General features: G+C 43.4%; 1 protein-coding gene across 2 annotated transcripts; it reads right to left on the bottom strand.

The window, feature by feature from the left end:
• Positions 1–26,744: 26,744 nt before the first annotated feature.
• On the bottom strand, positions 26,745–101,259 carry E2F3 (E2F transcription factor 3). 2 transcript variants are annotated; one of them, XM_047795380.1, is made up of 7 exons: positions 101,033–101,259; positions 39,439–39,550; positions 37,969–38,170; positions 36,065–36,223; positions 33,025–33,139; positions 31,622–31,757; positions 26,745–30,289 (listed from the first exon to the last, which is right to left on the bottom strand). In XM_047795380.1, the coding sequence occupies exons 1-7, from the start codon at positions 101,048–101,050 to the stop codon at positions 30,027–30,029; spliced, it is 1,005 nt and encodes a 334-aa protein (XP_047651336.1). In that variant the 5' UTR covers positions 101,051–101,259; the 3' UTR covers positions 26,745–30,026. The 2 variants fall into 2 exon arrangements, with proteins under 2 accessions (XP_047651336.1, XP_047651335.1); XM_047795379.1 differs by having other exon boundaries at positions 37,969–38,188; positions 101,033–101,174.
• Positions 101,260–112,263: the final 11,004 nt, after the last annotated feature.

Here is a 112,263-nt window from a genome sequence, read left to right as displayed (position 1 = left end):
GAATCCAACTAGGAACCATGAGGTTGTGGGTTTGATCCCTGGCCTTGCTCAGTGGGTTAAAGATCTGGTGTCGCCATGAGCTATGGTGTAGGTCGCAGATGCGGCTCAGACCCCGAGTTGCTGTGGCTGTGATGCAGGCCAGTAGCTGTAGCTCCAATTAGACCCTTAGCCTGGGAACTTCCATATGCCACGGGAGCAGCCCTAAAAAGAAAGAAAATAAATAAATAACTAGACACCAACCTAAATATAGTTAAGAGTTCACTACCATCTCTTCCTTTTCCTTTTTTTCTTTCCCTTTCCATTCTGTCCTCCCTCCCTTGCCCTGCCCTTCCTGAACAATTTAGTGAAAAAGCCTTCAGACTATGCGTGTGTAAAGTTGTAGAGCCTCTCTGAAAAGGGTTTTGCAGTTTCTTATAAAACTAAATATGCGGGAGTTCCCGTCGTGGCACAGTGGTTAACGAGTCTGACTAGGAACCATGAGGTTGTGGCTTCGGTCCTTGCGCTTGCTCAGTGGGTTAATGATCCGGCGTTGCCCTGAACTGTGGTGTAAGGTCGCAGACGTGGCTCAGATCCAGCGTTGCTGTGGCTCTGGCGTAGGTTGGTGGCTACAGCTCCAATTAGATCCCTAGCCTGGGAACCTCCATATGCCACGGGAGCGGCCCAAGAAATGGCAAACACTCACACACACAAAAAAAACAAAAAACAAAAAACAAAAAAACAAAACCTAAATATGTTCTTATTGTATGACCCATCAATTGCATTCCTGGGTATTTCTCCCAGAGAAATGAAGACCTGTGTTAACAACATGTCCACAACTGTTCACAGCAGCTTTATTTCTAATACCCCACAGTGGAAATAACCAACATGTCCTTCAACAGGTGAGTAGTTAAACAAACAATGGCACCTCCACACTATGGATTCTACCCAGTTTAGGATGTCGGAGTCAGAGGTGAGAGAATATCCATGTAGGACAGCATCAGTGCCAGCCTGGCACACATTATCAGAGCCCAGGCAGAGAAAGAATAGTGTCTGCCAAGGGCAGGGGGTGAGGTGAGGAGGGTGTCTCTGGCAGAGAAAGAGGCATGGTGGCCACAGGGGGATATTGGTTACACATAGGAAGATCAAGCAAACCGGAGAATTAGAAATAGGAAAAGGGAAAATAAGGAATGAACCCTGTGGTACTGAATTTGAATTAGAAATGTCGGTGTGACTTGTTTTTAATATACAGACAGAGATGTAGAAAAAAATATAGATGGAACAGCATGTGTATATATGTGTGTATGTACGTAATACGTGAGTAGAGAGTGGTGTGTGCGAGTGTATACACCCACTAACCAACTTTTCTTAAGTAAAGCAGGGTGTTTAAATCTCAGGATGGATCATGCTTCAGGCAAAAAATGGATTTAGAACCTCAAATAATATCACCGAGGACCCATTTCCCCTATGTCTTGACTCTGTCATTCATCTTGACCTCGTTTTCATTTTCGGATTCTGTCATTAATTTCCAGGCCAATTCCCAGGTTCAAACCCAGAATAAAAGAACAGAAAAATCAATTTTCACTCAGCAATTTTAAAAAACCAAACAAACAACTCTCATTTTATATCTTTGGCTCTGTCTGGGTCTGGTGCCTGTCCTTATAGAATCACTATGGCAGGGGAAATGCAGGGCTTTGATTGGTTGAGGTGGAGCCACACCCACCTCTGGAGGCTAGAGTGGATAAGCTCTCTCTAGGGCATGTGGACTGGGGTGAGACAGGCTGGTTCCGTAGAAGAAAAGTGAAATGATGAACGGTGCTGGTGAAAAATGGATTTTCACTATTCGGCTCATTCCTTTCAGTGGCTCAACCTTCCCACACACACGTCTTTCAAAACATATACTTTAAAACATTCCTATGCTTCTGTAGAAGAATGCTATATGCAACCAAACACAACCACTCCATCCTTAAAATAAGGTAACTCAAAGCCCTGTCTAGTTGCTCCACTGAAATACATGGCTAAATTCTCTGGGTGACTTCATATAATCTAGCAAAGCCCAACTTAAATGATAAAAATAACACAAGTACACACGCACGCACATGCACACGCACACCAACACACCCAATATCTAGTATTAATGGTAACGAGAGAACCAAGCTGTCCAGAGAGTCAAATCGACTGGCCTTCCTACCACCAGCAGCCATAGGTCTGCTTTCAAGAAAGTTCAAGCTGTTCAGCTGTGAAGCTACCAGCTTCAGAAGCAGCAGCTTCAAACCCACCCCAGCTTCTCAGCTGAAGCCATACTCTTCCTGAACAAACCTCCGGGCAATGATTCAGCATGACAGGTTTATTCATGTGTGGCCATTTCTGTCCAATGCAGACCACTCTAATTGCGGTTTTTCCTACAGAGCTGTTCATGGCACTGACTCAGACTTTGTATAATCGGCATTGTCAACTGAAGGCTTTCCCTTCCCAACTTACTCCCCATTATCCTTAACAAACATTAGTCTGATAGATGAGAACCAACACATCACTCTATACCCAGGATAAAAGTACCTGGGGAAGAGAATCAGAAATAAAAGTGAAGTCGTGATCTGTCAATCATCTTCTGTCTTTGTTTTTTTACATAGAGCATTTTTTATTACTCAATTACATTTATAGTTGTACAATGATCATCCCAAACAAATTTTACATTTCCAACCCAAACCCCCAGAGCTTCCCCCCACCCCCCAACCTGTCTCATTTGGAAACCATAAGTTTTTCAAAGTCTTTGAGTCAGTATCTGTTCTGCACAGGAGTTCATTGTGTCCTTTTTTTAAATTCCACATGTAAGGGATAGCATTTGATGTTGGTGTCTCACTGTCTGACTGACTTAGCACGATCATTTCTAGGTCCGTCCATGTTGCTGCAAATGCTATTATTTCTTTCCTTTCAATGGCTGAGTAATATTCCATTGTGTATATGTTCTACATCTTCTTGATCCATACCTCTGTCAATGCACATTTCAGTTGTTTCCATGCCTTGGCTATTGTATATAGTGCTGCAAGGAACACTGGAGTACAGGTATCTTTTCCAGTCATGGTTTTCTCTGGATAGATGCCCAGGAGTGGGATTGCTGGATCAAATGGTAATTCTATGTTTAGTTTTCTGAGGAATCACCATACAATTTTCTACAGTGGTTGCACCAATTTACAATCCTACCAACAGTGTACTAGGGTTCCATTTTCTCCACAGCCTCTCCAGCACTTATTGTTTGTAGACTTTTTGATGATGGCCATTCTGGCTGGTGTAAGGTGGTACCTCATGGTGGTTTTGATTTGCATTTCTCTAATAATGAGTGATGTTGAACATCTTTTCATGTGTTTTTTGGCCATCTGTATGTCTTCTTTGTTACCAAGCTTCCATAAACCCTTCTTTGGAAAAGTAGGAAAAAACATGCAGTGGTCTCCAATCTATATCATACATGATACAATGCTGGACAGGAGCAGTAAGGTCCCCAACCCTGGTGTGGAGTGGTTTTCTTATTTGGCCAAAATGTTCCCTTGTCCTTTATGGCCATAATTAAGGTGGACATTGGGGAGGAATTCCCTTCCTGATGTTCCACCTCTTTAGCTGCTGATAGTGTGGCAAGAGATCTAAAGGTGAAGTAATCGCTAGTCTTTGTCAGAGTTGGCATTTAGTTGCTTTTGATTCCATGCAAGTCTTTGGGCTAATAACCAAAGCCAAACAACCAGCTGGGTCTAGATCTGGGACCTGGATCTATGGATTTCTGTTTCTTTGCAGCAGCTTCCAGTGCTCTGTTTTTCTATAACCCTTAGCTTAGTGGCCTTCATCTCCACAAGAGTTTGAAATGATGTTCTGGGTTAGGAAGGGGAGGCTATTCTGCTCCAGGCTTACATTCCAGCCACATTTTTGCGCATGGTAATTGACCACTTTCTCAGGCAGAAGTACATTAAGAGAGATGACTGGATGGAATCTGTGGGGTTAGGAGTGTTTTATTTCTTTATTTTTTTCTTTTTGGCCACTCCCACAGCATGCAGAAATTCCATTGGCCGGGGATTGAACCCGAGTCACAGCAATGACAAGACTGAATCCTTAACCATGAGGCCACCAGGGAACTCTAGGAGTGTTTGAAAAACATTGATGCTGGCTTTTAGATTTCAAATGGACCACTTTCAACCTAAGACCTCCTTTTTGGAGCACCAGAATGTAGTACACAAGAAGTAGCAAATACACTCTAAAATTCTGACATTTTTCTACTTCTTTTTTTTTTTTTTTTCGGTCTTTTTAGGGCCAAACCCACAGCATATGGAGGTTCCCATGCTAGGGGTCTAATCAGAGCTACACCTGCTGGCCTGCGCCAGAGCCACAACAATGAGGGATTCGCGCCACGTCTGCCACCTACACCACAGCTCACGGCAACGCCAGATCCTTAACCCACTGAGCGAGGCCAGGGATTGAACCCACAACCCCATGGTTCCTAGTCAGATTCATTTCCGCTGAGCCACGACAGGGACTCCTCTACTTTTTTCTTTAATGTTTTAGCCTTTGTTAATAAACAGTCTAAGTCCCAAGATAAAACACTTGAGCAGCTGTTTCCTACTTCATATCAAAGCTTAAAAGTTACCAACTTTCCAACCTAGGAGAAAGAATTCTTTACTTTTTACTCTTCTTGAAACTACCACTAACCTAGATGTTTCTACAGTTTAGTGTCCTTTACACCCCAATTCTAGTATGAATTTCATCATCACTTAGAACTTCTTTTTAATTGCAAATTACAAAAGCCATAATCCAAATTGGCTTAGGGAAAGATAAGTTACTGACTTATGTTAGTGAACTCCTGATTAAGATCTTGCTTCAATCAAGGCTGGATTGAGAGGAAGGTTAAACAAAAATGTCATCAGGAAATGCCATTTCAATTTCTGTCTCGAGAAGGTTGGGTTTATTCTCTGTCTCCATGGGGTAACAAGATCACTGCCTACAGAATCATCTTCCAAGATTCAATTCAATTAAAAAATAATTTTAAAGGTGTGCCTTTCCACAATCCCAACAAAAGTCTCATTTCTTTTTATCAGCTTGATTATCTTGCATAACTATCCCTAAACAAATTCACTGTGGCCATGAGAATGTCATACTCTAATGAGACAGGCTAAGTCACATGAATTCTATTTTTCAAATAACAGCTTTATTGAGATAAAATCCAGACACCAGGAAGTTCATTGCACTTGAACTCTTTGGAAGTAGGACATGGAACGAATGTCACCTAAAACACCTGGACTGAAAGTTGGGAGGGCAAGTTTTTACAGAATAAAATGGGTATTAATGAAAAGAAGGGTGGATGACTGCTGTTCATCAAAAACTGAATTTAGGGGAGTTCCTGTCGTGGCTCAGTCATTAACGAATCCGACTAGGAACCATGAGGTTGTGGGTTCGTTCCCTGGCCTTGCTCAGTGGGTTAAGGATCTGGTGTTGCCGTTTAGGCAGGTGGCTACAGCTCCGATTAGACCCCTAGCCTGGGAACCTCCATATGCCATGGGAGAGGCTCAAGAAAAGGCAAAAAGGAGTTCCCGTCGTGGCGCAGTGGTTAACGAATCCGACTAGGAACCATGAGGTTGCGGGTTCGGTCCCCGCCCTTGCTCAGTGGGTTAACGATCCGGCGTTGCCGTGAGCTGTGGTGTAGGTTGCAGACGCAGCTCGGATCCCGCGTTGCTGTGGCTCTGGCGTAGGCCGGTGGCTACAGCTCTGATTCAACCCCTAGCCTGGGAACCTCCATATGCCCGCGGGAGCGGCCCAAGAAATAGCAACAACAACAAAAGACAAAAGACAAAAAAAAAAAAAAGAAAAGAAAAGGCAAAAAGACAAAAAAAAAAACCCCACTGAATTTAGGTAGTGTGAACAAATTTTCTAAGGATCCCATCCGATATACTGACACTCTGTCCAGTTAACAATTACATTTTGAGTTACCCCCAAAATGCAACACCCTATGAGACTTGGCCTAAAACAACTTAATGATTACTTTTCCCCTAATGTTGAAAAACTCTTAGTCCTAGTTTATATTCACAGTTCTATCTGGCTCTGTGTTTTGCACACAATTGGCTCAAAAGAAAAGTTTCTTGAATTTCCTTATTTAAAATCACTTAAGGAGTTCCCATCATGGCGCAGTGAGTTAAGAATCCGACTGCAGCAGCTTTTGTTGCTGTGGAGGTGCGGGTTGAAACCCCACTCAGTGCAGAGGGTTGAAGGATTTGGCATTGCTGCAGCTGTGGCACAAATTACAGCTGTAGTTCGGATCCAATTCCTAGCCCAGGAACTTCCATATGCTGAGGGTGCGCCCACGAAATGAAAAAAAAAAACAAAAAACCTTTATTAATTCAATTCATAGTGTTAATTCTGAAATTCTCCAGCACCATTCTGGGAAGGCTATATGGTGGACCGAGAAACTACTCTATCTGAGCTTCCAGCCAGGGCTTGAGGACAGCATGGACTCACAGGTACACATCATGTAAGGCAAAGATTAAGAGCCCAGACATAACACCAGACAGCCCTAGCTTCAAAGCCTGGTTATTCCACTTCCTAACTCAGTGACTTTAAGAAAGTCACTTCAACTCCCTGAACTTCAATTTCCTAATTGGAAAACTGAGATAATATTCCAAATGACAGCCATTGTAAATGAGATGATGCTTATCTAAGGAGATAGTGGTAATAGTCTCTTGAACTCCTCTTAAGATCTAGTACATGAGTTTGGAAGAAGTGCTTTGATGTACTTCTTGGGATTAAGATCCCAAGAGGTGAGCTCTGCCAACAAAATATACTGCCTTCTAGGAAGGGTAAATCCTGTTGACCTAAGGCCCTCATTTTTCTGAATATTGAATAGGGTTCGTATACGCAAGTTTGATGGGCAGGAGCTGAGAGAGGGTAAATCTGTGAGGAAGAAAAACAGAATCAATGTGCTTGGTGCTGATGGGGTATTAGGGTGTGCTGGAGTTGGCTCCTGCTGACTTACAAGACCTGATTGTTGGCATTTCTTCCTAACTCCGTGTTCAGTGACATTATGTTCATAGTATGAAATCAACCATGGTGAGAATGTTTACACCACAACCAATTGGCAGCTCTACAAATAAGTCCTTCCCACTACCCGAAGAGCTGGTTGGTAAACACACACATTGGATAAAATATATCAGAGTAGCGAAGAAAGTTGCTTTGGAACAGGAATAGCTAAGGGAGATTTATTTTCAGATTGTTTTTATTCTTTCCTTGACATCTTTAGTAAAGTGCCTTTTATTCCTCTTGTTTTTATGAATTCTTGAAGGAGAGGAGAAGGGACAACTGCTATCTAAGTACTGACAAATGGCAACAATAATTTTCTTTATTATCCTTCTTATTAACAAAAAAAACGGTGCCTTTTCTTCCCCATGTGGGTGCTAATGGAGCCGTCTTCCTCATGCAGAGCAGATTTCTTTTTACCTGCTTCATGGCAGGACGTGGTTCAGGGCCCCCAATTATGAGAAGCCATTTTCTATTTGAATCCCATGTGAGCAAGGAAGTTCTCTCTGAGGTAGCGACGTGAAAGCTGAAGCCTAGAATAAGTAGAAGCCAGAGGAATGGGAGATCATGAGTAAACAAGAGGAAAAAAATTCCAGGCAGAGGGAACTGCAAGTGCAAAGGCTGAGAGGTGAAGAAAAGGGCCAGTGAAACTGGAATGTATGAATGGGGAGAGAGCGGCCTGAAAGGAGGGAGGCGGAGATCAGCTATGCTAGCCTTTCTCTATCATTAACCACCAAGAGAGGTTAACTGGCCTCCAGCAACCTGTCAGGGATTACAGTGTCAAATTTCCTGATGCTCAACATTGACTAAAGCTTGGTTGACAGATTCAATATTAATAAAAGATTGCCTTACGGGTACGGAGTGTATGCATGTCACTAAAAATCCATCAGTGGGTTAAGTCGGATGAACCGAGATCTAGTTTGCACTGTCGAGAGGTGCTACTACTCAATGCCACAAAGCCAGGTTAAAGGACATGTAGCAGCCAGTGTCCCAAATTACCCTGGTGGGGCTCAACTTTATATATTCCCTTACAGTACAATCTAGAGGACCTGTATAACCACTAGGATATTGAGGAAATGACCATACGTGATTTCTAAGGCTAGGACATAAAAGGCAATGGAGCGTCCATCTTTTTCTTTCTTGGATCATTCATCCTGTGGAAGTCAGTGGCCATGTGATGAGGACACTCAAGCAGACCTATGAAGAGAACCACATGCTTCACAGACCATGAGGGAAACAACTTGAAGCAAATCCTCCAGTCCCAGTCCAGCCTTCGGATGACAACTGGCTTGATGCCTGGCTGACACTGTGAATGCAGCCTCATGAGACCCCTCAAACTAGAACCACCAAGCAAAGCTGCTCCCCAATTCCTGACCCATAGAAACTGTATGAGATAATAAATGTTTACTGTTGTTTTGAGCCAATAGGTTTTGGTATTTGGTTATGTGGCAACAGATTAAAGCAGACATTAAAAGAAATGACCCTTGGAGTTCCATCATGGTGCAGTGGAAACTAATCCAACTAGGAACCATGAAGTTGTGGGTTCAATCCCTGGCCTCGCTCAGTGGGTTAAGGATCTGGCATTGCCTTAAGCTGTGGTATAGGTCACAGATGCGGCTCAGCTCTGGTATTGCTGTGGCTATGGTGTAGGCCAGTGGCTGTAGATCCAATTGGACCCCCAGCCTGGGAACCTCCATATGCTGCAAGTGCGGCCCTAAAAAGACAAAAAAAAAAAAAAAACAAAGAAAAAACCCCGAAATGACCCTAATAAACTTTTTGCTACAATGACAGTAACACTGTGTGTTAAGGGTATTGTCTGTGAGTTTTGCAAAGTTACTTAACCCTAGGGCACCTTGATTTCCTCATCTGTCAAAGAGGACTAATTAATTTTTTAATGACTATTATTTTTTCCAGTATAGTTGGTTTACAGTTTCTGTCAATTTCTATTGTACAGCAAAGTGACCCAGTCATACATATATATATACCTTATTCTCACATCATCCTCCACCATGTTCCATCACAAGTGACTGGATATAGTTCTCTGTGCTCTATAGCAGGATCTCATTGCTTATCCACGCCAAATGCAATCGGTTGCATCTCTTAACCCCAGACTCCCAGTCCATCCCACTCCCTCCCCTTCCCCCTTGACAACCACAAGTCTGTTCTCCAAGTCCATGAGTTTCTTTTCTGTGGAAAGGTTCATTTGTGCCGTATACTAAATTCCAGCTGTAAGTGATATCACATGGTATCTGTCTTTCTCTTTCTGGCTTACTTCCCTTGGTATGAGAGTCTCTAGTTCCATTCAGGACTAATTAATAGTATGCATTTTTCATAATGTCTGCAGCATGAACTGAAATAATAGAGATAGATATTTTAAAGAATGAATTGGAATCACAGAGACATAGTAGAAACTAATTAGATGTCATTCATCTTTACTATTACTTGCTGTTATTGTTATGACTATTACGTTTTAAATTTTAATTTTACCCAAATTTGTTTCACTTATTTTTCAAAATCAGTTAGTAACATGGTTAAAATACTGGAAACCTGGATACTATCCTCGACTGATTTCATTCTCACACTTTACACCCAATCAGTCATTATGGCTTTTTTTTCTCTTTTTTTAGGGCCACACCCACAGCGCATTAAGTTCCCAGGCTAGGGACTGAATCAGAACTGCAGTTGCCATCCTACACCACAGCCACATCAACATGGGATCTGAGATGTGTCTGTAACCTACACCACAGCTCATGGCAACACAGGATCCTTAATCCACCGAGCAAGGCCAGGGATTGAACCCGTATTCTCATGGATACTAGTTGGATTTGTTTCCACTGTACCACAACGGGAACTCCCCAGTTATGTTTTAATGATTATATACACTAAGTCCTTTTCGATGATTTTCTTTATTCCTACTTCCACTGCCTTCATTCAGGGCACCAATATCAACTCCCATCCGGACTATTAAATAGTTTCCTAAATTGTTTCCTGCCGCTAATCTTACTCTGCTCAAAACTGTTTTTCACACTGTGGCCTGTGACCTGTCTACAACACAAACATGATAAAGCCATTCCCTGGTGAAACCTTTCACTGGCCCTCTGACAGCTAACTAGAGTCCAGTCTCTTTAGCCTAACCAACACAGCCCATCAGGATGTGGCTGTCACCTGTCTCTCCTCTTTTGAGCACAGTGTAACCAAGCCTTAATCTCTTATTTGTTGCCTTTGGTGCCTCTTGCTCAAAGTGGCAAATTTCCCCAGGTGTTTGGTGGTTCTTGCTTTGTTTTCTTTCTTTCTTGCTTGCTAATAATCATTGTGTGGGCCTAGATTAAACATCTTATTTCCACAGCCAAATGAGGCTCTCTGATGACCGGGGTTCAAGTTTGGATCACAGAAAACTATTTCTCATAATGGCAGGTGAGAGTTGGCTCAGGTGGCAACAGGACCATTCATACTCTGACAGTGGGCATAAAAAACTTGGCACAAAAATAATTAAAGAAAACACAGGTGCCTTTTCCACTCAGGATAGGCTCTCAGTCCTGGCACAGCAGGAGCTGCACCCCTAAAACCCCTAAACGTCTGTCTTGCTACCACTGTTCCAACCCCAGAGAAACATCTTTCCTCATGCCTGTGGCCTTGAAACAAAAAAAGGCAATCCTGTCCAAATGCTCTGAATGCTTCTGAATTGCGCCCTATGATTTCAGAAATGGATATTGCTTCTGCAAGGAGGATTTGAGAGGCAGAAACACTGAAGAAAGAGCAAATACACATTAATTATTGTGATAAATCTTTCCTCTCAAGATGAATGCAGTAGATTCTTGCATAATGAAGTATTATTCTCTAAGAGGGTTGAGCATCCATTTTCTTGTTTGCCTTGGTGAATCTGGAGGTTCTCTAAAATTAGCTCAATATTTGAAACAATTGTATATTACAAGTGAATAAAATTTCCCAATATTAAATAATTCATATTACTCTCAAATTTCTCTCTCTCTCTATATATATATGCTCAGACATAACAAGCATATAGAATGATGCTGATCTTTCCACTGCCAATCAGATGGATATGAAAACTAATTATGTGACTAGCTTTTAGCATGTTTTATTTAAAAATTATGAACATCTAAATAACTTCAAAAAATTAAAATAAAATTTCAGTTTTAAAAGCAATTTGATTTGAAAATTCAATTTTCATTAATTTCAATTTGTAGTTTGTCATTTAATTATAATAATTGAAGCTATTTTGGAAAAAATGCTTGAAACATTATGTGAAAAATAATTTTCACATTTACATTCATTTACACATTGATAAAATAATTGAAATTTTATACATTTTAAAGAGAATTACATTTTATTTTATTTATTTTTTGTCTTTTTGCCATTTATTGGGCCGCTCCCGAGGCATATGGAGGTTCCCAGGTTAGGGGTCCAATCGGAGTTGTAGCCACCAGCCTACGCCACAGCCACAGCAACACGGGATCTGAACCGCATCTGTGACCTACACCACAGCTCTTGGCAATGCCAGATCCTTAACCCACTGAGCAAGGCCAGGGATTGAACCCACATCCTCATGGATGCTAGTCGGGTTCACTAACCACTGAGCCATGACAGGAACTCAACATTTCTTTTTAACCCCTCAGATATTTACTGTCAATAGAACAAAAATTATGTGAAAAAATTCTTGATTATAATAATGTAGATAGCTTGCTGAAATGGTCAAGAAAAATAAATATTATAGAAAAATAAATAATAATTTATGAAGTATAGATTTTGTTTATACATTTAAGCATGATTGGTCCATCAACTGAATAATGAGAGAGAGGGAATACTAATTAAAGTCAGACGCTTTTTTTATTTTTTTGGTCTTTTGTACTTTTAGGGCTACACCCACAGCCTATGGAAATCCCAGGCTAGGGGTCCAATCGGAGTTACAGCTGCCAGCCTACACCACAGCCACAGCAACACCAGATCCCCAACCCACTGAGCGAGGCCAGGGATCGAACCCTCAACCTCACGGTTCCTAGTTGGATTCGTTTCCACTGCGCCACAATGGGAATTCCCCAGACACTTTTGATATTTTGCAAAACCATAACTCTGAATACTTTAAAATTTTTAAGGAGTATTTGTCAAAGTAGAAAGATAATTATATATATATATATATATAAAACATATATGCAAGTATGTATGTATTTGCTTATATACAAACAGAGAGCGATTGAGAGTGACCAGTGGTTTTTGGAGACAACTTCCTGTTACCTGGGCCTTCTACCTATCTTTTGAAACACAATTCTCTCTTTACAGAGCAGGCTCACGACTTTAATTTGGAATCTTCTGCCCTCTAGAGTCTTAGCCAAAGTCTAGAATTACCTCTGGCGCCTTCTTGCTTTGCTCTCTGACTCAAATATCCATGATAATTCTAACTCTAACCCTACTGCTTCCTTGCCATACTTAGGGGAAAAAATTCTAAGGCCTTTACTCCGGGAGCAAACTCTTTCCTAGCATGTGGGGAGGGGAAGGAAAGCCAAGATCCTGCCCCCGGGGAGTCGGATCTTTTGACAATTGTCACCACCACGTGCCCAGGCTCTTTTTTTTTTTTCTTCCTTTTTTTCTATTTATTGACAATGAACTTGGGGTTTCCTCAAGAAAATCCATTCTTAGCCTTGAAATATCACTGAAGTGACTTTCTCCTGTTTGTGTTGTGGCTACAGTCTCTCCATTTTGTTGCTTTGCTAGTGTGATGCTATAAATGTTCTATTTGCCAGGAATTCCTCAACTCTCTTATCTGCTGCCTACAGCTCTTCTAGATTTCTAGAGTCATTATGAATTACTGTTTTTAAACTGTCTTTCCTGAAGTTCCCTTGTGGCGTAGCAGGTTAAGGACCCAGAGTTGTCATTGCAGTAGCTCAGGTCTCTGCTATAGCACGGGTTAGAATGGCCCAGGAGTATTCACATGCCACAGGTGTGGAAAAAAAAAAAAAAAAAATCCTGGAGTTCCTGTGGTGGCTCAGTAGTAACAAAGCCAACCAGTATCCCTAAGAATGCAGGTTTAATCCTTGACGCCGATCACTGGGTTAAGGACCTGGTGTTGCTGTAGCTGTGGTGTAGGCCAGCAGGTGCAGCTCTGATTTACCCCCTGGCCTGGGAACTTCCATATGCCTCAGGTGCAGCCCTAAAAATAACTCCTGATAGGCATATGCACAGTAAGTTTAACATATTATCTGAGAGTTCCCATTGTTCCTCAGTAGTAAGGAACCGGACATAGCCATGAGGATGTGGGTTTGATCCCTGGCCTTGCTCAGTGGGTTAAGGATCTGGTGTAGGCATCAGCTGTGGGGTAGGTCACAGATGAGGCTCGGATCCCACGTTGCTGTGGCTGTAGCATAGGCCGGCAGCTGCAGCTCAGATTCAACCCCTAGCCTGGGAACTTCCATATGCCACAAGACCCTAAAAAGCAAAAAAAAAAAAAAAAAAATTATCTGAGCCTCTATACATTTACATACAGTTTAAATCTCATTGTCTGTACTGGTGAACTCTGGTGATATCAAAATACTTGAGTCCCCTACTCATACATTCCTGTGTCACACTTCTGTGCCTTTAGTCACATTTTTTTTTTTTCTCTTTCTCCCTGAAATACTCTTCCTGTCTTTCTTCCCCTGGTGAACTTTCACTCATTCTTCAAAACGCAACCCATGTGTTCTTTCTTGAGAAAAGAACTAACCAAGTAGATAAATAAATAAATAAGATTTCTGAGACACCCCAATTTGGGGTAAGTTCCCCCTTCTCTAACATCTGGCTACAGTCTATCTCTGAGGCTGCCAGATAAAATATTTGGGAAACACTTATACCAGAATGTGTTCATTGTTTATCTGAAATTCAAATTTCACCAGGCATCCTGCTTTTGTTTTTGTTTTCTAAATACGGTAACACAACATATCTCCCCACTTACTAGACTATATAGACTTTATCTGCTTACGTGTGTATCTCTCCCTTGGGTACTGGAAGTTGCCTGCAGGAAGGGACTGTCTTTTTTTTTTTTTTTTTTTTTTGGTGGGGAGTTGTGGGGCAGTAGGATGAGAAACATATATATATATATTTAAAGCTCTGTATCCCCAGTGGCTGACAAATTGTCTGATGCACTAAATAATTATATTAGTTAAGATCTTTTGGTTGCAAGTAACACAAACAACCTTGAGCCCAATTAAGCAATGAAGAATTTATCATCAGGAGAATTGCAGGGCCAGAGTGCTGCTGGCTTCAGGAAGCATGTGGAACTCATTGCTCTCTTTGTCTCTTGCCTCCGTTTCTCTTAACCCCTGGTATTCCACCTTTTTCAATTGCGTTGACTGCCTCTGCTACTCCACGTGGAAGATGGCTACACAACACCCCTGGATGGTTACATCACCTCCATTCGAGAAACAGTCACTAATTTCCCACAACCCCAATTCCAGTTCCTGGAGAAGACACTGTTCAGTCAGCTGAGGCGAGGAAATGAGGGTCCTGGAATATTAATCAGAGGTCTCACCCCGTGACTATGATTTGATAGTGGAGGAGGAGCAGGCATAATTTCTGCTATGTTAGAGTTCCCTATAAAAACAGAATATATAGGATGTGTATATGGATGTATGTCTGAAAATATACATGTATACTTTATCTGTTTGCGTGTGTCACACTTTTTTCTTTTTTCTTCTTTTGGCCATACCCATGGCATGTGGAAGTTCCCCGGGCCACGGATGGAACTCACACCACAGCTGTAAACAGAGCTATGGCAGGAAGAAGGATGGATCCTTAACCCACTGAGCCCCAAGGTAACTCCAAGCTAGTCTTTTTTTAAAAACATCATCATATGATCTGATTCCCACATCTCTTCCATTCCCACATTCCTGTTCAGAGTTTCAAAAGAAACTCAGCACATGTCATCAATCTCTTACTATTCAAAGCATAATGAAAGCCAAGTGCTCAAACCTGCAATGGTTGTCAAAACACTTACAGGCAGGCTATTTTTTTTTTTTAACCAGCTTAAAGTGCTCTCCTTCAATCACCTTAAACCGGATGCTGTTTTCCTCAGATCTACAAACACAGTGACTTCTCGAAAAAGCCCTTGGTTGAGCAGTGGCAGAATTTAAAAAAGTGAGGTAAGGTAAAAGAGAGTTGCTGAGAGCAGAAAGAGGACCGAGGGAAGGGTCTTTGTAATTCTATCTGAATCTGCTCAATAAACATGCCTGGTGTGAGAATCTGCATTCTATTGAATCTGTTCAATAAACATGGCTGGTCTTTCTCCTGAAACATCTGGATAGTTTCCTTATTTACACTAATATATAATTAAGTTTGGGAGGTTGCACTGAAAGCACTGTATTTTTGACAACTGAAGCAATAGGAGCTCTGTGATGTACTTAAGGCTAAGAGATGAGGCTTTCTATATTGTTCATTTGGTATCCCTCAAGCAGTGCTGAGTGTGGCAGCTTTAATGGTACACACCAAACACAAAGAAGCCAGAGAGTGGTCTCCACTTCCTTTTCTAGTGTCAGAACCCTTCTTGCCCAGATAAGAAAGATAACCATCCTTGGAGTTCCCGTCGTGCCTCAGGGGTAACGAATCCAACTAGTATCCACTAAGACTCGGGTTCGATCCCTAGGCTCACTCGGTCGGTCAAGAATCTGGCACTGCTGTGGCTGTAGTGTAGGCTAACAGCTGCAGCCTTGATTTGACCCCTAGCCCAGGAACTTCCATATACCGTGGACAGGGCCCTAAAAAGACAAAAGAAAAAAACCATAATTACCCTAAAACAAAAGTTTTCATAAATGACACAGACTTTCTTGAAAAGAGTAGTACTATCTATTTCAGTCAGGTCAAGCGATTGCCAAAAGACATAAGAGAAGATGAAACTGGAGTTCCCGTCGTGGTGCAGTGGTTAACGAATCCGACTGGGAACCATGAGGTTGCGGGTTCGGTCCCTGCCCTTGCTCAGTGGGTTAACGATCCTGCGTTGCCGTGAGCTGTGGTGTAGGCTGCAGACGCGGCTCGGATCCCGCGTTGCTGTGGCTCTGGCGTAGGCCGGTGGCTCCAGCTCCGATTCGACCCCTAGCCTGGGAACCTCCATATGCCGCGGGAGCGGCCCAAGAAATAGCAACAACAACAAAAGACAAAAAAAGACAAAAGAAAAAAAAAAGAAGATGAGACTGGTGACTTCACCAGGAAGAGAATACCTCTGTAATTTTGAGACGTTCGGTAGTTGGGGCGGTGGTGGAGCCTCTTGACTCCGGGTGTCCAGCCGGTGCTGGCTTTTTCCCACCCATGTTTCTAGGCCGTGGGGAGCTGCGGAGGGAGGGCAGCTGGCTCAGAAGTCACCTGGATTTGGTTCTAAAAGGAGTGACCGGAAGTGATCTTGGGACGACCAGAAGCAGGGGCCTGGAGGAGCAGACATGGGGATCCCGGAAGGGGAAGGAGTTTGCGGCCGAAGGGGGCGGGGAAAGGTGAAAAAAAAAAAAAAAAAAAAGCCTGAGAGCACCTGGTGGGCGGCAGGTGGCTGCAGCCGGGCTCTCTGGAAAGTAGTAACTCCCTCGAGCTCAAAGGGAGAGCCCCAGGAGTGGGTGCCGGGAGTCCAGGGTGCCTCCGGGCTGTCAGGAAGACTTAAGCCAAAGGGGGCTCGCGGGGCTCCAGGGAGCTGGGGGAGAGGAATTTCGGAAGTCAGGGCAGCCAAGAGCAAGGAGCCAAGGGTACAGGCGGTGTGGTGGGCCTTGGGGTGGCTGGTGGATACTGCGTGGGCTATCTTGGTTTGGGGTTGTCTACAGTCCTGCCTCTGTTGGGGTAGAATCTTGCTACTTGCCTTTGTACAAGAAACAGTGTCTCTGGGGATGGAAGGGCCCAGCATGCCCTGGATTCAGAAGATGCCTTTGGCGGATGAAGTGATTGAAGGTGGCTGGTGCAGGACTTTGATGCTGGTCTGAATGGCTAGGAACTGGATGGTGGCGCCTATAGAATTAGATGAGGTTTTCTGAGACCTGGCACCTTCAGAAGAACAAAGGCAGCACAGACAATAAGGGTTTTTTGTTTTGTTTCAGAGGTGTGTAGAGTTAAAGGAGCTGTCTCAGGTTAGGGAAAATAAGTTTGTTTCTTTTGTTGTTTTGAGTAGTGAGGATTGTAGAAGAAATGGAAAAAAGAATGTAGGCAGTGACAAGAAGAATGGCCCTTGATTAGCAACCAGATGCATGTTGAGAGACTGCTGTGCAGTCTGGGTGGCTTGGAGACTATTGGTGTGCGGGTTATGTGTGGATTTGTTGCACTGGACTTGTGTGAAGAGGCCACATTGAACACGTGAGAGATGTCTAGGGCATTAGGCTTTAATGATGAACGTTGGTTGACTGCTTCTTGGGAGGAAATGTGAGGTCTTAGTGAAAAAAAAATCCACACACCTGCATCTTAACGTGCTTTAAGGCTTTACTCGATTATAGGGTTTCTGATTTTTGAAACGTAAGCTATGAAATGAAAAAGTGTCAAAAATAACTTTTAAATGCTTCTAGACCTTTATTATGATCAAGCCAAATGTTGATAATAAATACAAATCATTTTTGAGAGCAAAAAGAAGAGCTAAACAATTAAAGGATGAAAAGTACATATAAATTATATAGCATTTTTCTCCCAAAGTACAATCAATAGGAAACCAAAAAAAGGAGCAGAGACCCAAAGAAGTTTGTAAACTTCTTTGAGGTGACATGGCTATTTCCAGAAAATAGTTAACAAAATATTGTTGGATTGTCTCTGTTCTTCCATTAAGGCATGCTGTGGATAGCCAGAATTAGAATAGAAAGGTCTAAGGGGTCAAACACTAACTCTGGGGGGTAGTGAGGGATTTGGGCATGGGGGTGGGAGGTTGGTGCTAGGCAGGTGCATCCAAGTCAAGTTCACACTGTTAGTGATTGCCTCACAAACAGTAGGCCTGAGGGAGGAAAGAAGAGAAAGCAAAGATGACATGATGTAAGCTGTGGAGTTTGGAGGTGAGACAGAGGCAAGAAAGAATACATGGCAGCAGGAATGGCTCAGAAAGGTTTTCTTACTCCAGTGTTTTTGTTTGTTTGTTTGTTTGTTTTTTTTGCTTAGTATTTGCATGAAATCACCACCAAAAGAGCAGGGCATGCCCCGCAGTATCTGTAGAGGTTCCTGCTTCTCACTCTTCCTGCTCTCAATGGCCTTTACCTGCTGGCACCAATCCCCAAGCCAGTTGTGCCTGGGGCCTTTGAAAAGGTAATGGCACAGGGGGCCTGGAGGAAAAGCAGTTTCTGCCTCACTGACTCCTCATATCAGCACTTCAAAGAAAGGCTAAGCAAGGCGAGCTACAGTCCTCCTGAGGTAAAATTCTTAATTTTTTCTGTCTCCTTGCTTCTCTTCTGAATTTTCTGTTTCTGATTTAATTTCTGGCTTTCTAAAAAAAAAAAGAGTTGTAAAGCTTTGCCTTTTTTTGGGGGGGGTCTTTTTAGGGCCACACCTGCGGCATATGGAAGTTCCCAGGCTAGGGGTCTAATCGGAGCCGTGGCTGCCGGCCTACACCACAGCCACAGCAACGGCTTTGCCTTTTCTTAATTCTACCCAATTCTGTCTTTTATCTCTCCATCAGGAGGCTTTATCACAGCGCACAGCACAGAAAGGAGGTTAACTCAGTCTATGGTGTGTTAGCAGTACATCAGGAAATGCACCCTCACACTGGGAACTCTAAAGGCCACTTGGTTGGAGTTGGGTATTTCCTTTCACCCACATCAGTTAGACTCTGGCAAAATAATTTTCCTTGAGGGCAGGCCTTTGTTAAGGAGAATAGAATAGTCTGAGCATATTCAAAAATGCTCCCTTCCACCTACCAGAAGCATGAAGGAAATTTCTCAGATCTTCTCCCTGAGGTTCATCTGATGGCCCACAGTGCCTAAAACATTTATTACCTGACTCTTGACAGAAAAAAAAAAAATCTACCTCCTGCTTTCCATCTCTGTTTCCCTGTTTCCCTCCTGGAGGGAAAAGGAGTGAGGGTAAGGACTCCTAAGACTGGGTCCTGCAGAGATTCCATCTCACAAGCTCATCTGCACCCAGATTCCAACAACTAGTCAATTATCCTTTATGTTTTCATACCACTTGCTGGTTCCAGTGGATGCTTCTGCTCTGGGTAAGCTCTGGTTCTCTGGATTTGCCTGTTTCTCCAGTTTTCAGGGTGGTGGTTTATCCTGGACATTTCTCTCATAGGCTCATGGATCTAAGGAGAGGGTTTTTTTTTGTTTGTTTTTTTGGTCCTTTTAGGGCTGTATCCGTGGCATATGGAGGCTCCCAAGCTAGAGGTCCAATCGGAGCTGTAGCCACCAGCCTACACCACAGCTATAGCAATGCAGGATCCAAGCCACGTCTGTGACCTACACCACAGTTCACAGCAATGCTGGATCAGGCCATGGATCGAACCTGTGTCCTCATGAATGCTAGTCAGATTCGTTTCCGCTGAGCCAAGGTGGGAACTCCCCTGAGGAGAGTTGTTGATTTTCACATTGTTCAGCATTTTTCTTGTTCTAAGGAGGGAATGACAACTTCCACACTCTATGTGTGGGATCAGAAACCACCCACCACCTCTTTTTTGTACAACGTGTGAGCTAAAAACAACTTTTACATGCTTAAAATGATAGGAAAAAGTCAAAAGAAGACTATTATTTCCTGACAAGTGAAAATTACATGAAAATCAAATTTTAGAATCCATAATTTTTATTGGAACACAGCCATGCTCATTTATTTACTTACTGTTTATGGCTGCTTTCATGCTACAGAGGCAGAGTTAAGTAGTTTTGACAGAGACCTTATGGGCCAAAATGCCTAAAATGTTCATTATCTGAATCTTTACAGGAAAAAAAGTATTCAGTCCCTGCTCTCTAGCTCTTAAAGTTTATTTATATTTTTCATCTCCTTCTCTCTTGGTGCTACATTTTGAATAATTTTGTCAGATTTACCCCACCAGTTTATTATGATCTCTTTAGCTCTCTCTACCTGCTGGTTTAGCCTTTTTTTTCTTTTCTTTTCTGCAAGACTTACATTTTTATTTTATTTTTATTCTTTTCTAATCTGCGTGGCAGATTTTGACCATCTCTTCCTGATCACTCATTTTGTTATCACCTTTTATTTTATTTTTTTGCTTTTTAGGGCCACACCCATGGCATATGGAAATGCTCAGGCTAGGGGTCTAATCAGATCTAGGGCTGCTGGCCTACACCACAGCTGCAGCAATGCCAGCTCACAGCAGTGTGGGGTCCTTAACCCACTGAGTGAGGCCAGAGATCGAACTTGCATCCTCACGGATGCTAGTCAGATTCATCTCCACCGAGCCACAGTGGGAACTCTTTGTTATCATCTTTTATTTATTTAAGCATTTCATACGTACTTAATTTATATACTGTATCTGATTATTTCATTATTTGAATTTTTTGAGGTCTAAATCTGATGTCTGTGGCTTTTGCTATTAATGCTGGTTTGATTCCTTATGTATTGATGATCTTTGACTGTGATCTTGTATTTGGTAGGTACTAGGCTGTGGACCTACATTAAGGAGGTCTTGTCCAGAAAACATATGTGTTTGCTCTGGGAAAATTCAGGGGGATGCCTTTAACCTGGAGGACAAGCCTCCTTCCAATTTTCTGGTTTAATCTCAGAGTCTGAGGTTCAATACTTCATTCTTCACTGGCCTACGACTTCTTTTTCTTAATTCCAGTAACAGTGTTGGAAGTGAAATTGGTGGCCAACCTTAGATTTACCTGTCTTTCCCATTTATATGCTCTTCATCCTTTCTTTTCAGTTCAGTTTTCTTTTTTATTCTTTTGGCCCTTGGGAATTCCCTGTAATCCCAGCAATACAATAAAATTCTTTGTTTTCTGTGCAGTCTAGATGTTTCCACCATGTTTCCAGGGCAGGAGTCCTATCCAGTTCTTTCTTCTTCCCTTACAACTAATTTTGGTGCCTCCACCCCCCAGATGCTGGCTTATCTCCTTCCCAGGACCAGGTCAGGGAATTATTTCTGCACTTTGTATGGTCTCCTTTCCTCCATTATACCTGCTGCTTTAGCAACCACTTTATTCCCTTGATAGATGCCCAAACTTTGAATCGGTGGGGATGACATCTTCTCTTTGATGAAAGGAACAGCCATTCTTAGGCTTCTTGCCAAGGATAGGATTTAGCCGTGGCTCTTTTTAAGCATCTTGGGTCTCATTCTGTCTCCTTCCATTTCTTTCTTTCTTTCTTTTTTTTTTTTTTTTGTCTTTTTGCCATTTCTTGGGCCACTCCTGCGGCATATGGAGGTTCCCAGGCTAGGGGTCGAATCGGAGCTGTAGCCACCGGCCTATGCCAGAGCCACAGCAACGCAGGATCCGAGCCGTGTCTGCAACCTACACCACAGCTCACGGCAACGCTGGAACCTTGACCCACTGAGCAAGGGCAGGGATCGAATCTGCTACCTCATGGTTCCCAGTCGGATTCGTTAACCACTGCGCCACGACGGGAACTCCTCTTTCTTTTTTTTTTTTATTTCTCCAACACAATTTTTTTTTTTCCACTGTACACCATGGGGACCCAGTTACACATCCATGTATATATACTTTTTTCTCCCATTATCATGCTCTGTCATAAGTGACTAGACATAGTTCTTAGTGCTACACAGCAGGATCTCATTGTTAATCCATTCCAAAAGTGATAGTTTGCATCCCAATCCACCCCACACCCTCCTTCTCCCCCTTGGCAACCACAAGTCTGTTCTCCAAGTCCATGATTTTCTTTTCTGTGGAAAGGTTCTTTCGTGCTGTGTATTAGATACCAGATGTAAGTGACATCATATGGCATTTGTCTCTCTTTCTGACTTCCTTCACTCGGTATGAGAGTCTCTAGTTCCATCCATCTTGCTGCAGCTGGCATTATTTCATTCTTTTTTATGGCTGAGTAGTATTCCATTGTGTATATGTACCACATCTTCCTAATCCAATTGTCTGTTGATAGGCATTTGGGTTGTTTCCATGTCTTGCCTATTGTGAATAGAGCTGCAATGAACATGTGGGTGCATGTGTCTTTTTTAAGTAAAGTTTTGTCCAGATATATGCCCAAGAAGTGGGGTTGCTGGGTCATATGGTAGATCTATGTATAGTTTTCTAAGGTACCTCCATACTGTTCTCCACAGTGGTTGTACCAGTGTCTCCTTCCATTTCTAAGCACATATAATTTCTATTCCCATCCCCATCCCATTTAAACATGTTCTTTGTTGATATGGGTTAATTTTCATTTTGTTATTTACTGATATCGTGATTTGGGTTTCTCTTGTGGAATTGCAGTGTTCCTTCTTGCTCCTTGGGTCTCCAGAGTTTGGCTTAAAGCTACCTGCTTTTCGTCTTCTGTTTACATCACTGCCCACAAAATGTTCTGTCATTTTGAGATTGATTAGTTACTTCTGCAGCTGTTGCCATCATTTACAAATGGCTTTAGATGGAGAAACAAGGCAGATGAAAATACTTTGTAAACTGTAAAGCCCCGTGCAATGCTAAGGACTATTCGCGAGGATCAAAGACACAGTGTAATTTAAGCTTTGGCTGAGGCAACTGCCCCTGATTTTGATTACACAGAAAAACTGTCTTAAAGGCTTCTGAAGTAGTCTGTACAGGAAGAGAAGTCTGAGTCTTTCAAGGGGGAAGTGGAACATCCTACTTAGAAGCTGTTGCCAATTTGATTCTTCCTCTGTTTAAACAGAGCAAATCTGTTTTTATCAAAGACTTAGGACAGGAGTTCCCGTCGTGGCGCAGTGGTTAACGAATCCGACTGGGAACCATGAGGTTGCGGGTTCGGTCCCTGCCCTTGCTCAGTGGGTTAAGGATCTGGCGTTGCCATGAGCTGTGGTGTAGGTTGCAGACGCGGCTCGGATCCCGCGTTGCTGTGGCTCTGGCGTAGGCCGGTGGCTACAGCTCCGATTCGACCCCTAGCCTGGGAACCTCCATATGCCGCGGGAGCGGCCCAAGAAATAGCAAAAAGACAAACAAAACAAAACAAAAGACTTAGGACAAAAGAACCCCTGAGAAGTCCTCTAACTCAGTCTTCCAGTGGTTTCCGTCTCTCCCAGTTTGTTCTGTGCGCAGAGGCACCGAGGATGACGGTCATGTCCACCATGAGATTTGGTGTAGAGTAGCAGAAATTACAGCGCCAGTGGATGACGTGGACTCAGATCTCCCAGAAGCTTATGTTAATTCAACATGATGATCTAACCATGTCAGCCAAGCTGTGATTCCAAGACTAAAACTGGGAAGAGGCAGGGTTCTGATATGCAGGTCTGACTAGGTAAACTAGGAAACCTTATAGATACCACAGAACTAGGATTCTACAAATTGTTTTGATTAAAAAAAGAAAAAAGCTGGATCGCTGAATTGTCACATGGTTAAACCAGCTCCTTGTTGGGTTATAAGGTTGCCTTCCAATTCCAATTCTGTGATTCTGTGATCATTACCAGTTACATGGCTTTGAGTTGAAAAACTAGGTCTTGGTTAATGTTTTTGGTGTATCTTAATTCCCTGGTTAAATTAAATTAAAACACAGTGTTAATTCCTGTGTTCCTGTATTCCTGACGGGTGTGCAGTCAACCACTGAAGTTGATGGAGGAGGAAGAAACACACACATCCTCCCTTTGCATTGGGACTTACTGTTCTCTTATATGGTATATACTCAAGTCCTAAAACAGCCCAGCTGAAGCCCTGCCACAATTCCCAGTGTTGTTTCTGAGGTACATCCATGATAACATGGGACTCCAGTCCTGTTTCCCACGGCACTTCCCAGACATCTCAGCATAGGGAACTCCAAACCTTTTTTTTTTTTTTTCTCTAATTGAAGTATTGATGACAGAACTTTTTGTCAAAGCCTAATAGTAATTTCTAGTATTACAAACATTCCAGAATATTTTAATAAGTTGTTCTGCTTGTCTTTGAGTCTTCAAATCTCAGGCAGGTTTAAGGGCACAATGGAAAACTTGCTTTTTGCATTTTATTTGTCACTTCAACTTCCTGCTATGCACGGTACTTCTTTAAACTCCTGATTGGCTCCTGGCTGATTAATTCTAAGTTGCCAGTGGCAGGAATTCTCATTCACAGCCTAAGGCAGGACCTACCGTTTAATCTTGTCATTTTCCTCCATGCTTTCTGGGTTGTGATCTAGGTTGGATTGAGGCTCTCTGGCTCCCTACATCCTAGATAATGAATCCATTGGTTGGTTTATTCACATTCGAGTTGTGCCTACCAGGTGGTCTTCTGCAAGACCTCCTGCATCCAGATGCACTCCCTAAACCACCCTAGAGCAGAAGCTCTCCTGCTTTGTAAAGCTCTCCAGTAGCAAGCCTACATCTTCCATTTATTTCCACTTCTGCCTCTAACCATCTTCCAAGTATGGCTTCAGAAAGAAAGATCTGGCCCTCAGAATTCCCTTCTCCTAGCTAAAATTTGTTTCTCTCCCTACTAGACTGTAAGCTTCCTCTTGCTTGTAGGATCTGTCTTGTTCTCTTTGGACTCCAACAGTGTCTGACATAATCACTTGATGCTCATTCCAAGAGTGACTGAAGGAGTAAGTGAACGACTATTTCTCTTAATGGACATTAAGTGAGTGAATACAATTACCTTTAAATAATGGTTTTGCTTTCTATCTTAATATTACAGACTGATTTCCAGATCCTCATGAATAGAGTGAGCCTAATTTAAAACAATGCTCAGGTACGGTTCTGAATTATCAACTACACATCGTGGTTATAATTTACCTTTTGAAAGGATGCAGCTCTACACAATTGATTCAGATTTATCCTGTCTACATTTTCACCTGTATATACACAATTCTTATTTTATTTGCTGACTCCCTCCACCACCACCCGCCCCTTCAAATAGTCTATCTGAAAGAAGGAGTACATCTTTATATGACTATGTTTAACTTTTACCACTGGCTTGCCTATAGAACCTGCTGAACAAATGTGCAGATCCGTGGATAGGACAACAGCTATGCTGGATAACAGAAATCAAGGTGCCCCACCTCTGGGAAAACAGGACTCTGAGCAGAACTAAAAATAAAATGCAAAATGTGAGAGGGAAAAAAAAAAAAGTCCAGTACAAGATACAAAAGGAGATGAGAAAGCCTTTGAGCTTTTATTAATTTTAACATTCTCAAACCTTGTACTCATCTGCTAACTATGAATAATTTGTTTAAATATCTATTGGGTGTTTATTATGTGCCAGGCATTATTCTAGGAACTGGGGGACAATAGTGAACAATACAAAATATCCCTCCTCGCTGAGCTTACATTCTCCAAGAGGAGAGAGAACATATATGGTAGTAGCTAGTGGTGTATGCTTTGAAAACACATAGGGTGCTCATTTAAAGCACTTCAACTAGCATCTGGCATTCCAACAGCCAAAAGGTGGAAACAACCCAAATGTCTACCAACTGATGAATAGATAATCAAAATGTGGTACATCCATACAATGAAATATTTTTCGGGCATGAAAAGGAATGAAATACTGATACATGCTACTACATGGATGAACCTTGACGACATTAGCTAAGTGGAAAAAGGCAGACAGAAATGATCACATGTTCTTGATTCCATTTATAGGAAATAGCCAAAAGAGGTAAGTTGGTAGGGACAGAAAGTAGATTAGAGGTCGCCAGGGGCTGGGACTAGAGGAGGATGGGGAGTGAGTGCTTAATGGGTGTGAGGTTTCCTTTTGGGATGATGAAAATGACCTGGAACCCAAAACTGGTGATCATTGACACATCATGTATGTATTAAATGTCACTAACGGTAAATTTTACACTCTGTGTATTTTACCACATTAAAAAAGTTGTACCTGGCATAATATAAACATTCAATAAAACTTTCATATTATTCTTATAGCAAAACAAAAATACCTCTCTAATAGGAAATTAGCTAGGTGAATAAATTATTAAATAAAATTCTAATTACTGGAATGCTATGCACCCTTTAAACAGAGTGAACATGATCTGTAAGTATAAACATGGAAAAAGACGTCCAGGATATTATTAAATGGAAAAAAAGCTAAAGATCAACACAAAGTACGATTTATATTAAAATACACAGTACAATTACACACATGTGTTTATGTATGCCTAGAAAATTACTGGACCAGAGGGATACATGTAGGAGAAATGAAAATAATGGTTGCCTCTGGGGTGAATAGACTGGTGATGGGCAGGGGATATTTCTTCTTTGTGCAACTCTTGGGAGCTGACTGCATATGTGTATCTCTGTGTGCACGTGTACAATGTACAACATTTTTTTGAGTTAAGACTGTGACACGGCAGTCACAAAATCCTAATTTGCTCATAGGTGGCATTATAAAAAATAGACTGTAGAACAAGGGAGATGATTACCAATCTTGAGAAATAGTCTTCTGGCTATTAAACTTGACGTGTTGCCATTTTCTCTGTAAAAATCCTTCCATACCTGGGAGAGGTTTCTGCAGGTGGTTATGGACTTGGCAAGTTCTTCTGTTTCCCAAAGTGGCAAGGACACCACAGGTGCTAAAATTTTTTGTTTGTTTGTTTAACGTTCCCCAAATCCCAAATAAGGGGTAAGGCATGTGATAATTTTGAGTTTTTTGTTCAAAATTTCCCCTTAGCTTGTTAAAGCATGCCTTTAGAAATAAAATTAATGTATGAACATATGAAAATAGTAAGAAAATCCATCCACAAGTCTGAACTCTTAAAAAAAAATTATTTTATTGATCCTTTACCATACAAAATTTATTCAAATTACACCCATTTGAAGTGGTAAGATCACAGCTAGAGAACAGGTTACCCTGTAACAAATCTATTTACAAAATCCATCATAAAAGCTTTTTTTTTTTTTTACATTATATTACATATTTTCTTTTTTAAACTAGCATACAACACAAAGCTAAACTGATTAGTAGTTTGCCTACTCCCACTTTTGGGAGAAATACTTCCTTTTGACAAAATCACGTACCCCATAGGAAAAGAAATTCCCATGATCTGACAATTGCCACCTGACTCACTCTGCAAGGCATCTTCCTTCAAACCCTCTTCTCGTAACACGAGTTGTCATGCACACGCTGAGTTCTTACTTTCTTTTTCCTGAAAGCTAAAGCTTTAAATACTGCAATTGTATTTACAGATCTACACGTATAACAAAAATGAACACAAGAACCACCACAACAACAACAAAAACCAAAAACAAAATAACACTCTTAAAAAATTACAAACCAGCGAGAAAATATTCTGGCAGTGTTTACAAATTAATTGCTATTTTTTGTACAAAATTGCTAGATAATGAAACTATGAGTAGACTGCATATCAACTTAAATAAAACAATCACTACGCACAAATCTGTACATATAAACACACACCTAACACTGTTTGACAGCTCATGTGTTGCTCTTTATACAGTTTACTTTCTAAGGCTCACGCAGTCATAATTCGCACACTTGTAACTTTTAGCCATTTCATGTGTGAGCTTTAATAGCAGCAACTCAATGGTACCAGGAAACCTGCATACTCAGTACTTAAAGTAACACGAATACTGTAGTACTAACCCACTTTGTGTGCCAGATACTATGTCAAAAAGAAAATGACTAATGCAAATAGAATACAGTATGGACGTCTAATTAATGTACACCAGTTCAGCCCATTCACTGGGAAAACCTTATGCATGAAGGAACTTTTAAGACATCAGGATTCCTTTCATTTTTAAAACAATAAATACGGCATCACGTTACGAAAAGGCTTAACGAGAAATTCAACCAAACACACAACCACCTAGCCAGGTGAGCTCAGTCTTTAGACTTTGGAAAAAAATCAGCTTTGTGCAGCTGGCAAAGAGAATTACACAAAGCTGGAAGCAGAGGCAGCTAACCAGATGAGATAAATATGGGAAATGGGGAAAAGCTTGGCATAAATGGTTTCCCATACAGGAAAAAACCCCACAGTGCATTTCCAGTAGGCACTTGTCGCAAAGCTCCCCCTCCCTCCCCCACCCAATGCTTCATCTCGGACCAAGTCCAGTGTGTGTGAGGGGAGGAGGGTGGGGATGGAGGCCGAAGAAAAAGGAGGATAATCTGCACCTTTGTTTTTCTTCTCAAACATACACCCATGCATACCTACACAAAGAGTTTAAAGTGCTGGTGTCATTTGTTTTGACCCCACCACCACTTTGCATATTGTGGAAATCTACCAAGAGTAAACTGGCTGGGGCTTTTGTGGTTTTTTGTTTTTGTTTTTTTCCCAAGGGATTTGTTTTCCATTCAATTAAACCTTTGAATCGAGTGCCTCCTATGTGCCTGCCACTGTGTCAGGCACATAGCATTTCAATTTAACTGTTCTTTGTGTTGAGGTTGGTTTTTTCGATGACTCCCTCATTCCCACAGTCTTTAGCAGCCAAGGAATGGCTGCAAGGAACTCTACCACATTCCCCGCGGGAGATGGCCATCTCCCCTGGGCCAGCGGGAAAGCCATTCTTGGACACAACTGGTAGGACTTGCAGCTGACACGAAGCCTCCAACTTGGGACACCATTCCTGAAGAGTTAAGCAGGAGATGCCCTGGCATTCTGTCCTGCTTCTTCTACGTCCCCCGACTTCCCTTGGTCCAACTTACTCCTTCAGAGTGGAAGGGGAACGGGTTCTGGCCAGGACTCCTGCAGCCCCCGACACAGTGGGAACTCCCTGTTCTCACCAGCTGAAGTAAATGCCACTGATAGAACGTTACTCATACAATGGAGGGGGGATGTCTTTCTCCCCAGAGGCGTCTCCATCTGACCCCATCCTGAGAAGTGGTCGCCCTGAGTGCAGTAGAAGAGAGCCCTTTCCCCGGTCTCGGGGGCCCGGGAAGCCCAAGGATGGAGGGATCCATACCTGCTGCTCCTTGGGACTGCTTTGTCATCTGACCTGGTTCTCCTAACAAATGGGCCACCCCTGTCAGCGAGCTCCCCTCGCTCCAAGCGCCCCCTCCTGGGAAAGGAAGCAAGATGCGGCAAAGCTTCTTGCAGAGGCTGTTAAACCTTAGATCACACACGTTTAGATGCTCTGATCAGTAGAGGTTCTCTACCTCTGCTTAAATCATTTGAATTAGCAAAAACCGCTTCAAAGTAAACAATTAAATTGAAATGGTGATGGGTGCCACAGGAATGCTTAAATGGCAGCTTAAAAAAAAAAAAAAAAAAAAAAAAACTAAAACAATCCACAAAGAACTCCTAAGTAGGCATTGGCTACAAATCAACTTCAAACTTACAAATACGTTGAGGGCACGGGATTGGGAGTGGTTTATGGAGACAGGAAAATCCACAACAGCTTAGAGGGGCAGAACTCGACTATTCTTCTGTATCTGCAACAAATACTTGAAAACAGTTTCTTCATCCGAAAGGCTGTGGAGGATCTCTTGACCTCCTAGTGGGACACGCGGTCCATAGCTTAAACTGAATTATGACAGTAATTTAAATATTCCTAAGAAGAGCTGAAGAAATCCATTTCATACTTTTGCATGACTTCAAGTTTACAGTTCCTGCAGTTCCATTCCATATTAGCAGACCCCAAAGACATGCATTCTGCAGAGAAGGCACGGCTTGAAATGCTATTAAGGAAGATTGCTGTTTTCGAGTGGGCCAGGTGGCCAGACCCCATTGTACAGCCCATCCGTCAGGCACAGCAAGCCAGTCCGGGAAGGAGGGAGGAAAAGGAAGGGTGAGAGACACCTGATTGCACATTTTCTCACTTGCTGACTCATCCAGGAGATTTTGGAGCCTGGGGCAAGGCAGGGCTTTCCCAAGGGAGCCTGCAACTGTGCGTTTAGACTTTTTTTTTTGTTGTTTAAATTCATTAAAATGTCAGCTTTGTTCTAAAGTTTGTAGTTTACTTCATGATACTATCTTGGAGGAAGAAGGTAGGAAGGGACAACACTGCATGACAGATGTTCTGGTTCCGTAATAAAAAAATATTGGTTTATACGGGGAGTCCACGCAAAGCATAATCAACTACACATAAAGTCTTCCACCAGTGGGAGCTTTTCCAAATCATAAGCATCAAAGAGATCGCTGATGCCTTCTTCCTCCCCAAGGCTTAGGAGATAGTCTTCTTGGAGCAGGGGAGGCAGTAAGTTCACAAATGGTCCTTCTAGGTTGGAAGGAATTTGGTCCTCAGTCTGCTGTAAAAGGTTGGCTGGGGAGGCCAAAGGAGAAAGGTTTGCCATAGAAATCGAGCAATCACTATGTCCTGAGTTGGTTGAAGCCAAGTCTGAAAGGAAAAATTGGTGGGAACAGATAAGTTAAGCAAAAATCGAATTGACTTTTGGGAAGAATATACTTGCTGTTATAAAAGCAGGCATTCGTTGCTAAGGACAATTAGATGATATTATGATATAGAGCACCTATTATACTAACAGGGACTGCAAGCAGGGAGTCAGGCTTTTTTGGTTCTAGTCCACCCTCACATCTTTTTTTTCTTTTTTTAAGGGCCGCACTCATGGCATATGGAAGTTCCCAGGCTAGGGGTCCAATCGGAGTTGCAGCTGCTGGCCTACGCCACAGCCACAGCAATGTGGGATCTGAGCTGTGCCTGTGACTTATACCACAGCTCATGGCAACGCTGGATCCTTATCCTCTGAGCGAGGCCAGGGATTGAACCTGCTTCCTCATGGATACCAGTCAGGCTCATTACCGCTAGGCAACAACAGGAACTCCTAATCTCTCGTCTTTTAAGATACCTACCGTTAGCAGACGAGAATACAAGTAGCTTCAAAGATGAGAGTTCAAAAACGTGTGTCTGCTATCAATTAGTCTTTCTTTAGAGAAAACAAAGCATGTAGATTGAAAAGTTGGCTCTTGGATAGAGATCACTGATTTTAACCTAGTCTTTTTTGAACAAATGGCTTATTAAAGACACTTCTGAAACTACAAATAATAAGACACATCCACTTTGAATTTCTGGGGTGGAAATTAGCGGGGGGAGCTAAATATTAAGTCAGACCCAATTACTTAAACCACTCCCATTCTTGCTGCTTTATTGGAAGGTAGTAGAAGAAAATTAAATATGCACCTCCAATCTGGAGGAAAAAAAAAAAAAAGATTGCAAAGAGCAATCTTTGGAGGGAGGAGTCAGATTTATTTCCTTGGGGTTTCTCTCCTTTATTCTTTCCCCTTCCCACTGGGGGAAATATTAGGATAAAACTTCTTTGGCCGAGGGCTTTTCTCAGTCCCCTCTCTAATGATCTCTGTGGTGTCATTCAGAGGTGTGTGGCCAAGTGGAGCTGATGATTCACCCAGGCGGCTCACAGCTTCACCCCTCACTTCAGCTCTCAACTGAAAACACCGAAAGTTAACAGTGTCTGCTGAGAGCAGGAGCCTGAAGGGACTCTTAACATTAAGTGGGTGGAGAAGCCATTTGCCCAAGATCATTATTTTATTCAGCAAACTGTTCAGAATGCCTTTAAAAAAAAAAAAGGTACCTCAATAACACGAACAACAGAAAATTTTGTTTCTTGCCTAGACTTGTGGCTCTGATACAGGATCCTTCCAGTCACCTTCATTTTTAACATAGTTTCCAAATGACAAAAGTGGAATTTTTTACCTTTGGAAGTGGGTTTAGGGATATTCCCATTGTGGTCTTGGTTGTTTGTTTTCATTGGACTGTGTGTTTCAGTCTCTTCTGGACACAAATAAACCTCAATGGGTCCTTGGGTACTTGCCAAATGTATTTGTAGGCTCTACGAATAGAAGAAGTGAGAGCAGTTCAAACTGAAAATTATCTTGGAAATGAAAACGATGGTCATTTGCATCAAAACATGGAAAGTAAGGGTAATTTTTATTGTTCATTTTGCTTCTCCGCTGGCAGTCCACCTCAATCCAAGACGGTCATTCTCTAGAGCAGGGGTCAGCAAACTACAGCCCGAGGGCCAAATCCTATCCACTAACGGGCTTTGTAAGTAAAAGTTTTATTGGCAGAGTCACACCCATTCCCATTGTTTATGTACTGCCTCAGGCTGGTTCCCCCCCACCCCCCATGCTCTAATAGCAGAGCTGTGCAGATAAGCACTCCCATCGAACTGTGGTTCACACAGCCAAACATTTTTACTGTCTAGCTCTTTAAAGAAGTTTGCTGACCCCCTACCCAAGAGGAGGTGAATTAAAAAAAAAAAATTCCTTTTATGCCAACTATTAAAGGGTCTTTTACGTGTTCCAAATACAGTACTTCCACATTATTATTCTTTAACAGTAGGGCTTTTTTATGTTGAACTTTAATAACCACGGGATGAATAGTATTCTTAAGTGCTAGGAACTGAGTTTAGTAAGAGAATGCAGCACAGTAATACTTAAAATGCTTCTTCATCTAGGTCATAGAGCTATTATTATCAGTTAAGGTGAGAACCCTACCCTAGAGCTTGCACATTTCATTCTCTTTTTATTTTCTATGCATTCTTTTACACATGGCTTTACCTTACAGTCTAGGCCCATATTATCAGCGTATACCTGAAAGCCATCACAGAAATATGCTCCCTATTTTCTTACAATATCCTAGTCTATCAATCAACCCAAAGTCTCTTTGATTTCTTAAAAGTAAATGTGTTACACATAATAAATTCTTAGAATATGCTAAGATAATTTAGGGAGAAACTTTGAGACATTTGTATCTCTATTCGTGGTGGGGACCATATCCAGTGTTATCAAAATTCCTCACCAGTTCAAAATGATAGGAATTACCAGATAACAAATTACGAAAAAGAGAAAAGTACAAGAGGGACAGGGCCCCATATACCGCTTTGAGTTGAATGTCCTGCTATGTGAAAATTAGACTTTTTGGATACTCCGTACATTCAGACTGTTGAAATGTTTTTAAAGTTAGGGTTCAGTAAAACAGATGAGAAAGGATTATCAAGCTTTTAGGAGGATACAGATTTTAACCAGGAGTCAATCCTTTAAATTCAGGCATTCCCCAAAGATCTCTACAGATGAATAAAGATATCATCTCCTTACCTCTATTGGGTCAGGCACTTCAAGTCTTGTTTCTGGAGGGGCTTTCACAACTATAACAGTTTGGTCTTTAAGGCCACTAATTTTTCGAATATCTTGATATGTAACATAAGCTAACGTAAGGAGTGTTAAGGAAATCTTCCAACTAATTGCCTCAGATGTAACCATTCTCAAGATAACAAAATAGATGCATGCAAACCTTTTTAAGTATTTTTTTTCTTATGATATATGTCTCTCCTAGACCTTTAAATATATGGGATCTCCCATGAATCTTCGTTTCTGGTTGATATTTTAAACAACAAAAGAAGTGTGTAGTTTTTTTTTTTTTTTTTTCCTTGTTCATTTCTAAAAAGGCCATGGCTATTAAAGAGAGTAAAAAACACGCAAACAAAATATTCCAAATATACTCTCAAAAGAAAATTAAAACTCAATTTGGTCAGGGAGTCACAGACCAGGTTCCTCTAGGGCACAGGTATACCATGAACTCCAAGGAAGTGTTCCATTGCTCAAATTGAATGATGGCAGATCCCAGTTTATAGAAATAGCACTATTAACCACAATTTTGTTGAAACTCCAGTAACTTCTATCTGCTATTTCACTAAAAGCAAGCGTTAGCAGCCACCCAAATGAATGGATGAGTAGCTATATATATATATATGAACTCAGAATACTGCTCAGGCAGACAGCTTGTTTTCTTAAGTGCACCTGTGCTGGTTGTAATTATATACTGCCTACTGATAAGAGTGTCATTATTTCTCTGTTAGAAAAATTATCTTTCGTATGATATTATTAACTATAATATTTCAGTGTTCACGAGGAGGAAAGCTGCTTCCGGATGCTCTGCAACCTGAATGATTTAGGACAAAGAGTCAAATAATGTTTCAGTACTCTTGCTGGTTACTTCTGAGCACTGAGCAATTCTTTTAACTGCCCTCACAGCCAAATCTAAGAGGATAACCTGAAAGAATATGGTACTTACTTACTATATGATAAAAATATTCATGCCCACTTGCCTAGAGAGCCACACTTTTACTTGGCGCCACAAAAGAACAGGTCGCGTAGCTTTCTCATATAAGGGACGTAGAGTAACAAAATTACTATACAATGTCTTTAGCCAGTTGTTTTTTGTATTAACATACCAAAAAATGCAAATCACAACTCAGTGAAGGCATTTCTGCAGGTAATACAATGTAGTGAACCAAGTCTGTCGTCTAACAAGTTTAATATAGAAATAAGATTTAGCCTAGAGGAAATGATGTCCCTTAGATTCGTAGCTTCTTATTGGACATTGAAGAAAGCTATGAACTAAACTGTCCAGAAAAAAAGCACACTGACCCAAAATCTGCTTGTACATTTATGGGCACCTATCACAGGCTATCATCTTTAAGTCTCAATAACTCAGACAAGGGCTAATTCAGTGTTGAGCTTCACAGGACAGCTCCTGCAGGAGATTCTGGGTTTTAGGTCATCATCTGTCTCATGAAGGAAGCCAATTGGTGTCTTTATAGAAGACTTGACAGTTGTGAATTTTCACTGAGAACAGTGAGGAAACTGATAACTAGGTACCTACCCTACAGCCCACTGTCAAAAAGCTATTTGACAACAACTTATTAAGATAAAAGCTCATCTGCAATTACCCAACATGCTGCAGGAAGGAAAGTTTCAACACATTTGTGAACAAGCTGTACCAAATTCGGAACTGAATGGCGAACTGAAATAAATTGTGCAAACACTCTCTAGTCTTACAGACTTAAAAGGGCTTCCATTGGGGCTCCCTCCTAAATTTGCTTCTTGGGTTAGCAGCCCGTGCAAGAAAGCTTTCATTTTCCACAACAAAGGCCCCAGAGAAAGCTGATGTAGGTGAGAAGGCATAAACTACACATTCCAGAAAGCTGCCCATCATGAGTTCCTACCACATCTATTCCTTGAAGGGGCTCCCGACTAAACAATGAATGCAACAGGCCAACCAGAGCTATTTTTGTTTCTTCCCCTGTGAACCCACTCTGGCCACCATCGGGGGTTCAGATCATCACACCTCTTCTCCAGCTCACTAATCATCAGCTGGCGAGGTTAATCCTTTGGTTGACAGGAAATGAAGGACTGGAGTTTCCAAAAATTGCCCGAATTGGAAAAGAAATGTCCCTCTACCTCCAAAGGAGAGCCTATTAGATAGACACAAGACCCTGGAAGCAAACGGGCAGGTTGCATTTTATTTCTTAACGAAGAGAGTGTGGAATAACTAGAAGTTTGGAACTAAAATTAGAGATGGGGTGACTTAACATACTGGTTTTGTTTTCTACTAATAACTGAGAAAATCGCAAAAATCTTATCAACACAATGAAGTAACCTCTCTCCTCTGTGGTCAGAAGTGAAGGTGATGAAGAGTTAAGTTTTCCTCGGGTGGCCAAAAGATTGTCAGCCAGTTAAGAACAAGAGCTGGCTTTTTATAGTTTTATTTCCAAGGACTAATGTTTGTACATGAGTGGATAAACTGAGATTTCTTCGGGTTTGGATACGTCTGCCATCAGTTTTTGGTGTTGCGAATCAGCACAATGCTCTTTCAAAATTACAGAACGATTCTTCTATACTCCTTCTACTATAGCTCCGTCACCCAGATTCAACAAATTCCAATCGCTCCCCATGTCTGATGCAAAGAAAATAGAATGTGAGAACCCCAACAGTGACAGCTACCACCCACCCAAAATCTGGGAAGCCGAAGATGAATCTGCTAAATGTTATCATTAATATGAATAGTGACACTTTATGTATCTCATTAATGCTGTTGCCTTACGCTATGAGTGTATTTGCATGTCCCAACCACACATGAATAAAAGGCTTTAGAAAACAGTTCCCACCCGGCTACCAAAAGAGATCTGATAGGATCCAATCCAATGACTATCATTCCATAAACACGGAACACATAAACACACACTTGCATGAAACCAGAGTAAAATTCTACCTTGTGCATACACGTCAGATCGTCAACACTGGAAATAGTCTAGGAGGCAACTAACCCCCAACGAACAGGTGGCACAAAGGATATCTTTGATTCTCTGAATCCTCGGTTAACAGTTTGAGGTCCAGGGTGCAGCTTTGGATCAGTTCATCTAATTTCTTCTCTTCCTGACTGAGCTCGGTCACTTCTTTTGACAGGCCTTGACACTGGGCCAGCGTGCCCCCGTCCTCAGACAGACTGCAGCCCCTGGAAACCCAAACACAGACTCTGCATGGCTGCTCGACAGGCCAGAGGGGAGGGGGTGAAAGGGAGGACCAGGAGAAATGGTCCTGGTGGTAAATGTCCCCTCTTGATGTAGGTCTCACTGCTTGTTAGCCAAGTGTTAAAATTAGAACATTTATATATATTTTTTCTCATATGTAGGCCTTCACTTTTCACACCATAGAAATTAAAAAACAAAACAAAACAAAAAAACACTGCTATTTTTGGGTTTCTTTCCTCCATAGGAGGTCTGTTTCTTCAGAAGACTCAAATTCAAAGGGTGAAAAGAGGCAGCTCCTCCCTGCCTCCCAGTGAGGAAAAAGAAATGGGGGAAAAGAAAGGAGAGAAAGAGAGAGCCAGACAAAAAAACCTGAAGAAAAAGATGGAATGGTTCAAAATTCAACAGAACATCATTCCCAAAGCACAAAGACCTAGGAAATTTCCTTTTCAAAATTATCTTATTTTAAAAATTTTAACTTTATTGGAGTATATTGATTTACAATGGTGTGTTCATTTCTGCTGTACGGCAAAGTGATTCAGCCATACACGTACACATATCCATTCCCATATAGGTTATTAAAGAACAGTGAGTAGATTTCCCTGTGCTCTACAGCAGGTCCCTGGTGTTCATCCATTCCATATACAGAAGTGTGCCTTTGCCATTCTCAAACCCCCATTCCATCCCTCCCCCTCTCCCCCCTAAGACCTAGGTAATTTCAGAGGGTCTTTTTTTTTTTTTTTTTTAGGGCCACACCCATGGCAAATGGAAGTTCCCAAGCTAGGGTTCGAACTGGAGCTGCACCTGCCAGCCTACGCTACAGCCACAGCAACGTGGGATCCGAGCTGCATCTGTGACCTATGCTGAAGCTCACGGCAATGCAGGATCCTTAACCCACTGAGCACGGCCAGGGATTGAACCCACGTCCTCATGGATACTAGTTGGGTTTGTTTCCACTGAGCCACAGTGCAAACTCCTCTGAGGGTCTTATACCAACAACTAAAAAGGAAAAGTGGGTGAAGGAAACACATCTGTGTCCTATGTAGGAACAAAGACCAATGCCCAACAGGTTTGTCTAAACCCCAGGCTAAAATGGGTCACGAATCATCACAAAATTCCAAAAAAGTGCAAAAAACTACCTCTTCGTTTTTATCATGTTTGAAGTGGTATTTTTTCAAAACCACAACAGATTTGTTTCTTCCAAGAATGCTCTAATAGTTCCTTCTAAAATACTGGGTGTTCAGGTGCTCTGTCCATAACCCACAAGTGACATTATCAAACACTTAATCACACATGTGGGTGTGGGCAGGTGACAAATATTATTTTGGCTTTGCCAAAGGTTTCTAACTTCCTATTAGAGACAAGCCAAAGACCTGTGTAAGCATCAGTTCGATCACACATGTGAACACACACGTGGATATCATGGTAACAGAGGACCAATGTTTTACTTTACATCTGCAGGGCCCCACTTAATCCCAGGACCCCCTTGCCTGAGGCGAATCGAATATGAACCCTTTTATCTCTGACAGCGTCTAAACAGAAGGGCTCTTTGTAAAGAGACTTTGAACTTCTGGCTAAGGAGTAGAGGAGGAAAGAGAAGAGAGAGAAGAGTAGGAGAGAAAAGGAATGAAGTGTGGGTGTGAGTATGAAAGCTGGGGCTGGGAGAAACGCCGGCGCGGTTTGCAAGAACCCCACCAGGGCCAGGGAACAGGGGGCCATGACTCATACTCACATCCACTGCACGTTGTTTTTAGACTTCTTCTTAATGAGGTGGATGCCTTCCAGTACATTGGTGATGTCGTAAATCCTTCTCTTTTGCACCTTCAGCACCTCTGCTGCTTTGTTCAAATCCAAGACCCCATCAGGTGATTGGCTCAGTAGTTGAATGAACTTCTTGGTGAGCAGACCAAGGGATGTATCATACCGTGTTTTTTCTGAGGGAGATTTTGGAGCTTAAAGAAAAACAAAAACCGAGCGGGTGGGGGGGATAGGGGGAGAGGTAAAGAAATGAAGGGTTTCTTTGCAGTCAAGCAAGCCCTCTTTCCCCCAGCAGCCCAAGTATTAGTGTCGGAAGCAAAGCTGTTGTTGCTGATGTTTTTGGTGAGTTATAGAAAACTATGAAGTTGCTTTATTAGAAAAGGAAGGGACAGTACAAATCCCTGTTTGATTAAAGCGTTTTCCTCTGGTTTTCTCAGGAGTTTCTACTTTGGCTTACCCTACTCCCTGGGTCTAGTGAAGTGTCTCACACATAGGAGGTGCTCAAAATTATCTGTTGAATGAATGAAAAAGTGCTGTAGCCTCATAGGATCAGCACAGGTACAGACTAACTGGATGGGGTCAGCCTAGGAATCTCTCCCGCATTTCATGACCAGGTCCAGACAGACCCATCCTAACTGGCCTTTCAGGCTTCAGTGTTTCCAGGTATATGTAATTTGTTCCCAGCAACTTTTCAAATAATGTAGATGAGGACTAGCTGGCAAAGTCTTTTGATCCAATCTCCCCGTTCCTGTGGAACAAAATGTCCTCATTTAATATTGCATTTATTCTTTTATAAGTGCACAGGTCAAGGGTTTCACGGAGCACTGCCCACAATTTGTGGCTTGCCCCACGCATAAGCTGCAGGATAGGAGAGGGCAATGTCTAGGTTAATTTAGCCTTTGCATTAGATGCCGAAGACATAAAGGATTATTTAGCTATTTCCAACCTACTTTGCTCTCTCTCCCCAAAGGAACAACGATCACGTTTGAAGGATACAGAAACGGGCTGCAATTTATCGCTCTCAATCAGTTCTTATGCTGCCACATGCTGAATGAGAGATTTAAGCCAGCACACACATCACCAACTCAGGTGCAGTTCCTTACACCCAGCTAGCCTCGGTCTCTCAAGTGAGGTCCATTCAGGAAAGTCAGAGTTAAATTTGATTTTAGCACAGCATCAAAGAGCTCGTATTCTGAGTTGAAAAATGAAACTGCACACACTGAAAGAGGCCTCCGCTGAAGTCAGTGTTCGGGTACCGGAGTGACTCTGCAAACGGCTCGCTGGGTGTCTGCCCGCGGTGGATGGACGTTTTGGATAGGCACAGACAGAAATGAAAAAGAACCAAACATGCCCAAATTACCCACGCCTTGGCATCCCATCAGCCACAAGCTCTCAAAGTTGGGAAGCTCCCACGCCAGAGGGGAGGAGATGGCAGAATCCTTACTTTTGGGGCTATCTGGACTTCGCAGCGCAGCTCTCCCTTTGCCCTTGGGGGTTTTTAAACCATCTGCGAGGTACTGCTGACCGCTCTCTCCTAGCTCCAGCCTGCGCTTCGCCTGCAATAAGAGAGTATAGTCGTTGGTCACTGGTCATCAGGACGACCCCAAATGAGACCGTGGCATCTGATCCGGCCCCCGAGCCTGCTCTCCCCACCCGGCTCCGCCTCACGCAGGGTCTGGTTCCCTGAAAGGGACGAGGGGAGACCCCTCCGGCTTTGGAGGCGGGGCTGCCACGCAAACCCTCTGGCCACCTATGACGATCACCGCCTGTGCCTAGATGGACAATCCACGATCCTTCAGGTTGGGCTCTGGAGCCGCTTTGTTCATTTACTCATTAATTCCACATGCGGGCCAGGCATGGCGCTAAGATTACCGCAGGCATCATGGGACTTAGAGTCACTTCTCCCCAGCACACCCCTGCTGCCATTGCCATCTCTGATGGAGGTTGAACCCCTTTCCTTGCGCTCCCTAAACACTCTGTGTTTATTGGTCTCATAACACTTGCTGGATATGAGTTATTTTGCTTATCTGTTTCTCATTTCCTTTACAGCAGGGACTCTTTCCCATTTATCTCTATATACCTTGGGCTTGGCACAGAGCCTGGGCTTCCTTAGGTATTCAATCACAGTCTCTCTCTATATATATTCAATGAAAGAAAGAGTGATAGAATCATAACACAACTAGTCATAGACTACACATGGTCATTCATCAGAATAACAAATACTGCCAGCACTCAGTCTTGGGCTTCCACTAGGATTACTTTCCCCATTTTGTCATCAAACTTGGCAAAGTTCTCGCTCAAGCTTCTCCGTCTGATTTTCACTTTAAAAATACCTAATTTCATGTCTTCTATGTCCTGGGCCCTGAGCTTAGGGAACAGAGGTAAACAAGGCCCTTCGTTCCTAGTGTGTAGAGTCCAAGAGAGAAGCCAGGTAATTTACTAAGTAACGGGTGAGTACTGACTGTCTGGCGTGCAGGGTGTCCAGCCAGACAGGAGTGGTACCAGCCAGACACGTGCATGGCGATGTGCATGGAGGCTCACGTTAGGGCAGATTCTTCTAGTGGGGAGATTCACAATTTCAAAATAACTCCCGGGACATAGACACCAAAGTGTCAGCTGATGACAGGCATCCAGCTTCTCTATGCAAAGTTATCCACTATCCCACAGGTGGCTCATCTGCACTGACACGTGCTGTCTATGTAAAAGGCACAGTGGATTTCAAAAACTCAACACGCAAGAGGGTAAAAGAGCTCATTAATCATTTTTATGTTGATTACATGTTAAAATGATGCTGTTTCAGCTTTATGAAATATTACTAAATATGATAGTATTAAAATGGTCATTTCACTTGTTTCTTTCAAATATGTGTGTGTGTGTATGTGTATATAAATTTATATAAACCTATATGGCTTGTGTTTGTGGCACACATTTCTTATTGGGCAGTGCAGGGTTAAATGCCATCGGTCCTAAGGCCTGGGAATGACAATTTTCTGAACTTCATTTTCCACTCCCAAATATTCCCCCCAATCCTTGTGTGGGCCTGTTGTTTTGGTTGGCCCAGTGAACATTCCCTCTTCGTCAGGCAAAAGCTCCCTGATTGTCCTCTGGGGAATATCCCTTCTCGCTCAGACTAAGTGTACTGGTGCACACAGGTGACCCAGGCCAGGCAGGTCTTTGTGCTCCACCCCCCCTCCCCCACAGTGACTGGACCAGGAGGCCCAGGACCAAAGCTGGGTGAACAAAGGCCAACCCCAGGAACTCCTCTGGAACTACTGGTAGGAAGGGATGTGCTTTTCTAGTTAAGATTGAAAAGCTGGTAGCTGGAAGCCACCTGAGAACGAGGCCTTCTGGGTGGGGGGGTGCAGCAGAGTCAGGCAGGTGGTCTCCCCCAGCTTTTCATTTACATTCGCCAAGGAAGTTTCCTTTTGGGTCAGAGCACTTTGAGTTGGGCTCCTGAAAGTGTGGTGTGCAAGTGACAGCCTGTGGAAACAGCAGAGTCAAGATGGGCGCCAATGCACTGGGGAGCTGGCATCCCCGCTAAAGAGCGGTAGGGTGTGGGGGTCACATCTTGTGGTCTTCAGAAAATTATTACTGATGGAGACAAGCTTCATTTGAGGTAAGTGGAGAAGAAGAAAACAGCTTTACTTTGGAGGCTTTTTTCCCCTCTGAAGAAGATAGAGAGCCGTTTTCTCTGCCCCCTGCTAAAAGTTCACAGAAGGAAGGCAAAGTGGGAAAAGAGCCAAGGACTTTGAACTCCTGGACCCTTAAGGCTGCACTCTCCTTGAACTCTCATGATAAAGAGCCACTGGTCAGCAGCCTGGGGGCATATTCACTTTGCCCCCTCATCCCCGGCTATTGTTTCCAATTGCTCTGGGGCAAAGGCATGCAGAAGCAGTCAACTGTAGGCTGGGGAAATTCTGAGATCTGTTGCTAAGACACTGAGATCTGATTGCAAGGACCAGGACTAGGACTACTCAGGGTGTGCGACGTTGGTAACATAGCACCAAACCACAGAGGTGACCAAATCTAAAGGGTAGATAGAAAATCTACTAAATTAGAAAAGCACCCAAGAAAGCAAAGACCTAGGAGATCTCAGCCTTTGAAGGAATCAATCACGAAGCCCGTGAATTGACACCAAAAAGAAATCAGCTATGAAAGCAAGGCTGGCCTGGAAAATCCTCCCTGGGCAAGAAATTAGGGCTGTCACCTTGGCTCCACAAGCAAGCCACATCTCTAGCAAGCCTTGAGGGGCTGCTAATGCCTATTGAGGGCAGGACCTGCTAGGGGAAGTGACCACCACGAGTGATTTCCCCCTTTCCAAATGGACATTGCTGTTGGGTTATCTTGTTATCTTTTCCCCCACTGCTTGGTGCATGGGGGCTAAAGTGGACTTGAGAGGACCCCATCTTACTTGGAGGTTCTAGATCTGGTCCATGAGGGAGCAGCATTACGGAACATGGATTCCCTTAGATCAGGACACGCCATCCTTCCGAGGTATTATCAAGGGTGGCTTTTAAAACTACAAAGGAAGTATGTGCCAACTTTAGGACCTCAGCCAGCTATGATGACACGACTCTGTAATGAAACAGTCACACTGCCAAGCTTTTCCGAAAGAGCAATGAAGGAGCTCTCTTGCGGCACAGTGGGTTAAGGATCTGGCATTGTCACTGCAGGGGCTTGGGTTGCTGCTGCAGTGTGGGTTCAACTTCAATCCCTGGCCTAGGAAATTTATATATGCTGTGGGTGCAGCCAAAAAAAAGAGGAAAATGTACATATGAAAATAATAGGAATAACTGTCAGGGAGTGAAGCAGTGGGCTGAGGGAAATATCCACAATTTCCCTCTACCTGGCATTTGTTGCCCCTGTTTTTTCATCTGGGGAAGGAACTTCTCCACAGTTCTTTCTTCAGGTGGTTTCTTTGTCTCCAAGCTTGAGAACAAGCAGCCTGACGTTGTTCAACATCTTAGGCTGACCCTTCCCATCAAGGTTACAGAGGTGAGAACTTAATCTGGGCCCGCGAATCAGTGTCATCCAGTCAGCTGGCTAATAGGACTGGTTTACAGATGGGGCCATGACCAAAGCAGGATGGATCAGTCAATGTAGGGATTTTGTTGGAAACTACTGGCAAAGTACTGAGTTCCTTTCACTGAGAGTTATTAGGCTGGTAGGATGTAAGCCTAGAGCTACCTGGGAACTGAGCCAACAAAGAAGATGGCAGAGTTAAGAACTAGAAAGAGACTGAGTCCCAGTGCCTTCAAGGGAGGTGCTAGATGTAACCAACCACTCCCAAAGACATATCTACCCATTCCCACAGACAGATTTGTGTGAGCTCATGAAGTCCCTTTTTTGGTAGAAGACAACAGTTTTATTACTACCACTTGCAACCAAGAGTCCTGATACAGCCCTTTAGTATTTCAACCATAATGCACTCAACATTTGAGTGTTTATAATATGCCATACACCATGTTAATTGCTTTCCACTTGACCGTGTTATCTCATTTTTACAACCACCCCATAAGGTAGTTGTTATTATTATTTCCCATCTTACAAGAGAAAAGGGAGGTTTAGAGCTCCTAAGTTATGTTTCCAAGATCCCCAGAGCTAGTAAATATGCCTACTCCGGTCTGTGCTTATAACCACTTCATAAAATGATTGTGAAAGATTGCCATATAAAAATATTTGAAAAATTATATTAAATGGATACCCTCTTACTTTATGATAAACTTAAGGAGTTTTATTTTATTCATAATTAAAAAAATTCCTTTGCATAATAAATGCACATGGTGATTCACACAGTGCAAATGGGTACACATGCGAATCTCCCTGCCCTCTCCCACTCTTGAACCCCAGGGCCCTTCCTCAAATGCAAGTACTACCAAGTTACTTAGATATCCTTTTAGACAGTCCAAATTCATACATAGCTAGTCCAAGTCCAAGTCCAAATATAGCTATATACCACCACACCTTATACAATTTCTTTTTTACACAAATGGCAGCAAACCTCATACTTAGTCTATTAGTGAAACGTCTCAGGGTTTGATCCCTATCAGTTCCTTCAGAATGAGCTTCTTTTTTTAGAGCTGCATATATTGTTCTCATTAATATACTTAGCCAGACACCTACTAATGGACACTCAACACTCCTCCACTATAACCCTTTTCCCAATAAATATTCGTGACGCCACTGTGAGCAGTCATGACTCTACCCCATCTTGCACTGAAGCCGAGAAGACTTACTTAAAACCTCAGTTAATAAGGCACAGATACCAGGACGGAACTCAGGTCTCTTCAAATAATTTGTCAGGGACCATGACTTCCCTGGACTAACTGCGATGGCCCTCTTTTGCTGCCATAGCAATGTCTGGGCCACTGGGGCATGATTTCATCATCATAACACATACATGCTCCAGCCTTCCTCGCTGGACCATGAGCTCTGGTCTTAAGTAGCTTAGTTTCCCCAGAGCCTTGCATATGGCATACGCTCAGTCACACTGACTTACTCACTTTGAATGAACCAAGAATAAATTCCCGACATCTCTTGGCAGGTAAATCACAAAGCCCTAGCATTACCAACCTGTAAAGGGGATATTTAAATATATATGTATATATTTACACATGCTAGAGATTAAGCTACGTTTGGCAAGATTTTCGAGAAATATAAAGGTTGCAGAAGGATATGTATAATATGATCTCATAGGAGGAAAGAACTATAAAACTATAGACTTCAATATAAAATTTTCCATGTATTCACAGAGGAAAAAAATCTAGAAAGAGCCACCTCAAATGTTAACAGAGATTTATCTTTGAGAAGCAAAATTAAATATGAGGTAATGATTGCATGTTTATAGTTCTGCAATATTTGGTTGGATTTTAGAAAGTGATGTATCTATATACACATTAAATTTATATCTTTCAAACTAACACTTGTACTTTTCGGAGTATATTCTGAGAACAGCTACGTTGTTTCTAGAGTTTGTCTATTAAAAACGGCACAGCCAGTTTCTTGAATATTTATATTTTTCCGCATATGTCCAACATAAATGCCCAATCTCAGAAGAAAAATTCACTAAGTTATTGTACATTTATATAATGGGATGTTATGCAATTAATGATAACATCTATATGTCTTAAGAATTTTATTTATTTGTTCATTTATATTTACTTATTTTTCTTCTTTTTTAGGGGGGCACCTGTGGCATAGAGAGGTTCCCAGGCCAGGGGTCGAATCAGAGTTGCAGCTGCTGGCCTACTCCACAGCCACAGCCACACCAGATCCTAGCCACATCTGTAACGTATGACGTATCTAGCAGCAATGCTGGATCCTTATCCACTGAGTGATGACAGGGACTGAACCCACATCCTTGTGGATACTAGTTGGGTTATTAACCCATTGAGCCACAATGGGAACTCCTATATGTGTAAGAATTTTAAAAAATCAGGTATGATAGTAAAATTATATTTCTGTGGGGAAATTATATGCACAGAAAGAAAAGATCTAAGGATATATACTAATTTAATAGTACTAATCTTTGAGTGGTAGGATTATGGCGATTTTGTTTTCTTCTTCACTTTTTTTTTTCTTTTTATGGCTATACCTGTGGCATATGAAAGTTCCCAGGCTAGGGGTCAAATCGGAGCTGCAGCCGAGGCCTATACCACAGCCACAGCCACACTAGATCCAAGCCACATCTGCAACCTACACCACAGACTGTGGCAATACCACTGAGCAAGGTCAGGGATCAAACTTGCATCCTCAGCAAGACTAGGTCAGGTCCTTAGCCTTCTGAGCCACGGTGGGAACTCCTCTTCTTAATTCCTCTTAACTTTTTAAAGTAATTTAGTAATAATCACTTTAAAGTGAGTGTGGGTTTCCTGGATAATAAGAAAAATAAAAATCATTTTCCATTTGGAGTTAAACGAGTCTAGTGGTTTATATCCATTCAATGTGTATGCATATGGATTCAAAACAAAAATGGGGGAATTCCTACTGTAGCGCAGCGGAAACGAATCCAACTAGGAACCATGAGGTTGCTGGTTTGATCCCTGGCCTCTAGCTCAGTGGGTTAAGGATCCGGTGTTGCCTTGGCTCTGGTGTAGGCCAGCAGCAACAGCTCCAATTAGACCCCTAGCCTGGGAACCTCCATATGCTGTGGCTGCAGCTCTAAAAAAACAAGACAAAAAAAAAAAATGGGTATGCTACCAGAAAAGGCATGCCTGCTATAGACAGCAAATTGTGAACAGTAAAATAAACTCCCTTTACCCCAGTTAATAGAGCTGGGTGAGGGAAAGAACTAGACATACGATACATTTTATCTCAAAACCAAGGGTGAGACAGGGCATTCTGAACAGAGGAAGAAGGGAAATAGAGGAAAATGGAGATTAAATAATAGAATGACGACAGATTAAATACAAACGGCGAAATAATCCAGCTTGAGACCAGATCACAGTTGAATCTCACTTGGATTCTAGCCATTAGGTCCATGGGTTAGGGTGAGAAGCTTTTAAGAAAAGAATACCCAGTTGCCAGTTGTGACTGTATATTAATTCTATCTGGTTAACCATTTAAAAATCCATTCAAATTATTTACTAAGTCCCTGCAGCATACCAGACCTGGCACAGCCAGATGAATACCAAGGTGACATGGTGGTTCCTGCCATAAAAGAGGACACAGATAACAAATTAACTAACAGGAAATGCATGATGAACCCTGCAATGAGCCCGTGACTGGGTACAGGAGGGCAGGAAGAAGGCCTGGATAGAGAAGTTGGTGGAGATCTGGAGAAAGTGGTTAGTGGTGATGGTGTTTGAGCAAAGCCCTGGAAAAGATGTGGGCTTCCCTTCCCTTGGGGAAGAGAGTGGGAGTTGGGGGCCTTAAGCAGCTGTCCAATCACGGCGGGAAGCAGAGACTTGGAAGGGCCCTGTTTGGAGGTGCTGGTGGGTGGGGGTGGGGGTGGGGCTTTGGTGCAGAGGAAGAAGGGGCCAGATCACGGTCCCTTATAGGTGTCACCCTTTCACTGTCAAACTTAGCTAAGATGAAGAGCTCTGAGGTCTTCTCTGGAGTTTTCCCCAGCAACATCTAAGTTCGGAATCTACCAAGAGTACCGTCTTTAAGAGCTGTTCGATGAGGGGCCTAGACAGAAACCAGTATCTCAGAGAACTTAGGAACAGAGCAGCACGCAGGAAGCTCTGATGGAAGCACTTGGCAGGAAGAGGAGCTAGGGTGCATTTGATCCTGGTGGAGGCGTCCCCTCACACCCCACATCCCAGCACTAGCAGCTGGCAGGCAAATGTTCTCTTTTCTTTCTCAGGTGTGTCCCTCTCTACACCTGCCCACTGTTCCAGCCCAATTCCCCCATCATTACTCACTGGATTGCTAGACTGGATCCCCAACTTGGCCATTTTTCTTCTTTTGACTTTTAAAACTACCGATCTAGGGCATTTTAATTTTACTCTGACTTGTATTTGTGGACTAGTTTGGGAATCTAACCAGATACATATGAATATTTCTAAAGCAAAAGGAATCTCAAACTTAAAGTACAGCTTTTGGAACAGAAGCCATTGACTTAGGAACTGTGGCTGCCTTGTTTTCTATATGATGGAGGATAATGTGAGAAAAAGAATGTGAGAAAAAGAATGGGTGATTGGGTCTCTTTGCTGTACAGTAGAAAATTGACAGAACACTGTAAACCAGCTATCATGGGAAAAATAAAAATCCTTAAAAAAATAAATTGATGCACATGATTTTTAAAAGTCCACTGGAACCAATTTTACTGTTCCTCTTGGTGGGCACTTATTTCTAAGTAAATTAAGCTTACACAGATATTCCTTGGTTTAGCTATTCTGGTTATTATGTAGACTTCTTCACTGATGCCACATCTACCCTTTCTTCCACTCTTTCTCCCGGTAGTGACATCGTTATTTTTGTTTAAATCAAATACCAGTACTGTGCATTTTGTTTTGTTTTTATAGCTGCACCTGTGGCACGTGGAAGTTCCCGGGCCAGGGACTGGATCTAAGTCGCCACAGCTGCATCAATACCGGATCCTTTAACCCACTGCACCCAGTGGGATTGAAGCCGCACCTCCACAGCTACCCGAGCCGCTACAGTCAGATTCTTAACCCACTGCACCACAGCAGGAACTCCAGTGCTGTGCATTTGGACTCTACAAATATTCCAGCAGCGTCAAATAGTATACCGAGATTCCATTTCCTTTTTTGGTAAAGTTTCCTTTGGTGTTCTCAACTGTCTTTCCTACTTGGTGGGACCATTTGCATTTACCACACACACACTCGGCTTTCTTTTTCCCAACTCTCCGTCGTGGCAGATGTTCTATCAAAGTCCCCACTTTTTCTACCTGAAGTTCTTGGACCTCCCTCTGTCTAGATTCAAGACTGTTCTCTGGGCCTGTTGCATGACTGTCATTCTGCGGTTTTCCCTCGCTTCCTACAGTGTTGAAGTCTGAGGTGGACATTTGTCATTTTATTAGACTGCCAGCCTCTGCACCTTCCCTCTTAAGCTTAGGAAATTCTACACTTGTCAGTCTTGGTGAGAGGACCGGGTTCAGGGCAGGACACCCCCAAATTGCCTCCAGAGCACACTGATTATTTGAATTTTAAAGCTACTTGAGAAACAGCAGGTGAAAAAAAAAAATACTAAAAAGCAAAACAAAGTGCTCTGACTGCCCTCCTCCCCCTTTGCCCATGAAAGTGGGAAATAAATCTCCCTTGTGAAGATACAGAAGGGATATCACCAGAATTAGGGAATTCAATGCTCAGGAAGCTGTGTAAGTAAAACGTGTTAGTTCTGCATGAGTCTGCTACCCTAAGCACAAGGCCTTTTGTTTTGTTAAATCTTCTCAAATAACTTTCTTCTTCGTCTAAAAGTGGCAAATAAACAGCCTGCCTTGGTCACTTTGGAGGTCCCATTTCTATGATACCTGCCTGCATAGTGCATATGAATTAAATTGTTTTTTTCCCTCCTGTTTAACTGCCTTGAGTCAATCTAATCCTTTGACAAACCAAAAGGACTCAGGAAGAGTGGGGGAAACATTTCCCTCCTGAATCAACCATAGGCGCTGAAGACACCCAGTCCTCTCTCCCAGCTTCCCCAGAATCCAGACTAGGGCCACCTAGGCTGCAACAGGCAGACGCACCTGCCCTGGATTTGGAATCTGGAGATGCTTCTGCAAAACCACAGACCTGGTGATGGCTGTGGTTCTGGCTATGGATCTTTCCTTGTTCCTGCTTGTTCCTCAAGCTGGTCCTCTAATCTTCCTGAAAATTTAGTGAGTTATCCAATATCCTTTCAATAAACTCCTTTTCTGCTTTAAGTTGGCCAGAGTGGGTTTCTACTGGTTGCAACAGAATCAGTTTCCTGATCCCACTGCTAATCTATTGTTTTCCTGGAACACATCTGAACAGTAGCATGGCAAGAGAAAATTTGAAATGTGAAATGTGTATGTGAAATGTGTATTTCAGCCTCACACTTGCTAGTTGGTTTAAGTAAAGAATTTAAGGCTGAACATCAGTTGAACTCTGAAGGCACTGCTCCTGGGGTTTTTATATCCAGTGATGATGAGAAGAAACCTGGAGCCACAGACTCTCATTCCTTTGAAGCTATTTGATGTTTAACCTCTCAGAAAGATCCTACGCCTGTCTTCCATTTATTGTAAAATTTCATAACACGTATTCAGAGGTGCATCTTTTTCTCATTCACTGTGTGAGAATCTCATGGGCCCCAAGGAACTACTTGGCCTTCAGCTGTGAGAAATTGTATGTTATAAACCATTTCCTTTCGATGTCTTGGTCTAATCTTTCCGGAATTCCTGTTCCTCTTGGATTGATCCTCTAAAGCTTTTATTTTCTATTTTCCATGTCTTATGCTACTAATTATTCTTTTAAACTCTTGTTTCCTATTTCATCTATTTTCTCCATAGTCTTACTTTCCTACCTTAAAAAAAAGTCTTGCTGCATGATGGAGGATAATGTGAGAAAAAGAAGGTACTTATGTATGTAGGACTGGGTCACTTTGCTATACAGTAGAAAAGTGACAAAACACTATAAACCAACTGTAATGGAAAAAATGAAAATCATTAAAAAAAATCTTGGGCTCATTCTGTAATGTTGTAGTCTTTTCTCAAATGCCTGGTCAAGCTTTGTGTCTTTAAGACATATATTTACAAATAAAGTGATGAAATGACAACTGGGAGTGCAGGATTCAAGTTGAAGCGGTACTCTTAATCCATTTATTTTTAGATTTCTCAAAAATTATTTTTCTGGGAAGAGACTCCTGGATCTTGGACATGTACTCTGCATGAAACGTGCTGAAAATTCCCCTTTTATTCTGACTTTTGGCACACCCGCTCTGTGGCTCTCCAGAGCAGACGGAGCCCCTCTTGGGCCAAGGCTTTGTCTGTTTTACTTTACTGATGCCACGCCTCATCCTGCTCTCTGTGCTGCAGAAACCTGTTGAATTCTCTTGTCCACTGAAGGCACCCCCTCATTTTCGATGATTAAAAAAAAATGCTTACTATTATTTTCATAAGGTTTCAAGAGAAAGAAGATACATGTGACAATCTGCCATGAGTGTCCCTCTACGTATTTAATTCTCATTCATCAGTGAGTGGTATGGATGGGTAACTAAGTGTAAGGCACTGTGCTTGGCACTTACTATTAGTAAATGAACTCACATCATAGAGGCAATGGTTTCATTTGCAAATAGGAGCTAAAGCCCTTCTATCTTTCCTACCTAAGTCTCTACCCCCAATAACTGAATTTTTTTTTCTTTTTTCTTTTTGGGCCACACCATGGCATATGGAGTTCCCTGGCCAGGGATCAAACTTATGACCCGGCACACCAGAGAAACCACTAATCCTGTTGCACCACAGCGGGTATTCCTGAATGTTGATCTTTAAAAGCAAAAACCTCTGAAAACCTTTTACAGATTAATTCCATATCTATCTATCTATCTATCTATCTATCTATCTATCTATCTATCTATCTATCTATCTATTTATCTCTTTACCTACCTACCCACCTACCTATCTACCTGGTCTTTTACAGATTAATTAAATATGTATCTATACCAAAATTAAAAGTAAACGGGTAAGAAGCTTAAGAGAAAGCCCTGACTAATAAGTTATATACACCCAATGTTATTCAGATGAAATAAGAAAAAAAATGACTAACCCTTTTAATAAGAAGAAATGCTATGATGACCCTTTGTATCTGTGAGTCATAGAGGTCTCTAAATCAGAGTGGGCAAAAGGTTTTTAATCCCCCATACAATGCTTCAGCTTTATTCTTCCCCTCGAAGTCTGAATTTTATATGCTTTTACAGAAAAATAAATGGCAAGGAGAACTGTGCAATTAAATCGCTAACTTAAAAGACAGTTTTACATTTATTCATATTACCAAATTCATAACATGTTCTTCTTTCATTTAAATGATTGCTAGCTTTAAATATGTGGTTATTGCCCATAAAATGGAATTTAAGAATTCTTCTCTTCAGACATCTGAATTTCCAATTTAGAAGTTGGCAAAAGTATTTAAAATATATTCCGTGATGGGCAGGCAGAAGCTTAGGCTCTCATTCTGCTGCTGAGATGTCTCCCTGCAATAGTGTGCTTGAATCGCCCCTGGAGTACTATTTAGTTTATCTGTGCTTCCCTTTCCATCTCCCAGTTTCGGGTCTCAAGATTTTTACCTCACTTCGACGGCAATATGATAAACCAGGAAGTTGACAAACATTGTCTGCAAAAGACCAGGTAGTAAATACTTTAGACCTTGTGGGACACAGCTCTGTTGCAGCTACACAACTCTGCTGTTGTAGCAAGACAGCAGCTAGAACACATAAATGAATGAGTTCAGCTATATTCCAATAAAACTTTATTTATAAAACAGGCAGTGGACCAGATTTGGCCTGCGGGCCACCGTTTGTGGACTCATGGGATAAATCATGATCCTCCTACGATTTTAATAATATTCTATCAAAGGATATCTATGTTGCTTGTTCCAAACACTAAAATTTTATGATGCGAGACAGCCAATCATCTTTTTGGGTAATGAAATTACATCTCTGTCATGCTTTGGGTTATAATGTGAGGACTAGAAATAAGTACTAAAAGTGAAGCAAATCTGAGCTATCCATTTGAATAGTTGGACCTCATCCCATCCATGGAAAACAATGATAATTAAACACAAGAAGATACTCCTCTTTATGTCCTCAACCACTCATGGCTAAAAAGATAGTTTATGGGTGCAATAAAGAGCTATAAACAAATTCTTACTATGGCTTTGACAGATCAGTTTTAGAGAGTAGTAATTCAACTGCTTCATTACTAGGACAAAAAAAAAAAAAAATCTGTCAGCAAACTTTCTCCCACTGAGTTACGCTTAATACATGAGGGTTAATCTAAACTCACTTGAAACTGGTGAGCTCAGAGATGCTTCCTTCAGAACACAGCTGCTAAAATGGCTTGCAGCACAGCACTGGTAACTTAAATCTCAGGAAAAGAGCATATGTTTAATTGTCACTTATGCACCAAAGGACAGAGCACTTGGCTCTGGAGGACATGGTTTCATAAACTATCTCCTAGTACAGAAGCATGACAGATGTACTTCAAGAAGTAAGAACAGTTTGGAAGATTTTGACCTTAAGAACAAATTGAAGAACTCCCTCTTAAAGTAGTAAACTATTACTTTCAAGAAATACCAAGAACTGAAAGCTGACATCTGCTAATCTCTTATAGTGTCAGGAATATCCACTACTTTGGACGTGAAGGCTAAAAAGTGCTGCTTTCCTGCTCTCTCAACTTGCATTTTGTGGCAAACTCAATTCCTGTATTTGAGGGCTGGGAGTTTCCAGGCTGCAGGACAGTGAGGGGGAACCCAGGTGGAGGCTGAATTGAGAAGATGCTGCTGCGAGTCTGGGGAAATGAGAATAGCTAGAACTTGGACATAGGACCAAAAAGGAAAGAACTGTTCAGAGAGACAGTCTTGGAAATCTGCAGGGGGCCCCTTGGATTCAGTAGACCCCTGATCACTGCCTGCCTGTGAAGAAACTACCTAAGGCTAGGAAAAACAAACAAGTAAAAGAAATAGAAAGCAGTGCCCAGAGTTCCCACAGGGCCTGAAACTGCAGGCACATTGATCCTACAATTGTTCTCAGACTGAAAAAACAAAATGAGACAATCCTCATAATTCACCAGACATAGGCCAGCATACTCAGAAGGGTGCTGTCTCACTGGTGAGGCAAAATTAGCCTTGAACAAACACTGCTTTGGTCCCACCCAACAAAGATCAAGCTGAAAGATCAAACTGTTTTTAAGAAACTTAACTGCATCTCAGAACAAAACTCAAGAATATCTGTAGAAATACAAATATGTCTAGTACCTGACAATGAGGTTTCCAAGGAATACCACCCATATTCAGAAGAAAAAAAAAAATCAATCAATCAACAGAAACTGGCCTAGAACCAACACAAATGTTAGAATTAGTACTCAAAGACATAGATAAAAAAGTTAATGTAGCTGTACTCCATATGTTCAAAGAGTTGAGATCTGAATGACATAAACCTACAGATTAAAGAAGCTCAATAAATCTCAAACACAAGAAACAAAACTATACCAAGGTGCTGCACAGTCAAATGGCTCAAAATCAGTGACAGAGAAAAAACCCTAAAAGCAGCCAGAGTGACCCCAAAAGACATGCTACAAATAGAGAAATAAAAACAATGAGAGATTTCTCATTTATAACAATGGAGCCGGAAAGCATTGAAAGAATTAAAAAAAAAAAAAAAAAAGATACCCTGTCAAGCCAGAATTCCAATACCCAGCAAATATATCTTCCAAAATCCAAAGGCAAAACAGAGATACAAAAGCCAAAAGAATTCTTAACTAGCACACTTGCTCTAAAAGAAGTCCTTTGAGAAGGAACTTATGCCAGGTGGACACAGGGATCTAGACAAAGAGTTAAGAGTATCAGAAATGGTAACTACATAAGTAAATATAGGAGATTTTCCCTCCACTATATTTAGATTCCTTTAAAAGACAACTGACCGTAAACTGTTTCATGGATATGGATAAGTAAATTACATGACAATACTAGCATAAAGGCCAGGGAAGGAAGAAATGAAAGTATATTATCGTAAGCATATTGTATACTACTAAGCAGAGGAGAAGAATGAATGGGGTAAGTGTAAAGAGACAAAAATAACCAAGATTATTGGGAAGGGAAACAAAATAGTTTTCAATGGCATTGTTAATGTCATTACAGGGGGCTATTCCTTCTACCTCTTGTATCTGAAAAATTTTATAGTAAATTTTTAAAAAGTAACCAATGAATTGGAGTCAGCTAGTGAAAGAGAAGACTAGGTATGGGACCAAAAATCTGGAGGGTAATCTTTCAGTATTAGCAATATTTTATTTTATTTTATTTTATTTTATTTTTGTCTTTCTGCTATTTCTTGGGCCGCTCCCGCAGCATATGGAGGTTCCCAGGCTAGGGGTCGAATCGGAGCTGTAGCCACCGGCCTACACCAGAGCCACAACAACGCGGGATCCAAGCCGTATCTGCAACCTACACCACAGCTCACGGCAACGCCGGATCGTTAACCCACTGAGCAAGGGCAGGGATCGAACCCGCAACCTCATGGTTCCTAGTCGGATTCGTTAACCACTGCGCCACGATGGGAACTCCAGTATTAGCAATATTTTAAACATGCATATCCTCTTGGCCCTGCAACTGTACTTCAGGGAACAAATTTATCCTAAAGAATTACTGAAGACATGTGCACAGGCATGTGCAAAGATTTTTTTGCAGCATTATATTTAACAGGGGGAAGTTTGAAAAAAATCTAAATGTCCATTGTCCATTAATTGGAGAATGGTGACATAAACCACTCTATATCATACACCCACATTACAGGACATCATGTAGCTTCAGTATTTTATGGTGAGGTCTAGCAAGAAAAAAAGCAAGCCAGGACAGTAGGTGCGCTATGGTCTCCTCTGTAAAAACAAAAGCAATCATTGCTGAAGGCCTCAGAGGAAGTCCATCAATGAGGTGGAAGGCAGTATACTCGACACACCTCTGATAGGAGGTGTATGAGAACATAAACCTTTGTGGAACATTTAGAACATTGGTGAAATAAAATATCAACAAAGGAAACACATTAAAAACAAAAATGCAAAATGCCTAGGGACCAGGAAGATTATGACAAACTTGAGGAAACAAGTTAAAGATGCGAAAAGTGTGTGCCAGGCAGCCAGGAGCAGTTTTGAGATGGCTGGGCTTCTGGTAGATGGGGAGAGAGGAAGCCTCCATGAAAATGACAAAGAACAAAGCATAAAAAGCTGATGAGAAGAAGGAAGGATAGAAGCGGGGATGGGAGCCTTCAGGTTTTAGGATTGTTGACCACTTCTATAATATCACGTCTCCACTAGTCAGATAACTCCCAAATTTCTAGAAAGGAAACTAAAATTTATCCAATACCTACGCATACCTTCATACAGATTATTTTAATTAAGGAAAAATGGGTGCCCTAAGTGTTTAATTTGTTAAGATGAAAATTTCTTTGTATTAAAAAAATCAATATACACATAGTGGTGTCAATTTCTCAGATACACTGACTCTTCAGAAGCACAACACTGAACATAACATATTGGTAACATAAGAATTTCAGAATACTATCAATGTCATCCCTGGAGATACATCCTCCTGCATCTGCAGGAGATTGGTTCCAGGATGCCCCCCACCCCTCCCCTGGCCCCCACAACTAGGACACGAGAATCAAAGGATGCTCAAGTCCCTTACACAAAATAGCATCATATTTGTATATAATCTAAGCACATCCTTATACTTTAAATCATCTCTAGATTACTTATCATAACCAATATGTTATGTAAGTAGTTGTAAATAGAATGTAAGTGCTGTGTAAATAGCTGGCGTGCATGGCAAATTCAAGTTTTGCTTCTTGGAACTTTCTGGAATTTTTACCCTGAATATTTTCAATCTGAGATTGGTTCAATCTATGAGTGTGGAACTCTCAGATGGGAAGAGCTGACTGTAGTCTCTTCATCTAATGGTATAAGCAAACCTTGGGTTTTATAGGTTAGCCTGGGATTAATGAGTCTCTTTAGATAATCCCTGTAAATTCATTCCTCCCACTGGCGCTCTTCCTGCCTAGATCACAAAAAAGCAAACAACTATGGAAAATTTAACATAGATCCCAATTTGCATGATCCCTAAGAAAGTAAATATGGGATGAAACAACACTTGAGAAGGGAGAACCACTCTAAAATACCCAGATGGAGGGCAGATAATGGAAAGGACTCCATTATTCTAATTGTTTTTTCTTTTACCCCCAATAACTTCCACGGAAGCTTCCTGTTTCAGGGGAACAAATTATTTAAAATGCACTACCCCCACACAAAAAGGGCCAGTTTATCCCCACCTGTAATGACAGAGTTTTACCAATAGGCTTACCTATTTTTTTTTTTTTCCTGTCTTTTTTTTAGGGCCGCACCCGTGGCATATGGAAGTTCCCAGGCTAGGGGTCCAATCGGAGTTGCAGCTGCTGGCCTATGCCACAGCCACAGCAACACTAGATCTGAGCCGTGTCTGTGACCTACACCACAGCTAATGCAATGCTGGATCCTTGACCCACTGAGCGAGGCCAGGGATTAAACCTGCATCCTCATGGATCCTAGTCAGACTCATTTCCACTGAGCCACCATGGGAACTCCCTAGGCTTACCTATTTTTGAGAAACTGCCCAGAGTTTAAAAGATTGGAGGAGGCGGGAGGAAAGGAGGCGGCTGCATGAGTGGGCAGCCCTGCTGACCTGCGAGTGGATTTAGCTGCAGAGATTCCGGCATAGTAGCTACTGCCTGACCTATGACGTAAAGACCTCCCCATCTGGGGAACACAAAGTATGGATCCTCTCTTTCAGAGCAACAGGGCAAAACAACACAGCCATCAAAATAGAAAACATTACACCTCTTCGAAGGGAGTAAAATTCCTCTACTCACTTCCTGCAGTTCTGACTCCCTAGGTTCTGACCCACAAAATGGACTTTAACTCCATATTATACTAATGGGGGCAAACATTTTGATAGAGATCATGATTCAGAAGCCTCTCACCTACCCAATACAGTTCAGAACAAGGTCTTGGCTTTTTTTCTCCTTCATAATGAGCCACGACCTTTGAGGCACAGAAGAAAAATCAAACCAAAAGGTCTACGGCGGTGACTGCTCATGAATACATAAGAAAGTGTGTTCATTTTCCAAACACGCATCAAAAGATCCTGAAAATATACTAGGAATAAATACTATACCAAATGTGGGCTGCAATAGTGGTGCTACACTAGCTCTAAAAATGGACAAGCTTGATAATACTGAATTCAAAGAACAAGTTGACAAAAGAACTTTTTTTATCTAAATGAGTTCTGAAAAAAAAAAAAAAGAAAAAAGCGCTAGTGTGTTGTATCGGAGATGATGATAAATGCTAACCTTTACTAATGATGAAAATCAATAGCAAACTATAAAGTTTATCAAGGACCTGGCTCTATTCAGAAGCTTGGTAATTACAGGAAAAGCAGTGATTTATCTGAATAGACTTTAAGCTCAGGTGGAACAAACCAAGCTCTCTTTAGGGGACAATACAGCTTGGCTTCTGTTTTACAAATGCATTTTTTTCCTATCTCCTTTGTCTTTTCACTACCTCTAGCCTTGCAATTCTAGGCAAAAGATGTTCCCTCAATAGATGTTACGTTAATTGAGAGACTACAGAGAGATCTCAGAAAGTACTCCGGTTGAACCTGACAGCTTGAACAAAGTCTCCCCTAGTCTATGTACTGTCGGGTTCACTGTCTCTTGGGTTCCGCATTCTCGGATTTTGGTACTAGCGGGGACGGGGGGGGGGGTGGGATAGGGGTAGCTGGGTTGGGGGGTCCTGGACCCAGTACCAAGGGAATATCAAGGGATGACTGAACTTATTTTCAGTTGTAGGCAAGGGCAGTTGGTGGTGGTGAATGAAGTACACTTTCTTCTCTGAAGCCTTACCTACATCACCTTCTTGCTCTGCTTCTCAGCCTGGAAATCTCACCCTGGCAAAGGGAGTCGCAAAACCATGACATGCGGAAGTTCGAAGGTCAAGGATGGATCCTGGTCCACAGCAGAGACCAGGCCAGATCCTTAACCCGCTGAGCCTCAGGCGGAACTCCTGCAGTGCTGTTCTTGATGAAAGACCCCAGGTAAACATCAAAGAACTCCCCATGAGGTCTCACCTGAGACTTCATCCAGAGATTCCTATTACCTGTGTTAACTCTTCTTAGAACTGATCATTACATATGCAACACTAAGTACCTTGTTATTAAAAATAATAACAAATGCTTATTTGTGTGATAAAAACTTCCCAGTCTCAGATTGGGATAAAATCAAATCAGTTATAAAGTTTACCAACATCTGAGGATGTTAAGAGTTTGGGGGCCGAGTGGGTGGGGGGGCTAAGCCCACAGCATACAGAAATTCCTGGGTATCGAACCCAAGCCAGAGCAGTGTCAATGCTGAGTCCATAACCACTAGGCTACCAGGACACTCCAGGTGTTAAGAGCTGTATAGGATAAAATGAACCAATCCAAAAAACCCTGATGGTTTTATTAAACATATTATTAATGACGCTCATAAATCACTTTGGTACTTTTTTCAAGGCATGGGCTCGTTTTTCACAAAACCTCTATTTGTGCTCATGTATTGCATTTGCTCACTAAAAGACACATGTGGGTAGGCAGTGACTTCATAAAAAAGCTGGGAGGAAAAGGGACAGGACTATTTGAATCACATTCCGATTTAGGAGAATGCTCTTTATGATGCTGATATACTCAGAGTGATTTATCAAGGTGAATAAAATAAGCTGTAAGAAAAACACATTACAGTGAGTGTTATTTCTACCACATTAGCATATAATTCTTTTTGTCAGTTCACAAAATATAAGTTTAAATAATTTTTTTAAAACTGTGAGACTGTGAAGGCAAGAAACATTAGCCAAGTGACAGAGCTTTCTAGGCCTCTATTTCCTTGTCTGCACATAGTGAAGAGAGGACTAGAAAAATCCCTGGAGTACTTTCCAGAGCCTCAATGCCTGTGAACATCTCCGAAACCTCATCTTTCACCTCTTTTGTTCACTTGCATTTACATTTCTGAGCAAGATCCCTTTGCATAAGTGTGTTACTGACCAGAAGCTGGCAAGAGCTAAGTTCGGCAGAAATTTTTACTAGATAAGTCATGAACATAAAATAAAGAAAATGCACTTCAAAAACCATCATAGAATTCTAAGCAGAGGGAGTTCCCTTCATGGCCCAGTGATAAATGAACCCGACTAGAATCCATGAGGATGTGGGTTCTATCCCTGGCTTCGCTCAGTGGATTAAGGAGCCAGAGTTGCCGTGAGCTGTGGTGCAGGTCACAGACATGGCTCAGATCTGGGGTTGCTGTGGATGTGGTGTAGGCCGACAGCTGTAGCTCTGATTTGACTCCTAGCCTGGGAACTTCCATACGCTGCAGGTGTGGCCCTAAAAAACAAACAAACAAACAAAAAAAGAATCCTAAGCAGAAATTTAAGAATACCCAAAGTCTCTTGATTTGTGACTTAGTTCATAGGTGAACACACAGGCTCACTCTATCCCCAGCTCCTTCAACCATTAAACTTGAGTGGCCAAAGGGTGAATGTGTGTGAGACACCTCAGCTTCTGGATCCTTTTGCAGGCTCTTTTCCCTGGGTTCCTAAGGGTTTGGTTGTAAAAGGGATGAGAGAATTTCCTTCTGTCCCCACCCTATTATCACACTGTTTATGATCAAACGGCACCCTTGTCAAAGCATTTGGGACACCCTTGCCCCAGGCCTGGTGAGAAAGAATGTTCACTTTATTATGAAGAGTGCTCTGTCTTTAGGGACAGCAGGATGTTCAGAAGGTTTTGTACTCAATTTTTATCTTCTCTTTCAGCCAACTATGACTCTCTACAGCAAAAATTGTGCAGTAAGGTCAGTTAATAAGATCATGGACTTCTAGGAGCAACCGTCGACCCTTGCTGTGGACAAAGCACTTATCTGATGGGCAAAAGGCAGGGAAAGATCTAAAAAAGACTGTAGCTTTCCCAGGAGCTCTCAAGATAACTGAAGCTTCTGGAAGTCAGAGTTTCCCAAGAGGGTTTGAATCAATCTGCTAAATGCATCAAAGCAGAGCCAATGGGAAAGTCCAATAATGACCCGTCTGGCACTTTGTCACTTTCTCTCTGCAGCTGACAAAATCAGCCAGACTATTTCAATGAAATACAGGGGATTCGGAGAGAAGCACATGCTACAACCTGGAATCTTCTAAAAACGAGAAAATCATCCCCAAAGCAGGTGACTGAAGTTTCAAGCAAGTTGCTATTTCAAGTTTCTTGTTCTGACTGTATTTGGTATTTTCAGGACCATTTTCTTGCATGTGGTATTTGGTCACTGTCACAGTCCTTGTTGGAATAACTAAAATCACTGTCAAACAAACACACAAGTCCTGGTTTCAAACTTGGATATACACTAGAACCAACTGAGACAATTTAAAAGTTCTGATGCCTAGTTCTCACTGCCAAGATTCTCATGAGTATATGAGTGTGTTCTAGGTGGCAAGATTTTTAGAATTTTATCTCCCACCCCCCCATCTCCTTTGGTGACCATTATGTTTATTTTCTATGTCTGTGAGTATATTTGTTTTGTAAATAAGTTTAAACCTACAAAGTTAAAAAAAATACTGCATCATTTTTAAAGATTCCACATATAAATGATGTCATATGATATTTTTCTTTCACTGTCTGGCTTACTTCACTAAATATGATAATCTCTAGGTCCATCCATGTTGCTGCATCTACCCAAGTGAGTCTAAGTCTAGCAAAATTTCAGAACCACTGTGCTAAGGTAAACCCTGGTTGGCAGTTAGGCTCAGAAGGTACTGCTCTTTTATGGTAAGTCTGCTTTAACCTGCCAAATACAAGCACAGTTTTGGTGTGGCAGACCTCATCAGAGGGAAATATGTATTCCGTTCTGATACTGAAAATTCTTATTTTAAAGCAGAGGGACAAGAGATGAGAAGGAACAATAATGCTTCTATAGGCGTAAGACAAGTCTTTAGTACTACGAAACATATTACAGAAGCCAGTTTCACTGGTTTTTTATTATACGTCAAAGGGGAGCACTAACCCAATGAGCAGAATGGGGGATGTATGATGTACTAGTCCCAAGTACTAGTGACACATCTTTTGTGACTTCTGGAAAAATCCAGAGACGCTTTCTACTCTAAGAACACCACTGTCAAAGAACAGATGTTGCTGTTTCCCAACAGTCTTTACATTCTTCCATGTCAAGAAGATAAGGACCAAACCAATCCACCTAAAAGGCAGTGCTATAACATTGCAATTTTCCATTAAGAGATTTAAATATAACTTCTAAGGCCATGGGTCTCAAACTTGAGCATGCCGAGAACCACCCAGAGGGCTCGTTAAATGCAGACTGTTGGGCCCCACCACACAGGTCTATGATTTTTGCAGATGGAGGATGGGAATTTGCACTTCTGACAAGTTCCCAGCTGATGCTGCTATTGCTGGTGTGGGGACCACACGCTGAAGAGGCCTGTTCTAAGGGCTCACAGGTGGCATGAGTAACAAGGAAGGGTCCCGGAGTAACAAGAACTGTTTCTATCTTGCTGCAGGCTTTGTGATAAAGAGAAAACCCACTTTGAGTGAAACAAGACATTGTCTTAAGGTAAATCTTGAGATTTATGCCAAGAGGCAAAATTTTATCATTCCTCTCCAGGGGAACAGACAGGTTCAGTTAGCTTCATTCATTTATGAGTAAATATTCCCCTTGAAGGAGAAAATGGAAGAGCTATCTTAAATTAAAAAAGAGACCTTAACATTCCCGGCCCACCAAAAACACTGACCCATGGTTTCTTGTTTCACAAAGAAGAGAGGCTATTTTTCATTGACAAAATGTTTATTTCATAATATGGCATTTAAGTGGACATAAAAGTGGGCTTTTTAAATAAGTGGTGAGGGCCATTGAGTAATATGTGGAAAAAAAACTTAAAGTTGAATCTGTACTTTATAGAAGAGCAAGATAAACCTCCAATGGAGCAAATATTGAAACACACACACACACACACAAAACCAAAACTTTACATAAATTCTGCAAAAAAAAATATAGGTCAATTTCATGTGTGTGTGTGAAAGGGAGTCAGTGGAGGATGCTTTCTGGGACTCAAAATCTGGAAGCCATAAAGGAAAAAATGGAAAAAAATATGTTTTATAAAAATTAACTTGTTTATGTGGCAAGCAAAAACCTCAAAGACTAAAGAAAATGATAAACTGAGAAAAATATTTGGAGATCCTATCAAGGTCCCAGAGCTAATTACTCTCCCTGGTATATAAAGCGCTCTACAAAACAATAAGAAAAAGACCAACCACCCAGTGGAAGAGTAAGTCAAGTACAGGAACACACAGTTTGCAAAAAAAGAAAATACAAATGGCTTTTAAACATGTAAGATGTCTGCTCTAACACTCTTAAAAAAAAAAAAAGGTATGCAAATTTAAAGCATATTGAGATGTATTTTGCATATCAGATTGGCAAAAATTCAAAGTGTGATAACCCGCTCTGTTGGTGACGCTCTCGTAAGTTTTTGGTAAGGGTGCAAAATGAAACGCTCCCTAGGAAGGGCGATCAACACCTTCCAAGTCCGTGGGAACACATCCTCTGGCCAAAACTTCAATCCTCCCTGTGGCAAACTGCTCTGCAGTTACAGTTGTCCACGCATGAAGCGGATACCCGGGCAACTTTGTTCCTCACAGCAGAAGACGCAAAGACTCTCTGCGACTATTCATAGGAGAGTGGTTTAATAACTCTGACACACCCATACAATGGAATATCATCCAGCTCTCAAAGTCGTGAGGTCGTTCTGTATGTGCTGACATGGAAGCGCATTAAAGCATTCAATGTGAAAGCAAGGTGCAGGATAACACAACAGCTGTCATCTTCTCTAGGAAAAGAAGGAAGATGAAAATATTTCAGTTTTTGAATTGACACAGACTGTGGAAGAATTCACAAGAAACTAATAGAGATAGGAGGGGAGTAGGGTAGATGGTGACAAGCCTGAGAGCAAGATTTTCAAGTGCACCTTCTTATAAACGTTCCTTTCTAATAGTTATTGGAATCAGATTGGATGGAGTACTACTGGAAGCATGAGGAAACTTTGGTGTACGTGAACGTTTTTTCTCTACATGTTTTAAGCACCGTTCAAAGCTCTGCACCCTCCCTGCACCCACACACACAAAAAAGTACTTGGAAAATACAAGTGATAGGGCTAGGCCGAAATTATTGACCTCTGGGAGGCCAGACATGATGGCAAAGTCCACTTTATAGGCAAGGGCTTTTCAGAACAGCATTTACTACAACAGGTCTCTGAAGATGAAAGAAGCTAGGCTTTTAGTTTTCCTGGATCATTCAACTTCTATAAATACTCTCTTCCAATTAAGCCAATGAATTTACATTTCTTTGCAGCCCTTGCTTTTAAGCAAAGCTCAGATGTTTGCCATAGAATGTTTTTCATTCTGTGTCACTCTCCCCACTTTTAATAAATAAACAATCAACAGAAGCACCTAATTACAGACTTCAGGAATACAAAATTCCCCAGATCACAAGAAATACGCACTACCCTTCCCCCCGCCGCCCAAACCTGTCTTTTATCTGACAAAATGAGGAAACACCATTAGAAACTGTACAAAATACATGACATAAAGTATACAAATAAGTCAGAGTAACTAAGGCTTTTTAGTACCTCCATGTCTCCCTGAAGAGATGCCAGTTTTTACAGAGTCCCTAAAATATCATATTTTAAAATCATCCTCTATGTTCAGACTAAATAAAATTTATAAAAAATTAAAATAAACTTTATATACATGTTATATAATTAAAAAAAAAATAAACACATTTAACTTACTCTGGGCACATGTCAAGACGCCAGAGTTACAGTTCTATGACTTTCTGTCATGTATCAATGAAAGAAAGCAAGTCAGCTGACATTTCCGGTACCGACGGGCGATGCCAAGAACTTACAGGAGGATGGGGACCTGCAAGCTCGGGAACCTGCCATGGCCTTAGAGCTCCCTGGAGAGCCGATTCTCATTTCTCTGGAGATGTTACTAGGCTGTGCATGGAGAGCACACCTGACAACCAAACCAAAGAAAAGAAAAGCCCACGGCACAAACTAGCTTTTCAGCATCCCTCACTCAGTTTCTAAAATTACTGTCTGTAATCTATCCAGAAAAAGAGAATGGGGTTGGACAAGTGAAAAAGCCTTCATACCAACCTTCAGGAGTGAAATGTGAGTAAAATCCTATCCACCAGGAAGTGCAGTAGAAAGACCTAAAGACAGAGTATTAAGAATTGCCAGTTTTCTAGTCCTTGATGTGGCCTTAAATGGCTGTGTGACCCTGGGCAAGTCACTGACCCTCTCTGGGCCACCATTTGCTCATCTCCAGATTGTGGTGGTGGCACTTGAGGTCTCAGAGAGGTCTTTTCCCAACACTCAAGAACAGAAACTGAAAATCCAGGTTGCTTAATCCTGATAGTTTACACCCAATTTACTGGCAAGAATAAATTATGGCGACGACAGTGGGTTCTTCTGTTGGTGACTGCTTCCAATGAATGGACGCGTTGTAACCCAACTCGTGGGCAAAATGACTTCAGAGCCTAATCCTTTAGATTTCTGACTCCTGATTATATAGCGGGCTCTGCACGAGATGACATAATGTAAAAATAACTTCTCTATTTCATCCTCTGCCCTGCCCTTGGAGGCTAGATCAGTGCAAATTACTGGCATTCGGGGGAAAAAAAGAATCCCAGAAGATGGCCGTGGGTCTCCATCTGGTGCAGCAGAAAGCTGCCCAGTTAAGAGGCCTGAGCAGAGAAGGCAGTGGCTGAGGTGGCTAGATGGAAAGCAAAAGGGCAAGACTTATCAGCTCTTCCAGTGTGTGGTTCACACACACACACACACACACACACACACACACACACACACACTCACACACACCCCCTAATAATGCAGTATTGCTTAGCTCATTTGTCCCTTGGGCAAAAAACCTCACAAGAAAGCCATGCCCTCCCCCACATCTGTCAAGAGCTACAGAACACCAGGCCCTGGCTGGTCCTATTCCCCTTCAGAAAGACATTCAATAAGATAACCTAGAGGCTCCTCTCTTCTCTGTGCTCTGAGGACCCACCTATTTTCCCTGACAAGAAGCCATGAGCTAATGTGACACGTTAATCTAACTTGTCACACTGCCCGCTATTACCCAAGGAAGACATTTTTAAAAACCCAAAGCATCTTCCGGGTCCAAGGTGGCTACATTTTTTTTTCTCAAGACGCAGTAGAACAGTGACATTTTAGGAAGCTGCCTTTTTGGTATTTATTTATTTTTACTTTTAACTTTCTAGGTTCCAAGTATATGAGTTGTCTGTCCTGTCTAAAACAATACAGAGGGTGGATTATGAATTGCACTTTTCATTTCCTAATCCAGAAACAGATATTTTACATCAGGGGTCAGCAATGCTGTCAACCTTAAGGGCAGCCCCAGGTGTTACCCAACCCGTGTGGGTGTCAAGCAGGCATGCCTAACGTTTTCCAGATAAGTCCCTAACCTTTTGGTGAAATAATTATAGTTCACATGCACTGAGCCTCTGCTAGAAGTTGGATTGCTGTGCTAAAACATACCATTTAATTTTCCCTGAATTTCCTTTTTTTTTTTTTTTTTTCTGTCTTTTTGGGCCGCACCTGCAGCATATAGAGTTTCCTGGGCTAGGGGTAGAACTGGAGCTATAGCTGCCAGCCTATGCTACAGCCACAGCAATGTCAGATCCAAACCGCATCTGTGACCTACACCACAGCCCACAGCAACGCCGGATCCTTAAGCCACTGAGCAAGGCCAGGGATGGAACCTGTGTCCTCATGGATCCTAGTCAGATTTGTTTCCATTGAGCCATGACAGGAACCCTCATCTTCCCTGAATTTCTATGCCACAGATGAGGAAATCAAGTCATGCTGGCAAATGGCAAAGTGGCCACTTGAACCCATCTTTCTAGTACCCAGTTTCCCTCCAAGAGTGGATAAGAAAACAAAGTCCTGAGCTCTAGGAAGCCACTGACCATAAGATGTACCATTGTTTTCATAAACAAATGGAGAGATTAGTTGTAAGAGGCAGGTGACATCTGCAAAGAAAGGTGTTTTTTTTTTTTTTAAGAAACTGGAGAAAACATACTCATTCTTAGACAAAAGGAACAACTTGACATGACCTGCTCCCCATTCCCTACCCTGAGGAGAAGCCTGAAGCTCAGAAGCAGGTGATTTCTCCAAGAGCCAAGGAGTGGCAGGGCCAATGCAGTTCAGTTCCAAAGACACGCACCTATTATGTGGCAGAAACGGATACTGGGCCTGCGTCCCAGAGGGGATGTCCGCCCTCGAGAAGCTTAGCATCGCAAGGAAAGCCCCCTGGTCCTGATGCTCCATCCCAGTCCTAAACCCACCCATTCACGACTCAGGGTGACTTTCCATGGCCTTTGGCTTAACTCGGCAACATTCCCTAAGACTCAACACAGAGTCTTGGATTGAATGGTTCAGAAAGAAAATGTGTTTTCTCTGTTCTTTTTGTGTTGTTTTTTTGACATAACATTTCATTTTCAAGGATCTTGCCTCTGTGTGAGGATGTAAACAAGTCGGGCTGAACCCGCCAGGACAACACTCACGCCACTTGCCTGCACTTCCTCCTAGATCCTGCTACCGTAGGAACTCACACGCAACGAAACAGAGAGAAACAGGCTCACAACTTGACTTAAGGTAGCGGTGGAAACTAATATTTTTTGTGGGCCCACTAGGGATCACCCTAGATATCAGATGGTCTTGTTTTGTGAGGTCATGAACTGAGAAATGGACAAACCTTTTCATCTGTCCAAGGTGTCCACTCCATAGCTCTACCACAAAATGGACTTGACATTGCAAGGGTTCAATGAAGCTTATTTCACAAAACTGACCTTGTTATGAACCACTAGTAGTTAATATTAAAAATCCCTTTGCTTAAAAGCCCCGGATCAAGTCATAAATAAGTGCTGGGGACCCTGCAGTGTACAAGACACACCATGGGGACACTAACATGTAATTTTTATCTCTAAAAAGCTTATGAACTAAACAGTGACCAAAGAGCTGACAGGAGGCTAAAGTCAAATAAATAAAATATCTTTTAACTTGATGGACGACATGCAATATTAATACGTACAATTAAAGACTGTCAAGTGATTTCCATAGGCAATAAAAGCCATGGGAAGTCACACAGGCTAAGACAGCATCTGACGCATTACAGTGTTCGAAAAATGTGAGTAACAACGCCACACTGGGGAGTCCAGATTAAGAAAGTGTATACTTTGTAAATGGTGAGCGGATGGGGCGGTGAGGAGTTGGGATGTGGGATAAATATGTCCATATCCAACACCATGAATAGAAAAAGACTAAGGACTCAAAAAGGACACAGCCATGGAGACAGCCACAGAAATGAAAGCAGACCTCTCTGTCCCCGCCCAGGCAGCAGGTACCCGGCCTACCTGGGCCCCCGCCCCCCGCCCCACTGCGGCCCAAAGGGAATTTGGGGGCAGGCTCAGTTTTCCTGGTTGACAGACATGCTCACTTCCTCATCTGCCAAAAGATATGGTACTTGGGAGCCACCTTTTTCACACAAATGTTTCAAAGGTTAAATTTAAAAAACAGATCTGAGATTTCTATGAAAACGATTATTTGAGAAATGTTCACTAAAGCCTTTGTCTACATGATTAAGGAAAAGAATCAGGTCCAGATCTAAACACACACACACACACACACACACACACACCCTAAAGGTGTTAAAGCCTTTCAGATAATTCTACAGTTCGCTTAATTTATTGTTACTACCTAATGATAAAAAGCTGTGAATGTTAACGGAGACTCAATTCTAAACTTTGAAGAAATAAAAAGGACAGAAGTTAGCAAGATAGTGGGTAAAATAATATCTGACGTATGAAGGGCCTTTCCTTTGGGTAAGCAGCATAACATAAATTTTTCATTTAGACGAACCGGCAGCTATTAAGAACATGGTACCAGGAGCCTGAAAAGACTTAAGGCAGACTGAGGAGCAAGGGCGAGATCCTTCATCATACCGGCTCCTTTACGGAGGAGAATACAAAGAAGCCGAGCACCCACAGCCATGCCTCAGGAAGCCTTCCTGCACCTCAACCAGGTAATAACAAAACAAAAACACTCCTTTCCCCAACCAAAGCCAACCCACCCAGCAGCAAAAACAGTTACTCGAGGAAAACCCACTGAGGAATGAAGCCTGGTGAACAAATTTGAGTTAGGTGACATTCAGAGGGTTCAAACCAAGGATTCCCCCTTGCGCAAGGCTGGTGGGAATGTAAAATGGTGTGTAGCCAATGTGGAAAACACTTTGGCAAAAACTTCAAAAGTTAAACATGAGCAATCAAACTTCTGGGTATACGCGCACGAGAATTGAAAGCAGGAACTCAGACAGATACTTCTTTTCTTTGCCCCCATTTTCGGTTGCATCCAAGGCATATGGAAGTTTCTGAACCAGGGGCTGCAGCTGCAACCTATGCCTCTGCAGCTACAATGTCAGATCCTTAACCCACTGTGCCAGGTGGGGGATCAAACCCACACTGCCTCAGAGACAACACCAGGTCCTTAACTCTGTGCCACAGAAGGAACGCCTAAGGCAGATACTTCAACAATACTCAGAGCAGTATTATTCACAGTAGCCCAAAGGTGGAAACAACTCGAGTCCATCAACAGGTGAAGAGGTAAACAAACTAGGGATTATGTGTATACCCTAGTATATATGTATATGTGTGTGTGTATATATGTATATATGCATATACACACACACACAATTAAATATTACTCAGCCAGTGTGAGATCTCGATATATGTTATGATATGGATGAACCTCAAAGATATTATGCAAGGTGAAATAAGACAGACACTAAAGGACAAATATTCTACGATTTCACTTACATGAGACGCTTCGAGTAGTTAAACTGTGAGACAGTAAGTACAGCAGTGATCACGTGGGCCTGGGGGTAGAGGGGCGTGGGGAGCTGCTGTTTAGTGGGTTCGGGGTTTCTGGCAGGGATGGTGAAAAAACTGCAGAAATGGATAGTGGTGATGCTTGCACAATATTATCAATGTACTAATGCTACCGAATGAGACACCTAAAAACGGTAAATGTTACGCTCTGTATATTTCACCGCCATAAAACAAAACAAACAAGGATTCCCAAAGGATACCCTCCCTCATCCCTGCAGGTCTCTCTCCATCAGGCTACACGGGGTCCCAGGGTCTCCCCACCCCTTCCTCTGACCACTCTCCCTCTCCTTGACCGTCTGCGTATGGTGAGACGTCCACAGAACTGATTCCTGGCAGAAGTACAGTCAAGTAAACCTGGGAACCCGAGTTAAAGCAGGAGGCTTAAGGTCGTCAGCCCTGAAGGCCCACCGTGGGCGCCAGCCTGGGCCCTCCTTCCCCTTCCAGAGGAAAATAACTCATTCTGAATGAGTTTTCCCAGAGATGGTAACTACCAACACTTAAGCCTGTGGAAAGAAAACTTCAGTTTCTCCAGGGGGTTCCAGAGAGCAGACCAGATCCAAAGTAAGGAAGATGGGCTTTTTGTACTGCGGTCACTGACTTCCCATCAAGGGACACAGAAAAGGGGCCGAGCCTCCCAAGTGCAGGTGGGGGAATCACTTGCTCTCCCTGACACAGATGCCGAGCTTTCTCCTCCTGTCTGGAGTGATGGCTGCATTTCTCCAATGACAGCTGCCTTGACAGGAAGGAGGCTGGGGCTAAGGTGAAAATGCAAAGCAACTGTTTCCATTGAGTATTTCTGAAAAAAAAGTTCCATGTAAGATACTGGCGACACTATGAACCCAAGTTATTTTCCTGGGTAATGGAGTTAAATAACTGTTACAATTTCCTTGGCGCTAATGTCTCTGTCAGAAAACAGGCACTGGCAAAGAATATAAGAAAACTCCCTCGAACAAAAGGTGAATCGAGGAGTTTCTGTCTTGGCACAGTGGAAACGAATCCAACTAGGAGTCATGAGGTTGCGGGTTCGATCCCTGGCCTTGCTCAGTGGGTTGGGGATCTGGCGTTGCCGTGAGCTGTGGTGTAGCCACGGCTTGAATCCCGAGTTGCTGTGGCTGTGGTGTAGGCCGGAGGCTGTAGTTCCGATTTGACCCCTGGCCTGGGAACCTCCATGTGTCGCAGGTGTGGCCCTAAAAAAAAAAAAGCAAACTCCCCCCCCCCAAAACTAAAGGCGAATTGAAATATGTGAAGCCCACAGTTCAATAATATGACGACATCCCAGATGTACAGTGCTAAGAGTTTTTGAGAAAGTAGGATAAAGGGTCCAGACAGCACATAACTTTTGCTGTTGTTGTTTTTCGTTTTTGGCCACGCTACAGCACTTGGAGTTCCAGGGCCAGGGATCCAACTCGAGCTGTAGCTGCAACCTACGCTGCAGCTGTGACAACGTTGGATCCTTAACATACGGCACCGGGCTGGGGACTGAACCTGGGTCCCGTCCCAGCAGTGGCCGGCGTCACTGCAGACACAATGCCGACCCTGATCTGCCACAGCTGGAACTCCAGCATATAATGTTTTCATAAGGAGATTTCACTGCAAGAGGTGAAGAAGTACTGGATAAGGCACCCTGGCTAGGCTGATGGGTCACTGCTTTGTCCACTAGAGTTTATGAACATGACACAAACATACAGAAAGGAAAGTATGAATATTGGTCATAAATTTAAGTATTTTCTTTTCTTTCTTTTTCGTTTTGGATCTCTTTAGGGCCACACCCGTGGCATATGGAAGTTCCCAAGCTAGGGGTCAAATCAGAGCTACAGCTGCTGGCCTAGGCCACAGCCACAGCCATGTGCCAGATCCGAGCCGTGTCTGCGAGCTACACCACAGCTCACGCCAAGGCCAGATCCTTAACCCACTGAGCGAGGCCAGGGATGGGAACCACATCCTCATGGATACTAGTCGGGTGGTAACTGCCACCTGATGGGGACTCCCATAAATTTAAGTATTTTCTTCACATGTGCTTTATTAAGTAAGAGGAGGTTTGTAAGGTTGGTGAAATATGGTTTTTCTTTAAGGAAAAAAACGGGAGGAAACAAAAGATGACTGCAGAGGGCATGTCACTGTACTTATAATCAGTTAATATTTGGAAAGAACTGCAGTATTAAAATCAGATTCAACAGAGAAACAGGCAAATAAGTCAAGAATATACGCAAACAAAAAGAAACATCTGAGTAAGCCCCTTCCTCCCATGGAAAGGGCAGCTTGCTCTTGTCCACCCATGTGGAAGGGTGGTCTCTACATTCTGGGACTCAGTACAAAATTTGAGCCATTTTACATTCTGTTTCACATTGACAAAGTGGTGTGCTTTGCCGTTACTTATTTATAATTTAATTCCCCCGATGGTTCTAAAAACAAGGGAAGAAATATTTTCAAACAAAAATCATTATTTATACAGCTGGAGTTTTCATTTAGTTAGGAAAATTAGTAGAAAAATGTTTGGTCAGAATTTGAGATAAGTTATGAATATTTCACAAAATCTCAGACCGTCAACTTCCAAGTCTCGTTGACTGTATTTAAATCTTTCCCAGAGTCAACAAGTGAAGCCCCCAAATCAACTAAATTAATGGGTTCCCATCTGGGTAAATCCTCTGGCAAGGGGTGGGGGGGGGGTCTTTGAATCAGGAGCAAAAATAGCTCAATTAAAATACCATTCTAATATGTAGTTCATTTTTGTTTGAAAATGGAAACCAGCAACTTGCTTGCATGAGTAAACAGAAGACAGTCAGACTGGGGTCTAGAGAGCAGAGAGCAAAGGAGACAGCTGGCAATTATTTGGCTAACTTGCCCAGATAACTCATGCCTAAAAATTCACTCTGGTGCCCAAATTGCCCTGATCAGCTATGGTCACAGAATGAAAGAGTGTCATTACCAAAGCGCTGACCATGCCTAGGTTGGTTGGTTGAATTCTCCATTTTCCCTGTGACGAGCATGCTAGGATTTTCACAGTATAAGTCTGAACGTTTGTTGAAGGGTCCTGTGGCTTTATAAGATGCAGTTTTCGTATATTAATCAATATTTTCAAACAAGCCAAAGGACTGACAAACTGCGCTGGAGGTATTGCTTTGAATGTATACACCTTGAGGCAAAGGCCAGATCAAGAGAGATGCTATCGCTTTTAGCATCTAGAAATTCTAACAGGAAAAGATACTCAGGGTAAAAATAGAGGAAGAATTTGTCTGATTATGCAAATGAGAGTAAGCAAATTTGAAAATACGCCCTCAGCCTATCACCAAAAAACATGCGATTAATACCCTTTATGCTCACACCATACTTTACATGTTACAAAGCCCTTCCCAATTCATCCTTTCAATGTGAAGGACGGATTGAATGAGTATTATTAGTCCCATTTTATAGATTAAGAAAACAGGACTCTCAGATGTGCTGAAGCAAAGCTGAGGTTGAAACTGAAACTTGAACCCAAGCCCTCTGGATCCAAGTTTAGTGCCCTTTCTAACACCATGCTGAGGGCTAAAGTTAACCTAAAGCAAATAGAAGAGATCAGATTACCCAGTCAAATCTGTGGTATTCATCATCACAAATAGTCTTGGAGTCAACACATGTCGTTAAATAAATCTTATAACCAAGTGCGGCTGGAGAATACGGATTGCACGGGAAAGTGGTGCTGATGAAGGCAGCTGGCCCTCTCTCTGACCCTGGGCAGGGGAATTCTCTGAGACCTGATTTCCTCAGCAGTAAAGCGAAAGGATGGAGTAGAGAATCTCTAAAATCCCTTCAAAGGCAAGGTTGTGAAACAATGCCTTCAGTTTGTCCTGCTCACACCTACCCAGAATTCTGGGTCGACATTCTTTCCTTCTGGATACTAGATGCCTCTCCAATTGCTGACCCCTCGCCCCAGCTGAACAAAAAGAGGTCCTAAAATGCATATGGCCCACTTTTGCCCAATCTAAGTAAAGCCGTATATGAACACTGCAGAACAAACATTTCGAGAATTATTTAATGTTTTCTGAAGATTACAGTGCCACTTAGTTCCATTTCCAAATTGGATTTGCATCAGCCAACTTTTATCATCTTCCGATAGATCAAGGATATTAGAAGCCAGGATAAGAAGAACAGTCTTGCCGTAGGGACAAAAACTGTTCCTTTTCAATTGATGCCATTTCCAAAGCTGATAAATTCTATTCAAAATTACCAGTCACCACCAGTCGTTGGCAATGACCTGGTGCCTTACTTTCAATATAAGCCAGGTCCAACTGATAGACTTTGTTTTCTGGGTAGTCCATCCCACCTGGGAATATTGATTTTTGATGTTTTAAAAGGTATGAAAGATTTTCTTGCTCCCTAAATGGACTTAATTGTTACACTTTCATACAAATTCATATCAGAACTTTACTGGAATTCAAGGGCTTGAATTGCAGTCACTGCGTTCCCTTTGCCTTGAGGCTCTCCTACTCCTGCCTGGTAGTTTTGTTTAAGGGAAGAGGGAAAAATGGGCCACTAATGAGGGGAAGCTTCTACTGTACAGACAGAGGAAGAAAACCTAGAGTCTCCATTCTACCCTAAATATTCTAAGAGAAAAGTCAAACATTCCTTTTTCACAAAGACATGCTTTAGTGTATGATCTTAGTTTTGGTAAAGTTCTCTTCCGCCCCAGGGAGGCTGAGAGGAACAAGAAAGCAAGGAAAGAAAGAGCTGTAGTAACAACTGCTATTATTATTATTATTGTTCTGTAATAACGAAAGGAACCTGTTCTAAACATCCGGTGTCCCATCAATGACGGTGATTGGCAGTTCAATGAATTTTAGTCATGTACATTGTTCCCTCTTTTTTTTTTTTTAAGTTAACAAATTGATTTGGTAAACTTGTACAGCTTTTATTATGCTAAAGTGGTCTGGTCTTGCCATCAAATTAAAAGGCCGTGCAATACTCAAGTCACCACATATTCCAGGACTGACTATTAATTTTTTATATGACTTTAGGCAAGTTATAACCAAACTAGGTCTCAAGTTCTTCCTCTGTGAAATGGATCTTCAAAGAGCTGATGCTGGGATGAACACATAAAAAAACCATCATGCAATATTCTGAAATAATCCGGCTGGATTTCACTCACCCATGGCCACACCCCCTGGCACAACAGTGCCCCAACAGAGCACTGCGGCAGGTGCCAACTGTTCTGGCTCCTGGCACCATACTCAGGGGAGCCCTCCTTCACAACCTAGGCCTGGAACGTGTTACTCTCTAGATTCCCCACCTGCTTTCCGTCTGCTGTGCTTTGATCACGTGCACGTGCCTTTGCTCATGCTGGAGAGCAGAAGCCACCGGCTCTACTCAGTATTGCCCGTGCTCAGTGCCCAGAGATCACTCATTCCAAGGATGCCCACAAGCATTATAAAGTCTGCAGCAGTGAACGGGGTGTCTGGGCAGAAGAGGGATATTCAGCCACCTGGCCCCCTTCTGATCCTAAGTGAAACAAAGAAGTGATGCTCCAAGGTACGATAGGTAAACTTTAAAAAGGCGTTTTTGGTTCAGGGAACTCTATCTGATCACTTGTGATGGAACATGATGGAGGATAATGTGAGAAAAAGAATGTATATATATGTATAACTGGGTCACTTTGCTGGACAGCAGAAATTGACAGAACATTGTAAATCAACTATAATAAAAATTAAAAAAAAAATAAAGGTGTTTTGGAAGAAACCTGTGTTTCTCTATGCACTTTCTAGAGAAAGAACCAGCAGGACACTTTAGGTAAGACTGAAAAATCCGCTGACGCATCAAGATGCTTTTAGTGGGTCTAAGATCTAAGTGGCTGCTCCCATGAGAAGCGAAACTGAGATGTATGGCTTATAAATTTTTCTTCTGACACTCTGATAGCACAGTTTAAACTATATCTAATTACACCGCAAATCAGTGTCTTCGGGTTCTTAGATCTTAGTGACCAACCTACCCCCTTAATTATATGCATCACAAACTGTTAAGTGACCAGTTTGAGGCTTTTGGGCTCCCCCACGCCAAGTTCACCAGAATTCAAGCCTCTTGACCCCTCCCTAAAGAAGGTGCTCCCTTCTTTAGACCACAACGGGGATTTAATCACGGTTATTTTCCTTTAATAAATTCTTGCCCCAAGTGAATTTAGGCTGATTTTAATTAAGGTCTTAAACCAAAAGATCATTTAGAAAGCTCTGTCCCTCCCACAAGGCAGGACAAGCATGTTTTGACCAGCTGTCCTAAGATTTTTCTGCTCAATCATCAAAGCTTACAATATCCTCCTAAAGTCCTGACAAGGTGAGCATATCTGCCAACCAAACTGTGAAAAAAAGAATCTTTCACAAAAGGTCCATCTCAAAATTTACAAAAGGAGAGTTCCCTCTGTGGTACCAGGGATCGGTGCTGTCTTGGGAGTGCTGGGTCACAAGTGGGTTAAGGATCTGGTGTTGCTGCAGCTGCAGCTTGGATCTGGTCTTGGCCTGGGAACTCCATATGCTGTGGGGTGGCCAAAAATGAAAAAAAAAAAAAAAATTTGCAAAAGGGAGTTCCTCTTGTGGCTCAGCACAAAACAAATCCGACTAGTATCCAACTAGTACCTCGTTCAGTGGGTTAAGGATCTGGTGTTCCCGTGAGCTGTGGTGTAGGTTGAAGACGCGGCTCGGATCCTGCATTGCTGTGGCTGTGGTGTAGGCCGGCAGCTGTAGCTTGGATTCGACCCCTAGCCTGGGAACTTCCAATATGCTGCACACGTGTGGCCCTAAAAAACAAACAAACAAACAAAAAAGATCCTTGAAGGGGGAGAGAAGGGAGAGTCAAAAGGTATCAGCAAAGCCAGAGCAGGGGGTGGGGTCATTTTTGATAGGAATTATCATCAAAATGGAAGATAACGTGATAGGACCTCTTTTTTACATAATCCCACTAAGGTGATTAACCTGTTTTATGCCACAGGCTCCTCTGGCCTTCTGGGGAAGCCTATGAACCCCTTCTCAGACTAATGTTTTTACATACCTAAAATAAAATACACAGGGTCACACAGGGAATATTTACATTGAAATACAGCTATTCAAAATATTACAAAGAAATGTATGCTATGTGTTTTATTAATGCATTCGATAAAGATCCAGTAGCAGGTCCAAAAATCGCTGTAACTTTCAAGTGATGAGCATATACAGTGGTGTAATGTGATATGAAAATACCTGTGATTTCTGCAGGTGCCAAAGTCGCAGGTACTGCCCACACGACTGTGATTTACTGCCTACATTCACCATGGAAGGAAAGGCTCAATTTCAGTTAGAGGATAGTGAAAATAAAGAAGGAATATGTAGAATGCTATTCCAGGATCCAGGCTGAGAACCACCCACTGGCCTCTGATCTCCTTGAGGTCTTTTTTTTTTTTTTTTTTTGGGCCACGCCCATGGCATGCGTTTGTTCCTGGGCCAGGGATCGGACCTGAGCCACAGCAGTGACAAAGCCGAGTCCTTAGCCACTAGGCCACCAGGCCACTCCTCCTGAAGGTCTTATTCTGTGATTCCTGAGATCTAAGAAGCATAAAGCTTGGCACAAGAGAGGCACTCAGTGAATGTCTGAACTGCACTAAGTCTGACATAAAAAAAAAAAAAAAAAAGTAGGAAGGAGCTGAAGAAGGCTTAAGTAACCTTTCAAACTCCCAGAGCTCAGCTAGGCCCACAGACTGCCCGCCTACTTCAAGTTCTTTGTTAAGCAAATATTCATGGAGCACCTAGCAAGTGTCAGGCAACATTCTAGGCTGGGTGAAGGTCCTAACTTGAGATGGCGGATCAATGTGAAGAAAATGAAACAGAGAGAATAAGGGTAGCTTGTGGGGGGCATTTTAGACTGGAGGGTGGGGAGTGATAGAGGCTTCTGAAGTGTCAGCCAAGTCAGTGATGACCAGGAGCCGTGGTCTCATGGGAAGATGTGGGCTGAGGCCATTCCAGGCAGAGGGAACAGCAAGTGCAAAGGCCCCGAGGCAGGCAGAACTTGTTTTCCTCTAAAGCACTGCTCTCCTCCCTGGCCTCGACTTCCCACCTGCACAACACTGCCCCATACACCTTCCTTTGGGCTATGGGCCCCTTGCTCAAACATAGAAAAAGTCCCCTATTCCTCAGGACACCTGACCGCCCCCCAGCCTCTTCAACATTCCCTCCCCCTGCCTCACACAGACCCTCTGGTCTCTTCCAAGGCCCCAGAAGAGGCTCTGCTCACTTCTGCAACCTTCCCTTCTTCCTCCCTCTATTGCATATTCACACGCAGAAGGCACATTGATTTCTCAACCAGAAAGTTTCAGGGCAGAAGTTCCATAAAGCCTCTATTTCAACCGTTCCTGTCATCATCTGATCACTCCTGCAGTGATGCGAACTCAACTCCAGCCCCACTGAAGCAGCACAACTCCCCTAACCTCTAAGTTTATGGTCTGTACCGTATAGCTTGTCTCAAACAAACAGTTGGTCTTCACTGGTGTATGTCTAATGGTCCCTTATCCTCCTTTAGACTTTAAGCTCCTTCAGGCTTAGGGGCAGCCTTGCCTGGCCTGTCCTCTTCAGAATGCAGGGGGCAGAAGCGGGCATGCACAGGCTGCTCGATACATTTAAAGCGAGGTAGCCAACTACTGGAGTTTGCCCTCCAAATCCACACACCTACCTCTCCAAGGCCCCAGAATAGGCAAGAAGGAAACGTTTTGTGAAAACAGCCACAAATAATTACAATGGTTAGCCCATATTCGAGATCAAGATTCTCTTCTTCACAGGTGTTACGGCCAAGCTGTGTCCACCTCAAAATTCCCATGTTGAAGCCCTAGCCCCCAGAACGTGACTGCGTTCAGGGACACGGTCTTTAAAGAGGTGACGAAGTTAAAATGAGGCCATTTACTGTGAGCTCCAATCCAATGACTGGTGTCCTTATAAGAGGAAATGGGACACACAGAGAAGACACCAAGGGTCCACGAGAAGCAGCAGCGAGAGGGTGGCCGTCTGCAAGCCAAGGAGAGAGGCCTCAGAAGAAACCACCCCTGTGGACTTTAAATGAACCCAGGCTTGATCTTGGACTTCCCAGCCTCCACAATGGTGAGAAATAAAGTCCTGCTGTTAAAGTCACCCGGTCAGGGGTATTTTGTCATGGCAGCCCTGGCAAGCTAAAACGACAGCGTCTAAAGTCAGAAATTCCCAAAAATGAAAATCGAGACAAGACCTTGGGTGCAGGTAGTTTATTTGGAAGTGATCCAAGGGAGTGGGCGTAGGCAGGAGTGAGCATGAGGGAGGTGTATGATTTAAGAGTGTGTGAACCAGTCCACAGCCACGGGTAACAGGGGCTTAACTCTGTCGAGGTCTCCCAGGAAGCATCTAGAATGCCCCCTAAAACTGTTCAGGGTGGCAGGGACATCCCACTGGCTTCCTTCCTTTCCCAAGGGACGGAGGGTTGCCTCTAGGGATGTTAGTTCCTTTGACTTGCAGTCTGCGGTGCACGTGGCTGTGGCACTAGAGATGCTCCTTGTGAGAAAGCAAAAAAGCAACGCTGCCTTCACCAGAGGTGGGTGGACCATGGGGATATGATGTGGGACCAGAGGGAAAGTGCACTTAGTTAACAACAGCTGAGACAGCTGGTTCTTCCTCCAGGGGCAAAAACATCCTTATGGCGGCTGAAGGCAGCAGGATTCTGCAAGGGACCCATTTCAAAGTTACAGAAATAAAGTCCTGCTGTTAAAGTCACCCGGTCAGGGGTATTTTGTCATGGCAGCCTTGGCAAGCTAAAACGACAGCGTCTAAAGTCAGAAATTCCCAAAAATGAAAATCGAGACAAGACCTTGGGTGCAGGTAGTAAAGATGCTGGCATCCACGAGAGTTGCTTCCCCCCTCCAAAAGGTAAATATGAGTGTCTAGTAGATAATGCAGAGATCCTTAAAGAAGACTCACTGGGGCAAGTGTGCTTTCAACAGACTCTTGCAAAGGAGTCTGTCCTTTAAACAAGAATTTTGGTTGGGTTTTTTGCTACTTTCCAAAGCCAGTCTAAGTCTTTTACAATCAACTTGTTCCATTTGTTTTAACTGGCCCTTCAGCTCTAAAAGGAACACTACCACTTATGAGAGTTTAGATATTGTATAACCACCTCATTTAAGGCCTAGGTAATCCCTGGACACCAAACCATAGAAAAGACTCTCTCCTGCATCTCTGAAATTGAATTTTAGGTCAGGTACACGGATGGCACTTCTGAACATCAGATAAGAGATTGCTTCCAGCTTATTCAACCCACCCCTTAAAGGCCAATGAGTGTGACTGCAGAACAAATTTTCTAAATAGTCTTCAGAAAGTTATTTCCATCTTTTTGGCAAATAATTATCTGAGAGTTATTATTTAACAGTTTTGTAAAGTACAACATCCAAGATGAAGCTAAGCGGGGAGATGCCAGACATGAGTGGCATTTCCTGGTATTTTCTAATACTCTGAATCTATCCTTAGGGCTGCCAGATTTAGCAAATAAAAATGCAGAACACTCAGTTGAATTAAAATTTCAGACAAACAGCAAAAAATTTTTTATTATAAGTATATCTGAAAATTTCACGGGACATACTTATATTAAAAGTACTTGTTTATCTGAAATTCAAATTGAATGTGGCATCTTATATTTTATATGGCCATCCTACTTAATATTCCAGAATGGCAAATTAGCAAAAATTATAATTTAAAAGTAAAATTTCTATTTAAAATTTAAACTTCCTGTTTTAACTTCAATAAACCACATGTTCAAATCATGAGCAGTTAGATCAAGCTGCTATTCTGACAGGATTCACTTTAGAACTGAAGGTCCATTCTAACAATTAGGGTAGTTCAATTTTGCAAGAAATAAAATAAAAATATTAAAATTCCTCTGAAATCAGTATGTAGGAACAAAAAATACATAAATTATTTGTATAAAAAAGAGCAATTAAAATGTAGCAAGAATACACTCTATTTGTAGCAGCTTATCACCGTTTACCTGGTGCTTATTAGAACTAAAAGCTTAATGTAGGTTATGTGAGCCTGGAAGGAAAAAAAAACAACAACACAAAAAACGATAATTTGTCGAGAAAACCTCTGACTGGATTTGAAGGCTTTACATACTTCAAGGAAGATGTGAACAATTTTCTCTCCAGCCTCCTCCTCCCCTCACAGTTTAAGACATGGTCCTAGATTTTCTAGGACTTGGAAGATTTCTCACATAGAAACCAATATACCTTAGAGAATGAGTATGCCTTGTTTGAAAGACTTGTATGACTTTGCAATAAGGGAAGAAAATCTGACTGCAATAGGAATGGGATTACCTGAGAGCACAGCCTCTAAACCTCAAGGCTACTCATATTTGGGGCTTGATCATTTTTGCTGTGAGGAGGGCTGTCTCCTGCGCATTGCAGGGGGCGTAACAACATCCCTGGCCTCTCCCCACGAGATGCCAGGAGCAGCCCCTCATGCCCAGTGATGACTACAAAAGATGTCCTCAAACATTGCCGAATATCTGTCTGCAGGAGCGTAGAAATGTCTCTAATTGAGAACCACTGGCCTAGGAAACCTTCAGTGTCTTGGCTCTTCCCTGGTAATGTACAGTGCTGAGTTCCCAGCAATTTTTTAAAAATATCATTGCAGGGCGGCTTAGAATAACGAGAGAGAGTGCACCAAATCCACACTGATCGGAATTGTTCTAAATATATTTACAGCACCATTAAATGAAATACGTCTATCTATCTAAAGATGCTTCTAATTCTCTTTATACACAAGAAGTTGTGTGCTGATATGATATTTAGTCCGGAGACCTGTTTTCAGTCTCGAATTTCCTGCTTGCTCACCATACCTAGTAAGAGCTAGCTCTGGTCACTCTCTCTGTTCCAGATGTGCATTCGATCTCTCCATCAACCCTGAGAGGAAGGCCATTAATCATCCCACGCTATGGATGAGTAAACTGAGGTCTAGAAAAGTGAAATAACTTGGCCCGAGCTCCCACAGCTTGTGAGATTTTAAACCCAAGTAACTGCAAAGTCTAACTCGTTAACCACCTCTCTCATCTTGTGGAAAAACAAGTCACTGAATGTCTCTACGTTCATTCCGTTTCCTCGGCTGTAACCCAGAAATACCATTTCTCAGTATTTCTCAGAATCGTGGCATGAACTTAAAGGCAGTTCAGTAAGCTGTTAGAGGGCAGGGACCAAAGTCCTGGCAACTGGCAGGCATTTCTGAACGACTGTAACATTCCCCAGGCCTGCTGCACTTGAGCTGAGCCCACCTCAAAGGCCAGAACCACACCCTGATTCTGAGATTGACTTAGACCAGAAAATGGACTGGGGCCCACTCACTTTGCAAGAGCACGATCAAGAATGCAAGTGTAAATAGTAAACACCATAATTAACCCTCAGGACTTTAAAAGAGAAGTGGGAGACAACCAGGCCGGCTGGGAAGAGGTGTGTCAAGGGGTGAGAGGGACGCCTTGCCCCCATGGCATTCTATCCTGGTGCAAGGCCCCAGTCACCTCCAATGGAACTCCCATTGCATGCTTGCAGCTGAGTGACTGACTACCCCGAGCCCCTAAGTCTCCCCAAGGTCCCCCAGAAGCTGAGGGACACAGTGTTGAGACCCTTTGGCTTAGTGGACAAAGTCACAGGGGATCAGAGTGGAAGGGGACCATAAAGATCACTCACATTTGACAGATAGGAAATGATCCAGCCCCTTTAGGCTGTGAGCCCCGCCAGGCCCCAGGTCCCCCAACAAGTCTGACCACACTGCAAACCCCTTGGCAGCCCAGGCCCTGTCAACCCCACTTTGCTATGTAGCCTCCCAGTCTGTAAGAAATCACCCCACAATCTGGCCTGCCCACAGCACAAACAGCCATATTTGTCATGCACCTATTCTGTAGTAGTTTCAGGACCAAATTATTGTTTTCAGAACTTCTAAAAGAGCAAAGGCCAAATACAAAGGGTTTGGATAACTCATTCCCTAAAGCACAAATGAAACGTTTCAGCTTTGGGTTATAAACTCTCATTAGGGTAAAAAACAGCTGTAGGAGCAAAAAGGGAAGGTTCTTGATTCCTATTATGTGATGAGAAATGCCATTAGGTTGAAGTTTGTTCAGGATGCTTCGTGGGGGGGGGGGCAGCAGCAATGGGGTGAACATCCGTCCTTCTGCTTTATTATAGATGCAAGAAACAGCATACACGGTGCCTTATACAGAACTTTTAATTCTAAATCACCTTCCCCCTTTTCCCTCCCAATAACACAGTGGAGAAGGTGATTGAGAACCATAGACAGGTGGTTCGGAGTGCCGGTAGATCACGGACTATTCGAAGCGAAAAATGTCTCAACCATTGTTTCATGAAGCCACATTTAGATTCTAGGTCTAATTTCAACAGATATCAGTACAGGGGAGCTACAGTTACAGTGGACAGATCATTTGTCAAGAATGGAAAAAGCCAGGATGCCTGGGCAGTTGTATTGGGGGGATGGGAAGGAGGAAAGGAACTCTACTTTAAAGGAAAGGTGGAGAAAAAACGGCTAAGTGGGCAGAGTTCAAGCTTCAGCCCTCAAGGGAGAGAAAGTCCAGGTCAGCAGGGGCAAAGCGAGGACATCAGGGTCACTAGCCTGGGCGCAGTCTCCAGCAGCGCAGGCTGGGCTGGTACACCTGTGGTCATAATCTAATCCCAGGGCGACACTGGGTGGTGATCAGAGCGAAACCAGCAACGGGGAGGCGGGGGTTGGAATGGACGTACCAGCCATGACTGCAGACCTAAGAAGCAAGGTCGGGCAGCGTGTGCTAAATACGTAATAACATAACTATACATGTACCTTCCAATCTAGGGGGGAAACTGTGCGAGCTTTCATGAAATTAAGAGTATAGTCATGCCATAAAAAGAAGAATTCTTTGATGAGGTGTCTTCCGTTTCATAGTACAAGATCGGGTAATGTGGGCTGATTAAACACATAAATGAACAACAAAGGACAACTATTTATTTTTATAAAAGTCTCTGCGATTCAATAGCTGTGCCTCTATCCTTCCACCCGTGATTGTCGAAGAAAAGGTAAATTAAAGGATTTAGGAAAGGAAAACAAAACTTGACCTACCAAGTGCCAATTTAATTGTTGCACATGAGAGATTCACTAAGCATCTAATCATTTATATTCTGGGGTAGTGGTTCTGCCCAGCTCTTCTGCTAGATATTTTAAAGTATAATTTCAAATGGACTCATTGTCACAGGCCTCTGGGTCCATTTTACCCACAAAATCAATATACTACTACTAATAAATAGGATTACTTTCCCAAGGCGCCCGATGGGAGCTCAGCTGGACTTCTGCTTGGGAGGCGGTTTCAAAGTTCTCCCAAGAAAATTACTTTCCTGATGGTCACCCGTGAGAACCCCCAGAGGGCACCTGAGCAAGATCAGATCAAGAAGCGACCACCGGTGGGAAGGACGGCTTGGACTGGGAGGCACGTGGATATAAACACAGAGAAAAGTGCCCTCGTTTAAATGCCCCTCGCAGGATCAATACAGATCTTTGTTTCTCCCCGAAGGAGCCAACACAGTTGCCTTTTCTTTGAAAAGGTAGAAGCTCCGAGGTCTGTGTCCAGGGCCTCTCCCGCCAGAAAGCCCCTCCCTTTAATGTCCAGGGCTGTGTCCTCCTCACCTTTGTACAAACCACACCCCGACCCACCGCTCTGAGCTGAAGGAGGGTTAAACAGGTGGCTGGCCAAGAAGAAGCACCTGTTAAACGATTGCCCTCCCATCTCATTTATATTTCACTCTGTGGTCCCACCTGGACTCATTCCAAATCGGGACAAATTCCCTTGGCAAAGCCCGATTTTTCAACTCTGGCTGCACCAATATGCGCTTCCTCAGGAGAGATCTTATCAGGTCTTCTTCGCCCCCCAAATGCCATGTAAGTGCCATCAACTGCCCTCTAGAACACGGGGACACCTAGTAACCCACCCCAGACAAAGGCCTGTAAATATCCCATGAGAAGACGCCAGGTGTCTGGGGGCGGGGAGCAGCCGACCAAAAAGTTTGAAATCCCTTAGACTGGAAACCTGCTTGTACCCCACCTAGAAGTTTAGCTTAACCACCGAGCCTCACTTTCCTCCTCTACAGATGAGGGAGCGTTGCCATATCAGATGAAATAACCTGTAGAATGCTCCTGGCTATTTTCCGTGTACAAAACTATCAATAAGGTAGGCAATTATTACCTTTTTTATTACCCCAAACTGACAGTGGATGGGGGAGGCAGAACCCCAAACTGCATAACTCCAAAAAAGTGTGGAAAAAAAAAAAAAGAATTATGTAGGAATTCCCATGGTGGTGCAGCAGAAATGAACCTGACTAGTATCCATGAGGATGCGGGTTTGATCCCTGTTCTCAATCAGTGGGTCAGGGATCCGGCATTACCATGAGCTATGGTGTAGGTCACAGACACAGCTCGGATCTGGTGCTGCTGTGGCTGTGGTGTAGGCCAGCAGCTGTACCTCTGATTCGATCCCTAGTCTGGGAACTTCCATATGCTGCAGGTACAGCCCTAAAAAGCAAAAAGAGGAAAGAAAGAATGTATAATACTGAAAACTATTACATGAAAGGGGCAGGATTTTCCCTATTTATAGCAAAACATATAAAGCTACTGTATTTAAAGAAATGTGCTATTTCCTTAGAAAGAGATAAAGCAGATAAGTGGAGTGGGGTAGAAGGTCCAGGTTGAAATCAATACAGATACATGTGCAAGTGTGCACACACACATGTACACACACACACAAGACAAAAGTGGCTTTTCATAGTCCTGGGTAAAGGCTGACCCATTCAATAAATGACACTAGGATAACTGGTTATCCATTTGGGAAAAATACAAAGCCACATCTTTAACACATACACATACCTCCTTCCAAAGAGGTTAAACATCAAAATAATAAAATTACCAGGTCAGAAGAAGAAAATAGAAAATATTACGACAATTTGGGGATTAGGAAAGATTTTCCCTAAACAAGGCACCAAACTCATAATGACTACAGTTTTATGTTAAAAAATGAGCAAAAGTTCTGTACACAGAAATACATCTCACAGAAATATGTCAAACTGGTAAAATATATTTACCACATACACAAAAACAGCAAAGTCCAATATCTGAAAATTCCCAATGAATCATGAACAGTTTCAGTAAATCAGTGGGAAAATTATAAAGAGCCTTATAAACAAAAATGATAAAGGATTCAAAGAGGCAATTCACAGGAATACCAATTGAGCAGAGATGCAAGAGAGGCTATTTCACCTCTTTTCCAGTAAAATGAGGACGATAATCCTACCGGATTCTCAAGGATGTTGAATGTCAGTAAATTTCATGTAAAGTGCTTAAAACAATCCTGGCACATTAAAAAATTCGACAAATATTAACCAGCAGCAACAATAATAACAGCAGTGGTGGCAATAACAGCAGTGTCATTAAGGAAACACAAAATAAAAATTAGGAGATAGTATCTAACATCACCAGCAAAGCCATCACGAGTAAAATCTCAAAATGACTGATGTAATCCAGTATTAGAAAGAGTATGAGAAAACAGAGAGGAAGAAGAATTGGTTTAGCCTTTTGGGGGGGGGGGTGTGTGATAATTTGGCCTTATCTGTCCAGCACTTTAGAATATGTGCTCTGCGACAGACATCCAACATACGCATAGAAACCTAGCCTACATAATGACCTCAAACGGAGTACAATCTATAACAAATTTGAATCATCATGTTGTAGCCTCAAACTAATATAATACTGTAGATTCACTATACTTCAATTAAAAGAAAAAGGAAATTCCCTATTTCGTCTAAGTTATCGAAAAATTTTTAAAAATCTACATGGGGACCTATATTCAATATCCTGTGATAAACCATCATGGAAAAGAATATGAAAAAGAATATATATGTGTAATTGAATCACTTTGCTGTAGAGCAGAATTTAACACAACATGGTAAATCAACTCTGCTTCGATAAAATAAAGAAATCTACCCTTCAGAAATACACACATGCACAAAAAAATATGTACAAGCACTGTTTATAAAATTCAAAACAACAATCAGGAGTTCCTGTTGTGGTGCAGCGGAAACGAATCCAACTAGGAACGATGAGGTTGCGGGTTTGATCCCTGGCCTCGCTCAGTGGGTTAAGGATCCGGCATTACCATGAGCTGTGGTGTAGGTTGCAGATGCAGCTCGGTTCCTGAGTTAGGCCAGTAGCTGCAGCTCCAGTTTGACCCCTGGCCTGAGAACTTCCGTATGCTGCACGTGTGGCCCTAAATACAACAACAAGAAAAAAGTGGCAGTACAGCTATTACAAGGAATAATGACATCAATATGGCTACATGTCTAATCACTTGACTGTGTATGTGTATATACACACAGAAGGATAGAAAAGGGACAAACCAGGAAGGGAGCAGGACTAAGAGGAAGTGGAGAAGGTAGTTCAGACTTTACTCCATTGACTTACAACATCTTTGATGTCTTTAAGCAACAAACAAGTATTTTTCTTAAAAAAAAAAAGCAACAACAAAAAACAGGTTAACAAAGTCAGTGTGTCACAACAGTCATCAGTTGGACACTGAGTAAATGACAATGTCCATTATGTTCCTTAAACAGCCAGCAGGACTCCTGCCGGTGCAGGTGAGCTCCAGAGAGGCACTGTCACAGCTGGAGGACACTAACAGGATGAATCAACTCCTTTATTCTGACTCAGCTAATAAATACCTTCTGATTGGGAACACAAGGCAATACCGATTTTTGCAACTGTCCCCTTGGCAGTTACATTTCTCAGGGTAAATTAAGAAGTTCGCATTCTAGTTCACCAGCCTTCAGGGCTCCGATTTCCACAAGGTAGTCCCCCAGAGAGATAAATCTGAGTCCTTAATCATGCAAAGTTGGAGTCTTTATCTAGTCCTACTGAGATCCCTTCTCTAAAATGCAAACAAAGCTGAAGACCTACCTTACCTAAAAGGAGCCACCAACCAGCTGCCCATTTTATTTTATTTTATTTTATTTGTATACTACAATTATATTTATTTATTTATTTTTTGCTTCCCTAGTTATTTTCCTGCAGACATGTGTGGCATGCACCTTACCTAAAAGGAGCCACCAACCAGCTGCCCATTTTAACCTTATTACAGAAAAGGGGAAACAAGACTCAAAAGAGCCCAAGGCTTGGCAATTTGTTACAGTCAAATGTGACAATACATGTTTAGATCCATCTAAAAAATATGTTTAAAACTCAACTACGTGGAAGGCATGGTCCTATTCTAATTTCTTTTACCTGGCAAAGCAGAGGGGAGGCACACCTTGGTCCCCAGACCTGGTTTTGGAAATGATGGCAGGAGCTGAGTCATGCCAGACCTTCAGAAGTGGCAGCATGTAAGGGCCACACCTTGGCCTCCTTTACCATAGAGAGTATCGAACGTTGAAAGTCAAGGACTCAGAAAAGCTGATCCTCGATCTCAAGCAAAGCAGGAAGCAAGAAATGAGTACTACTCACCTTACTTTCCTAACCTTTATCAACCACAAATGGCAAACTTAAAACCGTCACTGTAACCAGAAGTTGTTTTGGCTGAAGGTGATGAAATGTCCGCTGAAGGCCAGGGAGACATTTTTTAGAAGAGAATCAACCAAGACAAACCTAGGCCATAGTAAAGCCACATAATCTTCCACGTGCATTTTCAAGATACATTTCTTTCTCAAAATGAACTATCAGTCCATCCCAGACATTCCTTTTACCATAATCAACACAATAGAAATTAATTAGCATTTGTAAAGTGAAGAGAACTCTTAAATCGATAGGTTCCATATAAGCAGAGCCAGGTTTGGGTGAGTGCAGAATTGCAAAGAATTTCTGACCATCTGATTAGAGATTTTGTTTTTGCATCCATCTCTGTGAAAACAAATCAGGTAATAATATCGTTTTCGTTTCTAAGTTAAATGTATTTAATTACACATATATTTAGTGAAAGTTTTAAGCCATCAGAACTTCTGATTCCATGATTTTGGTTACAACTTGTATGATGTACACTTTCAAATTGTGGGTAGTCAAAAGCTTTTCACATAAAATTGTGTTATCTATTTTATGCTTTTATTGGTTTTTCTAATGAGTTGGGGATGGGGTGAGAATTTATCAAGTGGCTGGACACTCTGTGCCCAGCTCAGGCTGGACACTGGCCCAGGGTCTCCCATTTCATTTACTCCTCATGATATCTTTAAATACCCAAATCACCAGCCAGGGAAGGAGAGCGACCATTTCATTCCCCGGGAAGCCTTGTTCATCTGGCTGTCAGTTTGGTAACAGATAGGAGGATTTTTACCAGTGTTAGCTGAGAGAGAAGGAGTTAGAAGGAACATCACTGTCAAACAAACACATCAAAAGTCTCTGGAGAAGAGGAAGGCAGTTTCCCTGTTCACTGGATGCGGAAAAGCCCAAAGAAGGCGAAGAAATGTCTGCTACGGTGTCCTGTGCGGGAGCTCGAGGATCCTCCAGTATCCTCCCATTTCATGGAGGGGTGCCAGGCCCAGGAAGAGATCAAAGGGCAGTGCCAGTTTTGAACTGTCTTGACATACCAAGATGACTTTTTCTTTTTTTTTGGTCTTTTGCTTTTTAGGGCCGTACCCGTGGCATACGGAGGTTCCCAGACCCCAGGCTAGGGGTCAAATCAGAGCTACAGAGGCTGCCTACAGCCACAGCCATAGTAACTCAGGATCCAAACCGTGCATCTGACCTACACCACACTTCACGGCAACGCCAGATCCTTAACCCACTGATCGAGGCCAGGGATCGAACCTGTGTCCTCATGGATGCTAGTCAGACTTTTTTCCGCTGAGCCATGATGGGAACTTCCCAAGATGACCGTTCGTAAGCTCTGCTGTTGTTGGAAATGTACTAGATGGGTAACACTCTCTTCAATGGCAACGCGTAACATAACGCAGCAGCCCAGTCACGGCCTTGGCTTCCCCGAATCCTTCCCTGTTGAGAGGTTATCTTTTCCCAAACTTGGTGCATGGGAACAATGTGGGGGGGCCTGCTGAACTCCACGATGCGAGGCACACCCAGAGTTTCTGACTCAGCAGGTTTCAGCTCTGACCCCAACATTTGCCTTTCTAATAAGCTCCCAAGGGCTGCTGCTGGTCCAGGACCTCACACTTAATAAACACTGCTGGGGGGGGGGGGGGAAAGACCAGGATCTATCAAAGACAGGAACAGGGTATTTATTAACGTGGCAAAATTATCAATCATGATCCAAGCCACAGCAAAGCAGGGGTATCTGTCTGTGTTGCACTGAGAGCATGCATACCCTTGGAGTTAAGTCAATGAATCGGCATGTCCCGTGGTGGAGATGGTGGCCAGCACGGGGATGGAAGAGCAAGAGAGAAGCAGTCCTGCCAACATGCCCAGGGACAAACGGCATGGCTTTTAACAGCTGAATTGCCCCGAAATGGAAGCTCAACTTGAAAACAATAGCAATAACAACAACAGCAATAATGATACAGATGATGACAACAGACTTGTTGGAGTGTTTTGTAAGCAGCCGGTGCTAGAGCCAGCACTTTACATACATAGAGACGTTCAATTTTCACAACTTAGGAGGTGGGAACCTGGATTCTCCTTATTTAACAGGTGGAGAGACAGGCTGGAAGGGAAGTGATGTGCCCACATCATCTAACTACCTACAAAGAAGCCGGTCCGTCCCAAGCAGAAAGTCTCTCTTAATGACCCAGTTGAGGAAATGATAAATGCAGAACTTCTTTGGTCTTCTCGGAACTACAGACTTTGATCTTGTCTTCTCCAAGTTACAGAGAGGCTTCGAGTGGCCATTCACATTGCCTGATTATAAAACAGGAGCGCTGCAGCTGGCTACACAGCGCACCGTTTCTCTGTATCATCTCTCAAGAGTGGGACCGTGAATCGCAGTGCTGGGGTTCCCCACTAAAGGGTTAGCTCAGTGCTTCAGCAACAGGGCAGGGGTGGAGGAGGGCAGAGATAAGGGCCACTTTTGCCCTAAGGGGACATCCGACAAGGTCCAGAGACAGTTGTGATTGTCACAACTCGGGGGCGCTACCGGCATCTTGTAAGCCAGGGAAGCTGTTGCACATCCTGTGATACACACAACAGCCTCCCCCAGATGCATCCGACCGAGAGGTCAATGGTGCTGAAATCCTGCTCTAGTTTCACACTTCCAAAAGCCTTCTCCGTCCTGTAGCCCAGGTTGGATGCCTAAGAAATGCCTTGGCTATTGTCTTATGCACGTCATTCTTTCATCTCCTCTGTTTGAAGAACACATTTCATCTCTCCTATCTCCTGATGAACTTCTTTGTTGAAGGCGAGAGTATCTTTGTCAATGAAACACTCAGAGTCCTGGCAACCCCATTCAGCTCAGAGTTCAAGTGTTTGTCCCATAGCTTGTTTTCCCTCAAATGGGTAAAAATGCTGAGAATTCAAACAACACTTAGGAGCTCCCAGCAAGGAATGGGGGCTTATGGGGTACACACTAAATTAGGGATGCACAGTGCATTTCCTATAAACTTATCCCATTTAATTCTTCCAACCATTGAAAGAGACAAAACACTACTTTAAGTAACTACAGCTGATAGATATCATTTGTGAAAGGTCACACGCTGGTAAGTGGCGGAGCACGTTTCCAGAGACAGACTGTCAAGCCATAGACTCCTTCTGTACCCCACCACCGTGCCAAGGGTCCCCAGAGTGGAAAACTTCCCCCTATAGACTAGTTCCAGGGCTAGAGTGTCTGAGATGCCAGCAAGGAAAACAGTAACAGGAAAGGTTGAAAACTTTACCATATTATTAGTGTGGGCTTCATAAGTGTTGCCACCCAACATGGCAACAAAATTGGTCATTTCAGGGATTATTGCCAATGGGCTTAAACATGAGCTACAAATTTAAAAATCAAGATAAAGATACTTAGAATTCACATGGCTCTTTCAGTTTTAAATTTTAATATGCCAGGGCTTAAAAAATAAATCTAAGGTTTTTTTTTTTTTTCTTTTTAATCTGCAAAATCAGAGAGCATAGGAAATAACGGTCAAAAGAGCCATCTTGGTTCAAGACGTAATTATGTGACCTTTCTTTATGTACAGCCCTCTCCAGCTGGCTCTTTGCTTCGCGAGCCTCCAAACTGTGGGCTTTCTCACAGCAGCGAGGAGCCAGGCCCAGACCTGGGAAAGCACATAATAAACAATATCCGATGGCTCGTCTCTGGGAGCCCTGACAGTATTGATCCCCCCCAAATCAACCTGATGAATCTGTCTCGTTTTCATATTACAGAGGGAGAGGTGGAAATGATGAAAGGTTTTTGTGGCACCACATTAATTTTTGTTTTTTTGAAGCTAGGAAGGCCCATTGTTGGCTGGCTGTTGTTCATCAAGGCTTCCACTCTCATCTCTGGGCCAAAGTCACATTCCCAGTGCTGGGTCCTGGCCTCTTAGAAAGCTGGATGGCCCATGGAGTCCCAAACAGCCAACGCATTCCAAACTCACCACTGCCTCCACATGGTGCAAAGCCTGTGGAGGAAAAGCTCAGCCTTGTCTGTTCTTTCAGCCCCGGGAGCTAACCATCGTGGATGTCAAGGTCTTGTGTTTTCTTTTCTCCCTTAGCTTGGCCCTCACTTCCCTCTTGCCTTTCACACCATCACTGTTGCTGTCCTGCTTCCAGACTTCTCAACTCAGTGGCTCCCTTTCCCTAAATGGTATTGCCCTGGTTCTTTTCCCAGGGGAATTTCTGGCTTTTTGTCCACCTGGTAACCTGTTCCAGGCAGGCCCAGACCCAACAGAATGAAAAGCCCTCCTGTTCTAGGATAAACCCCGCAAGGGCAGGATGTCCAGAGCATCGCCCTGGCTGCCAGGGGTACTAGTGCCAGGCATGCAGCCATAGCGCTTACTTGGATCCCCTAAGATTCTCAGCCCTTTGGGAGCCCTTCTTGTTTTCACCGCCTTTATGTCTTGGGTAACCCATCTTTGAATGGTCTTCCTTGGCAATGACCTAGAAGTCCAGAAGTTGGTATCCTAAGAGTGGGCATGGGCTACCCATGCACCTGGCCCAGGTTTCTGGGGTCTGCAGGACTGTTTTCGCCAACATCTGAGGGAGGAGTGGAGATGGAAAAGTGTGTATTGATTCTGCAGGCAGCTCCTGCGCGGCCTGGTTATTCCAGCTTCAAAAACACTCGCTCGAGCTCAACTACCTACAGCAGGCTTTCCCAAATGTTCCAGAAGATCTGGGTGCTTCTCTGATTGAGATGGAGCCTGGAAATCTGCATCAGGAACAAGTGCTACAGACAATTCTTTTTGACGGGTATTTGGGGTCCCTGCTACGGAATTAACACGATGTCAGAGACCACAAAGGATAAAGACCAGGGATAAGCTGAGACTTTGGAGCCAGGCTCCTTGGGTTCACTTTCAGTTGCCTTACTCATCAGTGGAGTCCTGAGCCAGCCCCTTAACCCCTCACTGTCTGCTTCTTCCTGTGCAGAATACACACGATAATAAGACCCACTTCATTAGCTGTTATGTGGATAATGTGCTAAAGTGCGTAAGGCACTTAGTTCAGTGCCCTCCATACATGCGGGCACTTGATAAACATTAGCTATTATTATCCAAAGAACCAGAGACTGCTGAGTGGCAGCCCTTAAGCCAAATCTGGCCTAGAGACCTATTTTGTTTGGCTTGCACATTTTCCTTTTTAATCGAGCCAACATTCAAAAACTGGTAGATTTCTGGCATTTTTAAGAAGGTTGAAGATGTGGCAACAAACAGGCCCTGCGCTCCCCTGTGGCACCCATCACCCAGGGCAGGGCCCTGGGCTCCCCTTCTGATAGGGCATTTCTTTTCTGTTTAAGCCCAACCCCCAGACCACCTATCGCCACCACCAGTTACTTCCCTGTCCAGCCCTTGTAGGAAGGCAACCTCTATTCTAGACACATACCCCGTGTTAGGTCCTGTTAGTCTCCCATATTGACGCCAGTCCAACTGGCCTCCCTACCCCTGCCTCATGAAGCCTCCCCCAGTCTTCCCAGTCCACTTAGCCCAGTGGTTCCACTAAAGTGCACCTTAAAACAATCTGGGACACTTTGGTTCAAATATACACCTGAGTGGGCTCTAAGGTTGGTGACCACGGGAGCCATGGCCTCCCCACTCCCGTGGTCCAGCTGGTACTTGCCATCGACACTGTACAACTGAGGACTAGATGAGCCTTGCTTTCATCTGGACTCCTGTTTGGTCTTGCTTTGCGACTCAACTTGTGTTTAGAGCCTGTCTCCCCAAACAGACTATAAACTCAAGAGTGGGTGGAGCACACCTCATAACTTCTTCTGCATCCCCAACAGGAAGACTGGGGGTGCCAAGCACACTGTGGGTGTCCAATGAAAATGCTGCTTCTCAAATATTTGAGAGTCCACAATGGAGAAGGCATTGCACAGATTACATGATGAGAAAACCACGGGCTGGTTTCTTGAAGCTCGTGGGTTTGCAGGAAGAGTACATCAAGGACACCAATGATGGGGAGGTAAGGGGGACTAAGATGTGCCACAGGAAGGAAGCAGTAACTCGAGGGGAGGGAGGGGCCCGGGTTGGGCCCCGGGGGAGGTGTCCTTGGCCCAGGAGGAAGGACAGCGTCAAGAGGAGCAGGCAAATAAAGGCACCAGAGGGAAAGCCTCAGCCTCCTTACACTCGGCACTGTGCCAGGAATCCAGCTGGGAGGAATGGGAAGCAGAACGGGAAAGGCAAGATTTCACCCTACCTCAAAGGGTGGGGAAAAGGTTGTAATTAATTTGGTAAGTCACGGAAGCAGCCAATGAAGGTGGCAATTCTGGCATCCTTCTGAAAGCCAAAGAGAGGGAGAGGTAAGGGCTAAGTCAGAGGAACAGGCGTAACACATCAAAACAAACAAACAAACAAACCAGGGGTGAAGGAGAGATGCCAAGTGGAGAGGGAGGCCCAGAGGCAGCTTCCCTGACTCTGGAAAGCAAGACAACCACTGCCCTCCACCAAAATGACTGGGGCTGCCAATCCTGCCAGAGCCCAGAGACCTCAGACACCCTGATCTCAGCCATCCAGTCTTAAGCTCTAGTTGACTATAAAGTGAAATCATGTGGCAGCAACTACTGCAAGTTTATTAACACACATAATCACAGAAATAAAGACTTTAGTCGTGACACGATCACTACCGAAAAGGGCTATTATAAGGAGAAGCTTATTCTAAGAAGCAGCTTATTTTCCTGTTCTTTCTCCCAAGGCCATGGACAGCTTATGAAGAACTACAAAGATCTGTGGTTCACTCCCCCTCCCCAGCATTTTTAAGAGGTGTGACTGGGTTTGGATGAAGACGAGGGCTAGTTCACAAAGGAAACCAAAGGACATGCCCAAGACTCAGCCATGGAAGGCAAGGGCGATTCCACCACACACACTCCTGAATCCTTCCCAATGGCCAGGCACTGGTCTAGGCACCTTACAAATATGAACTCACTTAATCTTCCTGACCCCAGACACTCTGGTTCCAGGCTCTACTGCTTGATCCTCACCCTCAGGTGTCCTTCACTTTGCCTTTTAGGTGGAGGGTGCAGGTGATGTACCGACAAGGCTTCACCTCTCCTATGGGTGGCAGGCCCAGAAAGGCTCGGAAGAGATGGGGCCACAGGGCTACTGCTCTGGTTATTTATTTCTGGAGCCTCAAAGCATCAGACATGGGAAAAGGGCAAGGGAGGGGTGAAATCCATAGGCTCAGAATTTAGCTCCTGTGATACAGCCTTGTCCCCTCCCCCAACTCTGTCCAGAGCCACAACATGCAGGATCATGAAAACCAGAGCACGGAGAAGCCCTTCTCAGCAGACGAGCATGTGCTGGAGGAGCCAACGGGATCTCCTGGGTAGCCAGGCATGAGCTGGTGGGAAGGACCCAAGGGCTTTCAGCTCCTCTGCTCCCTGAGAGATGGGCTCTGGCCACAACATCCTCCAGGGGAAATCGGCTTCCGGCTGACTACAGCGCCCCCCACTGTCTGCTCCCTGGCTGTACGACCGCACCTACACAAGGTACCTTTCTGGTCTATGGATGATAGACAAGCTGTATATCCCCGGCCCTAACCAGTCTGTGAACTACAGCCCCATTGGATTATGTTTCACTTTTTGGCTTCAGGGCTTGAAGTGATTCTATTTTTAAGCTTTCTCAATTCCACAAGTAAAAGAAGACATTTTAAGGAAATTAGTTCTGGCTTTTCGGGGATGATGGCTTCTGGAGCTGAAAGAGTTAAACTGATCAGCCACTTTGTCAAACCAGAAACCTTCCTGGAGAGCTCCTGGTCTGATGTTACTGGGTCAGGGCCCCAGGACCTCTGAAAACCATGATAGTCACCCAGGATGCGAACGGCCCAGGACAGACCTCCAATGCCAGAGCTACACTGTGACCCTCCCCTGAAGCAGCTGCCGGAATCCCTCTAGGTTCTATTCTCTGTGAAGTGTATGTTTCACTTTTTGAGCGCTGGAAATGTTCAATCCACAGAAATTTGCGAATAATAAATAGAGCTTTACAAATGCCACTATCATCTTTTTGTACCAGTCAGTCACGCCTTCTATTTTTGGAAAAACTCCTTGGGAGTTCTCTCGTGGCTCAGCGGGTTGAGGATCTGGTGTTGTCACTGCAGTGGCTTGGGTCGTTGCTGTGGCACACGTTTCACCCCTGGCGGGGGGGACCTTCCACACGCTGCAGGTGTGGCAAAAAAAGAAGGAACAACAAAAAAATCCCTTCCAGTTAACATCTAAAGGAGCTTCGCTTATTTTGTATCTTTGAGAATGAATTGTTGATACTCCCAAACCAACTGTTCAAAGGACACTTCTATTTTAAAAATGTAACCATTTCTGAAGACAATCTAAAATGTATTCCACACATCCCAATTTTCCCCTGTAGGGCACATGAGACATAGTTAACTTTCCCTTGGCAAATGAGGCTGCTTCTAAGAATTCAGTTTCAAGTCTTCAGTTTCATTTCTGGCTTTGCCACTAGTTAGCTTGTGACCTTGGGTAAGTCATTTAACTGCACTGGGTCCTAATTTCCTCACCTGCAAAATAAAGGGGACTGGGTCAGATGGTGACTCTGTTGCTTTACAGCTCTCACATGTTACGATTCAAAGACCCTCGGGAATATCAATTATTGCCTCAAGCATTGGTCTTCGGGACTGCTTTGTTATAAGAATGTTGCCTGGACACTAGAAATGGCCCCAGACAGTTGGACTACAGTAATAGAAAGCAAACTAAAGTCAATTACCTTTTTTTTTTTTAGGGCCCCAAACCCATGGCACATGGAAGTTCCCAGGTTAGGGGTTGAATCGGAGCTATGGCTGTGGCCCTATGCTGCAGCCAAAGCAATGCGGAATCCAAGCGGCATCTGCCACCTATACCACAGATCACGGAAACGCTGGATCCTCAACCCACTGAGCAAGGCCAGGGATGGAACCCGCATCCTCAGGGATACTAGTCAGCTTCATTACCACTGAGCCACAACGGGAACTCCTAAAGTCAATTACTTTTATCCTTCTGACTTCCCATCTTCATCTTTCTCCCTACTCCATCTGCTGTCAATTGTCTCTGCTATCAACCTCCGCTGCCATAAACCCCTGCCTCGGTTTACAAAGCTAAGCAGTGGTCTGCTTCACCCAGGTTCTCCAGCAAAGTCAGGTGATACAATCTGGCAACAAGGGGGCTTTATCTCTTTCCCTTCAAAGTTGTATTGCAGATGCTTGTGGTCCCCACAGCAACAAGGTTGACCCCCAGTTAAGGCTGGGGGCAGACTGAGAATGCATCCTTGTAACTTATACATTCTTTGAGTTCTGAAAATGCTTTGCGGGGGAGAGTGTGAAGCAAAAGTGCCAACAGAAAATAAACAAATTTCCTTCTTACTAAAGCCAAAGCTGTATGCATTACCCTTTCTGGTAACCCCACCCCTGCCCTCCAGGGTTCCTCGTCCCCAGCTCAGCAGTGGCTGTCCCCCCCCACTCTGTTGTATAACTTTTCCTTGTGTAAGGTACATTTTCCAAGTCACTCTTGGAAGCGAAAGAGAGGATCGGGGTAGGAGGAAGGAGATACCATTAGTGGTTTCCTATACTTACTGCTTTCCCAGTTCGCTTCCCTTCTGAGTCCCATGGAAAATGATTAGTAGAAAAAAAAATGCTTCTTAGCAATTGTAAATACAGTCCCCCAAACATTATTTTTAAGCTGCTCACAAGCATGACAAATATGCATTAAACCACATGCTTAGTACCTCAAAGAATTCAGGCAAGTTCCTCTCTCTAAAAACCAAAATGAAACAGAGCATATGATAAGAATTACAATCTACCTTCTTTGCCTTTGCATTATTTGGGGTGATCTCATGGGAATCTATCTGGGAGGGACTTGATGAGTACAGGCAATGGTTGATTTTTTCACTTGTCCTAGTTTAAAATGTTAGTAGAAAATAATAGGAGGTTAAAAGGAATTGGAGGTGGTCAGCCTGGGGAAGGGGACGGAAACTGGACACACAAATGGAACACAGCAAAGTCATGCTGAATTAGAAAACCAGCCAGAATATCAACTATGAATATCTGAAGCCTTGCCAGAGGGGGTCCCAGTCCTTCTGAAAGAGGCTAAAGGTGTGGATGCTGTATCTTTGGGGATGGCGATAAAAGATGAGTTAATAAGAAAACTGCTGCATTATACCTAAGAGAAATGAGAAGAAAAGCCACTCTCCCCCACAACCTTTCAATCTCCAGGTGCTGCTATGTATTCATGTCTAAGCTTAGAGTATTATTTTCTGTTTTCAAGTTAGCTTTACACAGCACAACATTAATCTCAGAATCGACTCTCCCTAGTATTACACAAGGTGACGATTTATAGAAAAACAAAACAAAAACCCTTTCCTGTTCACAAGCCTGGGTTCAGTAGCTCACAGGGCCACATTTGAGGGAGCTCTGTTTCAGAGGATGATTAGAGCGGCGCCCTGGGCACTGATTATAGTGGAGCTATTTGTACAGCCCGAGTCTGGGCACTGCATTATATGAAAACTTCCATTTTGGGGTATGGAGTGACTAAAAATTCTCTCCTTGCTTAAACTTGGCACCAATCATCTATCTCAGCAGAAGCAAGATTATTGAGTACAGAACCACAGGAACCCAGCATTTTCTTCTTTTATAACTGCACAGGGGAAAAAAGAGACCCAGCTATAGCACCTATGGTTTCTCCATTCTCCCACGGAAACTTCAAGCATTGCGGGTTTTTTTCCCAAAGTCTAATCAGCGGGTTGCTATGACTGGATTAAATTAAATCAGATGTGACAGGCCATTGTCTCTTGCATTAATAGATCTAAACTTTCTAGAAGTGGAATAAATCATTTTGGCTTCTTTTTAGCAGAGGCAGAAAATGATGAAGCCATGCCTGTTCCAGGAAAAAAAAAAAAAAAAAGGGCTTCTGACTCTGGTTACTCCAGACCTCTGCCATGTCCAACAGCTCACCATCTCAAACTGAATTCGTCTAGTTCATGTCGCTGACATGGGGATGATGAAGATTTCAGCTCTGCAGAAGCCACTTAGCATGGGCTGCACCCAAAAGATGACAGGTCCATGGAGTAAAGGGAGAAGTGAGGCAAAAAAGTGAGGCTGAGTTGATCTAAATTTGTCACAACTCCAGGCACAAGCTCAGGCAGGTCATCAGCACCCTCTCTATAGAGGCCTACCTTATTGACACGTCCCTATTTTATCCATTCTTACCTTAGCCATGATTAATGGATTTTAAAACTCAAACCAATTAGGTGGAGATACTTACATATCATTATAGAATCCCTTTTTTTTTTTAGATCATTTTACTCATATAAGTCAACAAAGGGCCAGTGTGCATGGAGTCTTACATTATTTCTCTAAGTTTCAAAAAAAATTTTTTCTGAATATTCACTGTATTGGTTGTCTACTCATTGCCTGGCACTGTGCTAAGTGTATTTATTACATGCATGATCACATTTCATCCTTGAAAAGAATCTTCAAGTTAGTATTATCATTGTCCATATTTTACAGAAGAGGAAATTATTTTGAGAGATTAAGTTATTTGCCTAAGATCATAGGACCTGAAAATGACAGAGGCAATCACAGCTGGTATAGTAGTACTATTATAGCTATTTTTCCCATTAAAAAAATGGTGAAGAATTTGCTCCGGGTTAAGTTCTTGAGATAGAACGTGGAATCAGAACCAGGTAGGCCTGCAGCTGACCACCTGAACAGGAGTTCTCAATCCCTTCTTGGATGCAAAGTCATTACACGGTCTCTTTGCTCAGCTAATCACTTAGCTACCCCCATGCCTATCCCACCTGCTTAGGGAAAAGAAGAGCAATGAAAGTTCCAGACTTAAATAGAATCTAATATAATTTTGTTAAGAAAAAACCCCCCACCAAACTTTATATACATTGTTCATAACTTCGGAATAATAATCTCATGGCAAGGAGGATAAAGTTTTAAAACAGCTTGGAAGGTAGTGAGGGTAATTTTTTAAATACTTCAATACAATGAACGACCTAGAAGTTTGGCTAGACGGTTTTTGGAGACCTGGTCAAAGTAGGCTAAAATTTAAAAGAAAAAAGAAGAAGAAGAAAAAAGAAAAGCACACTGGTGGTCTCACATTTTTCCATTATCAAAACTACCCTTCCACAAATCTGAATCCAATCCAAGAAGTCTGTCAATAGCTGGCTGTTGCAGATTAGGTTCATGAAATAGTGACAGAAGCGGGTAGGGGGCAAATACACTTAAAATACATGCAAGCATGTTTCCCTCAAGTCAGTAACAGTACGTAATGCTAATAGAAGCGTGGCACATTCTTATGACTGCGAATCCCGCACACTGGATACTGTGTGCGAGCAGGTACTGTACTTTCCCCCCTGCTGGCAGACCCTAGTCACTAAAACACGATGAGCTTCCCCGACTGAGCCAGAATCACACATCCCCGGCAAGTACCTCTGGGGCTGAAAAGCAGTTACGATCCAACTCGAGGAGAAATCGGGAAGAGTCAGGAAATCACATCTTTCATTATTCCCAAAGCCATGCCCTTCCCCAAAGTGCAGCCTATGTGCCGACTCTCTTAAGGACCTCTGCAAAATCTTGATTCTCCAAAAATTAAGCCCATTTGGAGCCGAGACAAGGTGAGGTCAACGACTGGTATTATCAGCCAACCACGTCTCTAACTGGGTCTGGTTCGTTTCGAGCCTCGTGGGGGCCAAGCCTCACCACGAGGGTGAAGGCAGGAGGCATGGAGGAAGGGAATGAAGGAGAGAAAAGGAGAAAGGGGGAAGACCTCCGGACCACACTTCTTTCTAGTACCAACAAAAAGAGAAGCCGCATCTTGACCTAAATCATCTCTCAAAAGCGCTTTATAAATTACAGGGACAAAGGGAGGGGGTGGCGGGTGGCCTGGGAATCCTACAGACACCCTACCCTCTGACCCGCCCCCCTCCCCCTCCAGCACAAGGGAAGGAAGACAGAAAACAGAGCTCAACTCGGCCATTGGCGAGAAGCCCCCCTCCGGTTTTCGCTCGCCCATCCCTCGGCCCCCTAGGAAAAAATACGCGTAAACACCATACCCACCCCCTGGGGCGGACACTCCTGCCCCGCGGTTCCCAGAACCCGAGGCCGGGGCATTTACTTAGTTAGATTTTTCTTGCTTACTCATTTCCCTCGAGCACCCAACCCCCCGTTCCCACTCCAAAACCCCGCTCAACCGCCTACCCTCACGGCTTCAGCCCCCAACAGATCCCCGTGCCCCCGCGGCGGCGGCGGCCCCGAGCAGTCCCGGTCACTAACCTGCTGCTGTAAGGGCATTTCCGAAACCAGCCTGGCTCCGGGGGGAGGTGGGGGGGCCGGCTGGAGAGGGGGCCCAGAGGGCCGAACAGACCGGCGGCGCCGGGCGAGGGCGGGCGCCCGTGGGGAGGGGGGGGTTGGGGAGAGGAGAGGGAGGGTGGCCGCGCCGGGGGCGGGTGCGAGGGCGCCGGGACCGTCCCAGGCCAGGGAGCCGGCGAGCAGGAGGAAGTGGGTGCCCCCTCTCCCCCTCCAGCGCCCCCTCCCCGCCGCCGCCTCCTCCCCAGTCACAGGCGCGTCCTCCGCGCACGTGTGCGAAACGTCACCGGCGGGTCCCGGGGAGAGGGACAGACCCAGGCGGCGGGACGGGAACACGGCTGCCCCCGCCCTCCGTCGCCGGGGGGCGGAGAGGGGGACAGGGCGGGGAAGGAAGGGGCAAGGGGAGAGGCGGGTCAAGGGCAGGCCCGGGGCCCGGTGAGGAAGGCCCGGGCGCTCGGGCCACGCGGGCGCCGCCGCTGCCACCGCCGGGATGCGCCCAGGCCGGGGCGCCAGCCCGCTAGCCCCTCGCCCCCAGACAGCCCCCGCCCCAGCCCGCACCCGGCTTCCAGCTCCACCTCCCCCCTGCACGCCCCCCTCCGCTTCCCCCAGCCCCTTTGTTGCCGAGAGTTACCGATCCCCAAATGTGTCAAGCGCAGCCTGCCAGAGCCCCTGCGCTCCGAGCACGCCTGAGGGACCCCCGGCTGCCAACAGGCCCCCGAGACCGGCGGGGGGGCCACTGCCCCCAGGTCCCCCTGGTTCCCCCCCCCGGAGTCCCCCCACTCCCCAGTTCACTACTCCCTCCCCCACCCCCTTCTCCATCCGGGGCGTGACCCCTTCCTACGCCCGAGAAAGAGGAAGCTTCGAGTTGGAGGGGAGGGGAGAGTGGGGGTAGGGAAAAGTGCAGGAAAAGAAGGGGGGGGCCGCGAAAAGTTTTAGAGTGTTTGCTGTGGTTCGCGCCAAGGCGATCCCCGTTGCCCCGCGCGCCTGGCGGAGCCCCCCGACCCTCTGGGCGCTGGGGGGAGCACACAAGTCTAACAATAAACCCTCGTTGGAGGGGCAGCCGCCGAGGCCCACGACGCTGGGCCCCGCCGTCTCCCAGGGCTGCCCGCAGCGCGCCCACCACCCCGCGTGGTGCAAGCCCACCTCCCGCCCGGGTTGGGGACGGTGGGAACGGGAGGGCATTACCGGAGGGCCGCCGCCGCCGCCGCTGCCGCCGCGTCCCAGCGCTGGTGGCTGCTGCAGCAGCCCGGCTCTGCTGGAGGGTCCGTGCGGCGTGGTGTAGAGGAGGCTGCCGGCTGTCTGCTCCACGCCGGGGGCACTGGGGAGGAGGGGGCCGGCGGCGACGGCGCCGCTTTGGAGGGAGGAGGAACAGGAGGTGGTGGAAGTGTTCGTGGTGAGGATCTGGATGTATGCGCTCGGGGCGGCGGCAGCAGCGGCGGCGGCGGCGGGGAAGCCGGGGCTGGCTAGCAGTGCCCTTTTGTCCATGGAGGCTGCAGCGGCGGTGGCGACGACAGCCGCCCCCTCCCCACCCCCGGCGGTCACCAGGTACTGCTCCAGGGCGGGCTGGATCCCCTTTCTCATCTCTCGCTCCTGCTTTTTATTGCTATGGTATATTAACGTATTGTTTTCAATTTCTTTATTATTTGCAGTCGGAGTTTCCAAGTCTCTCCTCCTTCTCTCCTCCCCGCCCGGCGCTTCCGAGCCCCTTCTCTCTCTTTTCTTTTTATTTTTCCGCAAGCACGGGCCCCGGGGGCCAAAAATAATCGGGGCTCTGGAGAGAGGAGGGTCCCGGCCGCACGGATATCGGGCCCCGAGGGGGGATGGAGGCGTCGGGGGCGGCCGATGCAATGGATTGCGAGGCGGCGGCGGCAGCCCGGGTGCTGCGGCCGGCAGCTGAAAAATGGCTCCAGGAAGCTGCTGCTGACAATGAATGAAGGGATACGGTTTACGCGCCAAGGTCCTCCCGCGAAACTCAGATTTCCCGCCGGCTTTTCAAACCAAATTTGCATATCCCCGCCCCTCAACCCGCCGAGGACCGTTCTCACAGCCCATTGGGCCGCTGTCTTCTTCCTTTAGTCCCAATCGGGGAGCAGGGCCGGGACTTGCCGGTTTCCATTGGCTGCCTTGCATCACGGTTGCCGGGGCGACAGGGGCCCTATTTGCATAGCCCTCCTTGATTGGCTGCGAGGGAGGCAGGGGTTTTTAGGAGGTGGGTAAAGCCTTGCCTTCTCTCCCACGGAAGACCACGCCTGGTTCAGGCTCCGCCCCCGGTCCCGCCCGCCTGCGGGGCTGGCGCTGCTGACCTGGGCAGGGACTCTGCGCCCCGCAGACTCAGTGTGGATCTAGTCTAGAGTGCAAGTTTCGCTTTTGGAAATTGTCAAGGTGACCAAGGGGACACTTTCGGGAACTCTCTTTCGTTTAGCCAGTCAGTGTAATAGATGAACAGCAGCGGGAGATTCTCCCAAGTATGTGCCAAAGGCAAGTTGGACCTTGCGAACGACGCCTGGCATGTGGAAACTGAGCCCTTTAAATCGTGGGTATCTCCCTTCCTGAAATCCAACCAATGCCGCGGCGAGAGCTGATCCAGAGGTTGAGGCTGATAGACAGAAGCATGTGGGCAGACAGAATCGTGGGGGCAGAAGGTTCGACTGACGTGATTGCGGGCACCATTTAGTTAACGTTCCAAATCATTCCTGGTAGCTTCATTATTAGCCTGGATGGGGTTTAAGTAAAAAATTAACTCTGAATGTTTTTGCCGAGTGAAATCTTACCACGTATTGGTTTGAGTCCAGCCGACACCCACCCCCACCCCCAAGTCACTGGCCCAGAAGCAATCAGGGCAGTTAATCTGGGCTAACCTAGACTGATCTGCGGGTTTCTAATCCGCCAAACTGTAATCCGAAGAAGTACGTGCTTCCCAAGATGACGTCTTGCTGCCAATAAATGCTGCACGCTGGGCACCAGTACTTTACAATTTTGGTTTCCTAGCAAGTTATCTGACTGAAAGGAAACACGATGGCCCATCTAGTCCAAAATATTTAAAAAAATTTTTTTTTTTTACTAAACTAGAAATTCCCACCAGAAAAGTATTATTGTCAAATTAATGTCTATATTGGTGCAAGTATTTATGGATCTTAAAATTGAAGACTGCCAGCTGCTGATCTGGGCTCACTGGATAATGAGGATTGCAGTACCTCAAGCCTTTTTGCAAGACATCATTATTATTATTATTGTCATGATTAATAATAATAACTTCCAAAAACTCAGTTTCAGTCTTACGAAAGTCCTGATGAGATACGTCATTTCAGGCTAGGACTCCTTACTTCAGTCCTGTTACCCTGTTTGAAACAGGATGAGCTCAAAATACTGTTAAACCTCACACCAGGCTCAGGAATATTTTGGCCTTGCATTCAAGGTGGTTGAAGATCCAAGGCCCAATACCCAAACATTTTTGGACGCTCTGTCATCAAACCGACACTATCTTTAGGGCAGGTTAGGTGGTTTTCAAAGGGCATCAACTCCTGATTGGGCTTGAGGCATAATGTATTAGCAACTTCCTTGATGTTGTTCCATCAGTGTTGCTTTCCACTGTGGGTCACTATAGAGGAAATTAGTACCGTAACTACTTGGATATTACCAGCTGTAGAACATCGCTAGCAGCATGCATTTGGTGGCTGTAGTGAGGGTTTGGGAGGAAGGGGGGTATAATGCACGTAGTCATCATAGACCCTGCATTTTAAGATTAGAGACAAACCTAGGCCTTAGGACTATGTGCAAAATCTCTGCTTGAGCTCCTCAGGAGTGCTTACAGTAAGATGGATAAGACACAGTCCCAAGGGTGCAGGTGTTCACAATCTAGATCCCCACTTGTGATTCTGGTTTAAAAATGTGAAATAGGTACCATTCTACCCTAGTCAGGTTACATTTTTTTTTTTTAACGTCGGGTATTTGGTAGAGAAACAAATGTTTTTTAACATTTGATGCCTACCGCACCCCAGGATGGGGTGGGAAGGGTTCAAAGAGAGAAGAGGAGATGCTGGAAGTTAAGATGCTAAATTCCGGGGTAGGTTATTGATTTGTGGAGAAGTACCATATTTTAGTAGGAGGAAAATGGGCTTTGGAGCCAGAGTGAGCTGGGTTTACATTCTAGCTGCCACTTAGTGGCTATATAATGCTAACCTTTAAAATCCCATATTCTCAAGTTCCTGTCATGGAGCAGCGGAAACAAATACAACTAGGAACCAAGAGGTTTCGGGCCAATCCCTGGCCTCGCTCAGTGGGTTAAGAATCCGGCATTGCCCTGAGCTGTCATGTAGGTCGAAGACGCGGCTCAGATCTGGCGTGGCAGTGGCTGTGGCGTAGGTCAGCAGCTACAGCTCCAATTAGACCCCTAGCCTGGGAACCTCCACATGCAGCAGGTGCCGCCCTCAAGAGACAAAATAAATAAATTAAAATAAAAAATAAAATCCTGTATTCTTGTATGTTAAAATAGGAACATAGGATTAGATTGTGTAGGTTATACATAACCTACAATGTAATACTGATATTGCAAGATTATGGTGAAAAGAGGCAATAATAAATGGCACTTTACCTGGGATATAGCAAGTGCTCAATAAGCGGTAGCAATTTGTGATTCTACTCTTTTGTGTGATTTTGCTGGGTTGCTCCTTGTAGTTGAATCTGACTCCCAGCCTTGCCTCTCCCTACTGCCCCTGGCTGTCCACTTGCCATGGCAGCTTAGCTTTGTCCCAAGATAGGAGCACAGCCTCATCCTGGTTAGCGAGGATTATAGAATCCTGACTCTGAAGTTCAGGGTAATAAAGTCAGCTCTGCTGCTCATCCTGCTTCAAACTGCTCATCTGCAGTGACCAGCTTCTGGCTGATTCCAAAGTCTGAACCCTGAAGATCTTCTCTTGAAGGTCAGGCTGCTCTAGCACCAAGAGCTAGACTGTTCTTGCCAATCATCACCACTCTTTCCCTTGCTCAGACAGTGACCCAAAGCAGCTACTTGTCCCAGAAGGTGCTTCCCCCCAAACCCCCCAAAAAAAACCCCACATCTTTATCCTAATCTCTAGAACCTGTGGTTGTGACCTTATTTGGAAACGGGGTCTTTGCAGAGGTACTTAAAAGTCCTGAAATAAGATCTGGGTGGCCCCTAAATCCGCTGACAAGTGTTCTTATTAAAAACGCCCAGAAGAAAGACAGAGGGTAGGAGGTAGCCCTGTGAAGACGGAGGCAGAGGTTGGAATGAGCAGCACGGGTCAAGGAATGTGGGCAGCCACTGGAAGCTGGAGGAAGCAAGGAGCAGAATCTCCCTTAGAGCCTCTGGAGGGAGCAAAGCCCCGTCAACACCTTGATTTTGGACTTCTGGCCTCTAGACCTGTGACAGGATACATTTCTGTTGTTTTCAGCTACTCAGTTTGTGGTAATTTATCATGGCAGCCCTGGGAAACTAATACAATCTGTTAGCCTGCCTACCTGCTGCGCCTCAGACCGCTCAGCTGCTACTCACCTGGTTTTGGATTGCTGCCAAGATACCATTCCTCATTAGACACCAATGACGCTAATCGCGAGCCTGGGCTATAGGCCCCGATGAAGATTTTTCAAGGATGACTTGCTCACCATCCAGTGCAGACTCCCCCAAGGAACTTATAAAAGTGCCAAGGTTCTTGGAGTTCCCATTCTGGCTCAGTGGGTTAAGAACCTACACAGTGTCCATGAGAATGCAGGTTTGATCCCTGGCCTCGCTCAGTTGGTTAAGGATCCCGAGTTGCTGCAAGCTGTGGTGTAGGTTGCAGATGTGGCTTGGATCCAGCATTGCTGTGGCCAAGGCATAGGACTGCAGCTGCATTCGATGTGACCTCTAGCCCAGGAACTTCCATTTGCCACAGGTGGCGGCATTCAAAGAAAATAAATAAATAAATAAATAAATAAATAAAAGTGCAGGTTCCTGAGCCGTACCCCAACCTCATGATTCAGAATCCCTTGAGGCAGGGCCCAAGAATCTCATTTACCAAGTCCCTCCGGGGAATCTCTTTACTCTGCAGATCGAGAGCCAGAGTCAGCTGTGTGACCTTGGACTTATGCCCATCATTTCCCATTGCTACAGCTAGCATTGCCGCCATGTCTAACACCTTCCAATCTCCTTCCTGAACCTTCTCGCCCTGCCACTTACCATAACAAACTCTGAATTTCTATTCACACACACACACACAATAACATATTTATTTGTACATTGGACATATTATCTATACAAAGTTTGACATGCAAATTTTCTCTAAAAGTCTTCATTTTCAATTTCAAAATACAGTTTTGCCAACAATCATAAGATCTATATAAATAACTCCCAAGCGACTATACTAGTAAACAATATTTTGGGGAATTCAATATTAAATCTTTGGCTGGAAAAAGTATAGGTTCCTGAGATTAAGTAAACTGCTCACAAGCCCAAAAATTCTTTGGAACATCTAACGTTTAAATTGTACCTCTAATTCGGTTCAGCCGAATCAAATTGCTGCTGCACTGGGTTGAAGAGTATATGGTTTTAAAATTTAGGGTCTGGAGAAGACTAGTCTAAGGGTCTAAGGCTTTTCTATTGCAATTCAATTAGTTGTCCACGTAGAAATAACATTCTCTGTTTTAATGTCTTTAAGCCAATACCACATCAAACACTAATAGCAAAATTTCTAGGTGTTCATCCTAGAGATTGACCATTATAGTTATTCCAGGTAGTGGCTTAGATCTCAGTATAGAGTTCCTTGTTTTCAATTCTTTGACCAGACTGGGGAGATATGGTTCAGATAGAGCTTTGGGGTTTTTATATAAATCTGTGGTGAACTTCTGGCACAGAGCAGTGCCCTCCATCTAATTTACTGAATCTGAATTTCTGCTTGGAGTCCAGGAATCTACATTATTAGCAGGATAATGTGATATTGTAATCTCAGTGGTCCGCAGAATACACTTTAGGAAGTACTGTCACTCAGGCATCCATGACAGAAACATCTCTGCCCTATAATGGCTTTTTAAGCACTGATGACATAAAAAAACTCCTTTGTATGTAGAATCTTTTAAGTAACTAATGTTACCATTGTTAGTGTAACTATTTATTTAGACCATATTGTGATTGCAAATTGCCTTTTCTATTAAAGCTCTCCCTGCTCAGTTACCAATAATGTGATTCGGACAAAATATACTGGGTGGAAAAGGAAGATATTATCTCAAAGGTGTGTGTTTCCTTGCCTCTTTGAAACAGATTTTTATTAAAACAAAAAATACAGATGAGTTCCCTGGTGGCCTAGCACTTAAGGATCTGACGTCGTCTCTGCTGTGGCTCAGGTCCAATCCCTGGCCCAGGAGCCCAGGAACTTCCACATGCTGCAGGGTGGCAAAAAAACAAACAAACGAAAAACAAAAAACACTTTAAAAAATACAGAGACAGACTAAACAAAGGAATCACGGCTTAACGAGTTATCATAAGGTGAACACTTGTAAACACTACCCAGGTCAAGAGACAGAATTTGAACTGTACCCCTTGAAGTCCCTTTCATATGCCTAAGTCATGATCAGAACCTCTTCCTCCCACTAAAGTATATTATACTTTATAAGTATAGTATATTTCTGGTCTTTGCTTCCTTGTGTTTTTAAAAAGCTTTGTCACCCAGATATGCATCTCCAGGAACTATAGTTTAATCTCATCCATTAAACAATGTTCGTATGTCTTTTAAGTCTCTCTTAATTCATGATTCCTCATCCATCTCTTTATTTTACAATTCTTTAAGAACCCTGTAGGTTTAATTGTTGGTCCTTCTCAGAAGAGATGTCTGCTGGAACTTGTGAATTTGATTTTATTTACAAAAGTGGTCTTCTCAGAATAATTAAAGTAAGGATTTTAAGATGAGATTATTTTGGACTAGGGTGGGCCCTGAATTCAATAGCAGTTATTCTGTAAGAGAAGAGGAGATGAAAACCACAAGGAGATTTTGTGAAAACGGAGGCAGAGAATGAAGTGATGGGTCTGCAATGCAGAGAACACACAGGATTGCCTGCAGCCCTTGAAGACTCAGAGTGGGGCGTGGAGCAGATTCTCCCTCAGGAGCTTCCAGAAGGAACCAACCCCATTGATGCCCTGATTTGGATCTTCTGGTCTCCAAAACTGAGAGAAGAAATGTATGTTGTTTTGTAGTCATTTGTTAGAACAGCGCCAGGAAAACTCATTCACGGAACCTGGGCCATTTAACCTGCCAACCTACATATGGCAGAGTTTGCCACGTTTCCCTGTGCTCTGCCTTTCCCGTAGGTTTGCAGCTGAACCCACAGTCTGGCTCAGACTCAGGTTCCGTTCCTCCAGCAAATCTGAGGCATGTGATGGCTACTTGTTCCTTCTTCTATGATCTTAGCCGTCATCCACGCTTCTTACGTTCTTTTTTCTTATAAGAACTTTGTATGCTATTTGTCTTCAATACTTTTCTGCAGCTTATTTGTACGTGAAATTAGTATTCTTGGACTTCTAAAGTGAAAGGGGTTCAGATAAGTTTGTCTGCCTTCTCAGAGCACCATCCTCTATTGTTTTCATGTGTATGAAGGGTTACATTCGGAGATTTTCTTGTGCCCCCTCCACCCCCCTCAGTCTAGTCTAGACTTTCTCTATCCTTCATCTCTCTTGTCCTAATCAGTTTTTCACACTCTTTTTAAAAAGTTGAAGTATAGTTAATTTACTATATACAGTACATTTACAATGCTGTGTCAGTTTCAGATGTATTCAAGTGTACGGCAGAGTGATCCAGTTTTACATATACATAAATACTATATATATAAACATATATATTCAGATTCTTTTCCATTGTAGGTTACAAGATATTGAGTATAGTTTCCTGTGCTATAGATTCGGACTTTGTCGTTTATTTATTTTATATACAGTAGTGTGTATTTATTAATCCAAAACTCCTAATTTATCTCTCACCTCTCCTTTTCCCCTTTGGTAATCATAAGTTTTTCTATGTCTGTGAGTTTATTTCTGTTTTATAAATAAGTTCATTTGTATCATTTTTTCAGATTCCACATGTAAATGGTCTCATATGATATTTGTCTTTCTGACTTCACTTAATGTGATAATTTATTATGTTGCTGCAAATGGCATTATTTCATTTTTTTCTGGCTGAGTAATATTCCAGTGTGTGTGTGTATATATATCTCACATCTTCTTTATCCATTCCTCTATTGATGGGCATTTAGATTGCATCCTTGTTGTCCTGATCAATTTTGATTCCACTCCCAGCAGTTCCTCCTTGGTCTTCCTCCCTGTCTTAAAAGGGAGCCCTTAAAATCAGAGCCCCGAGGGCCAGTTTTAAAGGGAGTTGGGCGAGATTGCTGTGGTCCCTTCACACCTCCTACTGTAGCCCCTTGCTCTCGCCTGCTCCTTGGGGGAGCAAAACTCCTCCCAGGTTCAGCTGCCATTATCCCATCAGCCCACTCACATCCCAGTGAAGATGTACTGGCTCCCTGAGGTTCTCCTGTTCGTAGGTCCAATAGGCACCAAGCACCACCCACTTCTGTTTCCCTTTCCTGATACCACACAGCTCTTATGGCTGTTGGTGGTTGGTTCACATTCATTTGTATTTTGGGATTTGTGGGGTAAATCTGCCCCTGAGTCTTGTAAATATAGCCTGTGGGTTTTGGTTTTCCTGTCTCCATGTCCTTTCTGTTTTCATGTGGGAGTAAGAAGAGATTGAGGAACAATGCTCCTTCTTCACCATGTTCAGATCCACCTTTTCTTTCTTCTTAAATGTTTATTTTGCACGTACCACGTTGAGATGTCATTGAAATGATGCCACATAGGCAAAAGTTTCCACAAGCTTTAAGGGAAGGGAAACTTAGGAGTTCTTTTCTTTCCACCTTCTCAGAGAGAACTTGAAAGAGCAAAGACGAGAAGCAGAGTCAAGATCCTTAATTCACTTAGGCAATGGTTAGAGTGAGATCCGGGATGGGAGGAAGCAGAGGAACACAAGCTACCTGTTCAGACTTTGTGGTCTCCATGTATCTCTTTCTTGTGGGTTTTCAATAGGGATCATGCTTGGCAGCGTATCACAAATGGGTCTGTGGGTAGCAAATTACTTTTTCTTTCCCACCTTGGTTTCCTTGACAGCACTCCCTCTGGTTTCCCATTCTACCCTTCTGAATTTCTGGATCTCCTTGGTGGCTTCAGTTTCTTATTTCCTTAAAAATCTCTTTCTCCTCTTTGTAGTCTCTTCATTCTTTCTGGATAATATCTTATACTATTATTATTACCGTAAAATATACATAACATAATATTCATCATTTTAACCGCTTGTGAGTGGAAGATTCATGGTGTTAAATACATGTTGTACAACCATTGCCATTATCAACACCCCAAACTTTGTCATCCCCAATGAAAACTCTGTACCCATTAAATGGTAAGTCCCCATCCTCCTCTTCCCCCATCCCTTGATAATCATTATTCTACCTTTTGTCTTTATGAATTTGACTATTCTAGCTAGCTCATGTAAGTGGAATTATACAGTATTCATCTTATTGTGTCTGGATTATTTCACTTAGCATAATATCTTCGAGGGTCATGCACGTTATAGCATGTCAGAATTTCCCTCTTTTTAAAGGCTGAATAATATTCCATTGTGTGTACACCCTTATTTTGTTTATCTGTTCTGCCTTTGGTAGACTCTTACATTGCCTCCACCTCTTGGCTATTGTGAATAATGCTGCTATGAACATTAGTATACAAATATCTGTTCAAGTTCCTGCTTTCAATTCTTTCGGACATACAGGTAGACCTCAGAGATGCTGCGGTTTTAGTTCCAGACCACCATAATAAGGTGACTATCACAATAAAGCAAGCACAAAATTTTTTTGGCTTCCCAGTGCATCTAAAAGTTATGTTTAACTAACGGTAATCTATTAAATGTGCAATAGCATATCTAAAACAACAGTGCACAAGACTTAATTTGAAAATATTTCATTGATAAAAAAATGCTAGCCATCCTCTGAGCCTTTAGTGTGTCATAATATTTTTGCTAGTGGAAGGTTTGAAATATTGCAAGAATTATGTGACACAGAGCCACAAAATGTACAAATGCTGTTGGAAAAATTGCATCAATAGACTTGTATGATGCAGGGTTGTCACAAACCTTCATTTGGAAAAAAAAAAAAATACAGTGTCTGTGAAA

This window comes from Phacochoerus africanus, chromosome 9, assembly GCF_016906955.1.
Source record: "Phacochoerus africanus isolate WHEZ1 chromosome 9, ROS_Pafr_v1, whole genome shotgun sequence".
Lineage (NCBI taxonomy): Eukaryota > Metazoa > Chordata > Mammalia > Artiodactyla > Suidae > Phacochoerus > Phacochoerus africanus.
This window is presented reverse-complemented; position numbering and strand designations above follow the sequence as displayed.

Excerpts from the sequence above, each read along its gene's own strand:
- E2F3 (XM_047795379.1), bottom strand. Across the intron at positions 36,224-37,968 it reads AAAAACAACGTGCAGTGGAT|GGGCTGCAGTCTGTCTGAGG; the intron begins GTGAGTATGAGT and ends TTGGGTTTCCAG. Across the intron at positions 31,758-33,024 it reads AAGTGCCTGACCCAATAGAG|AGCCTACAAATACATTTGGC; the intron begins GTAAGGAGATGA and ends TTCTATTCGTAG.